The sequence below is a fragment of the Quercus suber genome, unplaced genomic scaffold (genome assembly GCF_002906115.3).
Source record: "Quercus suber isolate HL8 unplaced genomic scaffold, Cork oak 2.0 scaffold_208, whole genome shotgun sequence".
Lineage (NCBI taxonomy): Eukaryota > Viridiplantae > Streptophyta > Magnoliopsida > Fagales > Fagaceae > Quercus > Quercus suber.
The window spans coordinates 776,101-920,279 of record NW_027069666.1 but is presented as its reverse complement, the minus strand read 5'-3'; the positions used below and the strand labels follow the sequence as shown (position 1 = coordinate 920,279).

Below are 144,179 nucleotides of genomic sequence, written 5' to 3'. Positions count from 1 at the left end.
TAATATGTTGATTGGATCATTGGTTGAGTTGCATGTCTGATTGCATTCATGTCTATGTTTTTCTCTTCTAGAAAAACTGTTTTTAAAAGCAAGCTCGACACGTCCTCGACTCCTCCTTGATACCTAGCTATTTGTCGAGCTTCTTAAACTTTTTCCTTATCGCAATCCCGACACCTCCTGGACACCTGGTGGATCGATCAAAAAAGTTTCTATCTCCTCGATACCTTCTCGACACCTGGTGGATCGATCGAGCTTCTATTCTTGGTTTTGGTGGTTTGTTCCTCGACACCTCCTTGACACCTATATCTGTCGACGACCATTTCCTCGACACCTTCCACAACAGCTAGCTCGACACCCCTCGATACCTTAGCTGTCGAGATTTACTGAGGTTTCTATATAAACCCCTCGTGCGATTCGCCTCTCATTTTTCTTGATCTATCTCGATCTGTCCGCGCCTGTTCACCTCTCAAACTCCTTTTTCTCACTCATAACCTTCAACCCACATGATTTTTGGCCTTTCCTTGCTTCAAATCACTTGGTATGATCTCTTTTCCTTTCATTCTTCATGCATTTCATGTTTTTGAATCTTAGGTTTTGGTGTTTTCGAAAAATTTTGGGGTTTTTCAAAATTGATGAGTTTTTCTTGAAATTTTGGAATGGGTTTTCTTTTAAAGGTGTTCAAAATCTCATGCATTGCATCACATTTGCATTATAATGGTATTTTAATGCATTTAGATGTGTGTAATATGTGTGTGCGCTGGTAGGTTTGGATTGGATTGAGCCCATGATGAAATTTCTTTTGCATGTCACATGTTCATGCATTCCCCATGAATACGTACTCTATATTCAATATATTTGATATATTTGAATTGCTTTGGGACTTTTTTGATTGTCTCTTTCTCTCTTTCTCTCTTATTTAGTTTACATTAGTAGTGTCTATGGCACCTAAGCGTAAATCTACTCCTGCTCGGAACCCTCTTTGTTCTGAAGCTTCCTCCTCTTTTGATTCTACTCCTCTTAATCTTCGGTTCCGTGATGATGATGCCCACAAGGCATTCTCGAAGAACTTCTTTAAACGAGGTGTTCATTCGGAATTCCAAGTCATTTAGGTGGACTTCGCCGACACTGACCTTCCCTCTGTCATTCATAGTAGAGGATAGGAGTCACTATGTGACGTCCCAGTCACATGTCCTCTCGTGCTTATTCAGAAGTTTTACTCCAACATGCATGGGATTGATCATTCAGTACCTCTTTTCTTTACTCGCGTTCGAGGTACGCGCATCCCTATCACATTGCAGCTTGTTGCAGATATGCTTCGAGTTCTTAGGATAGAGTTTCCTGACTATCCTTCTTGTGAGCGTCTGCGGACTGTGTCCAAGAATGAGCTCATATCTGCTTTTTGTGATCGCCCTTTGGAGTGGGGTGAGCATCATTTGACATCATGTTGGCCTTTTGCTAAAGGTTCTAGATTCTTAAACATGGTGATGACTTTTGTACTTCATCCACTTTCTCACTACAACTCCATCACAGAGCCTCGTGCTCGATTTTTGTTATCCCTTCTTGAGCATCTTACCATACATTTTCCTTCTCATTTCATTTTGTCTATTATAAATGTTCATTTGGATGCGGTGACCTGTGATAAGCTCATCTTTCCTTCTGCTATCACGAGGATTCTACGCCATTTTTCCATCCCTTTTCCCGTGTCCAACCATTTCACTTTCATGTGTGCCATAGATGCCGCTACCGTAAAATGTAGTAAGGCTCAGTTTAGGTCGAGACAGCCAGATTCCACTCCTCCCTTCCGTTCAGCTCCATCCCATTCTGCTCTATCTACATCCGCTCCTTCTTCCTCTATGAGCGATGTGTCCCTTGGAGACATCATGGTGCAGCTGCAGCGCATGGATGCTCGCCTTGAGACACTCTCCACTGAGTTGTATCAGGTGAATGTTCATGTTGGTCGTATTGCACAACAACGGGCGACCATGGGTGGTTTTGCTTCTGAGGCTACTCCTTCACCACCTCCTTTAGTGGCTTCTGACTCTAAGGATGATGATGACGAGGACGATGATGCTTTAGATGATGATGATGGAGATGCTAGCTCTACTAATGAGATGTCTACTTGACACTCTATCCTTTGTCACTCGTGACAAAAAAGGGGAGTAATTTTGGGATATGAGAGTAGTCATCTTAGAGGGAGAGTTAGTATAGGACATTTTGTTAGGGGGAGTGTTGATACTTGAGGGATGTAGTGAGGATATAATGTATCTTTTTCTTTTCTACTTTTTAGATACATTGTTCTTGTATTTTAGGTCTTGTGACCAGTTTTTACATACATTGTACTTATTTTCTCTATATATGGATGTATGTTTCTTTCACCTATCTCTACATGTGTTGTTTCTTTTTTATCTTTATACACATGTTTCGTATACTTGTATGTAATCTATTATTTCTGTTTTACACAAGATGCCTTGATGAGTTTTGTTTAAAGTGTTTCAGAAATACAAGTTGTCAAAGTCTACTTGCTATAAACTCTTTTCTTGCAAAGTTTTTCAAGGGTTTGTGTTATGATAGATTTTATTGTATTCAACAAGTGAATATGAGTTGAGTGATTTATGACTTCTCTCATATGTTCATTTGTTTGTTGTAGTTTTGTCACGGATTGCCAAAGGGGTAGATTGTTAGGACATATGTGTTTCACTTGTTAAAGAACATATGTCATTCTTTTATGTAATTGGCTAATCCTTTGACAAAACGCACTTTACTTGTAATTGGGTAGATCTAAGATGTGTTGAAATACTTCAAGAAACTATATTTCAAGATCAAGTGTGGAAGCCTTTAAGTCTGTCCAAGAAAACAAGCTGAAAGTGCAAGATTACTAAAGCTCGACAGCTAGTATGTGTCGAGGTTTAGAAAGCTATTCCATCCCGTAAGCTCGACACCTGCTCGACAGCTTCTCGACATCTTCTATCTATCGAGGTTTATAAAAATCAGAATTCTGATCTGATTTCTTAGAATCTGTGAATGTGTCTTTGGACCTTCTTTTCTCCTAATCCTAGACATATAAAAGGATTGTTTTAAAGGCCGTCAAACAGGACATAAGTTGCATAAGCATTGAGAAAACTCTGTTGAAGCAAATTGTGACCAGAGACGAAGTTTTTGCCCTAGTTCATATCTTCTGAAGAAGTTGCTGTGTATGTGCACCTTTGGGTTTTGTAACCAAGCATCTTCTTGCTTTTCATCGTGTAGGATGAATTGAAGAACTTTGCAGTCAACCTCTCTTTCAGTTGGTGTTGAAGTCATGTACTGGGATTCGTGCAATTGGTTAGTCACGTACTTGGGAGCCGTGCATTGAAAAGGAAAATTGTCACTACAGAACAAGTCCAATTGGGTATTGGGGTAAGGGTTCAACTGTAGGTTGGTAAGGTACTTGGGATTCATTTACTTGTAACCGCTTGTTGTGATAATAGTAGAGTTTTGGGAGTGGTGACCTAAAAATCACTAGGTGGAGTTTTTGCCATCAGGTTTTCCCCATTCATAAACAAATTACCGTGTCATTTAATTTTCGCTGCATATTTAGTTATTTGATGATTTTTTTATGCTACCACGCGTTTACATGTTAATTAACTTAATTAATATACTTGGTTAATTTAATTGGTTAATTAATCATTTGCATGTTAATTAACTTAATTAGTATACTTGGTTAATTTAATTGGTTAATTAATCACAAGGGGCCAATTCGTTTTGGGCCAATTCGTTTTTGGCCTATCATGTAGAACCATAGACCCTCGGGTTTTCATAGTCAAGCTTTTAAGGGTAGGAGTTTGCATTTGTCTACATATGAGAAGGAGTTATTGGCCTTGGTCACAGCAATGAAGAAGTGGAGACCATACCTTGTGGGAAAGCCATTTATGATCAAGACTGATCAACAAGGTCTTAAATTCCTTTTAGAGCAATGGATTGGGACACCTGCTTAATAGAAATGGTTCACCAAACTACTTGGTTACTCTTTTCTTGTTGAGTACAAGAAGGGCAAAGAGAATAAGGCAGCTGATGCCTTATCTAGAAAGGAGGAAAGCTCAGGTCTGTATTCAAAGGATGCTCATGCTCAATAAGCATCTCTATTCCTTATTACCTTTCCCTATCCTACTTGGCTAACAATCTTAAAGGATAGTTACAAGGTGGATGAGGAATATCAGCAACTTTTCTCTTCTCTCTCTAGCAGGACATCCAGTTCCACTAATTTTTCTATGCAGAATGGCCTAATCTTTTATAAAGATAAAATGTTTTTGAGCTCTTTTTAGATTCTAAAGACTTAGGATTTGATGTATTTAGAACTCTAATTTGTAATGTTGGCAAACCATGAATAAAACAATATGTTTAGTCTTGTTTAGGCTTGCTCAATGTTGTGTAATTCATGTAAAGTTGGAATCGAGAGGCTGCAGATGTATTAGTGCATTTCTGCCTGGCTCGATTGATCGAAGGATAGACTCGATCGATCGAAAGTCGGCCAGAATGTTTTTTTTGCAAAATTTCCAACTCAGCCCTATTTCATTAAACGTTTTGGATTTTATGTTTTTGCCCTAGGTATATAAGGCAAAACCCTAGCCACATTTTTGGGAGTTGCTTTGGTTGTATTGTTGCTCATATTTTACGGTTTGTGTGAATCTCCTGTGAGATCCTTGAGGAGCTTTCCTTCACATAAACTTAGAGTTTTCAAGGTAGAGATATTATCAACACCTTGATGATCAACTCAGACACAAGCAAGAGTGATTGTACCTGATTAGAGAATCCAAGAAAGAAGGAGTCCATAGATTCGGAGCTTGTACGTCGTCGTGTCAGTAAATTCTACTGGTGGGTAGCATTAGGAAGTCGAGCATAGGTGCTTGTAAGTCCTTTTGTATGAACTTTAATTCTTTCATATAGTGGATTCAAGTTTACCTTGAGAATTGCTAAGTTAAATCCTCCCCAGGTTTTTTACCGGTTTGGTTTTTCTAGGTGATCATATCTTTGTGTTCTTTATATTTCAGCTGCTTTATTTCTTGATATGATTAATTGATTGTGTTAACCTAGATTTGCATAATTTGACTAAGTTAATCACTTGGCTAATAAACTAGGTTAATCCAATTGTTGTGTTATAAGGGGTCTAAAATCCTAACACTCTTCTTCTCCATTGAAGTCCCTGGCTCTTCAGCATGTGCATAACAGTCCCCTGGGTGGTCACTCTAGTTACTTGAAGACTTTGCATAGAGTGAAGCAGGATTTCTTTTGGTGGGGCATGAAATTTGATGTCAGGGAACATGTGAAGCAAAGTGAGGTATGCCAAAGAATTAAAGTGGAGACTACCAGACCAAGGGGATTGCTGCAACCCTTACCAATTCCTTCCAAGCCTTGGACTGATATCAGTTTGGACTTTGTGGACAGCCTTCCTAAGTCTCATGGCTTTGAGGTCATTTTGGTGGTAGTGGATAGATTGACTAAGTATGTACATTTCTTGCCTCTCTCTCATCCATATACAGCTGCTAAGGTAGCTGCTGTATTCATGAAGGACATATCCAGGCTTCATGGTATGCCCCAGTCCATCATTAGCGACAGAGATGCTATTTTCACTTCTAAGTTTTAGGCAGAGCTCTTTAGGCTTTAAGGGAATGATTTGGCCATGTCTTCAACCTATCACCCTCAAATTGATGGCCAAACTGAGGTGGTCAACAGGAGTTTAAAGCAGTACCTTTGAGCTTTTGTTAGTGACAGGCCTCACACTTGGGTGGATTGGCTGCATTTGGCAGAATTTTGGTTCAATACTAATTACCACACTTCTACCAAACTAACACCTTATGAAGCCCTGTATGGTTTCCCTCCTTCAAGGATGTTGGATTATGTTCTTGGCAACACCAAGGTTAAAGTAGTGGATCAGCTTCTCATGACAAGGTCTGAGATTTTGTCATTGCTTAAGCACAATCTATTTGCAGCTCAGTCAAGAATGAAACTCCAAGCTGATCAACATAGGACTGATAGGAGCTTTGATGTTGGGGAATGGGTTTATTTGAGGCTCCAGCCCTATAGGCAGCTCACTCTAAGATCCAAGGGATTCAACAAGCTTTCACCTAGATTTTATGGTCCATTTTATGGTCCCTCTGATTGCCTTATTCATCTAGTCTTCCATGTTTCTTGCCTTAAGAAAAAGTTGGGTACTCAGATCACCCCTATTCCTACCCTTCCACCTATTGCTTCTGGTGGATCCTTGCAACCAGAACTTATTGCCATCTTGCAATGCAACTAAACAACTCAGAAGTAGACTTATCACTGAGGAACATGCTACCTGGGAGTCTCTCTATGCCTTAAAGAACCAATTCCCTCACCTTGTGGGCAAGGTGCTTTGATGCTTGTAGTGAGTGAGTGATTGTTGAGAAGTGTGTTGTGGTGTTGCTAAGAGTGAGATGGTGAGTGAGTTAGTTGTTAGTTACTAGCTGAGGGAGTTATAGCAGTTAACCATTAGTGCTGAGTTGGATTGGCTAGCTGTCAGTTCAATTAGTTATGCTAGGCTGTCAGTTAGTTAACTAGTGCAGGGGTGCTTATATTGAGGGGAATATCAATTGTACAATTCATATAAGGAATAAGACAACTCCATACTTGTTATTCTCTCTCCCTCTCTCCCTCATTATCTTCTTATCCTCTACTCCTTCCCTTCTTCTTAATTTTTTTGGATTCTTCTTCCAATTCCTATTGAAATTGTTGGTTCCTATCAATTTGTTAATTGTAGGTAAAAAAATGATTTCAATTATAGACCCAACCTAGAATCCATAACAAATTGCTTTGTTGTGATTGATTTTGATATATGGCTTCTTGTATAATCTGATGTTTAGTGGTCCCAAGTCCTAATACCTTACTCATCATTACTTGACATTTAGCAAAGAGTATACTAAAACGACATGATGATAACGTGTAAAGGCCAATCAGCCCAACTCGCATATGAAGACAATTAAAGATTGGGTTAGGCCGGTTAGTCTTGTTTGAGTTGACGTTTTAGGTGTGCCTAACTGCCTATAGAATGAAGCAGTCACTTTGACGCAAAGTTTCTGCTCGTTGGGACTGATCTCCTAAAAGTCTCCGAATTATTTTAGTACTCAATTGCATTCCTAATTTTATAACTTATTAATTCATGTAATTGTGAATAATCGATGAAAAATAATAAGTTCATAATCGGTAGACTATAGTGGTTAGAAAGTGTTACCATACTCCTAGATTGGATCATTAACCCACTTAGAGGTGTACAGCGAATCAGTCACTTTGTCAAAACCGACCCAATCTAATGAGTTGGGTCAAATTGACATTTTTTGGCTATAGGTTAGGTTGGGTTCAGATTAGTAGATTTATAAATCCGCAAAATCTGATCCAACTTAACCCGCCTATGTTTAATATGTATTTTAAATATATATCATATGTTTTTGTTAGTTACTCTTTGCCCCTCTCCCTAATTTAATAAAACAGAAATACTAGTTTATGTTTATTTTATTTCTCAACTGAGCTGGGATAGTTATTTGGTATGTCGTGTTAATTATTGAACTAGTTCAAATTTATTTTGTTTCTTAACTGAGATGTGATAGAACTATTTGATTTCATACTAATTAAATGTCATTTGGTTGGATATTTGAATTTTATTTCCATTTAACAATAAATATAAAGAAATTTAGATAGTTGTCACGTTTCAAAACAATGTTGAAAAGTAGCGTTTCGAGTGTCTAAAACTCGAGTTCCATGATAAAACTCGAGTTTTTAAGTCTCGCTTTGTAAGTGGATTGCTCCGAGGCGGAAAAAAATTCAAGTAAAAATTAAGTTTTAAAGACTCGAGTTCTGAAAAACGCCGCTATAGGGACTTAAAAACGTCACTATAGAGCTATAGGGCTCACTGTATGACACTTAGAAAAAATTTTGCAAGAAAACGCCGTTATAGGGATATAAAACATCACTATAGAGCTTAAAAACGCCACTATAGGGTTTCCTAAACCTAACATGGGACTTACAAAAAAATTTTGCAGGAAAACGCCGCTATAGGGCTTTAAAACGTCACTATAGGACTTAAAAACGCCACTATAAGAGCGATAAAACTAAAAAAAATTTTGCATGGAACTCGAGTTTCGAAAACTTGAGATATTTGTGGCATTTTCAAATATGGATCTCAAGTTTCTAAAACTCGAGATGTCTAGTTTCCCTTATAGTTTCAAGCGTTGCCTAACTAACCATATACAACTCTTTCTCACAGTTATTCTGCACATTCCCCCTTGGATATTTTATTGATATGATAATTTGTATTTGGTGGTGCTACAATTTAGAGTTTTTAGATGGCAAAGGCAGCAAATAATTGTAATATTGTTGTTATTCTTCTTCTCTCTTTTTTTTTTTTTTAATTCCAACCTGTGGATCCAACTTGACTCATGTGGGTTGAGTTGGACCCCTGTGATGAGTTGGGATGTTTTCAATTCACCCATGGTAAGTTGGATTTAGAAAACCCCTCACCCACTAAGTCCTCCTCGGAGATTGTCTATAATCCATATAATCAGTTGGCAAAAAGTGTCCACTACTCAGAGTCACACAAATCAATAAGTTGTAAAATTAGGAGTGTGATTAGGTGTCCATAGGCGGACCAAAAGTTTTTATTACATTTCAACAAACAGAAATACCATTTTTATTCCCTATGACCATCTCAATCAAACATTCAAGAAAGGCAACTGCTAGCAACAGCCAACAGCTATATTCATCAATATAAATTACATGCGCAGGGCCGTAGGGATTTTGTAACACATCAATGTGTGTACAAAATAACAAAACTGTGGACGTAGAAATCTTTTCTTCTTATTTCTGCCTATTCCCAAATACGTTCCTCACCAAATGGTGCATCTAATTGGGTTGCTTCCAAAGCCCAATTTGGTTACAAAAGGCTGATAGCCACTAAGAAGGAAATTACAATTGTACACATTGCCACTTCAAACCCAGAAAAAAGAACTAATTTGGAGATAGATTCTCTTGGTTATCCAAATATCTCCTTCATGAAGATCTCTGGTTATCTAACTCAGGTCGTCCCCACTCTGCCCATTTTTTTTTTCAATCCAAAAAGATAATAATAATAAAATAAATAAAAAATCAGAGCTGCAATCAATTATGAATTGGGTCCAAATACCCTTCAAACTCCAACTACAGAGTTATAAGTACCATAAGCAGCAAAAAGCAATCCACATGATAATATGCAAATATCCAAGGCTCTTTGCCAGAAATGTAGAGAAGAACCAAATAATACTAAGTGAAATGTGGCTGGCAAAACAAACGAGATCAGTGCACAAACAGTACTCCCCACAAGCGACACAAATACACCAAACCCTGGCACGTACGAGGCCAAGACCGCCAAAACCACCACCAAAATTGCACGAGTCATATACATTGCATACTTTCCTATTCTTGTTGTTGAATACTCACTGTTATGGTGGAGCTTCCGAAACCATTTTCCCTTCCCTAAATTCCTTTCCACAATCTCGTTAATTGGATGTACCATGATTGGGAATGTGAATATTATTCCCAAGCACAGGCCAACCTGTTAGTAGACATCATAAAATCATTTCAGCTACAAAACAAAGTTATATTAAAAACTACAGTGGCGAATATTTATAAGACAGGAACATGTTGCATCAACAGTCACATATGACAAACTCATTAAGATTAAATGAACTTGAATCCTGGACAAGTCCATAGTACAAATTCACTATATCAATAAAATTATTTAAGCTACAAAACACCGGCTATCTTAAAAGCTACAGTGATGAATATGAGACAAAGGAACATGTTGCACCATCGGTCACATATGACAAGCTCATTAAGATTAAATGAACTTGAATCCTTGACAAGTCCATAATACAAAATTCACTAGATCAATAAATTATAACCCAGCAAACCAAACCTTAATTCCTAGTGAAAAGTGCACCCTAGATCACCACTTCATCATTTCAATGATTATATAGTGTTTGAACCATGGCATTATACATAAATGGATGAAGATAATAGATTAAATTGCAAATATCCACCTTTAACTGAGCAATTAACCACCTAATGTCGCTAAATATTCTAAATACCCCCCTAACACTCCAATAGCCATTAAATTAAGAAAAAAACAACTGCACAAAAAGGAGAAATTGAAGAATTTTTTTTCTTTTTTTTTGGGGGGGTTGTTTTGGTAGCATAGTTGTCCAGTAATTTGCTCCTAAAATGATAGTCATTTAAAATTTGGAATGATAATAAGAAGTTGATTACTCAAATTTAATTTCGGAGAAGGAAAACATATCTGAAGTGATAGTTTAAACTTATATCTGTAATTTACCAAACTATTAATGTTGTATGGGAAAATGATACTGGTAGATCCTTTTAGCAATACTTTGAAAAGTTCTTTAGTTCAATAAAACAGTGTAATGAGCACATGGGCAGGCACATTTTTTATTATTAATTAATGGGAAATGCTAACAGACGTCTTTAAAGCAATAGTTAATAATCCATTTAAAGAAAGTTATTATGGGAAAAGAAAAAAAAAAAAAAAACAATTAATGTTTTGACAGCGTTTTCTATTTTCCATAAAAGTGGTGTCAAAAATTTTTTAAAATGGATTGTTAACCATTGCTCTAAAAGCATCCGTTAGCATGACCCTTAATTAATATGGATTACAGAGTTGGGTGCATTATTTATAAAATTAAAAAAGTGTCTTACTTAGCAAAGCATGTGCACGTATCCAATAAATTTTTATAAGACAACTTTAATGCATATAGAAATTATATGCAAACGACAAGACATCACTAGACAAAAGATATAAATCTAGCCACTGCATACATATTATTTAATCATTGCAGTAGTAGGTGAATGAAGTTGGATCTTACTCTTCTAAGTTAGTCCTATGTTCACACCATCTTTCACTTATTCACTCCATACTGTGAGGTAAGCATTCTGCTTAAACACAAAGCATGGAGTGCATAACTGAAAGAATTGGGATTTGGGAATTCTTAATTCTAAAATAACAATTACCTTAATTCCAAAGATATAGAATATATGTCAAGAAAAATAAAAGCATGTAGAATGAGGACTCATATACACAATATACAAGGTGCTAACACATTACCTGAACTGCTATAGATGTCCAATTATGGTGGAGATTAAGAGTTATGATGTCTTTAGTTTGATCACCATAAGCCATGTAACCAAAGAATCCAAAGGAAGCATACAAAAGGGTTATCCCTGTGAAAGCCGTAGCTAGCAACTTTGAGAAACTGGATTTGTCTTTCATAGAGGCTTCCAATGCCAATGTCATCCCAAACCCCTCAAAGCAGAACACGGCCATCCCTCCTGCAAATGGCAATCCTCCTATGTTGGATGTGATCGCCGTCCTATCTCTAAATGAAAATTCACCTCCTACCACTTTTTGTATATCCTGCTTCACCACAATTGCCATAGCTAACAAATTACAAATATCGGCAAAGATGCTGAAAGGTGATAGAGCTGATAGACTGCTTATCCATGACAAGCCAATTTCAATTGGGACTAACAAAAATATGTAAGACGCCAAGTTGAGGCCATAGCCTTTGAATATTGATGAAAGGTTTTGTCCAATGAATACCAGATATGCCACTGAACCTCCACATTGGGCAATCAAAATAAGGAACTCTGTTACATATCGACCTGTCCTTCCCAAACATTTATAACCCAAGTCGCCATAGCTCTTCGGATCCATTGATTCTTCTTCTGATGACAACTTTCGTCTGCATTGAACCTGTTGAAGTAAATGTAACATTTGAATAAAAAGTTCCAAAAGTTGCAGCTTTTCATAGCACTTTTAACCGATTTTCAACAAATAAGGAAATAAGTTTTTAGCGAAAAGTTGCATCTAAACTCACAAGCTAACCTCTTGATTCTGGCTTTTAAGACTTAAAAAGAGTGTTGTAAATTCATACAACTTATAAATTAAGCAAAAAAGACAGGATCAACATTAATAATGATGTACAATGATAATTCGGCCCCGTTCAATTCCATCTTTGAAAATCAAATAACTTAAATGAAAATCTTTTTGCTCAACAAACAACAATAGATAAAAGATTTAACGAAATAATTTCAGGAGTAAAAACAGTCTTTCACAGAATAATCATCAATGAATCAATTTCAAGAGCCTGTAGTCCAAATCTCAATCTATCTATCACTAACAAAAGAAAGAAAGATTGAAAGGAAGAAAAAGTTGGTACAAAAAAAAAAAAAAAAAAAAGAGAGAGAGAGAGATAGAGAGATGAATGAACTGACAAGGAGGAGCAAGAAAGAAAGATTGAAAGGAAAAAAAAGTTGGTACAAAAAAAAAAAAAAAAAAAAGAGAGAGAGAGAGATAGAGAGATGAATGAACTGACAAGGAGGAGCATGCAATAGTAGCTGCAGAGCCCAACAATGGTAACACCAAACAATCCAGCAAGCCAACCAGCAATTCTGAAAGCGAAAGGGAGGCCCAACACACCGGTCCCAATAACAGACACTATAATATTTCCAAGTGTTTGAGCTATTGAAGCTGTTCCTTTCGAAGAAGATTCAAGCAAAGGAACCGAACAAGAAGAAGAAGAAGAAGAAGAGGATGTAGAACCGGCCTTTCTTTGTTGCTCGTAATCCATAGTTAAAAAAGAAAAACCCAACTGCTATGCTTTGCTCACTCTATCAACTTGTGATTTATAGGACTACTCGACTTCTGCTAAGGCATCGAAGGTAGTTTCATTAGTGTTGTACTCGTTTTGGTAGGAGGGATCTGATTTTGGTTGTGGGATTTTTTTTTTTGGAGAAAAGGTTGTTCTGGGATTGGATCCACCGTCTGAGTCATGAACCAATTTGCCTTTTCCTGTGGTTGTTTTGTTTGGTGTGTATAGAGTATTTGACTCGTGCGAGTAATCACATGAAAAACAAAAACAAAACTATAATTTACTATTTACTTGGCAAACTGCAATTGGTTATTTGTCACTTCCTTATAAACCAATCATTTTTCTCTTTGCTACTTATAATTTACTATTTATCATGTCGATAAATATGATAAAATTTGTGGTGTTTGGTGTGTTGGAAGGAATTTTGATAGAATATAGATCCCAATCATCCCACGTAAGCCAAAGCAAGTTTGGAATGAGATTTGACTTCTTCCTAATGTGACCCTCTAGTCTCTATTCACATATGGCCCACTTTAGGAAGGCGTTTTAGCAGAAAAAGATTCCAATTTTGGACGGTTGGTGGTAGCGTGAAAAACGCCCCCAGAAAGTTACTTGATAGATACCATATTAAAAAATAAAAAATAAAAAAAGATTGCGAAATATTTATTAATTCTTATCAAACTAGAGAACAACCATTGATATCAATTTATTAGCTATCATTAACAATTTTTTACCTCAACAATTGCGAAATATTTTCTCAAATTTGTTGTTCTAGAGTTATTGGTTATTAGATTAATTGGATCTCTTTCTCAAAAAAGATTAATTGGATCTCATCTCACAACACATTCCAAAGATGCTGGAATTGCAAGTCCCACAAGAGAAAAAAAGATCTTATCTATCACAGACATGTATCATCCCTCTCATAATGTGTAGACTCCACCAACATAAAACTACCCACAGATTCTGAGAAAGGGGTGAGAAAGGATCTCTTAAAAGTCTAAAGGCACGGCTTGCTTTTTTAAAGCTCATAATAGGTTCTTTTTTTTTTCTTTTTTTTTTCTTTTTGAGTAAACTCATAATAGGTTATTGGTTCTAGGTTATTAGTGCAAACGTAAAATTGTTGTTACCACGTGTACATATTAAGGCAAACAATCCTCTTTACAATATTCATAACTTTCACTAATGTGGCAGGTGGTCTAGCGGACAGGCCTTGGACCAACAAGACTTCCGTCTTGGGTTTGAGGTTTTAGAAATTTCAGCTGGGGTAAAACACAACTGAAATGACTGCATTTCAGCATCTCGCAATATAATGCTCAGTAATAGCCAGATTATAACTCAATGCATGTAGGATTCTACTTCATTGATCAATTATACCAAGAACACAGCTCATACTAATGTATGAAAAACTGTCATGATTTTGCATACATTTTTCATAAGTTACACAGCAAGAATGGTCATGCCCATTACCAATTTTTTCCCTGACAGCAAAGCGTGCTTTCCATTCTCTCCCAACTAGTTTGTCATAACATACATAATTGTTGAGACATGTCTCAGGCTAACACAATTACGCTGCTGCATTTTTACAATTTCTTTCTTTCCTATTTTCAATCGTTGCAAGATCCCAACAACATTCAGATCATCTGAAAACTATAGGGCTGGCAAACACAGTCAATAGCATGAATCAGTTTCCTCCTAGGACCTACAGCATTTGCACCCATATCCTTGAGCTTCTTCATTGTCAAATTCACTAACTGAAATTTATTCACACTCTTCCTCTGAAAAATCCTCACAAACTGACCTAGTCCAAGTGAGGCTAACCACCTGCTCAACCCACCTGCTTTTTGAAGATTCCTCTCAAGATTTGACGCCCTCAGCCTTTGATTTAGCAACTTTCCCCCATCAAGAAAGCTAATGGGGCAATGCAATAATCTTTTCCGCTTGATAGCTCCTGAGGTGTTAGATACCCCAAATCTTTTATAAATCATTGGAGTATCAGCTTGATCTGGATTTTCTGGATCCCTTCTTAAATCGTGCCTTGGTGCATTGGCTAATGTTGGCATGCCTTGGGCAGGAGCTTTTCTTGCAAACCGAGTAGCCTTTTTATATGTGAATTTCTCAAGTTCGTCAACTGATGGCATTCTGGGACATATATCAATTGGAGATTGTATTTGGTTACTCACTGTTTTTCTGGGTAAAGCTTGTAGCTGACTTGGTCCCTGGTTTTGACTTGTCAAATTGTTAGCAGCTGGTAGAGGAGGCACCAAAATGGTGATTCTCTGCCTTTTCACGATCACCCAACTATCTTCTCCCAGCCAGTCCAGATCATTATTAAAGTTCGACGAATCAATGTGGCCATTTGGAGTGTTATTCTTGTTTTTCCGGATTGCCGTAAGCTGTCTTTGCTTTGATCTCACCATCGGTAGAGAATCTGCTAGTCATAAATTGTGCAATAGACTTAGAATTCAATACATTCATTTTATTACAAGCAGTGATATCCATAATGATGACATTATCTGAAGAGTTCTTCTAAGATCACAATTTTTGCCACAACTTTGATGTGGTAGACTATGAGTGGAAGAGAGACTGTGAGTAGTTGCCTATTACTTTCACATGGATCCACTATTTTTTCTCTCCACCCTCATAGTCTGCCACATCAAAGTTGTGGCACAAAAACTTGTGGTCCTAGATATTCTCTTATTTGAAAGTGGAACAAGTCAACAAGTACAACTTTGACATGGTAGCTGATTGACCAAACAAGAATTGCTTTGTTCAAAATAACAATTTAAATACATGCAAAACATACTGGGGAGGAAACAAGATCTTTTCCAAAATCCTCGTGTATCATCTAGGAACCAGATTGTGCGGTCCACTCCATCTACTTAATCTTAAGGCACAAATATAACAAAGTTTGACTAAACATGAGGAGAGTCAATCCAAGTGAGAGTTCCTGTGAACTGCAAAGGTGTTATCATGAGGTTTTGCACCCAGAACTGCTACAGAAGCTCCAATTTTTTTTTTTAAAGCATCCCATTAAAAGGTGCAGAAAGGGGTGCAACCCTAGTACACAGTAAGTATACAAAAGGAGGAGCCAAAAAGAAAGAAAAAAGAAGAAAGGTAAGAGAGGTAAGAGAGGGTTTAAGAGTATTATCTAAATTCATGTCCACTAGATAATCAACCAGGTTCTAGATGGAAAAAGTAGTTGAAGTTGATGTCCGCTCGTACAGAGATTAAAGAAATAAATTTTCAATTAAACTGTCAATGTCTCGTTTCCTACAATTGTTCATCTATTCTGCTCTCTCCAAATAGTCTACATACAGCACAAAGGAATTGACCCCAAAATTACTGTACAAATATGATTAATAAAACTCCACTTCCAACATGAAAATTGATCCACTATTAAGCCTGGCATTACCCAGCTTACCCCAAAGAGGCTTAGCACTAGCGTTTGCATCTCTCAAGCCATTGAATAATGAAGAAACAGATGGTTCACAGACTCCCCCATCGGATTTACACATACAATACCAATCCATCAAAAATATGCCGCGTTTCTGTAAATTATCTTTTTTTTAGAATTTTCCCCAAAGCCACGGCCCAAGTGAAGTATACAACCCAAGACAGAACTTTTACCTTCCATGTACTTTTCCAGGGAAATGAATGGTCATCCCCTGATCACAAAAACTATAGCTTTTGACAATCTTCTCCCACTTGTCTGAGTTTGATAGAATATAAGTCCTCCAAGAAATTATCTGAAGATTTAACCTCCCAATCTTGAACCGCTCTTAGGAAAAAAAGGATTCCAATGAAAACTTACATTTGCCCTTTATATGTAATATATTATATACCACTCTTGCATCTGTCTCTAGGAATTAGAAAAGCTCAGGATACTTCTCCAAGAATGAAGAATCTCCGTGCCAACAATGAACCCTAGTACAATCTCCCACATCAAATCTCATAAAACTAGCAAATTTATTCCAACCCCCTCTAATGTGTTTCCATAAGAGAATTCCATGAGAGCCCCTCACAACTTCTGAGAGCCCCAAGTGGAGCCATAATTTTTTTCTATTACCTGCCTCCAAAGAGCATCCCTCCCTACCACATACCTCCACAGCCATTTGCCAAGTAGAACTTAGTTAAAAAGAAAAAGCTTTTTAATCCCCAAACCTCCAGTTTAAAGCAGGGGACAAATTGTTCGCCAATTTACTAGATGGATTTTTGTGATCATCTTCTATGCCATCCCAAAGAAAGTCTCTCTAAAAATTGTTCATCCTAGTACAGACTCTAGTAGGCAAAGGGAATAAAGACAAAGTAAGTGGGACAATTGAAGAGCTTGTTCTTGATCAGAGTGAGTTGCCTCCTTTTGATAAATAGATTATCTTACAACCTGCCAGTCAATTCTCGATTCTTTCTAAAATGCTATCCCATGAATTCCTTGCCTCAAATGTGCTCCCTTGGGAAGCACCAAATATTTCATTGGAATGTGTGCTATTACAGCCCAACAAATTACCACCTCCGTTACAGGAACCATTTCAGATTTACTCAGATTCACTCTAAGCCCCAGGACTGCTTTGAAGTAGGTGAGAATGCATTGCAAATAGCTTAATTTTTTATAAATAGCGTAATTGAGCTACATATTTTTCGTAATGGAAGAATTTCATAACCTCAGTTTGCATCACATCCCTACAGACTTGGTTAAAAATAAATCGAAAAGTCATCTTAGTGTGGATACAAGATACAGGCTTCCAATCATGTAGATCTATAGAGAAAATGGCCCAACATATGACCTCATGGATAGAGCCTGCTAATAGTTGAGCTAAATTGTCAATTCGGGTTAGCATGTCGTGTTGAGGTAAGGGTATTTGGCTACTCCAACAGTGCAACATCTGTAGCTTCCAAGCTAGGCAAAAGTAAACCGCCAATGGGAGATTTGTGGTGCAAATCACCAGAAAGTTGTACAATGTTATCCCAGACTTCTTCTTGACTGGAGGTTACTGCATCACCTATTTTTTAACCCCCCAATGAAATTGTTGCACCTATGAGAATTAGCCAACCTGTGTAAAAATCCTGTATTTCTATCTTCTTCCTTCAACAATAATGCCTGAGAATTCCGTCTAAAGCTAGTCTCCTACAAAATTATGAAAAAACCTAAATCAATTAAAATCTTTGTATGTTTGTACTCTTTTTGATTGGTCTAGGGCTTTGGGTCTACACATTGTTATGCTTTTTCTGAGTTTCTAGATTCTCTTAGATCTATCATTTGACTTACTTGTATTCTTATGATCCTTTGTGTTCATCATCGTGAGCACAAGGTTTTTCTTTCTTTATCAATAAAATTGAATTCTTACCTATCAAAAAAGCTTTGGCATTTTCCCATCTGATTTTTTTCCTTCAAGGACAACATTCACTCTTCTTCTAGACAATAAATCCCTTATATCTTCCAGTAATATCTAACTCCTTTTCCTCACTTCTTTGAACGCTTGCTTGATCTAGATTCCTCAATCATTTTTTAAGGCTTTACTAGGTATCCCATAAAACTAACTCCACCATTGTTTCACTTGCTCCACAAGCCCCTCCCTCCTATTTAAGCCACATATTTCAAATTTTAAGGATCCTTTCCCTCTGCTAATCCCATTCAATCAAGCAATATAAGAAAGTGGTCTTATAACATACGTTGGAGTAGACTCTAAGTTAGATTGTATAAATGCTCCTCCTAATCTGGTGTGATAAAGAACCTGTCCAATCTGGACATAGAAATGTACTTGTGATTGTTAGACCACATAAATATCCACCTTATAAGGGTAAGTTCATTAAGCCAAGAGTTACTTATACCCAATCCCCCATTTCGAACCGGTTTACAAATCTGAGTCCAATTAACTAGGTGAAATTTATGCCCCTCGCCAATCCCACTCCATAAAAAATCTCTCTAAAGTTTTTCAATACGTTTGGCTAGGGAAGAGAGAAAGAAAGTAGGTATGTAGACTTGAGAACATGCTTTTAATCAGAGTAACCCTACTGTAAATAAAGCCGTTTCCACCCCACTAACCACCTTTCCAACCTCTCAAGAATTGAATTCCAAACTGTCCTCTACTTGAATTTATCACCCAAAGCAAGACCCAAATAATTCATCGGAAGAGAGGACTGTCTACATCCTAACAAAGCCGCAATTTCTCCCAAATTGATCACTTCCCCTACCTAGACCAACTACGATTTTCCCAAGTTAATCTTTAGACCCAATACCACTTCAAACGACAAGAGAATATCCCATAATTTTTCTATTTGACTCAAAGCAACATCACAAAAGATCAAGGTGTCATCTACAATTAGTAGATGAGACACCATCAAACACCTAAAGTCTGTGATACCAACTGTGAAGCCCAAGATAAGCCCATCATTAATTGCTACCGCCAACAAACACCAGGACTGCCATTTATCAAAATGGAAAATCAAACAATAGAAATACAGAAAATATAATCCACTTCCTCCATCTTTCTGAAAACCTGCATCTTTGTAGCATATACATAAGAAAGTCCCAAGACATGTGATTGAAGGCTTTCGCCAAATCCAATTCACACAACACTCCTGGAATCTCTGCCTTCAATCTACTATCTAAGCACTTGTTAGCAATTAAAATGGAATCCAAGATGTGCCTATCTACGACAAAGGCATTCTGCAATTCCAGAATAATTCTATGCAAGACCCTTTTAAGCCTATTAGCCAAAACCTTAGAAATGATTTTGTAAACCCCCCCCCCCCCAACCCCCAACCAGAATAATGGACCTAAAATCTCTTGCATCCATAGCATCCACATTTTTTAGAATAAGAGCCAGAAAAGAAGCATTAAGGCAATTCTTGAAAATAGCTTGGGCATGAAAATTCTGAAAGAACTCCATAATTTCCAGCTTTAGAATATGCCAGCATGATTGAATGAAGGCCATAGAGAAACCATCTAAACTTGGAGCTTTATCTCTAAAACCTTGTACCACCCCCGGTGTACTTATTTGCAGTTTTTTTTTAATAAAATTTTCGTTACTTATAATTTAAAAAAAAAAAAAAAAAAAAACCAAGATCTTAAAATTATTATAAAATAAATCCCATATGGCAGTGGCAACCCTTTCTGCTCCCACTCCTTCACTAGTGAAATGAGTGACGTTAAAGTTCCCCCATGCACCATGGGACTTCCCTCCAGGGCTCCAACTATAAACCTCTGCCATTTCCAACCACAATTGGTGCCGTATACCCCAGAAAAACCCAAATGAAGCCATCATCAATGTCTCTGAATTTACAGATAACAGAGTAGTTGCCACGGCCAATTCCCAAATATTAACCATTCTTTTGTCCTGGAGCACCAGAAAACCACCTCACAAAGTGCAAACAGATCCAGTCTACAAAATGTTTACAGTTTACCTTTTAAACTCCTCACAATTTCCCTAGTTATGTACCCCATCTTGGTTTCCTAGAAACACACAATGTCTTCCTTCCAGTCCCTCAATAAATTTCTGATCCTCTGCCACTTTTCCCCATTGTTCAAATTCCAGGATAGTATTTTAATTTTCATAATGATTGAAAAAAAGACCCCTACCTCTTCTTGCAGTAGTATTCTTATATTCCCAACACTTCATTACCAAATTATGTATGCTCTTATGTTTCAAACACAACAATAGAAGGTGTATTCTGTTATTGTGATTTGCTTTTCCCAAAAATCAAATGGTCCTAAACTAAAACTGGAATCCTCCTTTTGCCTCTGTGAATTTCGCAAAAAATAAATAATGTTGTTTGGATGGAATAGACTTCATCTCAAATATGATTAGATCTGAAATATGACCAGTGACTGCTCATGATCTACTTTGCATAAACCATTTGTATTGCACCCTGAAAGAATTTGTGAAGACAATGCCTTCCTGACAAACTTGCACTTGGCTGAATTTAAAAATGCCAGCATCCCTACAACCAATTCATCCAAAGAAAAGCAAACTCTTCCTAACATAACGTTGTGGGTCCACTAATAGTATAATACATGCATCTCCCTATGAATTGACAAAAGGCCATACTGCCTTTTTTAAAACCATCTTTACATAGTTAATTATTCAGCTTAAGTAAATACATTGCTTAGTCATACAACAAACAAGACCATGGAAGACACAACTATGAATACACTCAATATTTTTAATTTTAAAAACAGGATCATTTTGTAGACAAATAGCTGACTTTTGACTCCACTAAAGATTAGTAATTTAAAAAAAAAAAAAAAAAAAATTATATCTCCTAATTAGACCATTCTTTTTTTCTTTTTCTATTTAAATGAATAAAAGGTTTTATTCAATCAAATTAGAGAGTACAAACTTTAATATACAAGACAAGTTTGAGCAGCTAAACTACTACTGACCAAACAGCAACTACAACAGAGACTACACTACAAATACTAAGCAAAACAACAAAGACACATTCATCTCCAAACAGCATCAAAATATCAAACATGGAAAAATAAATCCTTTATAAGTTGCACAACACCCTACTTTGAAAGGAATCCTTAAACATTTGCATGTCTCCTAATGTACCTTTTTATTTACAGAACTGCAGGTTTGGCGCCTTTTTCCCATCCGAGGTTTTAGTAAAAAGCTAAAATCATATGAGCAAGCTCATTTCTTAGTGTATAAGGCCACCTAAGTGTACCTATTCAGAATTGATTCTATTAAATTATTTATCGCAGAGCAATGTGCAAGGCTGATACAACAACAAAGGTCGCAATAGTTGTGTATAACTGTCAACTGTTGCATATCTGAAAAGCTCATCAGAAACTGAACCTCCATTTCATTAAGATCACGTGTGTTTAATCTCTCAACACATTTACCATCATTCCTATCTAGCTTTAAGATATTTACCTATAAAATGTGTTTATTTATTTACTCTCCCCTCCCATCTTCCTATATCCAAATATTGGGATAATGTAGGGAACATTTCTAAAGAAGAGCCATTTGGACTCGTCTCTAGCCAGTGAAACATATAAGGAACCGAACCCACCTGCCAGAACCAAATGCCAGGTAATCCATGGGCATTCACCCTTACCGGGCTAAGCGGTTTATGATATGATTCCAATAGTATAAAAACTTCCTAAATCAATTTGGAGTACAGATATTAGATATTAGCAATTCTTGCCTTTCCAACCTATCTAGCTTGGCCATCTGCTTAGTTGAACTTGAACATGGCATTAATAGCCAAGAAAGCGCGGACACGGCAATTTGCCTGCCGTGCCCGTGTCGTACGCGTACGGGACACGGCTGCAAGCGTGCCCTTCCCTTTTTTTTAAATAATAGGAAACGGCGAGGAGAGAGAAAAAAAAAGAAGTAAAAATCCTAACCTGAAACGCTGCGTTTTGAGAGTATCCCTTGGCACCTTGAGTTTCCTCTCTCTATCGATCTCTCTCCTTCTCTCAGTCTCACTCTCTCGCGCCTATCTCCTCTGTCTCTTCTTCTTCTTTTTCTCAGGCGATCTCCTCCTCCTCCTCTTCTTCTTCTTCTTCTTCTTTGGGAGAGCTGATTAGCCGATCTGCTTCTTTTTTTTCTTCTTCTTCTAAATATGCCCTTTCATATTTTACAGTTTTCTACCTTTTCCTTTTGTTTTGAGCGTATACCTGTATCCTTTAAAAAAAAAAATTGATTTTTTTATTTATTTATTGGAAAAGGTTTGAAATTTTGAATTTAAAATAAAAATTGGTAATTTTTTTAATTCTAAAAATTAAAAACTTTTTAAAAAATAATAAATTACTTTCTTAACTATTTATATTTTAAAATTTAAAATTATTTAACTAAAAGATTGGAATATTTTGAATCCTTCTATAAAGATATTTTAACACGTAAAATAATAAAATCCAAACAAAAAATCCTATAATATAGATATATAGAAAGTGTTGAGCACATCTTTGCTGATAAGGATCCTAATAAAAGTGTTTTTTTTTAAGGAAAAGATAATGATGTCTACATTATAGATGAGTTTAAAAAACAAAATCCTAAAGTTTTGCTAAAACATTGTGTAACTGTTTTACAAAACCAGCCAAATCAACCGGAAATAAAGAAATAAACTGTGATGGAATATCTTCCATTCACACAAAAAAGTTTGGAACATTAACATCAAATTTAGCCAATGAGCAACCTTATTACATTCTCTCTTTTCATGAGATTATGTAACTACTTGGTAGTGGGGTTGGACGTGGGATTTGTTTTTTGTTTTTTTATTTTTAAAATTATTTTTGAATTTAGCTATTAAATTTCCTTATATGCCCCTTTTTTATTTTTTAATCATAATGATAATATTGAGGGTGTTTTAGTCAATAGCTTTAGAAGTAACTTACTCCCGAAATTCTCTTAATATCTAGAGATAATATATAAAGATGAACATATCATTTGTTTTTAATAAATTTTATTATATTGCTTTCTCTTTCTCATTCTTTATTTTTCTCTAATTCTTACACTGCTTTAGGCGTTGCATCTTTCTCAAAAAAAAATAATTTATTCACTTTTTAAAGCTAGCCTCACGACACTCCTGAGTGAGCAAACGTGTAAACTTCAAATCGGGATAAATGAAAAATTATACTAGCACTAAACCCTCTTCCAAAAAAAAAAAAAAATAGAATCAATGCAGGATCGAAACGTGTGTGATGAGGTTAATTTAAATAATATGCATAAATTGTCTTATAAATTATTGTGTAATAAGTTGAAAAAAATATTTCTAGAAATGTTTTAAACCAAACTTTATCCACCTAAAATAGAAAAAAAAATAAAAAATGCATGACGCGGATACTCTAAAAGACTAAAACTACTGTAACTCTGAAAGTATCCCGGCTTACAATTTTCAAGTGGCACACAGTTTTATTTACCCCAAAGAAATCGCCTGTTTGGTCAACAAGTTACAAGTTACAATCCCAAGTCTGAAAATGTTGATTTTTTATTCCTTCATATTCAATTCGATCGGTATTTTTTTTATAAAAAGAACAAGAATATTCACATTCTTGATCATTGAGAGAATTGAGGAAGGTAAAAGAGTTTTCAAAAATTTTCAAATATAAATACCATTCAACCTGTACAAAATCTAATTATTTAAAACCAAAAAAAGAAGGAAAAGTCGGGAAAAATGAAATTTAGTGAGGCGTTCACGGAGTACCTGCATGGAGAACAGGACAAGTTCTTGGAAAACTGTGGGCATGTCGATTATAAGACTCTCAAGAAAGTACTCAACACCTGTCGGAGCTGCAACACTTCACGTCACTCTTGCTCCTCTGATTCTTCTGAATGCCAATGCCATTCTTGCCCATGTAAGTGTTTTTTTTTAGTTTTTCAGCTATGGGGATGATGATTTTAATAATAGTTTAGTTTTATTAAAAAAAAAAATTTAAGAAATGGTCAATTACGTGTTCTAAATAATTATAAGAATCATGAATTAGCTCCAATCTAAGTTGAGTTTTTGTTTTTGAGGAAAAGACTATGAATGTTGGCCACAAGAGTTGTGGTCTTGCAAATCGAGTCAACTGTGATAAGACACTGTATTTGAAAAGTTTATAGTATTGTCTCTTTGTTTTTCAATTGACTTTTGTACTTAAATAATTTATTTTAAATTGCACTAAACGTGAATTTTAAATTTCTGTGTAAGAGTATCTGAAGGATGAAGGAAGAGGAATGTTTGTAGGATCATTATCATTCCCATTTATGTGAGAATTCAGCATAAGGCTTTCTATGGTTAGGTTAAAAAAAATTTGAGCTTGATGTCTGTCAAACACAATCATTTTGGTTTGTGCGATGATTGATTTTGCTTCTTTGCCATACTATACATTCTTTATGTGTTTGTTTGTGTATATTTATATGTGGGTAGTTTGCAGTTCCTCTTATTAAGCCTTGTGGAATTTGTAGTGTGTGATCAGAAGTTCTTTTCTGAGTTGATGAATGTTAAGGATACAGCTGTAGTCACCAAGGATAGCAGCTGATACGTATTTGATTTTGTATATTTGAATCATATTGAATAAGATATGATCAGATAGGTTTAGGCTTGTGATGAGATAAGGATTAGGATAAGATAGAATCATATTTGAATTTGTATCTAAGAGATTTGTATAGCTGAAGTATATCCGGATCTGTATAGCAGAACTTATTGATAATTTGAATTTGTAACAAACTCTTATATAAATGAATATGCCTAAACCGTGAATGGTAGGCTTGGAAATATTTTGTATCTCTGATTTAATGAAGGAAGCTTCACAAATAGCTGGATGCTTTAGCTCGAGAGTCAGGCATCTCCTTCATCTTCATGTTGCTACTGGAATGCAAAGATACATATTGAGCTTGCGTCATTGTTTCAAGGATGATCAGAAAGCCATGGTACTAGAAGGATGGATGCTGATTGTATATGCTCTCATGAATGGGATTGCAATCAGAAAAATTCTTAAGAAGTATGACAAAGTATGCCCCCAATTCGTCTATATCTACTAATTAGACTTACTGATTTTGTTGATATTGTTCTGTATCAAACAATGATTTCAGTGATTTTAATGTTCTGTTTTAGATTCATGGCTCTGTAAATGGGAGGAAATTCAAAAACCAAGTTGCGGGCTGAACATGTTGAGCTTTTGCAATCACCTTGGCTTATAGAATTGGCTGCCTTTTATTTGAATTCTAATGGATCAGATGATGGAGGCTTTAGGGAGGCTTCTAGTAACTTTTCCTGTGATTTCAATGCGAACCCACCTGTAATGACATTGAAGCTTCCACATCTGATAAAGCTAGAATTTGATCTGACTTGTGCTGTTTGCTTGGTGAGATCTTACTTTCAGTATTCTGCAAAGAAAAAGAAAATTTGGATTTTGTATGCGTTCTCTTATGTCTATTTCATTTTGCTTTCGCAGGATACTGTTTTTAATCCGTATGCTTTGAGTTGTGGTCATCTTTTCTGTAAGTCCTGTGCTTGTTCATCTGCTTCTGTGTTTCTCTTGGAAGGCCTTAGAGAAGCAAGTCCAGAGTCGAAGTGTCCAATATGCAGAGAGGTTTGTATTTAGTATATGAAGAAATTGGGAAGCAGTAATTGATATAAAAAACACCCCTTTCTATGTCATTCTTGTCTTGTCTTGTATTTATTTATTTTTTCTAGGAAATGAAACAAATTGATATTTTAAATTACAATTTGACATTCCACTTTATACAAACATATAAACTTGATCTTATTATTATACAATTGGTAGGGCTTTCTCACTTGCTTTCTCCATTTTAATAATAGATGCTTTCTCAATTAAAATTTGTGATTTCCTTTCTTAAGAAGTACATTTGTAGTAAATAAGCAAAGTTCCATAGCACATGTTGAAATTTAAACAATTGGTTTCTAATTTTTTTCTAGCTAATAACCAATTGAAATATGAAATTGTAGCTAGGTAATCCCGGTATGCTCAGACATGCCAGTTGGCTGGTGCAAGTTTGTGTTTTAAAAAACATATTAATAAACATAATCACCTTGTCATACAAATTGATAGAGCCTTGTCCTTTAACTTTCTTCCATCTTTCTGCCGCTGATTTAATCATCGGATGCTTTGCTACCAACAATTGGTGATTTCCTTTTTTATTTTATTTTTAAAAGAGTATATTTTTTAGTTAAGAAGCAGAGTTCTAAAGCAGGTGTTTAATAACCTACATGCGAAAATATATTGAAGATATTCCAAAGTGAGTTGGGAATTTTACATTATAAGTGGTGGATTTTTCTTAGTAGTGCAAGTTTATATTCAATACTTAAACATGCTAAAATTTAACTTACATGGATTTGATTAAATATATTCCTCACAATCTTTTTTGAGTTTTTCTTCTTTAGCAAACTAGTTGAAAGTTCTTCTGATGGCAAATTTGCTTTTGAATATCTCTCTCACTTTTGAAAAAAAAAATTCAAAAAAATTATGTCGCTGTTAACCACTAATGCTTATTTTGCTATGCAAATTGTTAGATCTAAACAGAATGGAGATTTAACATTTAAGTCATTTACTTGGTCTCTTTCTTAAAATGCTTTGGTGTAGGTTGGAGTATATACAAAAGCAGTGCACATGTTAGAATCAAGGTTTTCAAACCCGGACCGTTCATTGAACCGTAAAAGGGAGAGGTTCAAGGTTTTTGAGGTTGAACTGAGGTCGAACCGGGGTCGAACCGTGATGACGTCATAATTAATTTAATAATTAATTAAAGCCTAAATATAGATATTAAATTTATAAAACTAGCAAAATTGACTAATATATCTATATATGTGAGAGAAATTTAATGATTTTCAAGCATATATTTAATAATTAGATAAGAAAGTTAATAAAATAAAATAATAACCATGAAAACATTAAAATTTATGATTAATTTTTGAAGTAAAGTTGAATATCTTTGAAGGATTTTAATTATAATTTTTTTTAAAAAAAAAAATAATAATAAAAAATTAAAAAAAAAAAAAAAAAGGCTAAGGGGTTGGACCGCACGGTTCTTGACCGGTTCGTACGGTCCAACCCCGGTTTTAGGGGTTCACGGAATTGCCACATATGCCCGGTTCTTTATGCTTAAAAAACCGGTTTTCATCACGGTTCACGGTTTTCACGGTCCGACCTCCCGGTCCGGTCCGGTTCTGAGAACTATGGTTAGAATTGGATATGCTCTTGAAAAGAAGGTAAAGAATTATAAGCCTCCTTTATTTGTACAAGAAAACGTTATCATTATTGACCCTTGAAAGTTCTTATAGGTGCAAAGACTACTGGAAGGAGAGACTAACCGAAGAACGTGCTGAGATGTTGACTCAATCTAAGTTGTATTGGGGTACTCATGCCAGGAATGCAATTGGGTATTGACTGAGTTGGTTTATCTGATAAAACAATAAAATTCAAGTAGTAACTAAACAATTGTGGTGGATTTGGCTCTAGCTTTGGAGCCTGGCGACATCTTCAAACAGATTTACTTGTGAGCACCTCATGAAAATGCCTTACTTTAACATTTGAGGAAGGCATCTATTTTGTGTGTATTTGACATGTAATAATGATTTGGTGTTCGATACATGATTTTGTGTGTATTTGACATGTAATAATGATTTGGTATAATCTAAGAGGAAGACACTCCATCTCCACCATCCTGGATTTTGTTTTGAATCCTACTAGAGGAGAAGGGGCTTCTTCCTCTCACTCTATTCCTTTACGCTGTTCTTCTTAATACAAATATTTCAAGTATTGATAAATAAATAAATAAATAAGATTTGGTGTGAGCATGGTTTTCTTGGTTTGTTTCCCATCGGTCCTTTCAAAGAAATATGTTTATTTAACATGCGATTATAGTGCAATACGCTATTAGAGCCTCTTTCTCTCTCCCTTATGTGTATATATGTTTACTTTAAAAAAAATGATAAAACTTAAGAACAGTACCTTAGGTGTTATTACTTAGGATCCTCTTTTAATATTCAACTATATGGCTGCTTAATTAAAAAATACACTTGAATCTCATAAAAAAAATCCACATGGTAGAATTTTAAGATGAGAATTTAAGGAACAATACTTAAGTATTGTACCTAAGTCTTGCCTTAAAAAAAAAGTGTGCAATATGACATGATCAACATGCCCTTGTAGATTTTGGTGCTTGACATGAGTAAACATGTAGAGTTCTTCTATCACCACAAACAAATTCACCACTTTTACTGCAACTCTCCTGCGTGCCAAATTGTGACAGTTCTCTGGCACTTTTATATGGGCTCACTACTTTTTATTCACCAATCATAATCAATCAAGTGGGAGAGTTGTAGAAAATATTGTGTATGTTTTTTGGTATTAGATCTAAGTAATGTTTTGACAAATTGGCCAAAACCCCAAACATTGAGAAAAACCAAAAAAGGGAAAATAAACATTTTGACAAATTGATTTAGGGAGAGGGGAATAAATTAAAGAAAAAATTTTACCTCTAAATTGATTTGAAGGAATTTTCCTCCAACCCACTACGTGACGGTTGAAAAAACTATACATATGTATTTTTAGTCACATAACATTTTTAACGAGCCATGTAGCTTGTTTAAATAATACATGTGGATAATCTTATAAAATCGCCACATAGCAGGTTAAAGGAGATTATTTCAAATTGATTTGGAGGAAAACTTTGTCCATATAAAGGGCAATCAATAACCCAACACCATTAAGGTAGTCAAAAGCCATCAAAAGCTATCAATCAAGTGTAGATCTGTCAATTTGGTTGGTGTTCTCGGTTTTTTGGAGGATTTCCTCCAACCCAATACATGCCCATTTACAAGACTATTTATGTGTATTATTTAAAAAAGTTTTGTGACTAAACTACATATGGATAATCTCTTTAATTGTCACATAATGTTTACTCTAAAGTTTGAACATAAACTTTTTTTTTAAGTAATAAAAAAAGAAAAGAATTACATGTGCAAGTAAGAGAGAACTTGCATCAGTCCATGAAAAATGGCCTAAATGCAAAATTTTGACCAATCATCCTTAAAAATCACCTATATTAGTCCGTGTAAAGTCATGCATTTATGGTTCGTTTTTCATTTTAAGAGCATTTGCATTAGCTTTTCTAAAAATTTCTGTATATTTAACAAAAAGAACATAAATTTCTATTTTACATAATTACTTTTAAAAAACGCCCATAATGGATTATCTATTCTAAAAATTTATTTCAATCAAATATTCATTCTTCTCCATTTTTTATTATTTCCTTCATACTCTCTCCTTCTTTCTAGAATCCTCTCATTGCTCCTTCTCTCTTAGAGATCTAACACAACCAAAGTCACCAAGCAACCAGCCACCATCAACAGATTAACCCACACCCATCATCAACCCACCATCATCAAGCAACTAGCCACAATCAACCCACCCAGCCACCACCAACTGATCAACCCCACACCTATTATCAACCCACCCATCATCAAGTAACCATCATAAACCTACCCTTCATCAAGTAACCAGCCTACATCAACACACCCTTGATTGACTATGTGACTTATTTGTTTGGGTTTTTTTTTTTTTAGTCAGGCAATAAAAGAGGCTGGGTCAAGTAGTGGTTTTGTGGTTGGTTTAGGATGGTGGTCTAGAAAAAAGGGGAAGAGAAATAAACAAGGAAGGAAAACAAAGATTGAGAAAAAAAAAAAGGGATTAGAGGAGAAGAGGAGTCTTGTATGAAGAGAGAATTTTCTTTTTTTTAAGAAACCAAGGGAGAAAAGAAGTCTGGTACGAAGAGAGAGAGAGAGAAAAAAAAGGGAAAGAGACCAACTAACCAAGAGATAGGAGGACTCTGGTAAGAAGAGTGATAAAACAAAGGAAATTAATTAAATAATGTATACACAACTACAATAATCGTGCATATACACGATTGTTGTAGCTCTTTTGTAAATTGCACAACTATAAACAAGCTAATATGGGTCAATTTTAAGGAAAATTGTGTAAATTTTACATCTTTTTCTACTATGCACCCATTGATATGAGTACTCTAACTACTATAGCTATGTATATGCATTTTTATTCATTTGTTGCATTTTTTGAGCATGAATGAAGAGAATGGATGGTGATTATGATGTGTGAAGAGAGAGAAACGATTAAAACCTCAAGGAAAATTGATATTTTTATTCAATAGATAATATAATAGATAATCTAATGTGAGTGTTTTTGAAAAGTGGTCATGTAAAATAGAAAAAAATAGGTTCTTATGTTAAAAGAAAAAAGTTTGGTTCCAAATATGTTTGAAACTATCTTCTTCCAACCCATTATGTAGCAATTGAAGAAACAATTCGTGTGTATATTTGGTCATATGACTCTTTTTAACGAATTGTGTGACTTGTTTATACTACTATTTAAGAGGTTTTTCTTGTTTGGATTTCTACTTTTTGATGCCCTAAATACTCTCAAATTCACATGTTTAGAAAATTTAAATAATTTAGATATGTAAAATTACTAATTTTAAACTCCTAAATTTTAGATAAATGTTAAAATACAGTTTACCAATAAACAATTTTTCTTTTTAAAAAAGGATACATACATTTTTTTTTTTTAATTCTCTTGAACATATCTACTTCCACATTCACACTAACTTTATACTCCCAATAACATGCAGTTACTTCATTCTACATGTCTCTCCATCTTTATCAAACTTTATATTTCTTCTTCAATTTCTAAAAAACAAATTTAATATTGCACATCTATTCCCACGTACTCACTAATTTCAAAGGAAGTCAATCACTCAAAACTCAATTGAGAAGGTATGAACATATCATTTGTTTTTAATAAATTTTGTTATATTTCTTTCTCTTTCTCTTTATCTTTATTTCTCTAATTACTCTATCGCCTTCATAAAAGTAGGCACTGCTTCTTTAAATATCTCATATTATAGATTTCTCTTATCTTAATTTGTTCATTTTTTAAGGCAGCCTCATGACACTCCTAAGTGAGCAACTATGTAAACTTCAAATTTGGATAAATGAAAAAGGGAAAATTATAATTTATCCACCTATGGTTTGCTCGAAATTCAACTTACCTACCTGTTATTTGAATTTTGATACTTTACCTACCTGATGTCATTTTCGTTAGGGGTCCATAACCTAGCTCTGCATTTGTCATCAGACTAACACATTTTAAACCAAAAACAAAACATAAAACGAATCAAACACTCTCCCTAAACAAAACCTCTCACAAGAGCTCACTATTTCAAAATCTTGACCATAGAGACCTGGATTGAGTTACTTAGACCGTTGACTTTTAATTAAACCAAATAATAAATGTTTATATATATGGTAACTTATTATAGCATATAAATAATTTAGAAAATAGTTGTACACTTAAGTTGTTGAAAACCTTCCATCTATTAACGTTACCATCTTAACAATTCAATTAAGCATGTTTGAAAGTAAAACTTTTATAATGGAAAGTATATATATTGCAATAAAACTAAAAAATGCTGGCAATGATAGTATTAAACAATAAACATCACATTAATGTTTAGAAATTTTCCTAACTAAAAACATTGACAGCTGCTATTCAAATTTTAATTTATATTTGAATTTTAAATTTAGCAAAGAACGTATTTGTCATTATGTGAAAAATTGATTTCTTCAATTCACTTAAACGAGAATTAAAATAAAATATAATATTTGAATAAAAATATCTAACAGCTAAGATGTAATTTGCTCAATGGAAATAACACATCGCAAGGGCAAAACTTGCATGATGATTGATGAGGATAGTTTAAATAATATATATATATATATATAGATTGTTTTATAAAGCAGCATGTAATGAGTTAGAAAAGATAGTTCTAAGTAAATTGGGAATCAACCTTTGTCCATTCTAAAAAAAGAACAAAAAAAATTGCACGAGCAAGCGAATCCTTTCTTTTTTTTTTTTCCTTTTTTTTGAGAAAGAAGAGCAAGCGAATGCTCTAAAACTAAAGGAATCGCCATTTTGCCATTTTGCCATTTTGGTCAACTCACCCACGCGTTTACAATCATGTAAACGCGTGGTTGAGTTGACTATATATCGATATATTGAATCAATATTTTCAATATATATATATATAGATATGCATCTATATATATATATAGATATTCGCTGCCGTTTTTGATCGTTGAGAGAACTGAGGAAGTTTCAGTGGAAAAAAAAAAGAAAAAAAGAAAGAACTGAGGAAGGTAAAAAAGAAGTTTTCAAAAATTTCTCACCCTTCTTCATCAACCAACTGGTTTTGAAAAAGAAAAAGAAAAAAGAAAACCAAATACTGGTGAAAATATTAAAATCATTCAAGCTGTACAAAATCTAATTATTGAAAAAAAGAGAAAAAGTTGGGAAAAAAAAATGAAATTTGGAGAGGCGTTCACGGAGTACCTGCATGGAGAACAGGACAGGTTCTTGGAAAAATGTGGGCATGTCGAATATAACACTCTCAAGAAAGTACTCAACACCTGTCGGAGCTGCAACGCTTTACGTCACTCTTGCACATCTGATTCTTCTGGCTGCCAATGCCAATCTTGCCCATGTAAGTTTTTTTTTTTTTTTTTACCCAGAATTATTTTTTCAGCTATGGAGATGATGATTTTGATAATAGTTTAGCTTTTTTTTTTTTTTTCTTATAGAAAAATCCTTGTTCAATAATGGGTTAGCTCTCCAATCTAAGAGATAGGGAAATGGTGATGAAAAGTTGCTTTTGATGAAGCAAATAACAGTGAAAGGTCAATTCTGTATTCTAAATAATTATAAGAATCATGGGTAAACTCCAATCCAAGTTGAGTTTTTAGTTTTTGAGGAAAGGACTAAGAAATGTTAGTTTTAAATGGAGTCAACTGTCATAGGACATTCTTAAGTATTTGAAAAGTTTATATTATTGTCTTATTTAAATTTTTTTTTTAATTGTACTAAATGTGAAATAATTTCTGCTTAAGAGTATCTGAAGGGTGAAGGAAGAGGAATTTTTTGTAGGATTATTACATTCCCATTTGTGAGAATTCTGCATAAGGCTTAATCCTGTACCCAAATGGGTACAGGATTACTAAGGGATTCTGTAATAAGGAGATATATATATATATATAATTTTTGTTTGTGCCATGATTGATTTTTTTGCTTCTTTAACATACTCTAAAAGTTATGAAGCTTTGGTTTTTGTAGTGTGTGATCAGAAGTTCTTTTCTGAGTTGATGAAGGAAGCTTCACAAATAGCTGGATGCTTTAGCTCGAGAGTCAGGCATCTCCTTCATCTTCATGTTGCTACTGGAATGCAAAGATATGTATTGAACTTGCGTCGTTGTTTCAGGAATGATCAGCAAGCCATGGTACTAGAAGGATGGATGCTGATTGAATACGCTCTTATGAATGCGATTGCAATAAAAAAGATTCTTAAGAAGTATGACAAAGTATGCCCCCAATTTGTCTATATCTACTAATTAGACTTACTGATTTTGTTGATATTTTTTCTGTATCAAACAATGATTTCGGTGATTTTAATGTTCTATTTTAGATTCATGGATCTGTAAACGGAAGGAATTTCAAATCCAAGTTGCGGGCTGAACATGTTGAGCTTTTGCAATCACCTTGGCTTATAGAATTGGGCGCCTTTTACTTGAATTCTACTGGATCAGATGATGGAGGCTTAAAGGAGTTTTCTAGTAACTTTTCCTGTGATTTCAATGCGAACCCACCTGTAATGACATTGATGCTTTCATATCTGATAAAGCTAGAATTTGATCTGACTTGTGCTATTTGCTTGGTGAGATCTTACTTTCAGTCATACTGCAAAGAAAACAAAATTTTGGATTTTGTATGTGTTCTCTTATGTCTATTTCATTACACTTTTACAGGATATTCTTTTTAATCCGTATGCTTTGAGTTGTGGTCATCTTTTCTGTAAGTCCTGTGCTTGTTCATCTGCTTCGGTGTTTCTCTTTGATGGCCTTAGAGCAGCAAGTCCAAAGTCGAAGTGTCCAATATGCAGAGAGGTTTGTATTTAGTATATGAAGAAATTGGGCAGCACTAATTGATATAAAAATACACCCCTTTCTATGTCATTTTTGTCTTGTCTTGTATTTATTTATTTTATCTAGGAAATGAAAAAAAAATTGATATTTTAAATTACAATTTGGCATTCCACTTTTTGCAAACATATAAACTTGATCTTATTATACAATTGGTAGGGCCTTCTCACTTACTTTCGCCATTTTAAAAACAGATGCTTTCTCAGTTAAAGTTTGCGATTTACTTTCTTAAAAAGTACATCTGTAGTAAATGAGCAAAGTTCCATAGCACATGTTGAAATTTAAACAATTGGTTTCTAATTTTTTTCTAGCTAATAACCAATTGAAATACGAAATTGTAGTTAGGTAATTCTGGTATGCTCAGACATGTCAGTTGGCTAGTGCAAGTTTGTGTTTTGAAAAAACATGTTAATAGACATAATCACTTTGTTATACAAATCGATAGAGCCTTGTCCTTTAACTTTCTCCTATCTTTCTGCCGCTTTTTTAATCATTGGATGCTTTCCTACCTATAATTCATGATTTCCTCTTTTTTTTTTTTTTAAAGTATATTTCTAGTAAAGGAGCAGGGTTCTAGAGCAGGTGTTGAATATCCTACATGTGAAAATTTATTAAAGATCTCCAAAAGTGAATTGTGAATTTTGCATTATGTGGTGGATTTTTCTTTGTGGTGCAAGTTTATATTTTGTACTTAAACACGCTGAAGTTTAACTTACATGGATTTGATAAAATATCATCCTTACAATTGTAAAGTTGTTATTTACAACTATTTTGTGTTGACTTTAATTTCGTGCCAAATTTGATTGTAATTTTGTTCAATCATGTTTACCTTGTATTTTAGTGGGATTTTATTTTAAGGGTTGTGTGTGAGAAAGAGTGTGAAGACTCAAGATCTTATTGAAGACCAAGTGGATTTCGTGAGAAGATTCGCGAGAAGCTACACCGCGAAGTGAGCCACGTGCAGAGCACATGACTGGAATGCGAAGGGTTATGACAGGTAGTTTTCGCAAGTAATTCGTAGGTAAGGCCTTTTCTCGAAATACCCGCAAAACATTCTGTTTTACTATTTTGGCATATCTGCTCAACCATGTCTTCACCCACACTATTTATACCCTTATTATCCATATATTGTAAGGAGTGTTTTTTAGAGAAAAAACCCTAGATATTACCTTTGAGAGTTAGAGATTGTCATTCCCACAATCATCTACACAATCCTTTGTGGTTTTTCTCTACTCCTACCTCTCCACATTCATATTCTTGAGAGGTTGATAGCCCAAACACTTACCACACACCCAATATGAGGGTAAAGTGAGATTTTGGTGTTGCTGGAAAATATTGGAAGAAGCCAATGGTTTGGCTAATGCGATTGGGTTTAATTGCGTGATCCAGAAAGCTAGAGAATACAGGGTTTCGTTAAGTCAGTTGAGTGTAAAGTGAGGTTTTGGTGGTGCTGGAAAATATTAGAAAAAGCCAATAGTTTAGCAAATGCAATCGGGTTGAATTACGTGATCCAGAAAGTTAGAGAATACAAGATTTTGTCAAGTCAGTTGGTAGCAGGAGTTTAGAGGGCTCAAGTACATGGGGTAGACTAAGCTTGGAGGGTCTTTGGTTATTCGTGTACTCCAACTTATTCTCTAATGAATCGATTTACCGCTTGGAGGGTGGCGAAGAGGTTTTTCGTTGAGTTTTTCGGTTTCCTCTTCGATAACACGACTCGATGTTATCTTCTGTTTGCATCCTTCTTTCCTACTCTTTTAACTTTCATTTTATTGTTCATGTTTGTTGAATATGGCTTAAAGTAGTTTCATCGTTTGTTCGCTCGCATTTACTCTTATTCCGCACTTAGTTTAAGTTATAGTACAAAAAATCAAGTCATAACTTTTTATTGGGGGTCTAAACAAGCTCTTGTGTTTTTATACAAATTCAAACTTTCAACAATCTTTCTTGAGTTTATCTTCTTTAGAAAACTCGTTGAATGTTTTGATGCTAAATTTGCTTTTGAATCTCTCTCTCTTGAAAAAAATATAAAATTTATGTCGCTGTTAACCTGTAATGTTTATTTTGATATGCAAATTGTTAGATCTAAACAAAACGAAGATTTAACATTTAAGTCATTTACTTGATCTCTTTCTTAAAATGCTCTGGTGTAGGTTGGAGTATATGCAAAAGCAGTGCACATGTTAGAGTTGGATATGCTCTTAAAAAGAAGGTAAAGAGATGTAAACCTCCTTTCTTTGTATAAGAAAACATTATCATTATTGACCCTTGAAAGTTCTTATAGGTGCAAAGACTATTGGAAGGAGAGACTAACTGCGGAACGTGCTGAGATGTTGGCTCAATCTAAGTTGCATTGGGCCAAAATTGCGTATGGGTATTGACTGTGTGTTTATTTGATAAAATAAGAAAATTCACATAGTACTAAACAATTGTGACGGATTTGGCTGTAGCTTGGAGCCTAGCAGCATCTTCAGTTAGGTTTACTTGTGAGCAGCTTGTGAAAATGCTTTACTTTAACATTTTAGGAAGACATCTATTTTTTCCTGGTTACCAAATTGATATGGTATGAAAACACTACGATGGAATGGTTTCTCGATATATGTTTTTAAGTGTATCTAACATGTAATAATGATTTGGTGTAATATGAGGAAGACACTCCATCTCCACCATCTCAGATTTTGTTTTGAATCCTACTGGAGGAGAAGGGGCTTCTTCATCTCACTCTATTCCTTTTAAGTTCTTAATACAAATATTTCAGGTATTCATAAAAAAAATAAAATTAATAAATAAATAAAAAGATTTGGTGTGAGCATGGTTTTCTTGGTTTATTTCCCATCAGTCCTTTCAAAGAATTATGCTTATTTAATATGTGATCATAGTATAATACGCTATTAGAATCTCATTCTTTGTCTTGAAGGTGTGTATGTGTTTGTTTCTTAAAAAAAAAAGTGCAATGTGCTGTGAACAACATGTCGTTGCAAATTTTGGTGCTTGACATGAGTAGGTATATAGAATTCTTCTACCGCCATAAACAAATTCTCAATTTTTACCACAACTTGGCAAACTGAGATAATTGTCTAACACTTTCATATGGACCCATTACTTTTTATTCACCAATCATAATCAATCAAGTGAGAGAGTTGTAGCAAAAATTGTACATTTTTTTCGTGGGATGAGATTTGAGGTATGTTTGATCTGAGGAGTGTAACCTTATAATCTTATCATTAATTTCCTATTGGAATTCTTTCTTTTCTTGGCAACAAGGATCATAAGTTCATAACTCATAAAGTTTGAATTTGGGTGGGGGTCTTTTTTGCTTTTTATTTAAAGGCAGTGGGAGCAATTTTGAATTTTACAATCAACTCCAAAACTATCTATACTCTATATAAAAAAGGGACATTTGAGATATTTGTTTGACAAAATGAATTCTGAAATGTTAAAACGGCAAGAAGAAGTTTGAAACCCAGTGAAAAGAAGTATGAAGCCTAGCAGATTTTTTGAAACTCTAAAAACTTTCACATTTGATTGAAATTACTTAATTGCTTCTAACTTCATTTGTGAGCTAAATAAAAATGGGCCCTTTCTAGTTTTTTTTGTTGAAATCTTAATAGTTCTGCGGGATATGTACGACTCTAGAAAGCTTGAATTACTTTGTTGCTTCTAAAGGTATGTGTGAGCTTAAAACAAATTGGAGCCCTTTTTGGTCTTTTCCTCTTCAAATCTGGATTTTTCTTGCCTTTCTTGTTAGGAAAATGCTAGCCACTTTTGACTTTATCTTCATTCTATTGATAAACACAAACACAGCAGATGGTGAGAGGGATCAAGATAAGAAAAAGGAACATAAAGGGGTTGTTTGGTACATGTGTTTAAAAACATGTTTTTAATTTTTAAACAACATTATACGTATTTTTATATACTTTTTCACTCACACGTATTTTAAAAAAAACATGAAAAATTATTATTTAAACAAATGTACCAAGTGGGCCCAAAATTACTATAGCCAGGTATGCTTATGTTTGCTTGTTGAATAGTGAAAAAGTGTGGGTTGTTTCGTCATTTTGCCTCTACCTTCCTTGTCTTATCCCTTTGTTTGAGGTGTTTGACAGCTAACTACTTTATTGATAGACACAAAGTGAAGCAATACGGTAAGGAAGAGAAATAGTGAAAGATAAGAACAAATGAAAAAAAAGGGAGTCAGTCATGACCCATGAGTCAATTGCTTCCATCACAAGAGAGTTAGAGAGAGAAGAAACAAGAAAAAGAAGAAGGTTTGGAGAGAAAGATGGAGATTTTGTTTTGGTTTAGCTCATTCATTTTATCTTTTTTTTTTTATTTGATGAAAATATATTTATCTCATTTATATTGCACATGGATTCATCTTCCATGTGAATCATTACTTTATTTCTTGCTTTTTTTTTGTTTAAGAAAGTTTTGGTGGTTTGTTTTAACAAAGATAAAGATTTTGTTTTGGTTTAGCTTATTCATTTTATCTCTTAATTGTAATTTTTTTAGTGGCTAGCATGTGCTTCAAAACTAGTACTCTTATAATAAAACAAAAATATCAGTTTTATGGTGGGACCAAAAGTGAAAAAGTAAAGTTGCATTAATTGAAAAGGGAGATACTCTATGTACTCACAGAAGAAAAAGCAAATATAATATTAGTTTTAGTGTTGTCATGATAAACAAGGAAGGATTGAAGACTAAACACGTGACCTTTTAGCTTAACTGAGGAAGTGAAGCTCAGGTATAGTTCTTCATGGTCTTTGAAGAAGCTTTGCTAGTAGGTTGGAAAATTCTTGAGAAAGGCATTTGTGGTAGAGTTGGAAACGGAAGTTCAATTTAGAATTTGGATTTTGGAAAGATACTTGGCCGCCACAACTACATACTTCCAAACCCATTAGCACACCCAAATGTACATCACATCTAGCATGGTTCAAGAAGCTAAAAGATGAGAATGTTAATAATTGGAAAGAGCAACTAGTTAGAGAAAAATTTGGGGATGAAAATGTGTTTATTTTTCTTATAAATAGTGTGGGAAATAAAGATTTGGATCCAAGTTCTCCTTGTTAGAAAGGAGTTTGAATTTCAACAATTGACAATCAAGGGGATACACACGAGAGGAGAGATAACAAACAAGTAAAAGCATTGACATTGAGCTTAACTTAAGTGACATCAATATGTTTAGGTTAGAAATATGAGATTTTTTTTTTTTTTTTTTTTTTTGAGAAGAAAGATATTAGGAGATTTGGACTTCAATATTCTAAGGATGAGGGACTATGAATGTCGGTAATTATACAATACTCTAAAAAGTACAATAATGTTGTACTCTCTTCTCTTACATAACAATAGATCACATTATTCTATTGTATTGTATTATTAGACTACTGGTATGTAACCTATGCGTAAATTGTAGCGGTGCTATTGATGTTTGGATTATTAAACATATAGGACATAGTTTGACAAGGACATTTGGATGTACTAATATAATTTTTTCTTACAATTTTCATGATATTAGTTACACCAAGTTTCTCATTACATTGCTATAACTTATATAATTTTGAAAATCACTATTAGATACTACATATACAATATCAATTCACAATTATTGTCTGTGAAATTGTACTAAATACAACACAAAATAAAATAATAAATTTGTCAAATAGTATCTCCTAAATTGAATGGGGATAAGTATATGGGATTGTTCAGCTCAATTACAGTTTGTTACATTCAATATCTTCGCATTCAAAATATTTGAATAGAAACAATATATAAAAAAAATGCTTATTAGTTCAGAGAAAAAATAACAACAAAAATCTAAACAATTTAATTTGTATAGAAATCTAACAAAAGCAAAATCTAATTTTGATTCTAATTGAATTCTCTTAACTTTGGTTTAGAAAAACAAATATATGCTACCTAGTTAGTAATGGACTATACATAGTCATGGTATATTATATGAACTAGCTTGTAACTCTATGCATATGCATGAATATACTTAAAAGATATACATTAAGATGCATAGTATGATTCTTATGTATATAATTTAAATATTATTGATAATCATTCTTATATATTTTTTAACTCTTTAAAAAGTTTTGTAAGAATATTATTAGCAAGAAAATGTAAATTTGTCATTCTAAAAAAATGTTCATTAATTATAGACTCTTTGGTTTTTGTATGCAATAACTCACTTGAATGGATATTTATGATATGATTCCACATTTAACTCAAAAATTAAGAAATAAAACTCTTTCTAAAAATAAATAATTTAGGACACATGGTGGAAAATTGGACTTTAATTGTAAAATTTAACTAGATTTCCTCTAAGTTTTGCCAATTAATATATATATATATATATGACTTATAAATTTAAATTGTTTTTAGTTATACAAAAAAAGGCTCATAAATAAAAAAATTATTCAAACTCTCTCTTCCTCTAATTTTATATATAGAGTTAGATATATTATTAGATTTTTTATGGTTTATTTATATTGTGCTCCTTGTTTTCTACACTAAATTAACTCATTTGACACAAAAAATTAAAAAACTTAAATTAGATGGGATTCCTGGCGAAAAATTAGACTCTAATTGAATTTTTTCTTAACTTTACCTATTATTATTATTATTATTATTATTATTATTATTATTATTATTTTCTCATAGTATTAATAGTATTTTCTCATTATTTATATAAGATGAGGAAGTATAACACGATCATATTATTAGAATATTGTATAATTTTGTTCGATGTTTGTTGGAAATTTTATGAAATGCTATTTCACTTAAAAAAGATATAATGACTGTTGATGCCCACTTTTGACAAAGGGTCCAACAGCAAAAGAAGCCTAACAATATAGAAAAGGTGGAAAAAGGGAAAAATAGTAAAGAAATAAGGAAGCAAGCCTAACAGGCTGAAATGACATGATTAATGGCCAATAGGCTCACAAGAATCAAAAGAGGTAAAGATGAAGTAAATGGGTCAAGGAAGGCTAAGGAATGAAGTAGTAAACCCATGAGAACAATAAAAGGTAAAGAAGAAGTAAATGGTCTGGGGAAGCCCTGGAAATGAATTAGTAAATTCATTGGGATGACTTAAAGGCCAATAAGCTCGAAAAATAAATAAGAGATAAGGATGTGGTAATTGGGTTGAGGAAACCCAAAGGATCTAGCAAAAAGTCTATGGGAGTAAAAGAGGTATAGAAGAAGTAAATGGGCCAAAGAAGCCCGCTGAATGAAATGGGTTGACATAGCAGGAATGTTGGCCAATAAAGCCTAAAAGAGGTAAAGATGTAGAAAATGGGCTAAGAAAGCCCTGAGCAAAAGATTGATAAAAAAGTGGGTTGGCATTGCAGGAGCATCAGCCAATAAGCCCATGGGTAACAAGAAATAAAAAGGAAAGTTAATGCTGTAGCAGACACGATGAAGTGGTATGATAGGATCCATAACAAAGAGGCCCATAGATATAGGAAAGAAACAAACATGGGCTCAGAAGGAAGGTGAGAGCCTTTACACAATCAATACCCAGTCTAAGGAAAGGATGAAAGGCAGGAAACATGAGCCCAAAAGCCCACACATCCTTCACGCCATAAGAGATAAACACCAACCAGAATGTATAGCAGAATCAGACCAACACGGAGGCAACAAAAATGTTATGAAGACTAGAAAGAAATAGATTCAGATGGAAGTGGAGCATACATAAAGGGCCAAGACACCACCTATTTGTACCCAACCAATACATAGGAGGTGAGCCACGGGTCAAGGGTATAAGAGGGTGTGGTCTAACAGTGGGGAGAAAGAGGGGGTCTATTTTGGGGTTCCGTTCAAACTTCTTTGGGGAAATGTTCTATTGGGATGACATCTCACCAAAAATAAATAAATATGAGTTGGGACTATTTGATGCATGCCATAGAGGTAGGTGAGGGAGAGACTTAATCTTTATTGAGAAAAGAGTAGTAAAAGCAGAGAAAGTTAAGAAACAAGACAAGCCATTTTTGTTTGGAAATGAGGAGTAGTGCAACCAACACATTTAGTGCAATGGTAGTGGCTGGGCAGCCAGCAGGCCAATAGGCAGTCTTGAAAGGACACCCACAAGGAGCCAAAAGCAGTTGAGGAGTAAAAATGACAAATTTCATCACGACAGACAGTATAAAAGGTGGTAGCTGTGAACAATAGAGGGAAATCACAAGAAAAGAGAAGAATGAAACAAAAGAAGAAGAGGTAGAACAAGGAAGAAAAATAGAGAAAAGAAAAGGAAAACATAGAAAAACCAAAGTAAAACATGAGTGGTAGAAATAGAGGCATGCATCAATAGACTACCCGTTTCTTTCTCTCTCTTGACAAACCCACTCTTTGGGAGGTTAATGATTGAAACTTAAACTATTTAGGTCCTTTTTCCAAAGTGCGTAACTTCTATGGCAGAAGCCATCTTTGAGGTTACTCATGTTGGGGATTAGTTCCCTTCTTGAATTTCTATTTGTTGAGAAGTTAAGCTTACTTTCCATGGCAGACAAGCTTTTCTTTCATGCTTGCTAGGTGAATAATTTAAAGTCATTAAACTGTTTGCTGTAGCATTATTTTACTGTTGTATTATCCCGCACTTTACCAAGCTTTCTTTTCTTATTTAAGTGTTGATGTTATTCGTTTAGTATTTTAGTTATTTTGCTGTATTGTATTCCTACTATACCATTTGTAACAGTTGTTTCTACTGTGGGCACACTGTACACTCAATACCTTTGCTGGGACATGTCCATATTGGAAGGGCTCAACTTGTGCACAAACTGACTTAAAGTGGGTTTCATTTAGGCCAGCCCCAACTTCCTTACCTCAGATCTACGAGCCACAGAGTGGTTGGAGAGACTCAAGTCCAACAACACGAAAGGCCCGCCACAAGACCATTGGATTTATTGTTGCATTAATACAAAGGCGAGTGCTTTAGTCCATAATTTTAGTGAGTGTCATTTCATAAAACCTTAAAAGTGGTTGATTTAATTTTTCTTAATAAATTTTAACGAAAAAAAATAAAAATGAGCATTTTATAAAATTATAAAATATATCTATGGGAGTGTTTGGTAGAGTAGTTTGAAAATTATTGTTTGTAGTTTTTTGAAATACGTGTGGGTGAAAAAGTGTCTTGAAATGCGTGAAATGCTGTTTGAAAACTAAAAAATGTTGTTTAAAAATACAAACCAAACGGGCCCATAATAACGGGAAGGGCCTTTTAATTTTTTTTTTTTTTAATTTTTGTTCAATCATAGGGAAATTGACTTTTACACTTGATTGGTTTAATTAAAGAACTAGCTTAGTTTTTTTTTTTTTTTTTTTTTTTGAGAAGAAAGAAATAGGAGATTTGGACTTCAATATTCTAAGGATGAGGGACTATGAATGTCGGTAATTATACAATACTCTAAAAAGTACAATAATGTTGTACTCTCTTCTCTTACATAACAATAGATCACATTATTCTATTGTATTGTATTATTAGACTACTGGTATGTAACCTATGTGTAAATTGTAGCGGTGCTATTGATGTTTGGATTATTAAACATATAGGACATAGTTTGACAAGGACATTTGGATGTACTAATATAATTTTTTCTTACAATTTTCATGATATTAGTTACACCAAGTTTCTCATTACATTGCTATAACTTATATAATTTTGAAAATCACTATTAGATATTACATATACAATATCAATTCACAATTATTGTCTGTGAAATTGTACTAAATACAACACAAAATAAAATAATAAATTTGTCAAATAGTATCTCCTAAATTGAATGGGGATAAGTACATGGGATTGTTCAGCTCAATTACAGTTTGTTACATTCAATATCTTCGCATTCAAAATATTTGAATAGAAACAATATATAAAAAAAATGCTTATTAGTTCAGAGAAAAAATAACAACAAAAATCTAAACAATTTAATTTGTATAGAAATCTAACAAAAGCAAAATCTAATTTTGATTCTAATTGAATTCTCTTAACTTTGGTTTAGAAAAACAAATATATACTACCTAGTTAGTAATGGACTATACATAGTCATGGTATATTATATGAACTAGCTTGTAACTCTATGCATATGCATGAATATACTTAAAAGATATACATTAAGATGCATAGTATGATTCTTATGTATATAATTTAAATATTATTGATAATCATTCTTATATATTTTTTAACTCTTTAAAAAGTTTTGTAAGAATATTATTAGCAAGAAAATGTAAATTTGTCATTTTAAAAAAATGTTCATTAATTATAGACTCTTTGGTTTTTGTATGCAATAACTCACTTGAATGGATATTTATGATGTGATTCCACATTTAACTCAAAAATTAAGAAATAAAACTCTTTCTAAAAATAAATAATTTAGGACACATGGTGCAAAATTGGACTTTAATTGTAAAATTTAACTAGATTTCCTCTAAGTTTTGCCAATTAATATATATATATATATATGACTTATAAATTTGAATTGTTTTTAGTTATACAAAAAAAGGCTGATAAATAAAAAAAATTATTCAAACTCTCTCTTCCTCTAATTTTATATATAGAGTTAGATATATTATTAGATTTTTTATGGTTTATTTATATTGTGCTCCTTGTTTTCTACACTAAATTAACTCATTTGACACAAAAAATTAAAAAACTTAAATTAGATGGGATTCATGGCGAAAAATTAGACTCTAATTGAATTTTTTCTTAACTTTATCTATTATTATTATTATTATTATTATTATTATTATTTTCTCATAGTATTAATAGTATTTTCTCATTATTTATATAAGATGAGGAAGTATGACACTATCATATTATTAGAATATTGTATAATTTTGTTCGATGTTTGTTGGAAATTTTATGAAATGCTATTTCACTTAAAAAAGATATAATGATTGTTGATGCCCACTTTTGACAAAGGGTCCAACAGCAAAAGAAGCCTAACAATATAGAAAAGGTGGAAAAAGGAAAAAATAGTAAAGAAATAAGGAAGCAAGCCTAACAGGCTGAAATGACATGATTAATGGCCAATAGGCTCACAAGAATCAAAAGAGGTAAAGATGAAGTAAATGGGTCAAGGAAGGCTAAGGAATGAAGTAGTAAACCTATGAGAACAATAAAAGGTAAAGAGGAAGTAAATGGACTGGGGAAGCCCTGGAAATGAATTAGTAAATTCATTGGGATGGCTTAAAGGCCAATAAGCTCGAAAAATAAATAAGAGATAAGGATGTGGTAATTGGGTTGAGGAAGCCCAAAGGATCTAGCAAAAAGTCCATGGGAGTAAAAGAGGTATAGAAGAAGTAAATGGGCCAAAGAAGCCCGCTAAATGAAATGGGTTGACATAACAGGAATGTTGGCCAATAAAGCCTAAAAGAGGTAAAGATGTAGAAAATGGGCTAAGAAAGCCCTGAGCAAAAGATTGATAAAAAAGTGGGTTGGCATTGCAGGAGCATCAGCCCATAAGCCCATGGGTAACAAGAAATAAAAAGGAAAGTTAATGCTGTAGCAGACACGATGAAGTGGTATGACAGGATCCACAACAAAGAGGCCCATAGATATAGGAAAGAAACGAACATGGGCTCGGAAGGAAGGTGAGAGCCTTTACACAATCAATACCCAGTCTAAGGAAGGGATGAAAGGCAGGAAACATGAGCCCAAAAGCCCACACATCCTTCACGCCATAAAAGATAAACACCAACCAAAATGTATAGCAGAATCAGACAAACACGGAGGCAACAGAAATGTTGTGAAGACTAGAAAGAAATAGATTCAGATGGAAGTGGAGCATACATAAAGGGCCAAGACACCACCTATTTGTACCCAACCAATACATAGGAGGTGAGCCACGGGTCAAGGGTATAAGAGGGTGTGGTCTAGTAGTGGGGAGAAAGAGGAGGTCTATTTTGGGGTTCCGTTCAAACTTCTTTGGGGAAATGTTCTATTGGGATGACATCTCACCAAAAATAAATAAATATGAGTTGGGACCATTTGATGCATGCCATAGAGGTAGGTGAGGGAGAGACTTAATCCTTATTGAGAAAAGAGTAGTAAAAGCAGAGAAAGTTAAGAAACAAGACAAGCCATTTTTGTTTGGAAATGAGGAGTAGTGCAACCAACACATTTAGTGCAATGGTAGTGGCTAGGCAGCAAGCAGGCCAATAGGCAGTCTTGAAAGGACACCCACAAGGAGCCAAAAGCAGTTGAGGGGTAAAAATGACAAATTTCATCACGGCAGACAGTATAAAAGGTGGTAGCTGTGAACAGTAGAGGGAAATCACAAGAAAAGGGAAGAAGGGAACAAAAGAAGAAGAGGTAGAACAAGGAAGAAAAATAGAGAAAAGAAAAGGAAAACACAGAAAAACCAAAGTAAAACATGAGTGGTAGGAATAGAGGCATGCATCAATAGACTACCCGTTTCTCTCTCTCTCTTGACAAACCCACTCTTTGGGAGGTTAATGATTGAAACTTAAACTATTTATGTCCTTTTTCCAAAGTGCGTAACTTCTATGGCAGAAGCCATCTTTGAGGTTACTCATGTTGGGGATTAGTTCCCTTCTTGAATTTCTATTTGCTGAGAAGTTAAGCTTACTTTCCATGGCAGACAAGCTTTTCTTTCATACTTGCTAGGTGAATAATTTACAGTCATTAAACTGTTTGCTGTAGCATTATTTTACTGTTGTATTATCCCGCACTTTACCAAGCTTTCTTTTCTTATTTAAGTGTTGATGTTATTCGTTTAGTATTTTAGTTATTTTGCTGTATTGTATTCCTGCTATACCATTTGTAACAGCTGTTTCTGCTGTGGGCACACTGTACACTCAATACCTTTGCTGGGACGTGTCCATATTGGGAGGGCTCAACTTGTGCACAAACTGACTTAAAGTGGGTTTCATTTAGGCCAACCCCAACTTCCTTACCTCAGATCTACGAGCCACAGCGTGGTTGGAGAGACTCAAGTCCAACAACATGAAAGGCCCACCACAAGACCATTGGATTTATTGTTGCATTAATACAAAGGTGAGTGCTTTAGTCCATAATTTTAGGGAGTGTCATTTCATAAAACCTTAAAAGTGGTTGATTTCATTTTTCTTAAAAAATTTTAAGGAAAAAAAAAAAATGAGCATTTTATAAAATTATAAAATATATAATAACGGGAAGGGCCTTTTAATTTTTTTTAAAATTTTTGTTCAATCATAGGGAAATTGACTTTTACACTTGATTGGTTTAATTAAAGAACTAGCTTAGTTTTTTTTTTTTTTGGAGAATGAAAGCTTAGTTGAACGCTTGAACCTGCATTTTCAAGGGAAGGAGATAAAGCCTTTGTTTTTTTAGTCATTACTAATTATTATACGTCCAATGTACTGTACAACTGAACCTAGAGGATTGAACAAAAAAATAAATAGCTGAATTCCAGTTGAGTCGTGTCAGAATCTTCCTCTGTTTAGTTTGGTTAAAAAAAAAACCAGGAAAGATAAATACAATGGCGTTCTCTTACTGGTTATCTCGTCTACGTTCTTCATCGAAGAGCTTCTTCTACTCCAATCTTCAAACCTCACATTTCCACAATCTCAAAACTCCAAAACCACACACCATCACGCCTATCTTTCACTCCCATACCTCAAAAAACCCATCGCTAGCTTTGCTTCCTGCGGCCCTTGCTGTCTCACTCTCAGCTGGATCACTTGCCCTTCAATCCCAATCTAACCCTTCATTCTGTGACGCTTCTAATCTCGATTCTGCCAGGTGGGTTTCTCTCATTTTTGGAAAAAAAAAAAAAAATTCTTGATTGGTTGGGAAAACAAGGTTTTAGTTGATAATGGGTTTTTATTTTTATTTATTTTTACTTTTACAAACAGAGGTGTCAGCATTGGGGGCAAAGGTAGCACTGAGTTTGTGGTGAAGGGTTCTCACAAGGAACTTCCTCAAGAGCTTATTGATGAATTGAAGGCTATCTGTCAAGTATTATATATCATTGTTTCTTTTATATCGAATCATTGATTGCTGAGAAGCTTTGAAAATTTAGTTAATTGTTGTGTGTGGTTGGTTAATGATACTATGTTATTTGGGCAGGATAACATGACTATGGATTATGATGAGAGGTATATCCATGGAAAACCACAAAACAGCTTTCACAAAGCAGTCAATATTCCTGATGTCGTTGTTTTTCCTAGGTGAGACTTATATATTCACCATGTGGTTTACTATTTCTAGCTACGTCAGATGTGATGTTCATTTTTGCAATTTTAACAGCAAGATGTGGCAATTTTTGTGGTCATGCAATTCAGGTTTGACGTGCTTGTATGGGAATGAAATATTGCTTGGATAGTGAAAGCCATGGTATGATGGTGCTTGTGTAATAAGGATTAAGGAATAGAAGTTCGATCACATGAAAGTTAATCATGTCCCTACTTATACCATGTGTGTGAAATTTTGCTTAAATTTTATGAGTTTCCTGTGTGAGATATTTTAATATGACTAGAAAATATGTCACAGGTGTTTGCATACTATGTATATGTGACACTGGGAAACATTGTCAAAAAAGATGCTATTTGTTCTTTAAGTGCAGTAATTTCTTGAGATTGTTTGAACTAAGTATTATAATTTTGTAGCTTTCTCACTGCGTGGCCTAATTTATAAATTGCAGGTTGGAGGATGAAGTTTCCAAGATAGTTAAATCATGTGACACGTATAAGGTCTGAGTTTTTCCTCATCTTTAAATTGATAATGATGCCTTGCATGCATTTCTTTTAAGAATAGAGTTTAATGGGCCAACATGCTTTAGCTCAAATGGCACTTCCTCCCCTTGTGAGTGCAAGGTTGAGGGAGAGGTCCTAGGACGCACAGACATAGATACGGGTACGACATAGCAACACGAGCAATTTCTAAAAAATTATAACATGAAATTGCCGGTATGACACCGGTATGACATGGGTACGACATGGGTATGGCACCCTAAATGAAGTGTCCGTGCTTCCTAGGTGAGGTCTTGAGTTCAAGATCCCATAGGGTGCATGTGTAACATACCAATAAAAGAAAGATAGAGCTCAATAGCTAGTAAAGTTTCGGGAATGTGGAACTAAAAATATAGTGGCCAGAATTTCTCTTGCATACTGTAAGAATAGGAAATTTACTAATAAATAGATCCACAGTTGATGATATAGATTGTTTGCTTGCTAGTTCATGAAAAATAATATTAACCTTTTCAAGAAAGTACCAAAGTTGTTTGCTTTTCATTCACAAGCAGGTCCCAATTGTACCATATGGTGGAGCTACATCAATTGAGGGTCACACCTTGTCTCCAAATGGAGGTGTTTGCATTGACATGTCGATGATGAATGTATGTACTGATCTTTTGGTATTTTATAAGAGTATGCTTTCTTGAGCTTTTGTTTTATGAAATTAAAACTTCACTTTATTTAGAACTGTAACTTACATTTTTTTAGGGTTAATTACATTTTGGGCACCAGTATGCGCCGAGTTTAGTTGAACAACTTGTGGTTTAAAAAAAAAAAAAGAAGAATTTTTCAACTTGAGGTCTAGGTCAATTTGCTGTCAGAACTTGCACATGCAGATCAGTCTTCGAAAAAATGTGACAGTTCACCCACCTATGATTTAGAAAAGTGCCTGTTTATCTACACATGGTTTAAAAGAAGGCACTTTACCTACTTGTGGGTTTGTGTTTTAAATTTTTGGTTGGACTGTTATATTTAATGACATAATTTTAAATATGCTAATGGGGCAGGTCTGAATTGAGTAAAGTGTCACTTGTGAAACCACATGTTGGCAAATCAAACTCACCATACAAGTAAAAATAATGTAATTAGCCTTAATTTTCACGATTCTGTTTCTTATATCTATGGGTAAAGAACTAATATTTTTCTTTGCTTACAACTCTGTTTGAGAATTATGCAAGAGGTGTACCTTCTTATATTTTAAATAAAATGAGGCAGATCAGCCTAGATGGAAGTTGCAACTGTCTTCTTTGGTCCTGCTGCCTACTTTTGCTACCATCATGAACTGCCTGCCTTATCTTGTGTGTATATGTATGTATGTATGAATGTACATATTACTTAATAGAATTCATTCTTAGGTAGAGCTGACACTGCATTTATCATGAACGTTTTTGAATGGATAATGGGTCTACTGATATTAAAAAAATTCACTCTGTGGAGTCTGGAGCATATTTTGTCTTCCTTTGATGTCAATTCCTTCAGTTTAAAATTAAATGCATACTCTAGTATTGTATCTTTCTTATCTTGTTGAAAAAATGAGTAGTTTGTATTGTGTCATGGTTTTTGGTTATTATTGCATTATTTGTTCAAATGTAGAGTATTAAAGTGTTACATATTGAGGACATGGATGTGGTTGTTGAACCTGGGATTGGATGGATGGAGCTGAATGAATACCTGGAGCCTTATGGTCTATTCTTTCCCCTTGATCCAGGTTAGTTTATGACGCAGCATTCTTCTAATGTTTTCAATAATAGATATCTGGGGTGCATTTTTCTTTCAACTTATAGTTGAAATGCTAATTGAAATGTTTCATATCTAGATAGTGTTATAGTATGTCAAATATGTATGCCTTAGAACTGCGCATTTTGAATGTGCTGTTGAATGAAATCATTCTGTCAGAATCTGAGATAAATTGCAAGTCCTACATAACATTCCTCTAGTAAATGCTATTTAGTTGGCTTTTGCTAATTCATATATAACTTTGGTGGTATCCTACTTGACAAAGAGTCTTCACATTGGCATTGCTTCCTGAAATGGTATTTGGCATACATTGAAAATTGTGAGTTTGAAATTGCAAGAAAATGATAAAGATTAGTTTCTTTATAACATAATAGAAAATTTCATGCAATATTTATGAGCATCTATCTTTCCTCTCTTCTGTATAGAATTACAATGTGATATCTGAATTCCTTGGAACTTGGCTATATTAGGTCTTATATTTGAATCTTTCTAGAATAATTAAAAAGACATTTGAAGTATTGCAACAATTAAGTTATTATAAATCTGGACTTAAGGCTGAACCAAGGATGCAAGTAGTACATTCTTAGTACTTAAAATGAGGATACAATTAGCCTAATTTAAACTAAAAAGAAATACTAATAGCCTAATAACATACTAATAACCTAGTAAACTAACATGACTCTTATTGTTGAACTATAAAGTCTTTGATATTATGGCACCACATAGCTTAAGTATTATGCTTTTAGAAGCTCTGTTATATCAGAGATGCTACTTAAAACTGTGAAATTTGGGCAGGTGCTTGGTGTTGCCACTTAGAAGATTACCATTTTATGCATAAAAAGCTTAAACAGCCCATTTTGTGAAAAGAATTCTCTGCTTTTAGTTTTTCCATATCATTTATGACCAGTGTAGTGTGAAAGTCACTCTGATAAACTTCATTTTTCAATAAATGCACCCGGTGTGTTTAGTTGTGTTCTCAAGTGATTTTGTAATTTGGATTTTCATATGCTTAAAACTTCTTGACTAACAGGGCCTGGTGCAACCATTGGGGGTATGTGTGCAACACGGTGCTCTGGTTCATTAGCTGTGAGGTAGTACCTCTACTTTCTCAGTTGTAAATTTTCATATTAGCAGATAATATTGATACTTACATTTTTTTGAAAAGAAAATGTATGTTAATATATGCAAGTGTTGCCCTTGTAAAGATTCAAAGATTCGATCACTTGATGGTGTAACATTTTTATACTTGTTTTCATTTTCTCAATCTTAGTAGTACCATATTTGCTTGAATATGCTCGTTTAAGTTTTAAACTGCAAATATTTCTATAAGAGTGTCTACTAGATTTTTAACCTTAGCGTTCCCCTCTACCCATATTTTGAACCAAGGAAACTCTTAATCTTATAACAATGGGTGAAGGCTCCTTCCTCCACCTCCTCCACCCACCCCAACACCCCCCCCCCAGTGGGCAAAAAGAAGAAGGAGGTAGACGTAGATGTAAACCTTTGATAATTGATAAAGTTTTTTTTACTTTTTATTTTTATTTTTATTTTTTTATTTTTATGTTGAATTGGATTTGTTCGTACAATCCCTTGGAAGAAAAATAATTTTGCTTTCTTGCTGGAAGTGTTTCTAGATTCAATGCTAGTGTTAAGTTTGTAGATCTAACCCTTCAAGGACTATGTAGGCCATTTTCCATTATTATCCAAAACCTAATGGTCTTTCTTAACGAAATCATTCAAGTGTGCCAGTGTCGCAACTTGAGGAAAGCATTAGCCATATCTACGCTATACCTCAAAAGGGCTAATCACTATTGAAACTCATTGTAATCTCTTATATATCCCAAATCGACCTACTACATGTTCGATATAGGACTTAGCACATGCCTGCATGATAGCTTTAGACTCTAAATATGCACTCAAATCCACATAATAGGGAGCATTACAATCTCCTTCCATTTAGATCTTCAATGTCCTCATTAGCACATTGCTTTGTAGTGCCTCTGAGCCACTTGGTTGTACCAACATGGTTTTGATGTCATTTGTCACGAGCTGGGGCAAGAGCTAACATCTATGCTATATCGCAAAAGTACTAGTCACAATTGAAGCTCTCCATAATTGCTTGTTTAGCCATATCAACCTGGTACGTGCTTGAAGTGGTACTTAATGTGCCCCTGCAACACCTCCACACACACAAATCCACACAATCCGGGGAATTAAAGTTGGCAACCAAGTGTGGACCTAGCTCCAGTAGCAAGTATTATTTTTCTGCATATTTTCATACAGAGGATATTCTATATGTGATTAATATTTGTACAGAATACCATATAACTTGGTTCTAAGGGATATGCTCTTTTTTACTTAATAGATTGTCATACTTTCTGTGGGATGTTTGCCATGTAATTTGGTTTTACTATTTATATCTGTAACTCTTTGATTCAAGACTTGAGTTGTTTCACCCTGTCCAATGCTGACAGTAATTGGTGGATACTGGATCCTTTCCTCTATGTGTTCTTATCTTTTGGCAGTGATGGATGTATAATCTCAAAATTGTAGGTGACTCTCATATAACAGTCTATGATCAAAGCATTATGCATTACTTATTTGCCTTTTTAAAGAATAATATATTTTCTGTCTTTTAGTAGGTCCAGGAGTGGCCACTGTTGGTAATGGGGTCCGCTTAATAAACATGCATATGCTTCCATCAGTTCATTCTTGATTATCTGTCTAAAGGACCAATCAAGTTTAGCAACCTGGTGCATAACCATTTGGCGATTAGAATCTTTTTATTTACCTTTCTTATCTTTTGTCTTTGTAAACTTGAATTTTAATTGTAAAATTTATTTTGGTAACCTAGATGCTTCTCTATCTACATTAAATTTTGTCTAAATAACATAAATGAAAAAATATTCTAGAAATAATTTCAGTGGTCTAATTTAATATTGGATCTAATGATTCTATTTTTAGCATGTAGGTATGGAACCATGCGTGATAATGTCATCAGTCTCAAGGTTTGTTATAAAATTCTGAAGTCTAATTCAGCTCCCAAAAGCTGTATTTCTTATGTTGTTTTTGTTCCAGGTAGTTCTTGCTAATGGAGATATTGTCAAGACAGCATCTCGTGCTCGAAAGAGTGCTGCAGGGTTTGTTCTCTTATCTATGTCAATCTATTATTTGATATATTTTCTTTTCTCTGCTAATCTTTTTTTCCCTTATTTTTTATTGTTTTTGTTTTGAGTAGTAGTTTCAAAAAATAAATGAGAAAGTTGGTGGGATAAAAATGCAACTGTTAACCAGGCATGCTGTTAACCTTGTAAAAGTCATATATTGTAGCTATGATCTGACCCGCTTGGTGATTGGAAGTGAAGGAACTCTGGGTGTAATAACAGAAGTCACTCTTCGGCTTCAGAAAATTCCACAGCATTCAGTGGTACTTTGACCTTTTCTTTTTCTGAAGGTGTTTCCTCTTAAAATTATTTCTACTTTGCTACAATTGTTCTTGTCTTGTGATGGTTGGATTTAAATCTTGATTATATAGTTGTTTCGTTATGCAGCCATGATAAGATATATATTTGAATCTTATTATTATTTCTCATTTGAACGTATCTTAAAGTTATTTCCGATCCTTGCCATATTAAGCCTAGGGCTTGTGTGGAGACTTCTCGACTTGTGGGTTTTAAACTTAATTGCCATCTTCTCATGTTTCCTATTTCCATGAAATAAGCTGAAGGATGAGGAATACATGAAATCTTAGAAAAAAGCTTACGCTAAAAAGAAATTGCATTTTATGAGAATTTGAACCATCACAGAATTGATGGTATTTGAAAGTGATCAAACTAGTTTAATGATGTTAGAGAAGATATCTTGGTTGTCTCAACATCTTTAGAGGTTTGTCTCACATTTTTTCACTGTAAAACACTGTGGTTCTTGCCACGCTGTTTCTACAAATTTGGTAGAAGATAATCATCAAAACATTTGCTTGTGTTCTTAGCATATTCTCAATAGCTACCGCAAGCACCTGTGTTTGAAGTGTTCTTAATGGCCATAAAAAAGTACCCACTAGTGATAATTCTGTCATGTGGTAATTAGTATGGTTGATTGAGGTTTATCCAGGTTTGTCATTTCTAGGGTAAATTAAAATATCTTCTTCCATTTAAATATAGAAAATTTTTGTTTGAATGAACATTGGCATCTTTCTTTATACAACTTCTATATGATATTGTTATTCTTATATTCTTTTTTTATTTTTTTTGCGTAGGAAATTCTGTCAGTTATTTATTCTTGCAATCTATATTAACTCTTTTGGTTTTATATTTGTTAGAAGTATGTGGTTAAATGATTAAATTTACCATATCCCAATAACTTAAGATTTTAGGACAACCAGTAATTTAATATGGTATTAGAACAGGAGATCTTCATTTCGATCCTTGTCTTCACTCTATCTCCCATTTAAAATGTTAAATTCCCATGTGTTGGGTCTCTCACTTATTAAGAGGAAGTTTAAGCCCACACAGTAGAGATGACAATTTTGTCTTGCCCCGCTTAACCCTGCCCCTCCCCGCTTTGCCCCGCGTGGGTTTTTCCCGCCTCACAAAAGTGGTGGGGTGGGAATGGATTTAAATTTTTTAGACCTACCCCGCCCCTCCCCATCCTCACCCCGCTCCGTGTTGCTAAGGGGTTATAATTGTAAATTTTTTATACCCTAAAATCCTACTATTTAAACAAATATATCAATATTAGTTTATTTAATTCTACCAAATGTGGTTCCTTACCTTTATTTTGTTATGTGCTTATACTACGATTTTTTTTTTTTTTGATTATCTTGTTAAACACTTGGATATATTATTCAATTATTTTGAAAAATTATTTTGATTTGATTGGATAAATTTAGTTGTAATTTCAAGTATATTTTTATTAATGAAATAGGTTTCATTAAAAAAAAATTGTACTAGTTGTAGGGCAAATTAACAAAAATTTTAGTTTTACGGGGTGGAGCAGGGCCCCAAGTGACGGGGATGGGGTGAGAAAGTTTTCCCCGTTATGTGGGGCGGGATGGGGATGAGGCAAGATAAAACCATGTGGAGTGAGGATGAAGACCCCATCCTTCGGCCCTGCCCCATTGTCATCCTTACACATGAGGGGGAGTGTTAGAATTATAATTAAGTAACTAAATTCAACATTTCTTAATGTTAAGTGACGTAGGACAAGGGGGAACAACAAAAATCTGATTTAGAAAACCAGGGGCAGATCTGGTATAGCCTGGGTTTTGAAGAATTAGGGTTAGGTTTTGGTGGGGAATAGGCTAGAAAATAAGAGGGATAATAGGGTTTCCAAACGGGACAAGGATTAGTAGGGCTTGGGGATGAAACAAAGGAAAACAATCAAGGTTTGGGTGGTTGTTCCTGTGCTGTGAACAGTGATCCGTGAACAGTAATCATGCATAGTAAAATTAAAGAAAATAGATAAATTCTAGGAATCACACCTAGACTTCCTAAGCATCACACCTAGGGTTCAATGTTGCATCACACAAACCATAAAAGAAAGCATAGCTCTTAAATTCTGAAAACATTCATTAATAATCAACCCAATAGAAAGTACTACAACTCTTTAAATAGAAGACTAATACCTAATCCTAGTTGAACTAGGATTTCTTAAAACTCTAATAAGACTTGGACTTGGACTCCTTGGGCTTTACTAATAAACCCAAACCAAATAACCAAGCTTAAAATAAAACTAAAGTAGGACCCAATAGACTATAAGCACAGCCCATTCTAGAATATTAGGAAATTACAAAATTGCCCTTGATACATAAAATATAGGAAAGCTGTCTTCTCATTGCCTCCTGTATCATTAAGCTTTTGGAACAATCTGTAATTTAACAATATTAATAATGTGCTTATATGCAACTTGAATTCAACAATATTGCAGGTTGCAATGTGTAATTTCCCGTCAATTAAGGATGCAGCAGATGTTGCTATAGCCACGATGATGTCTGGTATACAGGTGGGACTTTAGCTGCAAATTTTGTTCTAATTATCAATTCCTTCATGGATATTCTTTTTATAATTGTTAGGTGTCAAGGGTGGAGCTACTGGATGAGGTTCAAGTGAAGGCTATCAATATTGCCAATGGAAAAGATTTGCCTGAAATTCCAACTTTAATGTTTGAATTTATAGGCACAGGTAAATGGGATCCTCGTTCTCTCAATATTTTCTGTTTTTATTTATTTTTGGCTAAATACAATTTCAAATTGAAACAACCTTTATCATTGAGCTTGCTGCACTTACTAATTGTACACCTGGAAGCCTTTCCTTAATATTAAGACAATTGTAGAATTTGTCTACTTGTACTTGTGGTGGGTTAAGGTTTAGGAGGATTTGTGGATCTAGGGTTTAATAAGAAGGGTCTTGTACGGAAGAGAAAAGATTTTATTTAGGGTTGAAAAGAGGTAACGATAAATGGAAATCGAATTTCTCCACAATCTTTGAATGCTGTGCATGAAAAATACTTTTGAGCAGTGATGGAATATCAGAGAGAGAGACAAAGGAAGAAAATAACAATAAGGTCAAAGTGCCTCAATATGCAAACACAAAACCTAATTATATACAAGGACTCATTCTTGTACTAGTAGTATTAAGAACTCCTTGCTTGACTAGTAGACTAAAAACCTAATAAGGTTATGACTAATAGGGAAAAATGACCTCTCCTAAGGTTTACTAAAATTACATTGACCCCTTGTTATTTCGAATTGTACATGGACCTCCCTTACTTTTCAAAATAAAGTACACTTACATCCCCTGTAAATTACTTGGAACATTTTGTCACAATGTCACCCAGAAATCACAATAACACATAAATTGGATTGCTAGATATTCAAAAGAAAGGAAAGTAAAGCAAAAAAGAAGAATAGAATGGTGATGGTGGGTTGGGAGGGTAAAATAGAAATTTTATTTGGAAGTGAGGGTGAAAGCATAAATTTTTCAATTTGTAATAGAATTTAATGGTGTTAAGCTGTAGGGGAGATGAGTGTAGGTTTTTTAATAAGGAAGATTTATGTATAATTTGAAACAAGGGGGGAGGTCAGTGCAATTTTCTCTAACCAATAAAAGGCTAACTTGGACTCAAAGAAAATAAAACTTAAGATACATAGGATCTCCTAGAAAATTCTAGACTCAACTAAACAACCAAAATTCCCTTAATTCGCTGGGTTGCAAAAAAAAAATTACAGTTTGCCTTTTTGAATACAAAATCAACCATAAATCTTTTAAAAACCCAAATTTAAAAACAGTTTTAACCCCAGGACATAAGTAATTAGACCTTTAAAATCACACAACTTTTATGTCAATTGGACAGCTCACATGGAGCCCATAAAATAAATCTTGAAAAAACAAAACAAATTAATCTTTGATGATTGCATCATTCTCCCCCTGTGGGAAAAAAGACTTGACCTTGAGCTTCATAGTGTTGAAGTATAAGAACCTTTGAACTTGAAACTTGCACCAATTCTATATCACCTTAAGAAGCATTAAGGATAATAAATTTTTCTTTACTGCCATATCATCAAATTCTTATGGAATAATAAAATCAATACTTAGAAGGCTTTACAACTTAAATCCATCTTGAATTGCTCCATAGCCATAACTCATATCTTCATTGGTCCTGACTTTTCCACGGTCAGCCTCATGCTCACCTTGCTCCTTTATGGTCTTTATTGTCTATGAAATGCATATTTTGGGTGTTCTTGAAATTTGACACGTGGTGAATTTTAAAGCTGGCTTTCTCTCTTTAAGTGTCACACATTGATGCGTTAAACCAATGCTTGCTTGAGGTTGTGGCAGAAAATTTGCAAGGCTGCATATATTAGATTTTGATGGGGAACAGCTGTGATGTTTGCCAACAAGTGTGGGGATAAACTGGGGTGAAACTTAGAATTTATAAGTTCTTCATCAATTGCAATTTAGCTGAATATTTTTCCAAAATAGTGGCTGCTAGCTTATTCAAAGTTTGTCACATAGTAGACAAATTTTTTAACATTGCTTCTATGGAACACACCATTTCATTCAATTGTTTTAAATTTTTCTTGGTTTCCACAAAATTTTGTGAAAGCCTGAGACTTTGAAAATAGTTCTGCATTTGTGACCACCATCTTGAATGCGAAATTTCGTCAAGCAGTTGGTAGAAAATTTTAGCAAAGAACTTGTGATAGGATTTTGGTTCTGTTACAAAATGACAGAGGACAAATTGGAGAATTTGTCTACATGTGCTTTTGGTGGGTTAAGGTTTAGGAGGATTTGTGGATTAATGGTTTAGAAAGAAGGGTTTTGTAGGAAAGAGAAAAGAATTGATTTAGGGTTGAAAAGAGGTAAAAGGAAACGAAAATTGAATTTCTCCACAATTTGTGAATAGTGCATGTGAACACGTCCAGTGAATAGTGCCCATGAGAGAGAGAGAGAAGAAAAGAACAATAAAACCAACATGCCTCAATACTCGCCCAATATTTTATTGATCAATTCCATCTGTTTTTTTGAGTACAATGAGCGCAAATACATATAAGGTTCATTCTTGTATTTAGGACTACTAGTTTTACTAATGAACTAAACAACCTAATAAGGTAGTGACTAATAAAAGGCTAACTTGAACTCAAAGAAATACTACCTTAAATACGTAGAATCTCCTAGAAAATTCTAGTTTCAACTAAACTATCAAATACCCTTAATTTGCAAGATTGCATAAATTACAATTTTTTCCGTTTTAATATAAAATTGACCATAAGTTTTTCAATATAAACGAATATTAGAAAATGTTTCAACCCTAGGACACATATAACTAGACCTTTAAAATCATTTGACCTTTACTTCAATTGGACTGCAAACATGGATTCCATGAAATAAATCTTGGATAGACAAATTTGCAAAGTAGTCATTGAATCAATTTAATCATCCACGACTGCATCACAGAACCAACATGATTTGATGATTGATGTGTTTAAATCAGTATTAACTACAGAAATTGATGCTATACAGGAGGTAATTAGTTTATGCTAGTAATCACTAGTAAGACAACAAATAGTATTGTCATTATGACACAGGCCCTAAATCAACACCCCCCCCCCCCCCCCTTCCAAAAAAAAAAGAGGAAATTATCTTGAGCAAAATGATCCTTGTTTTATTATTCTGGAAAAATGCATCACCATTTCCCATAGAAAGCTACACCTATGCCGTCTTCTTCATTAACTTTTTTTGATTCCTAATTTATTTCTTGATTACTATTATTTAGAGGCTTATGCACGTGAGCAAACACAAATTGTTCAGAAGATTGCTGCAGAGCACAATGGCTCAGATTTTGTTTTTGCAGAAGATCCTGAAGCTAAAAAGGAGCTTTGGAAGGTAGTGGTTACTCAGTTGATGTTCAGTGAGTGGCATTTTGTTATATCTCTTTCTTCATGTTGACTTATAAAACCCCATACTTCAGAAAACTCACCATGGAACTAATTATTTTATCAATATAATACATTGTCAGAATTCAGGTAATACTACAAGTTTGGCTGTTTAATGCAAATAGAATTTGTGGCTGTTTCATTTCGATTCCTTACATGAACCTGTCTCAGACTACATTTGCTCCACTGCTTTAATTTTATGTCTAAATTAGATAATTTTCCTGTATAATGTTTCTATTAGGAATTGTGGATTATAGATTCAAGCATGCATTGGTGCCCCCGTCTCCCAACTGCTTTACATCCATAAAATTTTGCAACAGAGAATAAGACCTTGCTAATATATATATATATATATATATATCGAGAGAGAGAGAGAGAGAGAGAGAGAGAGAAGGAAACTGTTGAAAACTAGAATTACTTTCCAAGGAATATTATTCATATATAATTTTGAGCTTTTGGCTGTAGTATTACTTTATACTTCTGGAATGTCAAACAGTGTTCTTTGTTTTGTTTGGAAGAGACATACTGGCATAAAGGTGAGACTTTACTTTACCCTATGTTTGGATTGGGGGAGATGGAGGGAGAGGAGAGGGGAGTAGAGGGGGAGGTGGCTGGAATTTCCAGCCACCTCCCCCTCCCTCCCCTTCCGTTCCAAACAGACCCTTAATAGATAGATCTGACACTCAATTTTACCTGTTAGTGCGTGCATGCACATAGATATATGGACATGCACAGGGCATTTAGATGCCTCTTAAGTTGCATAAATGCAAACCAGAAACCTCACCAAAACATACAAGAGATCAGGTTGATTTCCATAACTCTCAGATCAAAACCCAAGTGGCCTGTATGGTCATGTTGAATTAGTATGATATTGGTTTTTAACTCAAACTGCAGCTTGTTTTCCTAATTATTCTCAGTTAGATCCATTTTTTTTTGATAAGGTCTCTCTGTTCAGAGGTTTTATCCAAATGGTTCTCATTGCCATTCTCCATATTTTCTAACTCAAAGTTATAATGACATGAAGATAAGGAAGGAGGCACTATGGGCTTGCTTTGCAATGGAACCTAATTTTGAGGCAATGATTTCGGTCAGTTGATATCAATGGATTTTAGTTACAGTTTTATTTGCTTCCTTATACTCTCAAGGACCCTCTTTGCTTTTTGTTTGTTTTAGTTCTATAACTTTTGATTTTTGCAGGATGTATGTGTTCCTCTCTCGCACCTTGCAGAATTGATATCAAGGTCCAAACAAGAGCTGGATGCATCACCACTGGTCTGGTATGTCTGATCAGAATGGCTTTCTCTTTTTCTGGACAATAAGTTAAATTAGATCATTTTGTGTTCCTGTAGTAATGTGGTTAGTCAAATGACTGATGCTCGCAATACATATGCCTCTGTTCCTATTAACAGCACGGTTATTGCTCATGCTGGTGATGGAAATTTCCACACGGTGATTCTGTTTGACCCTAACATTGAAGAACACTGGCGGGAAGCAGAGAGACTTAACAAGTTTATGGTCCTTACTGCATTGTCAATGGAAGGTATGCACTCTAATCTTTAACAAACTTACCGAATCCTTTTTAAGGTCGAATGTTCATGGTTACCTGTAACGTTAATTATTCTATAAAGGCTCTTTGTCTGTGGTGATTCATAATCCCATAGTGGTTATCTTTCATATGTTCATCTAGTATTTCTGCATACATGCAGTAATCTGAAGTTAATGTTATCTTTAGTGGTTTCCATTCTGAAAAATTAGAACATGACCTGAAAAGGCAAGTTGTGGTGCTAATGAATGGTTTCTTTGACAACTAAGCAGGAACATGTACTGGTGAACATGGTGTTGGGACAGGGAAAGTGAAGGTAACTCATTCAAATCTTTAGAGATGTAGGCCATTTAATACAATACTCAAAGGCAACTTCTAAAATGCATTGGTTATCAACTTCAGTATCATGCCCATATTTTGATATCTAAAACAATAAGTTTGCTCTCAATTTCATGCTTTGGCACTTCCCTAGCTGGCCAATGGCATGGTTATTAGGATAAATGGGACAATTAATTAAGAAAGTATATCCGGAAAGGATAATTTAATAAATTACAGTATTGATGCTCCATAGATTGGTCTTCCTTCAGAAGGTAAATTTTACACTATGAGGACTATGGCAAGACCAAAATATTTATGATGCTTCTCATTTTGGTTGGTGTTTTATCCTGAGATGACCTTAGTATACATAAGTTACCGGGATTAGCCATCCAAATTCAAAGACAAATGCCCTGTTCAGTGTTATTTGACAATGTAGACTGTTTTGATTGGATTCTTTATATTTCCTCTTTTCAGTATCTTGAGAAAGAACTTGGAGTGGAGGCTTTGAGGACAATGAAAAGAATAAAAGCTGCTTTAGATCCCAACAGTATAATGAATCCAGGGAAGCTTATTCCTCCTCACATTTGTTTCTAAAGAGCTCCCCACCCTTCTTTGCTCGCACTTATATGCATGTGCACGCCTACCTTGTCACATGCGTGCACATCCTATCTATACATTTCAAATGTTGTACCAATAGGGCTATAAAATCTTCACTGTATATTATGGGCAATAATGGGTCATGAACTTGGTCAATGGCTATTGCATCAGGCCTTTTATAGTGTACCTCTTGTTCTCCTGTTATTTCTTTCTTTCTTTCTTCTTCTTCTTCTTTTTTTGGTATTGACAAAGGAAATTTAAAAATTTCTAGTTTTAATAATTTTGCTCCCATCTTTGGAGTGACCTTAAATATATGTTGAAGAATAGTTTTATGTGTGTTGTGTGTGCGTGCACCCGTGTTGAAGGGAAAGGCCCCATCTGCTTGGATGGAGATGAGAAAGAGAAGTAAAGTGATTTTTGTGCCATTCTGAGTCCACTTATCTTTTTGTGGTTTTGCTCTCTGATTTATCCTTGAGAGGTTTGTCACACAATGGAAACGACCTCTAGATTAGTATTTCAGTAGCTGGAATTTGGTACAGCAAGGAACTTGATTCAGATTAGTTGGATTAGATTCAAGCCAAGCCTGAGTCTTATGAGTTAAATAATCAGCTGCCCAAAACCCTATACAACCCAACCTCCTGGCAAAATTGGTCTCCAATCCACACCTGCTAACCCGTCCAAACCCAAAAGATAAAAATGGGTATAGGTAAGGGCTTTTCGGACCCATGAAAAATGGGTCAACTTGAATTCGACCCACCAAAACAATGGATTGAGTCATGTTGACTGTAGGTAGGACTGTAAACGAGCCAAACTTAGTCGAGTAGTGCATGTTCAAGCTTGGCTTGTCAGGAAAAGTCAAAAGCTCAAACTTGGCTTGAGCTCGTGACAAGCCTAAAAATCATGTTTGAGCTTGAGCTTGTGGAAAAGTCAAAAAGTTTGGGCTTGACTTGGCTTGATTAATTAGTCAAGCCAAGCTCAAGCTTAATATCAAATTCAAACTCAAGCTCAAGTTAAGCTTTTGAGCTTGAAATCTAAGAAAATTATATTATCAAATGCTTGAATCTCTAAAATTAAGAAGAAAAAAAAAAAATAGTATACTCATTTTATCATATGTCTAGTCCTATTTATGATTTGCCATTATTTAAATTAAAAATTTACATAATTAAATTCATTTATTCATCCTTCCTTGTCTACGGTTTCAGTAATTGTTCAAAATAAAATTTTTAATTTACATTAGATAATTGATGGAGAAGGATCATATGTGGTCCACTTAATTAATTAATTTATTTTTAAATGTAACTAAAGTCTTATCATATGTCTAGTCCTACATATGATTAGCCATTATTTAAATTAAAAATTTACATAATTAAATTCATTTATTCATCATTCCTTGTTTACGGTTTCAGCAATTATTTAAAATACAATTTTTATATTCACATTAGATGGCGAAGAATTAGAAAAATACTTGTTTGTAACTATTATTAATGAGAAAATACTAACATGTTTCATTACTTTACATTAGATGATTGATGGGGAAGGATCATATGTGGTCCACTTAATTAATTTATTTATTTTTAAATGTAACTAAAGTCTAAAAAGAAAAAAAAAATTGAGGTAATGGATAGTGGTCCCATGTTAGCCATGTCATTGTTAAGATATGTGTAATGAGTATATTTAGCTAACACATATAAAATTATAAATGAGTCTATACTTGAATTGTTTTGTATTAAGCCTTGTGTCTCACGAGCTTGTTTGTGAACAAATATTTTTGTTTGGGCTTAGCTTGTTTATTAAACGAACCTAAAACTAAGGCTTAAGTTTGACTTATTTATAAACAAAAAAACATGAACGAGCTTTTTATTAAGCAGAGCTTGAGTTGTTCATAATTGGCTTAGTTCATCTACAGTCCTAACTGTAGGTCAAGCAAGCTAAAACTATTTTTAGGGAGGAAAAACATATAATTTATCTTTTATTTTTTATTTTTGTTTTCTAACTTTGCTAACGAAAGGAAAGAAAGTCTACGTAAAGAAAAAATTACAAGAAGCTTCAATTACTTATTTATTTTACTTTATTTATTATTTTTCACACCAAATTTTCTTTAGTCTTTTATGTTACATAAAAATCGCTAAAAAATTATTATGTAAAACTATTTCTTGACCAATACAAACTCATATACTAGTTATAATTTATATTTTATACATATTATGTTACAATTTCTAAAATATTTGTTTTTTTTTTTTTTTGGGGTACTCTTACAATTGCATTTTCTCTTTACATTTCATCTTTATCTTCATTACTCTTGTTAGTATTAGCAAAATATTTCCAACCCATCCCAAACTAACCTACTGCGCTTTTGTCCCAAGTAGGTTTTTCTCATCCTAAAGAGGAGACAAGGCGGGGATGGGGTCACAGGACACCCATGATCCAATTCTGCATTACTCGTTGCCATCCCTATTTAGGAGTTGGAATAGGATAAGAGTTGGTGATGTTTTATCTTTACCAATTAGGATTGCCTTGTATGCTTCAGTTGAAGGCTATTTATAGCCTACGTTTGATAATAAGAAAGCATCAGAATATTTTAGTAAAAAATTCAAGGTTTTTTTTTTTTTTTTGGTCAAGGAGGTCTCGGTTATCCCTTGAAGTATAACCAAAAATTTCTTCTTCTCTATTGTTTAATTTCCGAAAATCCCTTGATCTAACCATAGCCCCTTGCAGGAAAAGAGGTGTAGCACGTGGTTATGGTGGGGGTCGTATCAGCTTAGTATCAGAGCCAACCACCATGTCGAGTAATTCAATGTATCTCATTGAGTATAGGATCAAATGAGTTGTGGCTTTGTGGTTGGATCTTGGAGGGGTGACCTAAAAGCTAGATTAAAATGTCTTACTAAGTCATTGAATAACTGATAGGTGAGTGGAGTCGCTAAAAAGAGAAAGGGTTACTATCGGGTCAGTGTTGATAGAGTGAGCCGTCATAGATGTCGGTTGTAGAGTGTGGTAGTATGTTATAATCTTAGTGTCCCACGTCTTAAGTGTAAGTTTAACCATATGTATATAAGCTCTTGAGCAACCTTCCCTTATAAGTTGGTTTGCAAGGGTGAGTTCTACCGATGGGTTTGTATCAATATCAAATGAAAGCATCTTGTCAGAAATTGAAATGCATTAAATGTCCTACAAAACAATTTTTCTAGTAAATGCTATTTAATTGGTTTGTGTTAATCCATAGAAACTTTAGTGGTGTCCTACTTGACATCCTGGGGAAATAGTCTTTACACTGGTATTGCTTCCAGAAATGGCAAGAAAATGGTAAAGCTAAGTTGCTTTATACATAATAGAAATTTTTCATGCAATTTCTGTATAGAATTACAAAGTGATATCTGAATTCCTTGGAATTGGCTGCATTAGGTCTTTTTTTTTTTTTTTTTTGGATTCTTTCTAGAATAATAAAAAAGATATTTGAAGTATTGTAATAATTTAGTTATTATAAATTTGATCTTATGGCCTGTTTGGATGGAAGGAGGAAGGAGGGGGAGGGGGAGTAGAGGGGAGTAGAGTAGAGTTGACTAAAAATAAGCTAATTTTGTGCTAAATCTACTCTATTTTACTTTACTCTACTCCTCCTCAATCCAAATGGACCATTAAGGCTGAACCAAGGAGGCAAGTAATACATTCTTAGCAATACTAACCTAATAGCATACTAACAGCTTAATAAGCTAACATGATTGTTATTGTTGAACCATAAAATCTTCGATATTGTGACACCACATAGCTTAAGTATTTTGCTTCTAAAAGCTCTGCTATGTTTGAAAACCTACGTAAAATTGTAAAATTGGGGTAGGTGCTTGATGTTGTCAATTAAAAGGTTAAAATTTTATATGAAAATGCTTAAACAGCCCATTTTGTGAATATAATTCTCTGCTTTTAGTTTTTCCATATCATTTATGACCAATTTAGGGTGATAGTAACTCTCTAGTATGTTCTAATATACTTCATTTTTCAATAAATGCACCTGTTGTATTACTTGTGTTTTAAAGTCATTTTTGCAATTTTAGATTTCCATATACTTAAAAAAATTACTAACAGAGTCTGGTGCAACTATTGGTGTATGTGTGCTACATGTTGCTCTAGTTCTTTAGTTGTCAGGTAGTAGCTCTGCTCTTTTAGTTGTAAATCTTTTCATATTTAGCAGACAATGTTGATACATACATTTATTGAAGGTATGTTAGTATATGCAGAAGCCGCCCCCCAAGTAACCATGGATCCTTGATATGCAGAATTGGATTTGCTCATACTTTCCCCTATTGCTTTAAATAAATAAATGAATAAAGAAAGAAAGAAAACTTAAGATTGTGTTTAGGATTTGTTTTGATTTCTAGAAGAAAGAATTTATTTCGGTTTTCTTGTTGGAAGTGTTTCTGGTTTCCATACAATGTTAAGCTTGTAGATCCGACCCTACGCTCTTGCCTTCGAGTAAATGGATGTTACCAAGATATTTGCCGGGTGTTCTCTCCCATCTTCTTCTAAATAGTGAGTACACAAGATAATGAACAACACAAAGGCATATCTCTGAACAACCTCAATAAGCATGGGCTACTTACACAAGATTGCCTAACCTGTGTCGCAGCATTCTCGCGTGTTTGCAACTAGTTGAACACATCGCCATCCGCCATACGAAAACTTTTGGAACATCCCGTAAATGCCCAATCTGTAGTGCATTGACTGAAGGCAATGAGATCGCTTGTGCTTCAGCAATAAAATCCTTCCCAAACAACAGCAACTTTGACTCCGAGAAGGATTTTTTTACAAAAATTGCAGACGATCTCCTTGCTTTCAGTCAATGTACCGCATTTCTTGGATGTTTCAAACTTTTTGGTATGGTGGATGACGGATATGTTCAGTAGTTTGCTGAACGTGAGAACGCTGGACGCGAGAATGGATATGTTCATTATATTAAGTACTCGCTATTTTTTTTTTTTGGGTAGAATACTATTTTGGTCCTTAAATTTACTAAAAGTTTGTTTTTTGTTCCTAAATTTTAAAAAGTTCTTTTTTCATTCTTAAACTTTGTAAAGAATTTTTTCAATAGTTTCGAGACAAAAATAAGGGTGAAAAAAGAATTTTTTTTTCAATAGTTTAGAGATAAAAAACAAACTTTTGGTAAAATTGAAGGTCATAAATAAAACATTTTCAATATTTTTGAGATGAAAGATGAACTTTTAATAGTTTAGGGATGAAAACTAAACTTTTGATAAAGTTTGGAGACTAAAATAGCATTTTACCTTCTTCTTCTTTTTCTTCTTCTGTTTTTTTTTTTTTTTTTTGGTTATAATTCTTGATTTGGCCAAGTTAGTACTATTTTAGAAGAAAATGGGAGAGAGCACCTTGCGGAAATCTAGGTTTTCTTTACCAACTCCTGCCACAAATTGATTATAAATCCAACAACTCTTTTCAATTGTTTCTATTTAGTTTCTCATCTCAGATCTATTACTATTTAAAATATTTAAAAGTTGAAGATAAAAAATAAAGATAAAAAGATTTGGGGAAAGATTCCGAGAGGCAAAATGAATGGGTAGTTGAAGATGGTGGCAAAGTGAGGTGGCTGGAGGAGTGCAGACTTAGGATAAAAAATTTAAATACTATGAAGTATGAAATGCTGTTTGTTTGACCTTACAAAATGCAAAATCAAAGAGTGGATGAGTAATCTATCAAAAAAAAAAAAGGAAAAGAGTGGATGATTAAGAAACTAATGATGATATATATATATATATATAAAAAAAAAAAAAAAAAAAAAAAAAAAGGAAAAGAGTGGATGATTAAGAAACTAATGATGATATATATATATATATATATTCTAAATTAATTGATTAAAATATCTCTCATCTCTGTCATATATATAAAAGTTTTTGGCATTATATTACCATTAACATAATATATAATAATTGATTATCATATTAAAAAGGTGATATATACAAAAAGTAGGAGATAACTGCTAAAAATATGATAGGTAAGATATGTGTTCCCAACATGTAATGCCTGGAATGCTAATGTGAATTACTTAAAGTCTCAAACCAATGTGACTATTACTGTTCATGTAATAAATATAATTAATTATTTGGAGAACTAGTCATATTTGGTAACCAGCTTATAATTCTGGTTCTTTCTCAAAAAAAAAAAAAAAACCTTATAATCCCTTGTTCCTCTCAATATATATAAAATTGGGGTAAATTAATCATCATTATCCCAAACTTTTAAGTGGGACACTTGAAACCTAGACTTTCATAAATATACTAAAAAAAAAAAAAAATCAAAACAAATCCCACCCTCACACATGAAATGTACATTTACGAAAGTTTGGGGTTTAAAATGTTTTATTTAAAAGTATGAAGTTTAATGTGTCCCAAATATAAAACCATGGGTTTTACAAATTGTTTTTTAATATTATTATTATATTTTCTCCAAAAAATTGTACACATTCATAGTATTACATACATACATAGACATATGATATGTTTGGATTGAGTCTTTTTACGTTTTAAAATTTAGATACATGGTTTTGCACATAAATATAGTATTCGTTTGGAAACAGTTTATTTAACTTTTGTTGAATTTTTTTTGGCTGAAAGTGTCCTAAAGCATATTTGTACTTTGGAAAAAGTGGAAAAAAAAGTAGAAAATGTAGGAAAAAGTGACATTTTAAAAAGTTGTACATAAAAAATAAAAGTTCAAAATTAGAAGCTAAAACAGATGCCAAAACACTCATACTTGACCCAAAATTATAATATAATTGGAATGACACTTTTTTTTTTTTTAAAGAGAAGAATTGGAATGACATTTGGTATCAAAATAAAGTTCAATTTTAAGAATACTTGGCACAAAACTAAAGTGCAATTAAAATTTAATTTGGATTTTTGATTGACTTCGCTTTTTTATTTTTTATTTATCTTTTATATGAATCATGGACGCTTGAAATTCAAGCTAAAGCTGTTCTTGACTTCTTGTTATCATTTGTTGAGTTAAGCTTCGGCTGTTAAGCCCATTCATGCTCTTGAATGGGCTTTACATATAAAACAAGCCCGAAACCTCCTAAAGAAACTACTATAGTGAAAATTCTTTCTATCTTCTCGAGGCTAGTATTATTTCAAAGAGGTAGCAAACGCATCAGATATAGTTTTCATTTTACATGACAAACAAACATCAAGTACAATAACAATATTTATATAAGAAAGTCTCTCTAAAAATTGTTCATCCTAGTACAGACTCTAGTAGGCAAAGGGAATAAAGACAAAGTAAGTGGGACAATTGAAGAGCTTGTTCTTGATCAGAGTGAGTTGCCCTCCTTTTGATAAATAGATTTTCTTACAACCAGCCAATCAATTCTCGATTCTTTCTAAAATGCTATCCCATGAATTCCTTGCCTCAAATGTGCTCCCTTTGGAAGCACCAAATATTTCATTGGAATGTAAGCTATTGCACATCCCAACAAATTACCACCTCCATCACAGGAACCATTTCAGATTTTCTCAGATTCACTCTAAAAGCCCCAGGACTGCTTCGAAATAGATGAGAATGCATCGCAAATAGCTTAAATTTTGATAAATAGCGTAATTGAGCTACATATTTTTTGTGGAAGTAATGGAAGAATTTCAACACCTCAGTTTGCATCACATCCCTACAGACTTGGTTAAAAAGAAATAAAAAAGTCATCTTAGTGCGGATACAAGATACAGGCTTCCAATCATATAGATCTATAGAGAAAACGGCCCCACATATGACCTCATGGATGGAGCCTGCTAACAGTTGAGCTAGGATGTCAATTCGGGTTAGCGTGTCATGTCGAGGTAGGGGTATTTGGCTACTCCAACAGTGCAGCATCCGTAGCTTCCAAGCTAGGAAAAAGTAAACCACCAATGGGATGCGATGATACAGATTTATGGTGCAAATCACCATAAAGTTGTACAATGTTATCCCAGACTTCTTCTTGACTGGAGGTTACTGCATCACCTATTTTTTAACCACCCAATGAAATTGTTGCACCCATGAGAATTAGCCAACCTGTGGAAAAATCCTGTATTTCTATCTTCTTCCTTCAACAATAATGCCTGAGAGTTCCGTCTAAAGCTAGTCTCCTACAAAATTATGAAAAAACCTAAATCAATTAAAATCTTTGTTTGTTCGTTCTCTTTTTGATTGGTCCAGAGCTTGAGGTTCTACACATTGTTATGCTTTTACTGAGTTTCTAGATTCTCTTAGATCTAGCGTTTGATTTACTTGTATTCTTATGATCCTTTGTGTCCATCATCGTGAGCACAAGGTTTTTCTTTCTTTATCAATAAAATTGTATTCTTACCTATCAAAAAAGCTTTGGCATTTTCCCATCTGATTTTTTCCTGACAATATTCTCTCTTCTTCTAGACAATAAATCCTGTATATCTTCCAGTAATATCTAATTCCTTTTCCTCACATCTTTGAACGCTTGCTTGATCTAGATTCCTCAATCATTTTTTAAGGCTTTACTAGGTATCCGATAAAATAAACTCCACCATTGTTTCACTTGCTCCACAAACCCCTCCCTCCTATTTAAGCCACATATTTCAAATTTTAAGGATCCTTTCCCTCTGCTAATCCCATTCACATCAAGCAATATAAGAAAGTGGTCTTATAACATACGTTGGAGTAGACTCTAAGTTGGATTGTAGAAATGCTCCTTCTAATCTAGTGTGATAAAGAACCTGTCCAATCTGGACATAGAAATGTACTTGTGATTGTTAGACCACATAAGATCCACCTTATAAGGGAAAGTTCATTAAGCCAAGAGTTACTTATACCCAATCCCCCATTTTGAACTGCTTTACAAATCTGAGTCCAATTAAAAGCATTCACATTAGCTCTTTTATAATTGTGTAAAATACACATTTTGAGCAATTTTACACATTTTGAGCAAAAAAACATAACCCACATCAGTGGGTGTAAAAATGTGTAAAATATACACAGCTGATGAAAATGAATAGTAAACCGTGTATATTTACATGGTTATTGTTCACGTGTATCAGACTTTTTTATTCTTTTTTTCTGTCTCCTCTATCAAACTGCAACAAACTAGTGCAAGGAAGAAGGCGCTAGTGCCACCACCAAACTACAACAAACCCAACCACCAAACCCAATGCCACCACCAAACACCACAACCTAGCACAGAGAATTAACCCAAAATCAACAGAAAATCAACCCAAAATCAACACTGCCTAACCACCACTTAATCACCACCACCACAACGCATCCAGACCCATGATATTCCAATCACAAAATCAACCAAAAACAAAGAAAAATCAAACCAAAAATCAAACCTTCAATGGAAAACTCAACAACTTAGAACCCAAAATCAAACTTTCAACAAAAAACCCATCAACCCAAACCCAAACTCAAATCAAGGCCGCTATCACCACTGCCATGGAGAGCTTGCTTCCTTACTTGTAAATTATCTAAATATAATTTAATTATAAAAAAATTATGATTGAGATTTTTTTTTCTCAAACAAAGCATGATTTTATTTGGAATTTTATTAAAGTCTATATTAAAATTTTTAATTCAAATTGGTGCCATTTTTTTTTTTTAAAAACTAAAAAAAATTGGTGCCAATTTTTTTTTAAAAACTAAAATCATACTATAGTAAATAATATATATATATATATATATATCTCTTCAATATGTAACCCTGAAACAATACACCGAAATATTTCATTGATGGCAAAATGATGGTCGAAAACACTGATCTATCGGTTGTCGCTGAAGCCACTATTTTGGTGGTCTAGCCACCAGTGCTAGTGGCACGGTGGGCAGAGACACCGATCTAGCGACGATTGTCGGAAACACTATTTCAGAGGTTTGACCATCAGACCTCCACCACAAGCGGCTCCATTGGCTGAGCCACTGGTGTTGGTAGTTTACTTAAAATTTAAGTTTAAATTAAAAAAGTATGACCATTAGGGAAAATAATAAAAAATTGATGAAGAATGGATATTTTATTGAAATATCTTGTAAAATAGATAAACTGATGTGAGTGTTTTGTAAAAATGATGGTGTAAAATAGAAATGTAGGTTTTTTTTTTGATGTAAAATAGACGGAATCTTTTAGATGAGCTGATGTGAATGCTCGAGTTTTCTAGGTGAAATTTATGCTCCTTGCCAATCCCACTCCATAAAAAATCTCTCTGAAGTTTTTCAATACATTTGGCTAGGGAAGAGAGAAAGAAAGTAGGTATGTAGACTTGAGAATGTGCTTTTAATCAGAGTAAGCCTACTATAAATAAAGCCGCTTCCACCTCACTAACCTCCTTTCCAGCCTCTCAAGAATTGAATTCCAAATTGTCCTCTCCTTGAATTTATCACCCAAAGAAAGACCCAAATATTTCATCGGAAGAGAGGACTGTCTACATCCTAACAAAGCCACAATTTCTCCCAAATTGATCACTTCCCCTACCTGGATCAACTATGATTTCCCAAGTTAATCTTTAGACCCAATACCACTTCAAACGACAAGAGAATATCCCATAATTTTTCTCTTTGACTCAAAGCAGCATCACAAAAGATCAAGGTGTCATCTACAATTAGTAGATGAGACACCAACAAAGACCTCAAAGCCTCCATTACAATGCCAAACAACATCAGGGAAATCTACTTGCTGTAAACCTCTAGAGCTCCCGAAAAAATCACTAGGTCTGCCATTTATCAAAATGGAAAATCGAACAATAGAAATACAGAAAATATAATCCACTTCCTCCATCTTTGTGAAAACCCGCATCTCTATAGCATATACATAAGAAAGTCCCAAGACACATGATTGAAAGCTTTCTCCAAATCCAATTCACACAACACTCCTAGAATCTCTGGCTTCAATCTACTATCTAAGCACTTGTTAGCAATTAAAACGGAATCCAAGATGTGCCTATCTATGACAAAGGCATTCTGCGATTCCAAAATAATTCTATGCAAGACCCTTTTAAGCCTATTCGCCAAAACCTAAGAAATGATTTTGTAAAGGCATTCTGCGATTCCAAAATAATTCTATGCAAGACCCTTTTAAGCCTATTCGCCAAAACCTAAGAAATGATTTTGTAAACTAACCACCCCCCCCCCCCCCCCCCAAAACAAACAACAACCAGAATAATGGGCCTAAAATCTTTTTCTTCCGTAGCATCCACTTTTTTTAGAATAAGAGCTAGAAAAGGAGCATTAAGGCAATTCTTGAAAATAGCTTAGGCAAGAAAATTCTGAAAGAACTCCATAATTCCCAGCTTTAGAATATGCCAGCATGATTGAATGAAGGCCATAGAAAAACCATCTAGACTTGGAGCTTTATCTTTATAAACCTTGAACCACCCCCCGGTGTACTTATTTGCAGTTTTTTTTTTTTTAATTTAAAAAAAAAAAAAACCAAGATCTTAAAATTATTAAAAAAAATCCCACATGGAGCTTTATCTCTAGAGTTACTAACTATAGGCCTATTAGTTTGTGTAATGTAGCTTATAAGATTGCTTCCAAGGTGGTGGCCAATCGAATGAAGGTTGTCTTAAAGGATATAGTATGTGAAAACCAGAGCGCATTTGTGTCAAAGCGGCTCATCACAGACAATGTGCTAGTGGCCCATGAATTAATGAATCATATTAATAAGAAGAGGAAGGGTAAGTATGGTGAAATGGCCCTAAAGTTGGACATGAGCAAGGCTTATGCAGGTTGGAATGGGGGTGTTTGCAAAAAATTATGGAGAGGTTGGGGTTTCATGAACGGTGGATTCGTATAGTAATGGCATGTGTGTCTTCTGTTACATATGCTATTAGACTCAATGGCCAACCCTGCGGGATGATCACACCAACCCATGGCCTTCGACAAGGAGACCCTCTCTCTCCATATCTCTTCATTCTTTGCGTGGAGGGCTTGTCAGCTCTGTTACACAAGGCATCTCAGAGAAATGAATTGAAAGGAGTGGCTGCCTCAGCTAGGGGACCACGAATTTCACACTTGTTTTTTGTGGATGATAGTTTGATTTTTTGTAAGGCAACAAAGAAGGAAGGGGCTAAAGTTCAGAGAATTTTGCAAGTTTATGAGTCCTCTTCGGGTCAACAACTAAATAGAAATAAGACGGCTCTCTTCTTTAGCCGAAATACTCCCACTCACACATAGGCTGCCATTAAGTCCAGGTTTGGTGCCTAGGTTATCAAACCCCATGAATCCTATCTTGGACTACCCTCGTTGATCGGTAGGTCAAAGAAGAACACATTTGCTCAGTTGAAACATAAACTTGCATCCAAACTTGCGGGTCGGAAGGAAAAGCTTCTGTCGAATGCGGGAAAGGAAGTTTTGATTAAGTCAGTCGCCCAGGCCATTCCTTCGTATACCATGAGTTGCTTCAAGCTCCTTAATGGACTCTGTGAGGAGATGACGGGAATGGTGAAACAATTTTGGTGGGGACAGGTGCAGAACGAGAAGAAGGTGGCTTGGATGAGTTAGGAACAAATGTGCCTTCCAAAAGAAAAAGGAGGGTTGGGTTTTAGAGACTTGAAGTCCTTTAATCTGGCATTATTAGTTAGACAGGGATGGCGACTCCCAACTAATTCCTCTTCCCTTTTCTCGCGGGTTTATAAGGCTAAATACTTCCATAATGGTGATTTTGTGGATGCTAAGATAGGGAAGAAAGCGTCCTTTGCCTGGAGGAGCATAATGGCTGCACAACATCTGGTCAAATGAGGGTTGAGATGGCAGGTAGGCGACGGTCGAAGCATAAGGATATGGAAGGACCAGTGGCTCATTACCAGGAGCAAGTATAGGGTAGTCACTACAAAGAGGCCTGGAAATCAAATTAAAATGGTTAGGGACTTGCTACATGAGGAAGGATTGGAGTGGGATAGTGAACTAGTAAGGGGTCTTTTTTTTTTTTTTTTTTTTTTTATCCCAGGACGTAGAGGCAATCCTTAGTATCCCCATTAGTGAATCGGTTGCAAAGGATAGAATGGTATGGGCTGAAGATAAGAAAGGCAATTTTACAGTTAGGAGTGCATATAAGTTGGCTCGGGACGTTGAGGCAGAGGGGAGTAATATAGGTTGCTCGGACCTGTCGACAATGCAAGGAATTTGGAGGGGGAGGGGGTGTGGAGTATGAATTTGCCAAACAAAATTAAACACTTTGTTTGGAAGGCTACTTTGTTTGGAAGGCTTGCAACGATATCTTGCCCACCAAAGAATCTCTTTTCCGTAGAAAGATCACGGACACCAATATATGTAAGGGATGTGGGAGACAGATAGAAACAACCATGCACATGCTCTGTTTTTGTAGTTATGGAACGGAGGTTTGGAGTGCATGCAAACTCTCTCTGCCTTGCATGGTTCTTGAGTCATGGAGTTTTATGGACACGTTTTGTAGACTCTGAGCTAGCTGGGAAGCCCAGCTGGGACAGTTGGAGAGGTGGGTCTCGATCTATTGGGGCACCTGGAAGAGCAGAAATGAGGTCTGGCACGGAGGGAAAAGGCGACTTGGCCCGGTAATTGTAAGGTGCTCGCTGAAATTGCTGGAGGATTTTCAATCAGTTAATGAGAGGCTGTGCAAACCAAGAATTGAAGACCAACCCAGCGTCACTTGGAAGCCACCACCGCCGGGTTCTTTCAAGGTCAACGTTGATGGGGCTCTGTTCTAAAAAACAAAATAGTCCGGCGTAGGAGTCATGGTGCGCGATGAGGAGGGTAATGTGATCGCTGCCATGTCTAGAAAGTTGGACTTACCCCTCGAAGCACTAGAAACGGAGGTGAAGTCACTGGAGATTGGGGTGAAATTTGTCGAGGAGGTGGGGCTCAGGGACGTCGTTTTTGAAGGTGATTCACAGCTAATTATCAATGCTGTCCAAGGTATCGGTGAGGCTGCTGCTTTGGTGCAGAACATCATCCACGGTGTGCTTCAGAAGGCCCAGTGTTTTAGAACTTTTGACTTTTTACATATTAAAAGGCAGGGGAATGCCCCTGCCCACTTGTTAGCTCAGCATGCCTAATATGTTGAGAACGTGGTGGTTTGGTTAGAGGACTGTCCCAGTCAAGTGGCACATGCGTGTGCACATGATGTATTTGTTTTTCAACGTTCTGAATGAAGTTTAAGCATTTCCCATAAAATCAAAAGAAAAAGAAAGGAGTGACGTTAAAGTTCCCCTATGCACCATGGGACTCCCATCCAAGGTTCCAACTATATACCTCAGCCATTTCCAACCACAATTGGGGCCGTATACCCCAGAAAAACCCAAATGAAGCCATCATCAATGTCTTTGAATTTACAATTACCGGTAACAGAGTAGTTGCCATTGCCAATTCCCAAATGTTAACCATTCTTTTGTCCTGGAGCAACAGAATACCACCTCACAAAGTGCAAACAGGTCTAGTCTACAGAATGTTTACCTTTTAAACTCTTCACAATTTCCCTAGTTATGTACTCCATCTTGGTTTCCTAGAAACCCACAATGTCTACCTTCCAATCCCTCGATAAATTTCTGATCCTCTGCCACTTTTCCCCATTGTTCAAACCACATACATTCCAGGATAGTATTTTAATTTTCATGATGATTGCAAAAAAAGACCCCTACCTCTTCTTTTAGTAGTATTCTTATATTCCCAACACTTGATTACCAAATTATGTATACTCTTATGTTTCAAACACAACAATAGAAGGTGTATTCTGTTATTGTGATTTGCTTTGCCCAAAAATCAAATGGTCCTAAACTAAAATTGGAATCCTCCTTTTGCTTCTGTGAATTTGGTAAAAAATAAATATTGTTTGGATGGAAGAGACTTCATCTAAAATATGAGTAGATCTGAAACATGACCAGTGACTGCTCATAATCTACTTTGCATAAACCATTTGTATTGCAACCTGAAGGAATTTGTGAAGAAAATGCCTTCCTAATAAACTTGCTCTTGGCTGAATTAAAAAATGCCAGCATCCCTACAATCAACTCATCCAAAGAAAAACAAACTCTTCCTAACATAAAGTTATGGGTCATACTGCCTTTTTTAAAACTATCTTTACATAGTTAATTATTCAGCTTAAGTAAATACATTGCTTAGTCATACAAAAAACAAGACAATGGAAGACACAACGATGAATATGCTCAGCATTTTTAATCTTAAAAACAGGATCATTTTATAGACAAATAGTTGACTTTTGACTCCACTAAAGATTAGTAATTTAAAAAAAGAAAAATTATGTCTCCTAATTAGACCTTTCTTTTTTCTTTGTCTATTTAAATGAATAAAAGGTTTTATTCAATCAAATTAGAGAGTACCAACATTCACATACAAGACAAGTTAGAGCAGCTAAACTACTACTGACCAAACAACAACCATAGTAACAGAGGCTTCACTACAAATACTAAGCAAAACAACAAAGACACATTCATCTCCACACAACATCAAAATATCAAACATGGAAAAATAAATTCTTTATAAGCTGCACAACACCCTACTTTGAATGGAATCTGTAAAGTTGTAATTTACAACTATGTGTTTTGTTGGCTTTTATTCTGTGCCAAATTTGATTGTAATTTCATTCAATCTTTTGTACCCTGTATTTAATGTGGGATTTGATTGTAAGGGTTGTGTGAAAGAGAGAGAGTCTGTGAAGACTCAAGCAATTGAAGACTGAGGAGTTCTCATGGGTAGCTCGCGACTAAGCATCTTGCGAAGTGAGCCATATGCCCTACACATGATTGGAATGTGAAGAGTTAGGACATATGACGACAGCTGTGTTTCGCAAGTATCTCGCGGGTAAGGCCTTCCCGCGAGACACTTGCGAGACATTCTGTTTTGCTAGGCTATACTATCTGATACACACTTTCTATACCCACACTATATATACCCACATTACCCACAAATGTTGAGGATTGCTTCTGAGAGAAAACCCTTGCCAAACATCTTGAGAGTTAGAGATTGTTATACCCACAATCCTTTACACATTTACTTGTGGAATTTCCTTAACTCCTACCTCTCCATTTTCATACCATTGAGAGGTTGATAGCCCAAACACTTACCACACCATTTCAGAGTGTCAAGTGAGGTTTTGGTGTTGCTGCGAAGTATTGGAAGAAGCTAAGGATGGAAGATGCAACATGGAGCTTGTTGCAGGATTCGGAGAGCTAGACTAGACATGGTTTCGAGAAGCCTTGTTGGAGTAGGAGTTTGGAGGGCTTAGGTACATCGGGTAGATTAGGCTTGGAGGATCTCTTGCTAACCCATGTATCCCAACTGATTCTCTAGTGGATCGATTACCGCTTGGAGGACGGCGGAGAGGTTTTTCGCCGAGTTCTTCGGTTTCCTCTTCGATAACACATTGGTGTGTTATCTTGTGTTTGCATCTTTTTCCCTACTCTTTTACATTTCATTTTATTGCTGTATTGTTAAGTTTATGGATTAGAGTAGCTTGTTTGTTTATCCACTCACATTTACACTATTCCGCACTTAGTTTTAAGTTAGTGTAAAATCAATCGAGCAGTAACTTTAATTTGGGGGTTTAAACAACTCTTGTGTTTTCAACACATTTTTGTGCTTTCAGAATCCTTAAAAATTTGTATGCCTCATAATGTACCTTTTTATTTACAGAATTGCAAGTTTGGCGCTTTTTTCCCATTCGGGGTTTTAGTAAAAAGCTAAAATCATATGAGCAAGCTCATTTCTTAATGTATAGGGCTACCTAAGTGTACCTATTTAGAATTGTTTCTATTAAATTGTTTATTGCAGAGTGATGTGCATGGCTGGTACAACAACAAAGGTCGCAATAGTTGTGTCTAATTGTCAATTGTTGCATATTTGTAAAGCTCATCAGAAACTGCACCTCCATTTCATTAAGATCACATGTGTTTAATCTCTTAACACATTTACCATCATTCCTATCTAGCTTTAAGATATTTACCTATAAAATGTGTTTATTTATTTACTCTCCTCTCCACTCCTCCCCTCTTATCTTCCTATATCCAAATATTGGGATAATGTAGGGAACGTTTCTAAAGAAGTGCCATTTGGACTCGTCTCTAGCCAGTGAAACATATAAGGAACTGAACCCACTTGCCAGAATCAGTTGCCAGGTAATCCATGGGCATTCACCCTTATCGGGCTAAGTGGTTTATAATATGATTCCAGTAGTATAAAGGCTTCTTAAATCAATTTGGAGTACAAATATTAGATATTATCAATTCCTGCCTTTCCAACCTATTAATGATCATTTTGGGAAGTCTAGTAGAAGGAAGAAGCCCAACAACATGGGCAGAAATGAGTTAGTAATTAGATAGAGAAGTCATTAAACCCAAGCGGCAGGAATAATGGATCATATGCCTGTAAGATAAACAAATGGGCCTTGAGAAAGTAAACGGGCCTAAAGGAGCTTGGAAAGAGAGAAGTAGCAAACCCATGGGTAGTAAGTGATGTAGAAAAGTGAGAATAGGCCACAATAGGCTTGAAGTAATGCAAGTAAAGAATGTAAGGGATTGATGGAAAATCCATAAGCCCCAAGGATGAAGGATAAAACAATTGGACCAGGGAAGCCCAAATGAGTTAGTAAAAGCCCATTGGAACACAGAATTAGATAGGGCTGAGGATGCCCAAGGAAAATAAATGAGCCAAGAATGCTCAAAAAGAAAATAAATGGGACACAGGAGCTTGCAAGCAATATAACAAAAAGCCCAATGACCGTACTAAGTCATTGAGAGAAGAATAAGCAGCAGGCCCAAAGAAGCCTAGCAAGCTTGGGTCAAATAGCATAACAGCAGGAATGACAGAATAGTGCAGTAGGAAATGCAAAGACGACAGAAAAAAGCGAAAGAATGGGCTGAAGGAGGAAAATCCCACAGTCAAGCAAAACCCAACCCCCGAAAGGAGTGGGCCATAGAGAATGAGGAATTAAAAAGTGGCTCACACCATAAGAAGCCAAGGATGGGTGGCAAAATGTGCAGAGGAGCCTCTAGACTGTGGCAAACGCAGCGGGCAAGTTTTGGACACACATGAAAGTTAAGCACATGCAAGGCCCAGGCTTCACTAGTCTGTACCCAGCCAATACAGGAAGTGGTGGGTCATTGGTCAGAGGTAAGAGGGTATGATTCGGCATTAGGGAGAGGGGAAAACCTATTTTGGGGGTTTTTGCTCAGGCTCTTTTGGGGAAAATGTCCTACTGGGATGACATACCATCCAAAAAAAGTAAGGATGAGCTGGACCCACTAGGTGCCTGTCATGAGGGATAGGAAGAGAGAGGACAACCACACTGTAGTAGGTAAGGGTGCCACGACAATCAAACAAACAAATTAGTTTTCTTCGTCTGATGATACAACCAGTATAGGTAAGTGGTGATGGCTAGGCGACTGACAAACTAGTGGTGGTTGGCAAGGACAGTCAGACTAGACAAAGGTAGTTAAATGCTAAAATAGTAAAATCCGGTCATGGCAGGCATTGCATAAAGAACTCTTGCCGTGCACGGGGGGGATCACAAACGGAGGAATAGTAACCTCTAGGAAAGAATTGCAACAAAATAAGAGAAAACACTGAGAAAGAAAACAAAGAAAAAAAGAAAGAAAGGAAAAACTTGAAAGAATAGAAAACAGAGAGTATAAAATGGCAGACATGCACCAATAGGTTGTCCCCTCTCTCCCTCTAAAAGTCTTGCTCTCTACCAAAAGTAAAGGATTCTTTTGGGCACAAGCCATTCAGGTCCATTTCCCTCAAAATGTTTAATTTCAACGGCAGGATTTTCCCTGGAAGATTATTCACATTGAGTAAGATGGTTCCCTCCTTGGTCTTGGTCCTATGACATAACCTGGCATAACATATTGATCTTTTTTCTTTTCTTTAGATAATTCATGTCTTGCTTATTTATTTCCACCATTCTCTTTACAAGGTGTTTCTTGTCATTGTGATTATCATTTTGATTGGGGATTATTTATTCACTTTATCTAAAGGCAAAAATATTTTCTTTTATTATTATTATCATGTCTGCTTACCATGAATCATCCGAAGTAACTTTGCTTGCCATGGGTATGTGAACGAAGTTCTTGGCAAATGAGGTATAGTTTGTGTATAAGCCAGACCAAAGTAAGTTGCAGTTGGATCGGTCTCAACTCTCTTACTCAGAACACTTGGGCCCAATACAGCAGGAAGAAACCAAGCCCAACATTGCAAAAAGGCCCACCACACAACCTATCTAGCTTGGCCATCTGCTTAGTTGAACTTGAACATGGCATTAGTAATTAACTCTCAGAATCCTCTTAATATATAGAGACAAATCCTATTAATATATAGAGATAATATATAAAGATGAACATATCATTTTTTAAAAATACATTTTATTATATTGCTTTCTCTTTCTCTTTCTCTTTCTTTATTTTTCACTAATTGTTACACCGCCTTAGGCATTGCATCTTTCTCCAAAAAAAAAAAAAAAAGCCTCAACACAAGATCGAAACCTATGTGACGAGGTTAGTTTAAATAATATATATGAATAGTCTTATAACTGTCATGTAATAAGTTGGGAAAAATATTTTTACAAATGTTTGAAACCAAACTTTATCCACCTAAAATTAAAAAAAAAAAAAAAAAATGCATGAGGCGGATACTCTAAAAGACTAAAACTACTGTAACCTGTACGTATCCCGCTTACAATTTTCAAGTGGCACACAGTTTTTTTTACCCCAAAGAAATCGCCTGTTTGGTCAACAAGTTACAAGTTACAAGTTACAACCCCAAGTCTGAAAATGTTGATTTTTTATTCCGTTATATTCGATTCGATCGGTATTTTTTATTATAAAAAGAACAAGAATATTCACATTCTTGATCGATCGTTAAGAGAATTGAGGAAGGTAAAAGAGTTTTCAAAAATTTTCTCATATAAATACCATTCAACCTGTACAAAATCTAATTATTTAAAACCAAAAAAAAATAAAAAAGAAGAAAAAAAAAAAAAGAAGGAAGGAAAAGTTGGGAAAAATGAAATTTGGAGGCGTTCACGGAGTACCTGCATGGAAAACAGGACAAGTTCTTGGAAAACTGTGCCCATGTGAGTGTTTTTTAGTTTTTTCAGCTATATACGGAGCTGATGATATTAACAGCAGTTTAGTTAGTTAGTTAGTTAGTTAGTTTTTTATTTATTTATTTATATTTATTTTAATTAAAAAAATGGTTAATTATGCATTCTAAATAATTATAAGAATCATGGGTTAGCTCCAATCTAAGTTGAGTTTTTGTTTTTGAGGAAAGGACTACTAATGTTGGCCACAAGAGTAGTGGCCTTGCAAATGAAGTCAACTGTGATAAGACACTCAAGTATTTGAAAAGTTTTTAGTATTGTCTGTTTTTTTTTTCAATTGACTTTTGTATTTAGTTAATTTATTTTAAATTGTACTAAATGTGAATGTTAAATTTCTGTGTAAGAGTATCTGAAGGATGAAGGAAGAGGAATGTTTGTAGGATCATTATCATTCCCATTTATGTCAGAATTCATAAGGCTTTCTATGGTTAGGTAAAAAAAAAAAAAAATTAAGCTTGATGTCTGTCAAACACAATCATTTTGGTTTGTGCGATGATTGATTTTGCTTCTTTGCCATACTATACATTCTTTATGTGTTTGTTTGTGTATATTTATATGTGGGTAGTTTGCAGTTCCTCTTATTAAGCCTTGTGGAATTTGTAGTGTGTGATCAGAAGTTCTTTTCTGAGTTGATGAAGGAAGCTTCACAAATAGCTGGATGCTTTAGCTCGAGAGTCAGGCATCTCCTTCATCTTCATGTTGCCACTGGAATGCAAAGATACATATTGAGCTTGCGTCATTGTTTCAAGGATGATCAAAAAGCCATGGTACTAGAAGGATGGATGCTGATTGAATATGCTCTCATGAATGCAATTGCAATCAGAAAAATTCTTAAGTATGACATAGTATGCCCCCAATTCTTCTATATCTACTAATTAGACTTACTGATTTTGTTGATATTGTTCTGTGTCAAACAATGATTTCGGTGATTTTAATGTTCTATTTTAGATTCATGGCTCTGTAAATGGGAGGAAATTCAAATCCAAGTTGCGGGCTGAACATGTTGAGCTTTTGCAATCACCTTGGCTTATAGAATTGGCTGCCTTTTATTTGAATTCTAATGGATCAGATGATGGAGGCTTTAAGGAGGCTTCTAGTAACTTTTCCTGTGATTTCAATGCGAACCCACCTGTAATGACATTGAATCTTCCACATCTGATAAAGCTAGAATTTGATCTGACTTGTGCTGTTTGCTTGGTGAGATCTTACTTTCAGTATACTGCAAAGAAAATGAAAATTTGGATTTTGTATGCGTTCTCTTATGTCTATTTCATTATGCTTTCGCAGGATACTGTTTGTAATCCGTATGCTTTGAGTTGTGGTCATCTTTTCTGTAAGTCCCGTGCTTCTTCATCAGCTTCTGTGTTTCTCTTGGAAGGCCTTAGAGCAGCAAGTCCATAGTCGAAATGTCCAATATGCAGAGAGGTTTGTATTTACTATATGAAGAAATTGGGAAGCAGTGATTGATATAAAAAAACACCCCTTTCTATGTCATTCTTGTCTTGTCTTGTATTTATTTATTTTTTCTATATAGGAAATGAAACAAATTGATATTTTAAATTACAATTTGACATTCCACTTTATACAAACATATAAACTTGATTTTATTATTATACAATTGGTAGGGCTTTCTCACTTGCTTTCTCCATTTTAATAATAGATGCTTTCTCAATTAAAATTTGAGATTTCCTTTCTTAAGAAGTACATTTGTAGTAAATGAGCAAAGTTCCATAGCACATGTTGAAATTTAAACAATTGGTTTCTAATTTTTTTCTAGCTAATAACCAATTGAAATATGAAATTGTAGCTAGGTAATCCCGGTATGCTCAGACATGCCAGTCGGCTAGTGCAAGTTTGTGTTTTAAAAAACATACTAATAAACATAATCACCTTGTCATACAAATTGATAGAGCCTTGTCCTTTAACTTTCTTCTATCTTTCTGCCGCTGATTTAATCATCGGATGCTTTGCTACCAACAATTCTTGATTTCCTTTTTTATTTTACTTTTAAAAGAGTATATTTTTTAGTTAAGAAGTAGAGTTCTAAAGCAGGTGTTGAATAATGAACATGCGACAATCTATTGAAGATATCCCAAAGTGAGTTGTGAATTTTGCATTATAAGTGGTGGATTTTTCTTAGTGGTGGAAGTTTATATTCAATACTTAAACATGCTAAAGTTTAACTTACATGGATTTGATTAAATATATTCCTTACAATCTTTTTTGAGTTTTTTTTTTCTTTAGCAAACTAGTTGAAAGTTCTTCTGATGGCAAATTTGCTTTTGAATATCTCTCTCTCACTTTTGAAAAAAAAAAAAATAAAGATTTCAAAAAAATTATGTTGCTGTTAACCTCTAGTGCTTATTTTGCTATGCAAATTGTTAGATCTAAACAGAATGGAGATTTAACATTTAAGTCATTTACTTGGTCTCTTTCTTAAAATGCTTTGGTGCAGGTTGGAGTATATACAAAAGTGCACATGTTAGAACTGGATATGCACTTGAAGATAAGGTAAAGAATTGTAACCCTCCTTTCTTTGTATAAGAAAACGTTATCATTATTGACCCTTGAAAGTTCTTACAGGTGCAAAGACTATTGGAAGGAAAGACTAACTAAAGAATGTGCTAAGATGTTGACTCAATCTAAGTTGTATTGGGGTACACATGCCAATTCAATAATGCAATTAGGTATTGACTGTGTAGTTTATCTGATAAAACAATAAAATTCAAGTGGTAACTAAACAATTGTGGTGGATTTGGCTCTAGCTTTGGAGCCTGGCGGCATCTTCAGACAGATTTACTTGTGAGCAGCTCATGAAAGTGCCTTACTTTAACATTTGAGGAAGGCATCTATTTTGTGTGTATCTGACATGTAATAATGATTTGGTGTTTGATAAATGATTTTGTGTGTATTTGACATGTAATAATAATTTGGTGTATTCTAAGAGGAAGACACTCTATCTCCACCATCCCGGATTTTGTTTTCAATCCTCTTGGAGGAGAATGGGCTTCTTCCTCTCACTCTGTTTCCTTTAAATTGTTCTTCTTAATACAAATATTTCAGGTATTCATAAATAAATAAATAAAATTTGGTGTGAGCATGGTTTTCTTGGTTTGTTTCCCATCGGTCCTTTCAAAGAAATATGCTTATTTAACATGCGATTAAAGTGCAATATGTTGTTAGAGCATTTTCCCCTCTCCCTTATGTGTATGTGTTTACTTTTAAAAAAAAATATGATAAAACTTAAGTACAGTACCTTAGGTGTTGTTACTTAGGATCCCATTTTTAGATTCAACCATGTGGCTACTTAATTAAAAAATACACTTGAATCTCATGAGAAAAAAATCCACATATCAAAATTTTAAGATGGGAATTTAATGAACAATACTTAAATATTATACCTAAGTCTTGCCCTAAAAAAAATGTGTAATATGCTGTGATCATCGATCAACATACCCTTGTAGGTTTTGGTGCTTGACATGAGTAGATATGTAGAGTTCTTCTACCACCACAAACAAATTCACCACTTTTACCACAACTCTCCTACGCGGCAAATTGTGACGGCTGTCTAGCACTTTTATATGGGCCAACTACTTTTTCTTCACCAATCATAATCAATCAAGTGGGAGAGTTGTAGAAAATATTATGCATGTTTTTTGGTATTAGATCCAAGTAATGTTTTGACAAATTGGCCAAAACCCCAGACGTTGAGAACAACCAACAAAGGGAAAGTAAACATTTTGACAAATTGATTTAGGGAGAGGGGAATAAATAAAAGAAAAAAGTTTACCTCTAAATTGATTTGAAGGAATTTTTATCCAACTCACTACATAACCGTCAAAAAAACTATCCATATGTATTTTTAGTCACATAACGTTTTTAACAAGCCATGTAGCTTGTTTAGATAATACACGTGGATAATCTTATAAAATCGCCACATAGTAGGTTAAAGGAGATTATTTCAAATTGATTTGGGGGAAAACTTTGTCCATATAAAGGGCAATCAATAACCCAACACCATCAAGGTAGTCAAAAGCCATCAAAAGCTATCAATCAAGTGTAGATCTATCAATTTGGTTGGTGTTCTCGGCTCTTGGAGGATTTCCTCCAACCCGGTACGTGCTCATTTATAAGACTATTTATGTATATTATTTAAAAAAGTTATGTGACTAAACTACACATGGATAATCTCTTTAATTGTCACATAACGTTTTGGAGGAAAATAACTCTAAAGTTTGAACATAAACTTTTTTTTAAGTAATAAAAAAGGAAAAGAATTGCATGTGCTAGGCAAGTAAGAGAGAACTTGCATCAGTCCATGCAAAATGGCCTAAATGCAAAATTTTGGCCAATCAACCTTAAAAATCACCCATTTCAGTTTGTGTAAAGTCATGCATTTATGGTTCATTTTTCATTTTAAGAGCATTTGTATTAGCTCTTCTAAAAGTTTCTATCTATTTAACAAAAAAAGAACATACTTTTCTATTTTATATAATTACTTTTAAAAAACACCCATAAGAGATTATCTATTCTAAAAATTTATTTCAATAAAATATTCATTCTTCTCCATTTTTTATTATTTCCTTCACACTCTCTCATTCTTTCTAGAATCCTCTCATTGCTCCATCTCTCTTAGAGATCTAACACAACCAAAATCACCAAGCAACCAGCCACCATCAACAGATTAACCCACACCCATCATCAACCCACCATCATCAAGCAACTTGCCACAATCAATCCACCCAACCACCATTAACTGATCAACCCCACACCTATTATTAACCCACCCATCATCAAGTAACCATCATAAACCTACCCTTCATCAAGTAACTAGCCTCCATCAACACACCCTTGATTGACTACGTGACCTATTTGTTTTTGTTTTTTTGTTTTTTTTTTAGTCAGACAATAAAAGAGGCTGGGTTAGGTAGTGGTTTTGTGGTTGGTTTAGGGTGGTGGTCTAGAATAAAGGGGAAGAGAAATAAATAAGGAAGGACAAAAAAGATTTAGAAAAAATGGGATCAAAGGAGAAGAGGAGTCTTGTATGAAGAAGAACATTTTTTTTTAAGAAACCAAGGGACAAGAGAAGTCTGGTATGAAGAGAGAGAAAAAAAAAAGAGGAAGAGAGAGAGAAAAAAAAAGAGAAAGAGACCAACTAACCAAGAGATAGGAGGACTCTGGTAAGAAGAGTGATTAAAAAAAAAGGAAATTAATTAAATAATGTATACACAACTACAATAATCGTGCATATACACGATTAACATAGCTCTTTTGTAAATTGCACAACTATAAACAAGCTGATAGGGGTCAATTTTAAGGAAAATTGTGTAAATTCTACATCTTTTTCTACTATGCACCCACTGATGTGGGTTCTGTAACTACTATAGCTCTATATAAGCATTTTTTTTTCATTTTTTGCGTTTCTCGAGCATGAATGAAGAGAATGGATGGTGATTATGATGCGTGAAGAGAGAGAGAAATGATTAAAACCTCAAGGAAAATTGATATTTTTATTCAATAGACAAAATAATAGATAATCTAATGTGAATGTTTTTGAAAAGTGGTCATGTAAAATAGAAAAAAGTATGTTCTTATACTAAAAGAAAAAAGTTTGGTTCCAAATATGTTTGAAGCTATCGTCTTCCAACCCATTATATAGCAATTGAAGAGACAATTCATGTGTATATTTGGTCATATGACTTTTTTAACAAATTATGTGACTTGTCTATACTACTATTTAAAATGTTTTTCTTGTTTGGATTCTTACTTTTTGAATCCCTAAATACTCTCAAATTCACATGTTTAGAAAATTTAAATAATTTAAACATGTAAAATTACTAATTTTAAACTCCTAAATTTTATATAAATTTTAAAAAACAGTTTACCAATAAACAATTTTTCTTTTTTTAAAAAAAGTAACATACATTTTTTTTTGTTCTCTTGAACATATCTACTCGCACATTCACACTAACTTTATACTTCCAATAACATGTAGTTACTTCATTTTACATGTCTCTCCATCTTTATCATCCTTTATATTTCTTCTTCAATTTCTAAAAAACAAATTTAATATTGCACATCTATTCTCATGTTCTCACTAATTTCAAAGGTAGTCAATCACTCAAAACTCAATTGAGAAGGTATGAACATATCATTTGTTTGTAATAAATTTCGTTATATTTCTTTTGCTTTCTCTGTCTTTATTTCTCTAATTACTCTATCGCCTTCATAAAAGTAGGCACGACATCTTTAAATCTCTCATATTATAGATTTCTCTCATCTTAATTTGTTCATTTTTTAAGGTAGCCTCATGACACTCCTAAGTGAGCAACTATGTAAAATTCAAATTTGGATAAAAGGAAAAGGAAAAATTACAATTTATCCACGTGTGGTTTGCCTAAAATTCAACTTACTTACTTGTTGTTTGAATTTTGACACTTACTTACCTGATGTCGTTTTCGTTAGGGGTCTGTAACCTAGCTCAGCATTTGTTGTAAGACTAACACCTTTTAAACCAAAAACAAAACATAAAACGAATCAAACACTCTCCTTAAACAAAACCTCTCATGAGAGCTAACTATTTCAAAATCTTGACCATAGAGACCTAGATTGAGTTACTTAGACCGTTGACTTTTCATTAAACCAAATAGTAAATGTTTATATATATGGTAACTTATTATAGCATATAAATAATTTAGAAAAGAAATGTACACTTAAGTTGTTGAAAACCTTCCTCTATCCATCTTAATAATTCAATTAAGCATGTTTGAAAGTAAAACGTTTATAATGGAAAGTATATATATTGCAATAAAACTAAAAAATGGTGGCAATGATGGTATTAAACATTGATAGTTTCTATTCAAATTTTAATTTGAATAATGCTAGAGATACAAACTATTTTACAAAAAGTTTTACAAATTGCTGATGTGATGAATGATTATTGGTAAATGAAAAAGTGATATTAATGGTCGGCCTAGATAAAAACTAATAAGAGGTTGGCCACATAAAAATTTGGTAAAAATGTTGTAAAATAGTCTGTGCCTGTAGCATTACTCTTTTAATTTATATTTGAATTTTAAATTTAACAAAGAATGTATCTGTCATTATGTGAAAAATTGATTTCTTCAATTTACTTCAATGAGAATTAAAATAAAATATGATATTTGAATAAAAATATCCAACAGCTAAATTGTAATTTGCCCAATGAAAATAACACTAAGGCTCTATTTGGAATCCACTTATTTTGTTGAAACTGAATTTTTTTTACTGAAAATACTATAGATAAGGGTAAAAATTAGCTGAAATATTATATGGTAAGTCCTATGAACAGTACCAAAAAATGTAGTGGGACCCATGAATAGTAGCAAAAATAAGCTAAATAGTAAAATAAGTTGACAAAATTAATTATGCCAAATGGACGCTAAAAGAGCCTCATCGCAAGGGTAAAAGTGTGTATGATGAGGATAGTTTAAATAATATATATACGTGAATAGTTTTATAAAGCATCATGTAATGAGTTGGAAAAGATAGTTCTAAGTATGTTTGGAACCAATCTTTGTGGCAAAATTTGCCAAACAGTATAATTCTGGGAAAATTTTAGGTGGATGGCATGCATTCAAAGTTTATTAGTTAGTTGGACTCTTTTTTGGAAATTGAGTTCAACTAAATCGACTTTGAGCCAAAATCAAGTTTACTATACTCGACTTCCTTTTTTTTTATCCACCTCAGAGCTAATTTTCGGAAGGAAGTCGAGTATAGTAAACTCGATTTTGGCTGAAAGTCGATTTTGCTGTACTCGATTTTCAAAAAGAATCCAACTAACTAATAAACTTTGAACGCATGCCATCTGTTTAAAATTTTTTCAAAATTATACTGTTTGGCAAATTTTGCCAATCTTTGTCCCTTCTAAAAAAGGGAAAAAAAAAAAAAAAAATTTGCCCGAGCAAGCGAATACTTTTTTTTGGAAGAAAGAAGAGCAAGCGAATACTCCAAAACTAAAGAAATCGCCATTTTCGTCAACTCAACCGCGCGTTTACATATAATCAATATTTTCAGGATTGTAAACGCGTGGTTGAGTTGACTATATATATAGAATCAATATTTTCAATATATATATTCACATTCGAACCGCGTTTTTGATCGTTGAGAGAACTGAGGAAGGTTCAGTGAAAAAAAAAAAGAAAGAACTGAGGAAGGTAAAAAAGAAGTTTTCAAAAATTTCTCACATTTCTTCATCAACCAACTGGTTTTAAAAAAGAAAAAGAAAAAAGAAAACCAAATACTGGTGAAAATATTAAAATCATTCAACATGTACGAAATCTAATTATTGAAAAAAAGAGAAAAAGTTGGGGAAAAAAATGAAATTTGGAGAGGCGTTCACGGAGTACCTGCATGGAGAACAGGACAAGTTCTTGGAAAAATGTGGGCATGTCGAATATAACACTCTCAAGAAAGTACTCAACACCTGTCGGAGCTGCAACGCTTTACGTCACTCTTGCACATCTGATTCTTCTGGCTCCCAACGCCAATCTTGCCCATGTAAGTTTTTTTTTTACCCAGAATTATTTTTTCAGCTATGGAGATGATGATTTTGAGAATAGTTTAGCTTTTTTTTTTTTTTTTTTTTTTTTTTTTTTTTTTCTTTAAGAAAAATCCTAAGAATCATGGGTAAACTCCAATCCAAGTTGAGTTTTTAGTTTTTGAGGAAAGGACTAAGAAATGTTAGTTTTAAATGGAGTCAACTGTCATAGGACATTCTTAAGTATTTGAAAAGTTTATATTATTGTCTTATTTAATTTTTTTTTTAATTGTACTAAATGTGAAATAATTTCTGCTTAAGAGTATCTGAAGGATGAAGGAAGAGGAATTTTTTGTAGGATTATTACATTCCCATTTGTGAGAATTCTGCATAAGGCTTAATTGAGACCTATAAAATATAAATAAACATATATATATATATATATATATGTATCAAGAAAAGCCATTTGGTTACAGGATTACTAAGGGATTCTGTAAGAAGGAGATATATATATATATATATATATATATAATTTTTGTTTGTGCCATCATTGATTTTTTTGCGTCTTTGACATACTCTAAAAGTTATGAAGCTTTGTGGAATTTGTAGTGTGTGATCAGAAGTTCATTTCTGAGTTGATGAAGGAAGCTTCACAAATAGCTGGATGCTTTAGCTCGAGAGTCAGGCATCTCCTTCATCTTCATGTTGCTACTGGAATGCAAAGATATGTATTGAACTTGCGTCGTTGTTTCAGGAATGATCAGCAAGCCATGGTACTAGAAGGATGGATGCTGATTGAATACGCTCTCATGAATGCGATTGCAATCAGAAAGATTCTTAAGAAGTATGACAAAGTATGCCCCCAAGTTGTCTATATCTACTAATTAGACTCACTGATTTTGTTGATATTTTTTCTGTATCAAACAATGATTTCGGTGATTTTAATGTCCTATTTTAGATTCATGGATCTGTAAACGGAAGGAATTTCAAATCCAAGTTGCGGGCTGAACATGTTGAGCTTTTGCAATCATCTTGGCTTATAGAATTGGACGCCTTTTACTTGAATTCTAATGGATCAGATGATGGAGACTTTAAGGAGTTTTCTAGTAACTTTTCCTGTGATTTCAATGCGAACCCACCTGTAATGACATTGATGCTTCCACATCTGATAAAGCTAGAATTTGATCTGACTTGTGCTATTTGCTTGGTGAGATCTTACTTTCAGTTATACTGCAAAGAAAACAAAATTTTGGATTTTGTATGTGTTCTCTTATGTCTATTTCATTACACTTTTACAGGATATTGTTTTTAATCCATATGCTTTGAGCTGTGGTCATCTTTTCTGTAAGTCCTGTGCTTGTTCATCTGCTTCTGTGTTTCTCTTTGACGGCCTTAGAGCAGCAAGTCCAAAGTCGAAGTGTCCAATATGCAGAGAGGTTTGTATTTAGTATATGAAGAACTTGGGCAGCACTAATTGATATAAAAAAACACCCCTTTCTATGTCATTTTTTTCTTGTCTTGCATTTATTTATTTTATCTAGGAAATGAAAAAAATTGATATTTTAAATTACAATTTGGCATTCCACTTTATGCAAACATATAAACTTGATCTTATTATACAATTGGTAGGTCCTTCTCACTTTCTTTCTCCATTTTAATAACAGATGCTTTCTCAGTTAAAGTTTGCGATTTACTTTCTTAAAAAGTACATTTGTAGTAAATGAGCAAAGTTCCATAGCACATGTTGAAATTTAAACAATTGGTTTCTATTTTTTTTTTCTAGCTAATTGAAATACAAAATTGTAGTTAGGTAATTCCGGTATGCTCAGACATGTCAGTTGGCGGGTGCAAGTTTGTGTTTTGAAAAAACATGTTAATAAACATAATCACTTTGTTATACAAATTGATAGAGCCTTGTCCTTTAACTTTCTCCTATCTTTCTGCCGCTTTTTTATTCATTGGATGCTTTCCTACCTACAATTCATGAATTCCTTTTTTTTTTTTTTTTTTTTAAGTATATTTCTAGTAAAGGAGCAGAGTTCCACAGCAGGTGTTGAATAGCCTACATATGAAAATTTATTAAAGATCTCCAAAAGTGAGTTGTGAATTTTGCATTATGTGGTGGATTTTTCTTTGTGGTGCAAGTTTATATTCTGGACTTAAACACGCTGAAGTTTAACTTGCATGGATTTGATAAAATATCATCCTTACAATCTTTCTTGAGTTTATCTTCTTTAGAAAACTAGTTGAAAGTTTAGATGCTAAATTTGCTTTTGAATCTCTCTCTCTCTCTTAAAAATAATATAAAATTTATGTCGTTGTTAACCTCAAATGTTATTTTGATATGCAAATTGTTAGATCTAAAAAAAATGAAGATTTAACATTAAAGTCATTTACTTGATCTCTTTCTTAAAATGCTCTGGTGTAGGTTGGAGTATATGCAAAACTAGTGCACATGTTAGAACTGGATATGCTCTTAAAAAGAAGGTAAGGAGATGTAAGCCTCCTTTCTTTGTATAAGAAAACGTTATCAGTATTGACCCTTGAAAGTTCTTATAGGTGCAAAGACTATTGGAAGGAGAGACTAACTGCGGAATGTGCTGAGATGTTGGCTTAATCTAAATTGCATTGGGCCAAAATTGCATATGGGTATTGAATGTGTGTTTATCTGATAAAACAAGAAAATTCATGTAGTACTAAAAAATTGCGGCGGATTTGGTTGTAGCTTGGAGCCTAGTAGCATCTTTAGTCAGGTTTACTTGTGAGTAGCTTGTGAAAATGCTTTACTTTAACATTTGAGGAAGACATCTATTTTTTCCTAGTTACCATGATGATGCCGAAAAATCACTAGTGAGCCAAACAGTTCTCACACACTTGAAACAACACTTGCATAACAAAAAGAGAAAACTTAACAAAGGGCACCAGTGTGGTGCCGACCAACTACCCTCCGAAGGTCAAGTTAGAACTTTTCTCACAAATCTAGAGTGCTAGAGTTGGGGTAAATTATGCTTACCTTGATTTATGAGGGTCTTAGGTTTTTATAGTAGTAGAGGGTTGACCTTCTCTCATTGGGCTAGAAGCCTTTTCCTTATAGGAGTCTTTATGAGCGTATTTGGCGGAACCCTTTCCTTGTAGGAGTCCTTTTGATTAGCACCAAACGTGAAGCACAAGATATTTCCTTATATACGCAAACGTGGAGATCAAGCAAGGCCATGCCAGGGTCGTTAGCTTCTCTTAATCCTTCAGCTTTATTGGCGTCAGCTATTTGACAGCATCGGCTCTGAGGTGCGCCTCGTAGACTTCCTAACATAGCCTCTTGCCAATGGATCTTGTCGGGTTTATTTGGAGTGTCATTTTATACCTTTGCAAGGGTAAGTATTACTACTACAATTTATCCATATCAGCTGCCCCCTACTCCATATCCTTGTCAGCTTAAACTGACAGGTTATGGAGTTTAACTTTTATTGCTAATTTCCTTTTTGGTTAGGAGAGAGGGAAAACCACTTATGTGCAGCTCCTCGAGCAGCCTCTATTAAATGCTCAGACACATGGCGCATTCTGATTGGCTCCACTTCTAGACGGGGGCGACGCTTCGTCTTCCGTGCCTTTATATATACTTTGCCCCCCTCCCTCACTTATCTCATTTCATCCTTGCTAATTTCTTGAGAGAGAGCCCGTTGCCTTTCTTCCGTCAGTTTGATTCCGTTGCTTTTGTTGTTACTGTTGCTTTTGAAGCTGTCATTTGTTTAAGGACACATACTCGTAAGTTCTCTTTCTCCTCTGCCTTGTGTGTATATATATATATATATATTTTTTATTCTAGTTGATTAACTCCATAGCGAGGCCGTCAACTTAGGTTCTTAGAGTGAATTTGTCGCTTGTAGGTAGTTAGATGTATAGTGAAGCGATGAGTGAACAGTCATCGATCTGCGAAGGAGCAGGCTACGACGAAGTATTTGGTTTAGGTCATAAGCCTGAGGATTTCTCTTGGTTGTCAGAGAGGGAAATGTCAACCCAATCTCTTGATGACGACGTCGAAATTTATGACAAGGAGAATGAGGAGGTAGTAGGCGAGGATGAAGGGGAGCGAGAAAGTGACGGGGATGAGGATGAGGGTGACGAGGAATCCTATGAAGGGACCTTAGGAAGTCTCGGAGGCAACTGTCCCTTCATCCTTCCCAAGGATTGGTCCATCAATAAATTTCTACCAAAAATGAGTGACAGGGTCTTTAAGGAGTTACGTACCTATTACTAGATCCCAGACCATATCCCAATCCGTCTCCCTAAGAAAAATGAAAGGTGTTATATGGGGAGGACTGCAGACGTCAGCATGTATGACGCCATGTTTACTGCAAGACAAAGTCTACCACTGACGGCTTTGCACCGTCAACTGGCTAATTTCATGGGGCTGTCTATCAGCCAAATCGTTCTGAATGCTTGAAGGATCTTTATAGGTGCTAAGATCCTATGGGGCCATCTGAGTGGTGGGAACCGTTAGCTTTCGTTGGACGAGTTCTTCTATTGCTATAGACCCTAGCACATCGTCTCTTGCAAGGGGACATATCATTTTGCCGCCCGGGAGAAGGACTTGAGACTTGTGTCTGACATGCCAAACTTTAACAGGAACTGGAAAAGTAGATACTTTTTTATTGAGGGGATGGATTGGGTATGTTGTCCAGAAGAATAGGTTACAATGCCCCATGGTTTTGACAATACCTGAGGAATAGTTAAAGATTCAGGTTTAGCATCGATGACTTTCGTTTGTTTTTAACCTTGTCAGCTTTTGCTTCTATTACTTCATTCATTTTTGAAGTGCTTTAAATGTCGTCATTTTTCTTTTCTTTTCTAGCCAGCGCTCGTCCTCACATAACTGATGAGCATGAGGCATTCATTCGTCGGGTTCTCAACATCCCATATGAGCAATGGAAATGTAGGGACTTAAACACCCTCGACACTCTTCATCTATATTATGGGGGCCCGGAACCGATGTCTGAAGCTTGTAGATTGAACGAATACTCTCGCCATCATAAGTGGATTTTCTAATTTCCTCCTCAGTTTTATTATTATTGTTTGCTTTTTCTAATGCACGTTAGTTGTCTTTTGTAGAAATGGAGGCAGCCAGACAGAGGGTGAGGGCCGCTGCTACTGGTAAGGAGGAAGAGAGGAAAAATAAGGTAGGGGAGTCCTTGTCAGCCCCTAAGGCCGTTGGTAAGGGGGTGACTAAGAGGAAAGGTGACGGGAAGGACTACCATCCATCAAAAAAGGCGTCTATCACTCCTGGAGAGAAGCTTCCTAAGAAGCCGTCACCTCTAAAGCACGGGGTTGGCAAGGGGTTGATGATGACGCTCGGCCCTGTCACTCAAGATTTTGAGCATCATCTCCTTACCCACAAGGATTTTACTATTGAGATGCTTGAGTCCATTATCAAAGATAAAGACGTAGATCTTTGTGTTGGCCAGGCAACGGGGGAGCTGGGGGATTCAGGCCTCTCTGACCTCGCTGAGGTAAGTACTTCTCATTCTTTCTTTTATTTATTCATTTTCATGCTAACTAGCTGACAATTGCTTTGTCTTGTAGGTACTGGTTTGTATGAAGGCTTTACAAGTCAAGGGTGTTGAAAACGAAGGGGTGATTGCCCATCAGCAAAAGCGTATCAAGAACCTGACCGACGGGTAAGATTAGTACAAGGACACCCTCCGTACCCTTAACAAGGAGGTGAAGAAGTTGAAAGAGAAATTGGAGGAGGAGGGTCATCAGAGGAAAAAAGATCAAGAAGCCAAGGAGACGATAGAGAAGGAGTTGACTGCTCTACTGGGCTAGGTGGAGACAGCCAAGGTCGACGCTGTAAAAGATTTCAAGGAGTCACAGGCGTACATTGATTCCTGTGTCAAATATTATGGTGTGGGGTTTGAGGATTGCCTTAAACAGGTTAAATCCAATTACCCAGACCTGGATTTGACGAAGGTCTCAATGGAAGATCCCTTGCCATCGACACCTGTAGGCGACGCTGTTCCTGAAGAGACTGATGACTCTACCGAGTTAGAGTGGGATACCTGTGATGACAGTGTCGTCCTTGCTCAGCTTGCCACAAATCCCCTCGTCGTTCCTCAGACTTCGTCGGCCAATCCTCCTATTGCTGATGATTCTCCAACTCGGGATGCTTCAAACCTCCTTTCCGAGGGTGACGAGGTCCCTCAAGACCCCCGGCTTCATGAACTTAGCATTTTCTTTCCTTTGTATTGTAAATGTAGTCTAATTTATGGACGATGCCCTTTTTGCTTTTTCTTGGGCTCTTTTTGTAAAACTTCATTTTATTTATGGTATTTCATATCTTTTCAAATACATGTTGCTTTATTGGTCTATATGCTCGTGATATGTTTTCATAAGCTTAGAGACGCACCTGTCTACTTTTAAATGATATGCTTGTCCACCTAAGGACTACAGCTTTCAGGTTCCCTTACGGCCTGGACTTGTTGATTTGTAGGTCTAATGATTTCATTTTTGTGCCTTCCATTGAACTCGCCTACTTAGTTATAGGTCCGTTCACTTGTTGTGGTCTTTAAACTTATCCTGACGGGATGAGCCTGCTTATGGACTTAATCATGGACCCGTCTACTTAGTGAGGTCTATCCACTTGTTATGGATTCGTCCATTGTCTTGTGGACTTTATTTTTGTTTTGAAAAGAACTTGCCCATTTTATGGGCTAATGAACCCGTCCACTTTGTGGACTTGTCCATTTTATGGTTTTGCTAATAGCCTCATTTACTTTCATGGACTTGCCAATAAGCTTGTCCACTTTGTGGATTTAAACTCGTCCTTGGACTCATCCTTTCTATGGCTTTAAACTTGTCCACTTGGTGGACTTGATAATATTTTATCCTTCTGGGATGAAGTCGTCCACTTTATGGACTTTAATAAATTCATCCACTTTATGGACGATAATAATAAGCTCGTCCACTTTGTGGACATGATAATATTTCATCCTTTTGGGATGAAGTTGTCCACTTTATGGACTTTAACAAACTCGTCCACTTTATGGACAATTATAACAAGCTCGTCCACTTTATGGACTTGATGCTATTTCATCCTTCTGGGATGAAGTCGTTCACTTTATGGACTTTTATAAATTCGTCCACCTTATAGACAATTATAATAAGCTCACCCACTTTGTGGACTTGATACTATTTCATCCTTCTAGGATAAAGTCGTCCACTTTATGAACTTTAATAAAATCATCCACTTGATGGACAATTTTCTATAGACGAACACCTTGGCCATATCTGAATAAACTTCTCTTATTATGATAAACTATGCATTCGTAGAAAAAGTAGTTCTTTAAAAGTAGAGGACCTGCCCTTTAGGCTCTAAAAGAGTTATTGTAGCAAAACTAAAGTAAGTAGAAAAACTAAGGAGTATAGCTAAAATTAACTAAGGTAAACTAGAAATAAAGGGGTGCTACTCTTCATGCCATCCTTTCTACTAGTAGTACTTTTGTAGGTGCTCAGCGTTCCATGGATGGTGTAGTTTTCGTCTCTCCAGTGTCTCCAAGTGGTAGGTGCCTTTCCTCTGCCATGACGTGATTCGGTAAGGTCCTTCTCAGTTGAGGCCGAGCTTCCCCTGGGCAGGGTCTCTAGTGGTACCCATGACCTTCCTTAGAAAAAGATCTTCAATCTGAAAATCTCTATGTCGAACCTGGGAATTGTAGTGCTTGGCTATGCTGTCCTGGTACAGTGCAAGTGTTTGTTCAGCTATTGCCCTGACTTCTTCAACTAGATCAAGTTGTAGACGCATAGCCACATCATTCTTGCTTTCATCATGATTGCCCACCTTGTAGCTTGTGAGTCCAACCTTAGCTAGAATGACTGCTTCACTCCCATATGTTAGCTGAAATAGTGTCTCTCTTATAGGAGTTCTTGTTGTTGTCCTGTATGCCCATAGTATACTTGGCAGCTTTTCAGGCTATTACCCTTTGCCCCCTTGAGCTGAGTCTTGATAATTTTGAGCAAGAATCAGTTTGTGACTTCAACCTGTCTGTTAGCTTGAGGGTGGGCGGGGGAGGTGTAGTAATTTCTAATCCCTAACTACGAGCAAAAGGAGTCGTTATCGAATTGTTTCCCGTTGTTTGAGACTAAGACTTTAGGGATCCCAAATCTGCATTTGATGAACCTCCAAACGAAGCTTCACACGTTCTTCTCCGTAATGGTGGCTAAGGCTTCAGCTTCCACCCATTTTGTGAAGTAGTCTATGCTCACTATTAGGAGCTTCAGCTGTTACACTGCTATTGGGAACGACCCCATGATGTCTAATCCCCATTGAGCAAACGGCCAAGGGGCTGTCATTAGGGTCAACTCTTTGGACGGTTGTCTGATAATATTGCTGAACCTTTGGCATTTGTCGCAGGCTTTGACATAAGTCTGGGCATCCTTTTGCATGGTAGGCCAGTAGTATCTTGCTTGAATTAGTTTGTGTATTAACGACCGTGACCCTAAATGGTTTCTGCAGATCCCTTCGTATACTTTTTTTCATAATGTAGTCTGCTTCTTCAAGACCCAAACACCTTAGGTATGGGTGGGAAAAGCCTCTCTTGTACAAGATGTCCTTCATCAAGACGACTGCGTTGCTTAGACCTTCAATTTTCTTGCAGCCTCCCTTCCATTTGGTAAGATGCCATTTTTTAAGTAAGAGACTAATGGTGTAGTCCAGTCGCTTTCAGAGCCTATCTCTTGCACATCAATGAAATCTATTAGTGGAGAAAGCTGAACAAAAGAGAGTACATTATCAAGGGCGATCATATGTTCTGCTGAAATGGCTTTGGCAAAGCGATTGGTTTGCTCGTTCTCTCCTCTGGGGATTTGGATGATCTTAGCTTTCAGCTCGTCTACCCTTCTCCTTACTTGCTCCAGGTATTTCTTCATTATTTCGCCTTTGCACTCATAATCCCTATTTACTTAGTTGGTGATGACCTGAGAGTTGTAGTAAAGAACCACACTTGTGGCTCCTGCCGCTTTGGTGAGATCAAGTCTTGCCATTAATGCTTCATACTCTACTTCATTGTTGGTGGTAGGGAAGTCAAGGTGGACCATACATTCAATCTTGTCTCCTTCAGGAGAAAGGAGTATGACACCTACTCCCCCAGCCTGCCTGTTGGATGACCCGTCTGTATGTATACTCTATTGAGGGCATTCATTTGCCCCTTGTCTTCCCCGTTAGTGAATTCTGCTATGAAGTCAGCGACGACCTGTCCCTTAATGGCGGTATGCAGGCACTCAACTCTATTACTCATAGTGCCAATTGACTAGTAGCTTCAAGGTTGCTCATTGCCCGTTGTAAGGGCTTGTCGATTAGGACGATCACCGTGTGGGCTTGAAAGTACGGTTTGAGTTTGTAGGCTATCGTAACTAAGGTGAAGGTGAGCTTTTCTATGGGTGGATACCTTTCCTCTGCACCATGAAATGCTCGATTGGCATAGTATACGGGCTTTTGAACCTTGTCTTCTTCTCTAACCAAGGCCGCGCTGATGGCTGCTGAGGAGATGGCCAAATAGAGGAAGAGCTCTACCCTCGGCTGCGAAAGACTTAGCAGCGGTGGGGAAGAGAGGTAAGCCTTCAGCTGCTTGAATGCTTGCTGACACTTGGTAGTCCACTCGAAAGACTTTTTTAGCGTGCGAAAGAAGGGTAAAAACTTATCCGTCACCCTTGATACGCACCTGTTTAGGGCGGCTACTTTTCTGTTTAAACTCTGCACTTCTTTCAAGTTCTTTTGGGGGGGGGGGGGCATCTTTACTATGGCTCTGATCTTGTCCAGGTTGGCCTCGATACCTCTTTGAGACACCATAAGACCAAAGAATTTTCCTGTTGTCACTCCAAATGCACGCTTACTTGGATTAAGCTTTATGTTGTAGGAACGAAGGGTGTCGAAAGTTTCCTCGAGATCCTTTGAATGGTCCTCCTCTCTTCGGCTTTTTACCAACATGTCGTGGACATTGACCTGAACATTCCTTTCAATTTGGTTTGCAAACATCTTGTTCATGAGCCTTTGATACGTAGCACCCGCGTTCTTAAGGCCAAATAGCATCACTTTGTAACAAAAAAGACCTTGGCTGGTAACAAATGAAGTCTTCTCCTGGTCTGTTTCATCCATCAGAATCTGATTATAATCTGAAAAGGCGTCCATGAAGCTTAGTAGTTGGTGCTGAGCTATAGAGTCTACTAGTACGTCAACTCGAGGGAGAGGGTAGCTATCCTTGGGGCATGCTTTGTTTAGGTCAGTAAAGTCTACGCACATCCTCCATTTCTTGTTGGCTTTCTTGACCATTACCACATTTACTAGCCAATCGGACTTCTCTGATGAAGCCGGCCTCTTGTAACTTGCTGACTTCTTCTACTATTGCTCGGTCTCGTTCTTGGGCGAACACTTGCTTCTTCTGACGGACAGGTGGTAAAGAGGGCAACAAATTCAGCCTGTGTACCATGACTGAAGGGTCGATTCCTAGCATGTCTTCATGACTCCAAGCAAACACGTCTTGGTTTTCCTTGAGGAAAGCTACAAGTGCTAGGCGAACCGTTGGGCTGGCAAGAGTGCCGATCCTCATGGTTCTATCTAATCTGGAGCTATCGAGGGGTACCTCCTCAAGCCTCTCTACAGATTTCGGCCCCGTCTGCTATTCTTTTGTGCTCATGGTCTGTAGATGGTCGACCATCTTTAGCATCGTAATATAGCATTCACGTACAGCTATTTGATCCCCTTGTAATTCCCCTACTCCGTACTCGGTGGAGAATTTGATCATTAGGTGGTAGGTTGAAGTTATGGTTTTCCATGAGTTAAGGTTAGGTCATCCTATGATGGCGTTATAGGCGGAGGAACAATTGACAACAAGGAATGTAACATCCCTTGTGATTTGCTGAGGATAATCTCCAATTGTGACAGGTAATGTGACTGTGTCGAGGGGGTATACTTTTGTTCCTCCAATCCCAACGAGTGGAGCGTTGGTTGGAACTAGACGTTCTTTGTTGATCCACATTTGTTGGAATGCCGGGTAGTAGAGAATGTCTACGAAGCTTCCGTTGTGAACCAAGACCCGGTATGTGTTATAGTCTCATACCTGGATGCTAACGACGAGCGCGTTATCATGTAGGTGGTGAAGACATCAGGCATCTTCTTCTGAGAAACCAATAATGGGGTTGTTGACCCGCGGCATCTTCGGGATGACGCCCGTTAGCTAAACATTCTGAACCATTCTGAGATAAGTTTTTTGAGCCTTTTTGGACGAGCCGGTGGTCGCCGTGCCTCCCACAATCATCCTTATATCTCCTAAGGGTGGTCTGGGATGCTCATTGTCCCTTCGAGGAGCCTGCTCATGAGGAGGTGGATCTGCTCTCTCCTTCTTGACAAAATTCTGTAACTTTCCTTACTTGATGAGGGCTTCGATCTGCTGTTTCAAGTCGTAATAGTTGGCTGTGTTATGACCGTGATCACAGTGGAAACGGTAGTATTTGTCTCTAGACTGTTTGTTGGGATCTCCCTTCAGCTTTCTGGGAAAGGTTAAGGCTCCCTCATCCTTGATTTGCATTAGGACTTAGTCGATTGGGGCAGTCAGTGGAGTGAAGCTCGTGAATCTCCCCGCAAGGGGCTTAGAGCGCCTGTAATCCCTTTGCTCTCCAGTTCTTGCCATCTTCCACCCTCTGTCTTGTTGTGTATCTTCCTGCCTTTCTCTCTTCTTGGGTTTCTCCTCTCGGGCTAGAAGCGCGTCTTCAACATTCATGTATTTGGTTGCCCTATAAAGTACATCCGACCTAGTCTTTGGGTCATTCTTATATAGTGAAAATAGGAACTTACCCTTCCGTAGCCCATTTATGAAAGTGGTTACGAGTATCTTATCGTCGGCTTCATCGATTGAAAGCACCTCTTTGTTAAAGTGTGCTATATAAGATCTTGGCATCTAATCTTCCTGTTGCCTGATGCTCATCAAGTATGCGGTAGACTTTTTATACCTGTGTCCCCCAATGAAGTGTGAAGCAAACTGGCCACTTAGCTCCTTGAAAGTATTGATGGAGTTAGGCATCAACCTGCTAAACCAAATTCTTGCAGGACTCTTTAGCGTGGTGGGGAAGGCCCTACACATGATCTTGTCTGCTACTCCTTGAAGATGCATCAGGGTCTTGAAGGATTCCAAGTGATCTAGGGGGTATTTGGCTCCGTTATAGCTTTTTATTTGTGGCATGTGAAACCTTGGTGGAAGGGAGAAGGAATTGACGGATGCGGTGAACTATGAATCGGTTCATTGGACCAAGTCATCGAGGTCGCTAGACACTCGCCCTCTGAGGGCGTTCATTATGAAGTCCATCCATTCCTCCATCATTTGCATCTCTGTGACAATGTGAGGGGGAGCCGTGTCTGTGATGGAAGGGCGGCTCATCTCTTGTTGCTTTGGTCTGCTTAGAGTGTTGCTACCCTCGGCCCCTTTTGGTCCCTTCTCTCGGCGCTAGTGCCTTCTTAGTTCTCCTCCTGAGTGTTATGCTCTGCATTCTTTTGAAGTAGATGCTCTTCCAAATCATGATTATGCTTTGTGAGGTGCTCCATGGCAGTGGTGAGAGTTTGAACTTGTCTCTCGAAGGCAATTATGCGGGGTTTGTCTCCCTAAATGTTATTAGTGGTTGCCATCGAGTGAGTAAGTACCATGCAACTCTTGGTCCGGGAAGGGTTTGTATGGCTTACAGGTTGCTAAGAATAGCGTAAAGGTTCCCACAGATGGCGCCAACTGATGATGTCAAAAAATCACCAGTGAGCCACACAGTTCTCGCACGCTCGAAACAACACCTGCACAACAAACAGAGAAGACCTAACAAAGGACACCGGTGTGGTGCCGGCCAACTACCCTTCGAATGTCAAGTTAGAACTTTTCTCACAACTCTAGAGTGTTAGAGTTGGGGTAAATTATGCGTACCTTGATTTGTGAAGGTTTTGGGTTTTTATAGTAGTAGAGGGTTGACCTTCTCTCCTTGGACTAGAAGCCTTTTCCTTATAGGAGTCTTTATGAGCGTATTTGGTGAAACCCTTTCCTTGTAGGAGTCCTTTTGATTAGCACCAAATGTGAAGCGCAAGATATTTCCTTATATATGCAAACGTGGAGATCAAGCAAGGCCATGTCAGGGTCGTCAGCTTCTTCTAATCCTTCAGCTTTATTAGCGTCAGCTATTTGACGACGTCGACTCTGAGGTGTGCCTTATGGACTCCCTAAAGTAGCCTCTTGCCAATGGATCCCGTTAGGTTTATTTGGAGCGTCATTTTATACCTTTGCAAGGGTCAGTATTACTACTACAATTTTATCCATATCAATATGGTATGAAAACACTGCGATGGAATGGTTGCTCGATATATGATTTTGAGTGTATCTGACATGTAATAATGATTTGGTGTAATCTGAGGAAGACACTCCATCTCCACCATCCCAGATTTTGTTTTGAATCCTACTGGAGGAGAAGAGGCTTCTTCATCTCACTCTGTTCCTTTAAGTTCTTCTTAATACAAATATTTCAAGTATTCATAAAAAATTAAAAAGAAATAAATAAAAAGATTTGGTGTAAGCATGGTTTTCTTGGTTTATTTCCCATCGGTTCTTTCAAAAAACTATGCTTATTTAATATGTGATCATAATATAATATGCTATTGGAATCTCATTCTTTCTCCCTAAGGTGTGTATGTGTTTGTTTCTTAAAAAAAAGAGTGCAATGTGCTGTGATCAACATGTCATCGTAGATTTTTGGTGCTTGACATGAGTAGGTGTATATAATTCTTCTACCCCCGTAAAAAAAATTCTCAATTTTTTACCACAACTTGGCAAACTAAGATAATTTTCTGACACTTTTACATGGACCCATTACTTTTTATTCACCAATCATAATCAATCAAGTAGGAGAGTTGTAGCAAAAATTGTGCATTTTTTTTTTTTTTTTTAGGGGGGGGGAGGGGCATCTTTACTATGGCTCTGATCTTGTCCAGGTTGGCCTCGATACCTCTTTGAGACACCATAAGACCAAGGAATTTTCCCGTTGTCACTCCAAATGCACACTTACTTGGATTAAGCTTTATGTTGTAGGAATGAAGGGTGTCGAAAGTTTCCTCGAGATCCTTTGAATGGTCCTCCTCTCTTCGGCTTTTTACCAACATGTTGTGGACATTGACCTGAACATTCCTTTCGATTTGGTTTGCTAACATCTTGTTCATGAGCCTTTGATACGTCGCGCCCGCGTTCTTAAGGCCAAATAGCATCACCTTGTAACAAAAAAGACCTTGGCTGGTAACAAATGAAGTCTTCTCCTAGTCTGTTTCATCCATCCGAATCTGATTATAATCTAAAAAGGCGTCCATGAAGCTTAGTAGTTGGTGCTGAGCTGTAGAGTCTACTAGTACGTCAACTCGAGGGAGAGGGTAGCTATCCTTAGGGCATGCTTTGTTTAGGTCTGTAAAGTCTACGCACATCCTCCATTTCTTGTTAGCTTTCTTGACCATTACACATTTGCTAGCCAATCGGGGTAGTATACTTCCCTGATGAAGCCAGCCTCTTGTAACTTGCTGACTTCTGTTGCTATTGCTCAGTCTTGTTCTTGGGCGAACATTCGCTTCTTCTGACGGACAGGTGGTAAAGAGGGCGACAAATTTAGCCTGTGTACCATGACTGAAGGGTCGATTCCTAGCATGTCTTCATGACTCCAAGCAAACACGTCTTGGTTTTCCTTGAGGAAAGCTACAAGTGCTAGGCGAACCGTTAGGCTGGCAAGAGTGCCGATCCTCGTGGTTCAATCTAATATGGAGCTATCGAGGGGTACCTCCTCAAGCCTCTCTACATATTTCGGCCCCGTCTGCTATTCTTTTGTGCTCATGGTCTGTAGATGGTCGACCATCTTCAACATCGTAATATAGCATTCGCGCACAACTATTTGATCCCCTTGTAATTCCCCTACTTCGTACTTAGTGGAGAATTTGATCATCAGGTGGTAGGTTGAAGTTATGGCCTTCCATGAGTTAAGGTTAGGTTATCCTATGATGGCGCTGTAGGCGGAGGAACAATTGACAACAAGGAATGTAACATCCCTTGTGATTTGCTGAGGATAGTCTCCAATTGTGATAGGCAATGTGACTGTGCCGCGGGGGTATACTTTTGTTCCTCCAACCCCAACGAGTGGAGCGTTGGTTGGAACTAGACGTTTTTTGTTGATCCGCATTTGTTGGAATGCCGGGTAGTAGAGAATGTCTGCGGAGCTTCCGTTGTGAACCAAGACTCGGTATGTGTTATAGTCTCATACCTGGATGCTAACGACGAGCGCGTTATCATGTGGGTGGTGAAGACATCAGACATCTTCTTCTGAGAAACCAATAATAGGGTTGTTGACCCGCGGCATCTTCGGGATGAGGCCCGTTAGCTAAACGTTCTGAACCATTCTGAGATAAGTTTTTTGAGCCTTTTAGACGAGTCGGTGGTCGCCGTGTCTCCCACAATCATCCTTATATCTCCTAAGGGTGGTCTGGGATGCTTGTTATCCCTTCAAGGAGCCTGCTCATGAGGAGGTGGATCTGCTCTCTCCTTGTTGACAAACTTCTGTAACTTCCCTTGCCTGATGAGGGCTTCGATCTGCTGTTTCAAGTCATAATAGTTGGCTGTGTTATGACCGTGATCACAGTGGAAACGATAGTATTTGTCTCTAGACCGTTTGTTGGGATCTCCCTTTAGCTTTCTGGGAAAGGTTAAGGCTCCCTCATCCTTGATTTGCATTAGGACTTAGTCGATTGGGGCAGTCAGTGGAGTGAAGCTCATGAATCTCCCCACAAGGGGCTTAGAGCGCCTGTCATCCCTTTGCTCTCCAGTTCTTGCCATCTTCCACCCTCTGTCTTGTTGTGTATCTTCCTGCCTTTCTCTCTTCTTAGGTTTCTCCTCTTGGGCTAGAAGTGCGTCTTCAACATTCATGTATTTGGTTGCCCTATAAAGTACATCCGACATAGTCTTTGGGTCATTCTTATATAGTGAAAATAGGAACTTACCCTTATGTAGCCCATTTATGAAAGTGGTTACGAGTATCTTATCGTCGACTTCATCGATTGAAAGCGCCTCTTTGTTAAAGTGTGCTATATAAGATCTTGGCATCTTATCTTCTCGTTGCCTGATGCTCATCAAGTATGCGGTAGACTTTTTATACCTGTGTCCCCCGATGAAGTGTGAAGCAAACTGGCCACTTAGCTCCTTGAAAGTACTGATGGGGTTAGGCATCAACCTGCTAAACCAAATTCTTGCAGGACTTTTCAGCGTGGTGGGGAAGGCCCTACACATGATCTTGTCTGCTACTCCTTGAAGGTGCATCAGGGTCTTAAAGGATTCCAAGTGATCTGGGGGTATTTGGCTCCGTTATAGCTTTTTATCTGCGGCATGTGAAACCTTGGTGGAAGGGAGAAGGAATTGACGGATGCAGTGAACTATGAATCGGTTCAATGGGCCAAGTCATCGAGGTCGTTAGACACTCGCCCTCTGAGGGCGTTCATTATGAATTCCATCCATTCCTCCATCATCTGCATCTCTGTGACAATGTGAAGGGGAGTCGTGTCTGTGATGGAAGGGCGGCTCATGTCTTGTTGCTTTGGTCTGCTTGGGGTGTTGCTACCCTCTGGCCCCTCTTGGTCCCTTCTTTCGGCGCTAGTGCCTTCTTAGTTCTCCTCCTGAGTGTTATGCTCTGCGTTCTTTTGAAGTAGATGCTCTTCCAAATCATGATTCTGCTTTGTGAGGTGCTCTATGGCAGTGGTGAGAGTTTGAACTTGTCTCTCGAGGGCAATTATGCGGGATTTGTCTCCCTAAATGTTATTAGTGGTTGTCATCGAGTGAGTAAGTACCATGCAACTCTTGGTCCGGGAAGGGTTTGTATGGCTTATAGGTTGCTAAGAATAGCGCAAAGGTTCCCACAGATGGCGCCAACTGATGATGTCAAAAAATCACCAGTGAGCCATACAGTTCTCGCACGCTTGAAACAACACCTGCACAACAAAAAGAGAAAACCTAACAAAGGGCACTGGTGTGGTGCCGGCTAACTACCCTTCGAATGTCAAGTTAGAACTTTTCTCACAACTCTAGAGTGCTAGAGTTGGGGTAAATTATGCGTACCTTAATTTGTGAAGGTTTTGAGTTTTTATAGTAGTAGAAGGTTGACCTTCTCTCCTTGGGCTAGAAGCCTTTTCCTTATAGGAGTCTTCATGAGCGTATTTAGCGGAACCCTTTCCTTGTAGGAGTCCTTTTGATTAGCACCAAATGTGAAGCGCAATATATTTCCTTATATACACAAACGTGGAGATCAAGCAAGGCCATGCCAGGGTCGTCAGCTTCTTCTAATCCTTCAGCTTTATTAGCGTCAGCTATTTGACGACGTCAGCTCTGAGGTGTGCCTCATGGACTCCCTAAAGTAGCCTCTTGCCAATGGATCCTGTTGGGTTTATTTGGAGCGTCATTTTATACCTTTGCAAGGGTGAGTATTACTACTACAATTTTATCCATATCAATATGGTATGAAAACACTGCGACGGAATGGTTGCTCGATATATGATTTTGAGTGTATCTGACATGTAATAATGATTTGGTGCAATCTGAGGAAGACACTCCATCTCCACCATCCCAGATTTTGTTTTGAATCCTACTGGAGGAGAAGGGGCTTCTTCATCTCACTCTGTTCCTTTAAGTTCTTCTTAATACAAATATTTCAAGTATTCATAAAAAATTAAAAAGAAATAAATAAAAAGATTTGGCGTAAGCACGGTTTTCTTGCTTTATTTCCCATCGGTCCTTTCAAAAAATTATGCTTATTTAATATGTGATCATAATATAATATGCTATTAGAATCTCATTCTTTCTCCCTAAGGTGTGTATGTGTTTTTTTCTTAAAAAAAAGAGTGCAATGTGCTGTGATCAACATGTTGTCGCAGATTTTTGGTGCTTGACATGAGTAGGTGTATATAATTCTTCTACCCCCGTAAAAAAAATTCTCAATTTTTTACCACAACTTGGCAAACTAAGATAATTTTTTGACACTTTTACATGGACCCATTACTTTTTATTCACCAATCATAATCAATCAAGTAGGAGAGTTGTAGCAAAAATTGTGCATTTTTTTTTTGTGGGATGAGATTTGAGGTATGTTTGATCTGAGGAGTGTAACCTTATAATCTTATCATTAATTTCCTATTGGAATTCTTTCTTTCTTGGCGACAAGGATCATAAGTTCATAACTCATAAAGTTTGAATTTGGGGCGGGGGTCTTTTTTGCTTTTTATTTAAAGGCAATGGGAGCAATTTTGAATTTTATAATCAACTCCAAAACTATCAATACTCTATATAAAAAAGGGACAGTTGAGATATTATTTTGACAAAACAACTTCTGAAATGTTAAAACGGCAAGAAGAAGTTTGAAACCTAGTGAAAAGAAGTTTGAAGCCTAACAGATTTTTTGAAACTCTAAAAACTTCCACATTTGATTGAAATCACTTAATTGCTTCTAACTTCATTTGTGAGCTAAATAAAAATGGGCCCTTTCTAGTTTTTTTTGTTGAAATCTTAATAGTGCTGTGGGATATGTACAGCTCTGGAGGGCTTGAATTACTTTGTTGCCCTTAAAGGTATGTGTGAGCTTAAAAAAAATTGGAGCCCTTTTTGGTCTTTTCCTCTTCAAATCTGGATTTTTCTTGCCTTTATTCTTTCATTATCAAAAAAAAAAAAAAAAAAAAAGAAAAAAAAAGAAAAGAAAANCGAAAAAGAAAAAAAAAAAAAAGAAAAGAAAAAGAGAAGAACTAATATGGTTCTTTAATTAAACCAATCAAGTGTAAAAGTCAATTCTCTATGATTGAACCAAAAAAAAAAAAAAATTAATAATAATAATAAAAAAAGGCCCTTTCCAACGATTTATATATTTTATAATTTTATAAAATGCTCATTTTATTTTACTTTTTCTTAAAATTTATTAAGAAAAATTAAATCAATCACTTTTAAGGTTTTATGAAATGACACTCACTAAAATTATGGATTGAAGGACACTCGCCTTTGTATAAATGCAACAATAAATCCAATGGTCTTTGTGGTGGGCCTTTTGTGTTGTGGGCTTGAGTTTCTCAACCGCTTTATGGCCCATAGATCTGAGGTAAGGGAGTTGGGGCTAGCCTAAATGAAACCCACTTTAAGCTAGGAATGGCAACGGGTCGGGTTCGGGCCGGGTTTTTCTATACCCGGACCCGACCCGCGGGTCAAGACCCATGGGCCGGACCCGGCCCGTTAACTAAACGGGTTTTTTCCGGGCCCCGACCCGCCCAAGCCGGGCCCAGCAGGCCCCGTTAAAGGATTGGGCCCAATTCGTGGCCCAACCAAAAGGAAAAAAAAAAAAAAAAAAAATTCAGATCCAAACACAACCACAATCACAATATCAGAAATCTTTCCCTTTCAAAATCACAATCCAAACAACAATCACAATCACAATCACAATCATAGAAATCACAAACACAAATTTCAGATCTACATTTTCCTTTCAAAATCACAATCCAAACAAAAATTTCAGATCTATGATTTTCATTTTTCCCTTTCAGAATCATAACACAAACACAAACACAAAACAAATTCACATGATTGAGGCGAACTGAACCCAGAAAAAAAAAAAAAAAAAAGAAGAAAAAAGAAAAAAAAAATGGAGACACTACGACATCGGCAACGGCGAGGACGAAACGGAGTTGAGACTTGAGAGAAATGGAACGGCGAGGACGAAACTGCATCTTTCTCTTCTATAAATCTGTCGAAAATGGGAGTCCACTAGCTCTTCTGATGAGTTCATGATGCTCATGATGCCATACATACAGCTTGCGGCCGTGCATGTGACGGTGTATGAGATCGCTGAGAGATGAGAGGCAGTGAGTGAGAGAGCTGAAGAGATGAGAGATTGAGAGGCGTGAGAGGCTGAAATGAGGAGAGGAATGATAAGTTTAGGGTTTTAACATATATATATATGAGGGTAATTTAGTAATTATATGTAATATAACCGGGTCTTAACCGAGTCGGGTTTCGGGTTTTTTATGATAAAACCCGGACCCGACCCGACCCAGACCCGCTCGGTCGGTTTTTTTAAAAAACCCATACCCGACCTTATTCTTTATCGGCCGGGTAAAATCCGACCCATTAGGGTCGGGTCGGGCCGGGTATCCACGGATCGGATCTAAATTGCCATCCCTACTTTAAGCAGTTTGTGCACAAGTTAAGCCTTCCCAATATGGACACGTCCGGCAGAGGTATTGAGTGTATGGTGTGCCCACAACAGAAAAACAGTTACAAATGTTATAGCAGGAATACAATACAGTAGAATAACTAAAATACTAAAAAATAACATTAACACTTAAATAAGAAAAGAAAGTTTTGTAAAGTCAGCGGGATAATACAACAATAAAATAATGCTACAGAGACAGTTAATGACTGTAAATTATTCACCTAGCAAGCATGAAAGAAAACTTGTCTACCATGGAAAGTAAGCTTGACTTCCAGCAAATAGAAATTCAAGAACGGAACTAATCCCCAACGTGAGTAACCTCAAAGATGGCTTCTGCCATAGAAGTTACGCACTTTGGAAAAATGACTAAATGGTTTAAGTTTCAATCATTAACCTCCCAAAGAGTGGGTTCTCGAAAGGAAGAGAAATGGGTAGTCTATTGATGCATGCCTCTATTTCTACCACTCATGTTTCACTCTAGTTTTTTTGTGTTTTCCTTTTCTTTTCTCTATTTTTCTTCCTTGTTTACCTCTTCTTCTTTTGTGCCATTCTTCCCTTTTTTTGATGTCCCTCTATGTTCACAACTACCACCCTTTATACTATCTGTGTGATGAAATTTGTCATTTTTACCTCTCAACTGCTTTTGGCTCCTCATGGATGTCTTCCAAGACTGCCCATTGGCTTGCTGGATGCCCAGCCACTACCACTGCACTGATGTGTTGGTTGCACCACTCCTCATTCCTAGACAAAAATGGCTTGCTTGTTTCTTACCTCTCTCTCTTTTACTACTCTTTTCTGGAAAAAGATTAAGCCTCTCCCTCACCTACCTTATGGCATGCATCAAGTGGTCCTAGCTCATATTTACTTCTTTTGGGTGAGTGTCATCCAATAGGACTTTCCCTATAGAAGTTTGAATAGAACGCCAAAGTAAACCCCCTCTTTCTCTCTACTCCTAGACCACACCCTCTGATACCCTTGACCCCGGCTCACCTCCTATGTATTGGCTGGTACAAGTAGGTGGTGTCTTGGCCCTTTGTGTATGCTCCACTTTCGTCTAAATCTGTTTCTTTCTAGTCTTTATGCCATTTTTTATGCCTTCGTGTTTGTCTGATTCTACTATAGTTTTGGTTGGTATTTATTCTTATGGCGTGAAGGATGTGTGGGCTTTTAGGCTCATGTTCCTTGCCTTTCATCCCTCCTCAGACTGGGCATTGCTTGTATGGAGGCCCTCACCTTCCTGCCAAGCCCATGTTCTTTTCTTTCCTATGTTCGTGGGCCTCTTGGTTGTGGATCTTGTCATACCACTTCATTGTGTCTGCTACAACATTACCTTTCCTTTTTATTTCTTGTTACCCATGGGCTTACGGGCTGATGCTCCTACAGTGCCACCTACTTCTTTATCAATCTTTTGCTCAGGGCTTTCTTGGCCCATTTTCCACATCTTTACCTCTTTTGGGCTTTATTGGCCAACATTCGCTGTGCCAGCCCATTTCATTCATCAGCTTCTTTGGCTCATTTACTTCTTCTGTACCTCTTTTACTCCCATGGATTTTTTCTAGATCCTTTGGGCTTCCTCAACCAATTACCACATCCTTATCTCTTATTTATTTTTCGGGCTTATTGGCCTTTAAGCCATCCCAATGAATTTACTAATTCATTTCCAGGGCTTCCTTGGCCCATTACTTCCTCTTTATCTCTTATTGTTCCATGGGCTTACTACTTCATTCATTGGGCTTCCTCGTCCCATTTACTTCATCTTTACCTCTTTTGATTCTTGTGAGCCTGCAGCCATTAATCCTGCTATTTCAGCCTGCTGGGCTTGCTTCCTTATTTCTTTACTATTTTTCCCTTTTCCACCTTTTCTATATTGTTAGGCTTCTTTTGCTGTTGGACCCTTTGTCAAAAGTGGGCATCAACAGTCAGTATATCTTTTTAAGTGAAATAGCATTTCATAAAATTTCCAACAAACATCTAACATATATATATATATATTAATAGGCAAAACTTAGAGAAAATCCAATTAAATTCTACAATTGAAGTCCAATTTTGAGCCATGTGTCCTAAATTATTTATTTTTAGAGAGAGTTTTATTTCTTAATTTTGGACTCAAATGTGGAATCATATCATAAATATCCATTCAAGTGAGTTATTGCATACAAAAACCAAAGAGTCTATAATTAATGAACATTTTTTTAAATGACAAATTTACATTTTCTTGCTAATAATATTCTTATAAGACTTTTTAAAGAGTTAAAAAATATATAAGAATGACTATCAATAATATTTAAATTATATATGTAAGAATCATACTATGCATCTTAATGTATATCTTTTAAGTATATTCATGCATATGCATAGGGTTACAAGTTAGTTTATATAATACACCATGACTATGTACGGTCCATTACTAACTAGGTAGTATATATTTTTTTTTCTAAACCAAAGTTAAGAGAATTCAATTAGAATCAAAATTAGATTTTGCTTTTGTTAGATTTCTATACAAATTAAATTGTTTAAATTTTTGTTGTTATTTTTTCTCTGAACTAATAAGCACATTTTTTTATATTGTTTCTATTCAGATATTTTGTATGCGAAGATCATATTGATTGTAACAAATTGTAATTGAGCTGAACGATCTCATGTACTTATCCCCATTCATTTTAGGAGATACTATTTGACAAATTTATTATTTTATTTTGTGTTGTATTTAGTAGAATTTCACAGACAATAATTGTGAATTGATATTGTATATGTAGTATCCTATAGTGATTTTCAAAATTATTTACGTAATAACAATGTAATGAGAAACTTGATGTAACCAATATCATGAAAATTGTAAGAAAAAAAATTATATTAGTACATCCAAATGTCCTAGTCGAACTATGTCCTATATGTTTAATAATCCAAACATCCACTACAATTTACGCACAGGTTACATACTAATAGTCTAATAATACAATACAATAATGTGATCTATTATTATGTAAGAGAAGAGAGTACAACACTATTGTACTTTTTAGAGTATTGTATAATTAAAGGAGAACTTGGATCCAAATCTTTCTTTCCCACACTATTTATAAGAAAAATAAAACACATTTTCATCCCCAAAATTTTCTCTAACTAGTTGCTCTTTCCAATTATTAACGTTTTCATCTTTTAGCTTCTTGAACCATGCTAGATGTGATGTACATTTGGGTGTGCTAATGGGTTTGGAAGTATGTAGTTGTGGCGGCCAAGTATCTTTCCAAAATCCAAATTCTAAATTGAACTTCTGTTTCCAACTCTACCATAAATGCTTTTCTCAAGAATTTTCTTACCTACTAGCAAAGCTTCTTCAAAGACCATGAAGAACTATACTCGAGCTTCACTTCCTTAGTTAAGCTAAAAGGTCACGTGTTTAGTATTCAATCCTTCCTTGTTTATCATGACAACGCTAAAGCTAATATTATATTTGCCTTTTCTTCTATGAGTAAATAGAGTATCCCTCTTTTCAATCAATGCAACTTTACTTTTTCACCTTTGGTCCCACCATAAAACTGATATTTTTGTTTTATTATAAGGACACTAGTTTTGAAGCACGTACTAGCCAGTAAAAAAAATTACAATTAAGAGATGAAATAAATGAGATAAACCAAAACAAAATTTTCATCTTTGTTAAAACAAACCACCAAAACTTTCTTTAAAAAAAAAAAAAACCAACAAGAAATAAAGTAATAATTTACCTGGAAGATGAACCCATGTGCAAAAGCTACATTTAAATAAAATAAATATATTTTCATCCCAAAAAAAAAATAATGAATAGGCTAAATCAAAACAAAATCTCCATCTTTCTTTCTCTCAAACCTTCTTTTTCTTAATTTCTTCTCTTTTTCTCTCTTGTGATGAAAGCAGTTGACTGGGTCATGGCGGACTCCCTTATTTTTTTTCTTTGTTCTTATCTTTCCCTATTTCTCTATCTTACGTATTGCTTCACTTTGTGTTTATCTATAAAGTAGTTGGCTGTCGAAAACCTCAACCAAAAAGATAAGACAAGGAAGGTAGAGGCAAAATGACGAAACAAACCACACTTTTTGGCTTTGGCTCTTCAACAAACAAACGTAAATATAGCTGGCTCTAGTAATTTTCTGTTTCTTATTCTTATCTCTATCTCTCTCACCGTTTACTGTGTTTGTGTTTATAAATAGAATGAAGATAAAGTCAAAAGTCGCTGGGATTTTCCTGATAATTAGCTTAGTTGAACCTGCATTTTCAAGGGAAGGAGATAAAGCTGCTTTTTTTTTTTTTTTTTAATTCATTACTAATTATTATACGTCCAATGTACCGTACAACTGAACCTAGGATTGAACTAAAAAATAAATAGCTGAGTTCCAGTTGAGTCGTGTCAGACTCTTCCTCTGTTTGGTTTGGTTAAAAAAAAAAAAACCAGAAAAGAAAAAAACAATGGCATTCTCTTACTGGTTTTCTCGTCTACGTTCCTCATCAAAGAGCTTCTTCTACTCCAATCTTCAAACCTCACACTTCCACAATCTCAAAACTCCAAAACCACCCACCACGCCTATCTTTCACTCCCATACCTCAAAAAACCCATCGCTAGCTTTGCTTCCTGCGGCCCTTGCTGTCTCACTCTCAGCTGGATCACTTGCCCTTCAATCCCAACCTAACCCTTCATTCTGTGACGCTTCTAATCTCGATTCTGCCAGGTGGGTTTCTCTCATTTTTGGGAGAAAAAAAAAAAATATTCTTGATTGGTCAGGAAAACAAGGTTTTAGTTGATAATGGGTTTTTCTTTTTCTTTTTTCTTTTTACAAACAGAGTTGTCAGCATTGGGGGCAAAGGTAGCACTGAGTTTGTGGTGAAGGGTTCTCACAAGGAACTTCCTCAAGAGCTTATTGATGAATTGAAGGCTATCTGTCAAGTATTATATATCATTGTTTCTTCTATATTGAATCATTGATTGCTGAGAAGTTTTGAAAATTTAGTTAATTGTTGTGTGTGGTTGGTTAATGATACTATATTATTTGGGCAGGATAACATGACTATGGATTATGATGAGAGGAATATCCATGGAAAACCACAAAACAGCTTTCACAAAGCAGTTAATATTCCTGATGTCGTTGTTTTTCCTAGGTGAGACCTATATATTCACCATGTGGTTTACTATTTCTAGCTACATCAGATGTGATGTTCTTTTTTGCAATTTTAACAGCAAGATGTGGCAATTTTTGTGGTCATGCAATTCGGGTTTGACGTGCTTGTATGGCAATGAAATATTGGTTGGATAGTGAAAGCCATGGTATGATGGTGCTTGTGTAATAAGGATTAAGGAATAGAAGTTCGATCACATGAAAGTTAATCATGCCCCTACTTATACCATGTGTGTGAACTTTTGCTTAAATTTTATGAGTTTCCAGTGTGAGATATTTTAATATGACTAGAAAATATGTCAGAGGTGTTTGCATACTATGTATATGTGACACTAGGAAACATTGTCAAAAAAGTGCTATTTGTTTTTTAAGTGCAGTAATTTCTTGAGATTGTTTGAACTAAGTATTATAATTTTGTAGCTTTCTCACAGCGTGGCCTAATTTATAAATTGCAGGTCGGAGGATGAAGTTTCCAAGATAGTTAAATCATGTGACACGCATAAGGTCTGAATTTTTCCTCATCTTTAAATTGATAATGATGCCTTGCATGCATTTCTTTTGAGGATAGAGCTCAATGGGCCAGCATGCTTTAGCTCAAATGACACTTCCTCTCCTTGTGAGTGCAAGGTTGAGGGAGAAGTCCTAGGATGCACGGACACATACACAGGTACAACACAGCGACATGAGCAATTTCTAAAAAAATTATAACATGAAATTGCTGGTACGACACCGGTACGACACCGGTATGACACAGGTACGACACGGGTATGACACTCTAAATGAAGTGTCTGTATTTCCTAGGCGAGGTCTTGAGTTCAAGATCCCATATGGTGCATGTGTAACATACCAATAAAAGAAGGATAGAGCTTAATAGCTAGTAAAGTTTCGGGAATGTGGAACTAAAAATATAGTGGCTAGAATTTCTCTCGCGTACTGTAAAAATAGGAAATTTACTAATAAATAGATCCACAGTTGATGATATAGATTGTTCTCTTGCTAGTTCATGAAAAATAATATTAACCTTTTCAAGAAAGTACCAAAGTTGTTTACTTTTCATTCAAAAGCAGGTCCCAATTGTACCATATGGTGGAGCTACATCACTCGAAGGTCACACCTTGTCTCCAAATGGAGGTGTTTGCATTGACATGTCGATGATGAAAGTATGTACTGATCTTTTTTGTATTTTATAAGAGTATGCTTTCCTTAGTTTTTGTTTTATGAAATTAAAACTTCACTTTATTTAGAACTGTAACTTACATTTTTTTAGGGTTAATTATATTTTGGGCAGCAGTATGCGCGGAGTTTAGTTGAACAACTTGTGATTAAATATATATATATATATATTCAACTTGAGATCTAGGTCAATTTGCTGTCAGAACTTGCACATGCAGATCAGACTTTGAAAAAATGTGACAGTTCACCCACGTATGATTTAGAAAAGTGCCTCTTTATCTACACGTGGTTTAAAAGAAGGCACTTTACCTACTTGTGTGTTTGTGTTTTAAATTTTTGGTTGGACTGTTATATTTATTGACATAATTTTAAATATGCTAATGGGGCGGGTCTGAATTGGGTAAAGTGTCACTTGTGAAACCACATGTTGGCAAAACAAGCTCACCATACAAGTAAAAAAAATGTAATTGGCCTTAATTTTCACGATTCTGTTTCTTATATCTATGGGTAAAGAACTAATATTTTTCTTTGATTACAACTTTGTTCGAGAATTATGCAAGAGGTGTACCTTCTTATATTTTAAATAAAACTAGTCACATAATCCCGCGTTGCGCGTGATAATTATTTTAGGATGGTCTCATTAAATATTTTATTAATACTATAATTTTAGTTATTAACCATTGGTTTTTCATTAGTTTTTAAGTTAATAAAAACCTTAAATATACCTTTTTTTTACCTTTATACACACACACATAGATATATATATATATATAGTGAATCTTTACGCATACCTTTAAGAAAACTCTAAATATTCCACTTTTTTGGATGCATAAAATTATAAACTACTACTTCATAATGATAGTGGCTAATTAATTATATATATATATTTTTAGTGATCTCATTTGTAACGCTTCTTATTATTATCATATATTTACTATCTGATGATTTGCATAACAAGGACGATAAATGAGAGGTAGCATTGTTCATTAGATTTTGTTCTATTCAATTTCTATTTTATAAATTCCTAAACAGAAAATTCAACTAAGTAAATGGAGAGATGGAACACAGTTTAGTCTTAACAAGAGGCCCGGCTACCTCAAATTAGTCAGAAATATTGTTCTTGGTTATATTTTACTGCTGTTTTGGATCGATATGGGTGGATTTCGCAGTTTTTTTATTGAATCGAAGTTGTTTCAATTGGTGGTTGAGGAAGGGGGGAATTTTTTCTCCCTTAAGATTTTTGAACGGGGGAAGTATTTTATGCAATCAGTTTTTATGGGGAGGAATGCAACACATTGGTTAATGCAGAGCTTGGAACACATGGTGATTGGGGTTAACCCCAAACACTTCTTTACGTTCAGGGAAGGAGATACCGCATACACAGTGCAACGGGGTTCAAACTCGTTTGGGCAATATTTGTTAGTAACCGAGTTAAAAGTTGGCGGGATGAGAAGATCGACCATTATTCCTGCAGGAAAGGCACAACAAGGTTGGAGGGCCTTTGGAATTGAATTGAGGAGAACATTGGAACCTTCTCATTATGCATTGGGTGGTCCAAAAGCTTTACCGTACAAGTCTAAGTTGGGTTCTGTGATTCACCCTTCTTGGTCCTTTGTTGAAATGGTAAAAGCGTCTATACAAGCAAGGCCGCATTTGCACCAGCCTTCCACTAGAGAGACAGAGAAGAGTCAAGCAGTGGAGAACACAACGCAGCCTCCGAGAGACAAAGTTGGGATGTTATTCAGGCCCACTATTTAATAGCCCTTTTACGTTTAAGGCAGGGGCTTGTTCCAAGCATTCCCAAAATAAACCTAGCCCAGGTATAACGAATCTAAGTGCCGAGGATGGTAAGCTAGAATCAAAAATCTCAGGTCCATGCTCAATAACGAATGGCGCGAGTGCTAAGGTGCTTCCCGTGAGCTCGGTGGTTGATTCTCGAATACCAAAGAGGACGGCGATGGATCCGATGGTCATCTCGGGCTCTATTTCCTCCTTATTGGTACCGGCAGTTTTCGGTGGGAGTGGGTCTAGCGACCAGGTGAGCCCGAGTTGCCTTACCCAGTCCCCTACCGTGCCGATATCGACAGCGGAAGTGGTCCAAGCTGCATGCGAGCTGGGTCCATCATCTTTAGCTCCGATATGCCAGTCGTTGGAGCCGGCGGAGTGTTATTCAGGGGACCCAATAGAAAAAATGGTGGAGAAGTCGCCGGCGGTGACGAAGGATGAGGATGAGGAATTATTGGGTCCGGAGGTAAGGGCGATGGTGCATGAGGCCTTTGATCGTAAGGTGCTTTTTAATTCTTCTCCCACCATTAGGGAATTGGTCAGTGATTTGGATAAATCATGGGGTAATTCCAAAGAGTGAATGCTACAATTGCGGGATGGTCGACAATTAGTGATTCCGTTATCTCTATATCGATCTCCAGAGAGTGTGTCAGACTGCTCTATCAATGATATCGAGACTGTATCAGGTAATGATTCTGTTATCAATGACGGTCAGATGGTTAGCTGGGCAGAGGATTGTGATGGGTTAGTTGATTCTTTGTCCATTGTTAATGAGGCAGAGGAGGAGATGTGGGATTTTGATGAGAGGTCGATGACTTGGGAGTGTAGTGGCAAGCCTTTAGTTGTGGTACCTTTGGCCACAGAAGTTCCTTTGGAGTTGGAGTGTAGTTCTGAGCTTGGGGTTGGGTGTAAGGAGTCGGTTGATGGTAATAATTTATCACAATGGGTAACAAATCAGATTAAGGCTTTTAGAAAATCAGTGGGCACTTCCTTGGAAGGTTTTGAGGAGCAGATTACGGGATTGTTGCTGGCTATAGAGGCCAAGAAAAAGAATAAAAAGATTAAGGCAGTGATGATCAAATGAAGCATGGCAAGTCGGGGCAGAAAGGTCAGCGGGAATTTAAAAATTTATTGACCTCTATGAATGTCGAGGTTGGTTCAATGAAACCAAGGAAAGTAAGTATAGAGCGGGCTGTGGTGGTTCATCAATGAATTTGAAGATTATTTCTTGGAATGTTAGAGGGCTGAATGATAGGGATAAAAGGCTTCGGCTTCGTAATATGATAAGGAGATGGGGGCCAGATGTTATTTGTCTTCAAGAAACTAAAATGGAGTTGATAACTAGAGCTGTGATTCGCAGTTTGTGGAGGGGTCAACATGTTGATTGGTCTCATTTAGGCTCTTGTGGAGCTTCTGGAGGGGTGTTACTGATGTGGGATACACGGGTTGTAAATAAAGTGGAGGAAGCTGTGGGGCGATTTTCGGTTTCTTGTAGATTTACTAGTGTGTCAGATCAGTTTGTCTGGGCGTTTACTGGAGTTTATGGTCCTAATTTTGTGAGAGACAGAAGGTTCTTATGGGAGGAATTATTTGGTTTGAATAGTTGGTGGAATGTTCCATGGTGTGTGGGTGGTGACTTTAATGTAGTAAGGTTTCCTTCTGAGCGTTCTGGTTCTACATCTTTTATTGCTGCTATGCAGGAGTTTTCCAATTTTATTTCTGAGCATGGCCTCATTGATATTCCGCTTCAAGGGGGACCTTTCACTTGGTCTAATACTCGTGAAGTTGCTTCGAAGGCTAGGCTGGACAGATTTTTGTTTTCTGCAAATTAGGAGGATAAGTTTCCGTCTGTCTCTCAACAACGATTGCCTAGGCTGTTATCTGATCACTTCCCGATTGTTCTTGAGGGTGGTTCCTTTCAAAGAGGTAGGAGGCTGTTTAGATTTGAGAATATGTGGCTTAAAGATGAGGGTTTTGTGGAGAGGGTGCGATCTTGGTGGGAATCTTATGATGTCCTAGGAGCTCCGAGTTTTGTGTTGGCCAATAAATTGAAGCTCTTGAAAAATGATTTGAAGAATTGGAATGTGGAGGTTTTTGGAAATGTTGAAGATCGGGTGAAAAAACTGTGGCAAGAGCTTAGTGATCTAGAGATGATTGAGGATAGTCGAGCTTTATTAGAGGAGGAAAGGTTCGAGTTGGAGAGAGTTCGAGGTGAATTAGAAAAAGTTACTTTGATGGAGTAAATCTCTTGGAGGCAGAAGTCTAGAGTCCTTTGTATTAGAGAAGGAGACAGGAATACCAGATTCTTTCATCGTATAGCTAATTCTCACAGAAGATTTAATTCCATTGATAGACTTATGGTGGATGGAGAAATGTCTTCAGATCCGGAGGCTATAGCAGGTTGTATTTCTCATTTTTATAGGCAGCTATATGCTGAAACGGTGGCTCATAGACCTTTATTGAATGATGTAGAGTTCTCTTGTATCTCGGAGGAAGATGCACTTTGGCTAGATAGGCCATTTGATGAGGAAGAGGTGTTTGGGGTGATTAGTGATTTTAAGGGTGATTAGTGATTTTAAGGGTGATAAGGCTCCAGGCTCGGATGGCTTTTCTATGGCGTTCTTTCAGTCTTGCTGGTGTATCTTGAAGGCTGAAATTATGGCAGTGTTTCAAAATTTTCATACCCAGGCTGTGTTAGAGAAGAGCCTTAATGCTTCTTTTCTTGCTCTTATTCCCGAAAAGGTGGATGCAGTGGAGATCAAGGATTTTCGGCCTATTAGCTTAGTTGGTGGGATCTATAAGATTATTTCTAAGGTGCTGGATAATCATCTTAGAAGGGTGGCACATGGGCTTATTTCAAATTCGCAGAATGCTTTTGCGAGAGGTAGACAAATTTTGGACTCTTTTTTAATTGTTTCAGAATGTATTGATAGTAGATTGAAGTCAGGTGTTCCAGGAGTGCTCTGTAAGTTGGATGTGGAGAAGGCATATGACCATGTGAGTTGGGGTTTTTTAATGTATATGCTTCAGCGTTGTGGGTTTTCAGACAAATGGAGAAAATGGATAATGTGTTTCATCTCTACTGTTAAATTCTCCATTTTGATCAATGGTAGCCCTTCTGATTTTTTTGGTAGTTCTAGGGGGATTCGGCAAGGGGACCCTTTGTCTCCGTTGCTATTTGATATTGTTATGGAAGGTTTGAGTCGTATGTTGGATGTGGCTGTTACTACTAGTCAGTTCTCAGGCTTCTCTGTAGGAAATATGGCTGGTAACTCGGTGATGGTGTCTCATCTTTTATTTGCTGATGACACGCTTATTTTTTGTGATGCTGATCCTATGCAAATAGCTAGTTTGAGAGCAATCTTGGCTAGATTTGAGGAGGTCTCAGGTTTAAGGATTAATTTGGGGAAATCTGAGTTGGTTCCTATAAGGGTGGTGCACAATATGGATGTGTTGGTGGGGATGTTGGGTTGTAGGCAATCCTCTCTTCCATTGAGATATCTGGGGCTACCATTAGGAGCTAAATTTAAGGAGTTGTCAATTTGGAATCCTATTTTGGAGAAGATGGAAAGGAGATTAGCAGGGTGGAAGAGGTTGTATCTATCTAAGGGGGGTAAGGTAACTCTTATTAAAAGTACTCTTTCCTCCTTACCTACATACTTCCTTTCTCTTTTGCCTTTACCAGGGAAGGTGGCAGATCGTATGGAGAAATTAGAACGAGATTTTCTGTGGAGTGGTATTAACGGTGAATCTAAATTTCACTTAGTCAGTTGGGTTCAGGTTTGTAAGCCGCTGCAGGCTAGAGGATTGGGTATTAGACGATTGAGGAGTTTTAATTCTGCCTTGTTAGGAAAATGGTTATGGAGGTATGGCATGGAGACTGATGCTCTATGGAGGAGGGTTATTGAGGTGAAATATGGGAATAATTGGGGTGGTTGGTGCACGAAAAAGGTGATCAGTGCTTATGGTGTTAGTTTGTGGAGACATATTAGGAGTGGTTGGATGAGTTTTTTTAAACTACTTTTGTATGATGTGGGGGATGGTACTAGAGTGAAGTTTTGGAAGCATGTGTGGTGTGGAGATCGTACTTTGCAAGAGGCTTTTCCAGAGCTTTATTGTATTAGTAGAACTAAGGATTCTTCAGTAGCGGAGGTTATGTGTTGGTCTGGTGGGAGGATTCATTGGGATGCTAAATTTCGTCGTCCTCCACAAGATTGGGAACAAGAATCCTTTGATTTGTTTATGGATTTGGTCTACTCTTCGAATATACGGGGATTGGGTCCGGATCGGGTGTGTTGGAAGCTAGCAAGGAGTAAAGGTTTTGAGGTTAGAGGATTGTATCTTTCATTTTACCCTCCAATCATCTTATCCTTCCCTTGGAAGATGATTTGGAAATCGAAGGTTCCTCCAAGGGTAGCTTTCTTTTCATGGTCTGCTTCCTTAGGTAAGATTTTAACAACAGATAATCTTCGCAAACGACACGTGATAGTTCTTGATTGGTGCTATATGTGTAAAAATTGTGGAGAGTCAGTGGATCATCTTCTTCTTCATTGCCCCATTGCTTGTGAGTTGTGGTTGTTGGTGTTTTCTTTGTTTGGAATCCATTGGGTTATGCCTCAGAAGGTTATTGAGTTGTTTGAGTCTTGGCAGGGTAAGTTTGGTCGACATAGAAATATAGAGCTGTGGAGAATTGTGCCTCACTGTGTGGTATGGTGTATTTGGCGCGAAAGGAATGCTAGAAGCTTTGAAGGGAGTGAACGCTCTATGCTAGAGATTAAGTCTTTTTTTTTACACACTCTCCTCGATTGGAGTGTGGTCTTTTGTCATTTTTCTTGTTCTTCCCTTCCTATGTTACTTGATCATTGTAATCTTGGTTATTGATTTAAGCCCCCATAGTACATTCCCAATGTACTCGGGTTGGCTATTTTTCGTGTTTTAATAAAATTTTCATTACTTATCAAATATATATATATATATATTATAAATGAGGTTAAATGAAATATCAAAAAATGAATTTTTAAATTTTCTAACTTTTCTTATGTAATTTCTACTACTATTAGAGAACATCTCTTTTTTAGTTATGATTAATATGGTTTCCATAGTTAGAGTTTGATTAGTTTTAAATTTAAATTTAGTACTATGATTGTATTTAATTGTTGATTGTTGATTTAATTTTTTTAGTGAATTTAACGGTTTACGTTACTGCACTGTAAAGTTTTTAACGTTCTCCACATGGTAATCTCTATTTTATTTTTTACTTCTCCTTAGAACTTCTTTGTTATCCAATCAATGATTACTATGATGCTTGGTTTTTATTTTATTTTATTTATCTACTCTTTATTACTTTGTATTGGTTTTTTTTCTATATCATATCTCTCTCTCTCTCTCTCTCTCTCTCTCTCTCAATTGGCAACTTATCGTTTTCCAAAATTTGATGATGATCCTATGACTTTAAATATGCATTATTAGTTTTTTTTTTTTTTTTTTAAAATTTTTAAATTTAGTGTTTCTAACTTTATTTTTTTTGTATTTCATTCTTCCTTTGATGCATTGGGTGTGAGAATGAGTGTTTCCCTAGTATTACTCTACTTAATGTGGACAATTTTATTTATTTAATTTAGGCAAAATATTATATTTAAATTTTTAAAATAAAAATGAAGTGAAAATATAAATAATTTAATGATATATATGAGGGATGTGGCTGAATTTAAATGTTAAATAAAATGAAATGAGAAAAAAAAAAAACATAACAATAAACACTAACTTATCCAAATAATTCTATGTAATATAATAATAGTACATTCTTATATACTATTTTTAATTATTTATAATGGAATATGATAATATTTAACAATCAAAGACACAAAACTAAATCCCATCAACCAAAATAGAGTTCTAAAAAATACAAACTTTATCAAGCTAAAATAGAGATGCAAGAAAAATAAAAATAAAAATCCACCAAAAAATTGAGGGAGAAAGAGTGGGAAATAACCACTTTTTTGTGAGAGAAAATTATGTAAAGAATGGAAGAGTGAATGAAAATTTATACCAAGAGGATGACAATAAAAAGAAACAAAATAAAGGAAGATAAAAAGAAAGAGGAAGAGTGATATCAAGGTAGAATGTTTGGGGAGATGAAAAGGTAAAGAGAATGAGAAAGTTGGAGAAAGTGTAAATGTTAAAAAAAAATTACAATTTGATGAGCACAATTTTCTTTTATTTGAATTTAAGTAAAATATTACATTTTTTATTTTTTTAAAACAAAAAGAGAGAGAAAATATAAAAACAAGTTAATGATAAGGAGGATGTGGTTGAATTTCAATATTGAGTAAAATAGGAGAGAAAAAAATTAAGAAAAATTAAATGATATAACAATAAATACTAAATTATCCAAATTATGCTATGTAATGGAATACTATTTTATTTTTATCTACTATCGTTAATTTTTATAATGTAATTGGATAAAATTTAACAATCAAAGAGCAAAAATAATAATAATAACTTAAAACACAAAACTAAATTGTATCAACATAAATTAGAGTTCTTAAAATACAAAAATTTATCAACTTAAAGCGGATATACAATAAACAATAAAAAAAAACCATCAAAACATTGAGAGAGAGAGAGAGAGAGAGAGAGAGAGAGAACATTTTTGTGAGAGAAAACTATGCAAAGAATGGAAAAGAGTGACAAATTTATAGTAAGAGGGAAGGGATAAGAAGAGACAAATAAAGGAAGATGAAGGGAAAGATGAATAGCAATATTAAAGTAGAGGGTAGTGGGGAGATGAAAAAGTAAGGGAAGAATAAAGGTTGAAGAAAGTATAAATATTCAAAAATTAAGTGAATGTAAAAAAATTATAGGAAAATTGGAAATAAAAAAGAAATATATATAAATGTTAAAACTGACAAAGATAAATATGTAAAGTTAATTATCTATTTAATATATATATATATATATATTTGTAAAAAAAAAAAAAAAAGGAATGAATAATAAAAAATAATTATGTGGCGAATGACGTGGCGATGAGGTAGCACAACAGGAGCTTAGTAGTAATAAATGCCACGCTTTAGTTTTTAGTAATATATGAGAAATGCTATGTTTACAACTTTTTTACAACAATTTTACAACAAATCCTAAGTGACAGGTTGTTACTAGTTATTATTGTTGTGACAAAAAAGTAATTTTAGTATTAGTTTCAAATTTGAACTAATAATAACTAACCACCTATTATTTGTTGTAAAAATGTTGTAAAATTATTGTAGACGTAGCATCTCTTGTAATATATAGATAGATATAGATGAGGCAGATCGCCTGGATGGAAGTTGCAACTGTCTTCTTTGGTCCTGCTGCCTACTTTTGCTACCATCATGAACTGCCTGCCTTATCTTGTGTGTATATGTATGTATGTATGAATGTACATATTACTTAATAGAATTCATTCTTAGGTAGAGCCGACACTGCATTTATCATGAACGTTTTTGAATGGATAATGGGTCTACTGATATTAAAAAAATTCACTCTGTGGAGTCTGGAGCATATTTTGTCTTCCTTTGATGTCAATTCCTTCAGTTTAAAATTAAATGCGTACGCTAGTATTGTATCTTTCTTATCTTGTTGAAAAATGAGTAGTTTGTATTGTGTCATGGTTTTTGGTTATTATTGCATTATTTGTTCAAATGTAGAGTATTAAAGCGTTACATATTGAGGACATGGATGTGGTTGTTGAACCTGGGATTGGATGGATGGAGCTGAATGAATACCTGGAGCCTTATGGTCTATTCTTTCCCCTTGATCCAGGTTAGTTTATGATGCACCATTCTTCTAATGTTTTCAATAATAGATGTCTGGGGTGCATTTTTCTTTCAACTCATAGTTGAAATGCTAATTGAAATGTTTCATATCAAGATGGTGTTATAGTATGTCAAATGCGTATGCCTTAGAACTGCGCATTTTGAATGTGCTGTTGAATGAAATCATTCTGTCAGAAGCTGGATAAATTGCAAGTCCTAGAAAACATTCCTCTAGCAAATGCTATTTAGTTGGTTTGTGCTAATTCGTATATAACTTTGGTGGTATCCCACATGACATCCTGTGGAAAGAGTCTTCACATTGGCATTGCTTCCTGAAATGGTATTTGGTATACATTGAAAATTGTGAGTTAGAAATTGCAAGAAAATGATAAACATAAGTTTCTTTATAACATAATAGAAAATTTCATGCAATATTTATGATCATCTATCTTTCCACCTTTCTGTATAGAATTACAATGTGATATCTGAATTCCTTGGAACTTGGCTATGTTAGGTCTTATATTTGAATCTTTCTAGAATAATTAAAAAGACATTTGAAGTATAGCAACAATTAAGTTATTATAAATCTGGACTTAAGGCTGAACCAAGGAGGCAAGTAGTACGTTCTTAGTACTTAAAATGAGGATACAATTAGCCTAATTTAAACTAAAAATAAATACTAATAGCCTAATAACATACTAATAACCTAGTAAACTAGCACGACTCTTATTGTTGAACCATAAAGTCTTTGATATTATGGCACCACATAGCTTAAGTATTATGCTTTTAGAAGCTCTGTTATATCAGAGATGCTACTTAAAACTGTGAAATTTGGGCAGGTGCTTGGTGTTGCCGCTTAGAAGATTACCATTTTATGCGTAAAAAGCTTAAACAGCCCATTTTGTGAAAAGAATTCTCTGCTTTTAGTTTTTCCATATCATTTATGACCAGTGTAGTGTGAAAGTCACTCTGATAAACTTCATTTTTCAATAAATGCACCCGGTGTGTTTAGTTGTGTTCTCAAGTGATTTTGTAATTTGGATTTTCATATGCTTAAAACTTCTTGACTAACAGGGCCTGGTGCAACCATTGGGGGTATGTGTGCAACACGGTGCTCTGGTTCATTAGCTGTGAGGTAGTACCTCTACTTTCTTAATTGTAAATTTTCACATTAGCAGATAATATTGATACTTCAATTTTTTTGAAAAGAAAATGTATGTTAATATATGCAAGTGTTGCCCTAGTAAAGATTCAAAGATTCGATCTCTTGATGGAGTAACATTTTTATACTTGTTTTCATTTTTTATGTTGAATTGGATTTGTTCGTACTATCCCTTGAAATTTTTTTTTTTGCTTTCTTGCTGGAAGTGTTTCTGGATTCAATGCTAGTGTTAAGTTTGTAGATCTGACCCTTCAAGGACTATGTAGCTCCATTATTATCCAAAACCTAATGGTCTTTCTTAACAAAATCATTCAAGTGTGCTAGTGTCACAACTTGAGGAAAGCATTAGCCATATCTACGCTATACCTCAAAAGGGCTAATCACTATTGAAACTCATTGTAATCTCTTATACATCCCAAATTGACCTACTACATGTTCGATATAGGACTTAGCACATGCCTGCATGATAGATTTAGACTCTAAATATACACTCAAATCCACATAATAGGGAGCATTACAATCTCCTTCCATTTAAATCTTCAATGTCCTCATTAGCGCATTGCCTTGTAATGCCTATGAGCCACTTGGTTGTATCAACATGGTTTTGATGTCATTTGTCACGAGCTGGGGCAAGAGCTAACATCTGTGCTATATTGCAAAAGTATTAGTCACAATTGAAGCTCCCCATAATTGCTTGTTAGCCAGATCAACCTAGTTCATGCTTGAAGTGGTACTTAACATGCCCCTGCAACACCATCACACACACAAATCCACACAATCCAGGGAATTAAAGTTGGCAACCAAGTGCGGACCTAGCTCCACTAGCAAGTATTATTTTGCTGCATATTTTCATTCAGAGGATATTCTATATGTGATTAATAATTGTACAGAATACCATATAACTTGTTCTAAAGGATATGCTCTTTTTTTCTTAATAGATTGTCATACTTTCTGTGGGATGCTTGCCATGTAATTTGGTTTTATTATTTATTTCTGTAACTCTTTGATTCAAGACTTGAGTTGTTTCACCCTGTCCAATACTGACAGTAATTTGTGGATACTGGATCCTTTCCTCCATGTGTTTTTATCTTTTGGCAGTGATGGATGTATAATCTCAAAATTGTAGGCGACTCTCATATAACAGGCTATGATCAAAGCATTATGCATTACTTATTTGCCTTTTTAAAGAATAATATATTTTCTGTCTTTTAGTAGGTCCAGGAGTGGCCACTGTTGGTAATGGGGTCCACTTAATAAACATGCATCTGCTTCCATCAGTTCATTCTTGATTTTCTGTCTAAAGGACCAATCAAGTGCATAACCATTTGGCGATTAGAATCTTTTTATTTACCTTTCTTATCTTTTGTCTTTGAAAACTTGAATTTTAATTGTAAAATTTATTTTGGTAACCTAGATGCTTCTCTATTTACATTAAATTTTGTCTAAATAACATAAATGAAAATATATTCTAGAAATAATTTCAGTGGTCTAATTTAATATTGGATCTAATGATTCTATTTTTAGCATGTAGGTATGGAACCATGCGTGATAATGTCATCAGTCTCAAGGTTTGTTATAAAATTCTGAAGTCTAATTCAGCTCCCAAAAGCTGTATTTCTTATGTTGTTTTTGTTCCAGGTAGTTCTTGCCAATGGAGATATTGTCAAGACGGCATCTCGTGCTCGAAAGAGTGCTGCAGGGTTTGTTCTCTTATCTATGTCAATCTATTATTTGATATATTTTCTTTTCTCTGATTATCTTTTTTTCCCTTATTTTTTATTGTTTTTGTTTTGAGTCGTAGTTTCAAAAAATAAATGAGAAAGTTGGTGGGATAAAAATGCAACCGTTAACCAGGCATGCTGTTAACCTTGTAAAAGTCGTATATTGTAGGTATGATCTGACCCGCTTGGTGATTGGAAGTGAAGGAACACTTGGTGTAATAACAGAAGTCACTCTTCGGCTTCAGAAAATTCCGCAGCATTCAGTGGTACTTTGACCTTTTCTTTTTCTGAAGGTGTTTCCTCTTAAAATTATTTCTACTTTGCTACTACTGTTCTTGTCTTGTGATGGTTGGATTTAAATCTTGATTATATAGTTGTTTCGTTATGCAGCCACGATAAGATATATATTTGAATCTTATTATTATTTCTCATTTGAACGTATCTTAAAGTCATTTCTGATCCTTGCTATATTAAGCCTAGGGCTTGTGTGGAGACTTCTCAACTTGTGGGTTTTAAACTTAATTGCATCTTCTCATGTTTCCTATTTCCATGAAAAAAGCTGAAGGATGAGGAATACGTGAAATCTTAGAAAAAGCTTACGCTAAAAAGAAATTGCATTTTATGAGAATTTGAACCATCACAGTATTGATGGTATTTAAAAGTAATCAAGCTTGTTTAATGATGTTGGAGAAGATCTCTTGGTTGTCTCACATTTTTTCACTGTAAACACTGTGGTTCTTGCCACGCTGTTTCTACAAATTTGGTATTCCTAGATAATCATCAAAACATTTGCTTTTGTTCTTAGCATATTCTCAATAGCTACCGCAAGCACCTGTGTTTGAAGTGTTTTAATGGCTATAAACAAGTACCCACTAGTGATAATTCTGTCATGTAGTAGTTAGTATGGTTGCTTGAGGTTTATCCGGGTTTGTCATTTCTAGGGTAAATTAAAATATCTTCTTCCATTTAAATATAGAAATTTTTGTTCGAAGGAACATTGGTATCTTTCTTTATACAACTTCTATATGGTATTGTTATTCTTATATTCTTTTTTTTTTTTTTTTTTTGCGTAGGAGATTCTGTCAGTTATTTATTCTTGCAATCTATATTAACTCTTTTGGTTTTATATTTGTTAGAAGTACGTAGTTAAATGATTAAATTTATTATATTCCAATAACTTAAACTTTTGAGACAATTGGTAATTTAACATGGTATCAGAGTAAGAAATCCTAAGTTTGATTTTTGTCTTCACTCTATCTCCCATTTAAAATGTTAAATTCTCATGTGTGGGGCCCCCATTTATTAAGGGGAAGTTTAAGCTCACACGTGAGGGGGGTGTTAGAATTATGATTAAGTAACTAAATTCACTATTTACTAATAACTTAACGTTTTGGGACAATTGGTAATTTAACAATGTTAATGTAATGCTTATATGCAATTTGAATTCAACAATATTGTAGGTTGCAATGTGTAATTTCCCTTCAATTAAGGATGCAGGTGGGACTTTAGCTTCAGTTATAATTGCAGGTGGGACTATAGCCACGATGATGTCTGGTATACAGGTGGGACTTTAGCTTCAAATTTTGTTTAATTATCAATGCCTTCATGGATATTCTTTTTATAATTGTTAGGTGTCAAGGGTAGAGCTATTGGATGAGGTTCAAGTGAAGGCTATCAATATTGCAAATGGAAAAGATTTTCCTGAAATTCCAACTTTAATGTTTGAATTTATAGGCACAGGTAAATGGGATCCTTGTTCTCTCAATATTTTCTGTTTTTATTTATTTTTGGCTAAATGCAATTTCAAATTGAAACAACCTTTATCATTGAGCTTGCTGCACTTACTAATTGTACACCTGGAAGCCTTTCCTTAATATTAAGACAATTGTAGAATTTGTCTACTTGTACTTGTGGTGGGTTAAGGTTTAGGAGGATTTGTGGATCTAGGGTTTAATAAGAAGGGTCTTGTAGGGAAGAGAAAAGATTTTATTTAGGGTTGGAAAGAGGTAACGATAAATGGAAATTGAATTTCTCCACTATCTTTGAACAATACTCGTGAACAATGATGGAATATCAGAGAGAGAGAGAGAGAGAGAGAGAGAAAGAAAGGAAGAAAATAACAATAAGGTCAACGTGACTCAATATGCAAACACAAATATTGTATTGATTAACTCCATCTACTTTATTGAGCACATTTGGCACAATTATATACAAGGACTCATTCTTGTACTAGTAGTATTAAGAACTCCTTGCTTGACTAGTAGACTAAAAACCTAATAAGGTTATGACTAATAGGGAAAAATAACCTCTCCTAAGGTTTACTAAAATTACATTGACCTCCTCATTATTTCGAAGTGTACATGGACCTCCCTTACTTTTCAAAATAAAGTACACTTACCTCCCCTGTAAATTACTTGGAACATTTTGTCACAATGTCACCCAAATAGCTGCCAGAAATCACAAAAACACATAAATTGGATTGCTAGCAATTCAAAAGAAAGGAAAGTAAAGCAAGAAAGAAGAATAGAATGGCGATGGTGGGTTGGGAGGGTAAAAAAGAAATTTTATTTGGAAGTGGGGGTAAAAGCATAAACTTTTCAATCTGTAATAGAGTTTAGTGGTGTTAAGCTGTAGGTGAGATGAGTGTAGTTTTTTTAACAAGGGAGATTTATGTACTATCGAAACAAGGGGGGAGGTCAGTGCAATTTTCTCTAACTAATAAAAGGCTAACTTGGACTCAAAGAAAATAAAACTTAAGATACATAGGATTGCCTAGAAAATTCTAGACTCAGCTAAACAACCAAAATTCCCTTAATTCGCTGGGTTGCAAAAAAAATTACAGTTTTCCCTTTTGAATACAAAATCAACCATAAATCTTTTAAAAACCCAAATTTAAAAACTGTTTTAACCCTAGGACATAAGGAACTAGACCTTTAAAATCACACAACTTTTATGTCAATTGGACAGCTCACATGGAGCCCATAAAATAAATCTTGAAAAAACAAAACAAATTAATCTTTGATGATTGCATCATTCTCCCCCAGTTAGAAAAAAAAACTTGACCTTGAGCTTCATAGTGCTGAAGTATAAGAACCTTTGAACTTGAAACTTGCACCAATTCTTTATCACCTTAAGAAATATTAAGGATAATAAATTTTTCTTTACCACCATATCATCAAATTCTTATGGAATAATAAAATCAATGCTTAGAAGGCTTTACAACTTAAATCCATCTTGAATTGCTCCATAGCAGTAACACATATCTTCATTGGTCCTGACTTTTCCATGGTCAGCCTCGTGCTCACCTTGCTCCTTTATGGTCTTTATTGTCAATGAAATGCATTTTTTGGGTGTTCTTGAAATTCAACATGTGGTGAATTTTAAAGCTGGATTTCTCTCTTTTAGTGTCACACCTTGATGCGTTATACCAATGCTTGCTTGTGGTTGTGGCAGAAAATTTGCAAGGCTGTATAAATTAGATTTTGATGGGGAATAGCTGTGACGTTTGCCAACAAGTGTGGGGATAAACTGGGGTGAAACTTAGAATATATAATTCCTTCATCAATTGCCGTTTAGCTGAATATTTTTGCAAAATAGTGACTGCTAACTTATCGAAAGTTTGTCATATAGTAGACAAATTTTTTAACACTGCTTCTATGGAACACACCATTTCATTCAATTGTTTTAAATTTTTCTTGGTTTCCACAAAATCTTGAGAAAAGCCTGACTTTGAAAATAGTTCTGCATTAGTGACCACCATCTTGAATGCGAAATTTCATCAAGTGGTTGATAAAAAATTTTAGCAAAGAAATTGTGATAGGATTTTGGTTTTGTTACAAAATTGATATAGGACAAATTGGAGAATTTGTCTACATGTGCTTTTGGTAGGTTAAGGTTTAGGAGGATTTGCGGATTAATGGTTTAGAATGAAGGGTTTTGTAGGAAAGAGAAAGGATTTGATTTAGGGTTGAAAAGAGGTAAAAGGAAATGAAAATAGAATTTCTCCACAATTTGTGAATAGTGCCCATGAGAGAGAGAGAGAGAGAGAGGAAAAGAACAGTAAAACCAACATGCCTCAATACTCACCAAACAACCTTTTAACTCTATCCTGAAACCGATAGTGGAGAATCACAAAACTTTTCTTCAGGCAATAATGGAGGGTGATCGGAGAGAGGGTAGTGGTAGTAGAAAAGGAAAGCAATTAATGCTAGAGTTTCAAATTTCAACCGAATCAAATTTGAGCAATAAAAGCCACGATATACACAATTTGAATGCTGGGAAGAAACAAGCAATGTCTAAGGCTAAATTGTCGGTTGAGATTACAGAGAGCAACAGGGGTGTCAATGATTCACTTTTAACATTGAATGTTGGCCTGACATTGGAGCGTGGGCCAGATGGTGAGTGGGAGGTAAAATGGTCCAAGGTCAAGGAAGTGGGCCGCATAGAAAAACCCAAAGACAAAAACTTTAAGCCTGAAGATAAAAGCCACTCTAAACCCATAGCTCCCTTCAATGCAAAGCCTAAACTTAATCCCAAGCCCATCACACTCTGGCAACCCAAACCAAAGCAAACACTTCAAAATGGCAAGACCCACCCAGGTAACTTGACTTCTGCTTTGAAGAGCTCAATCAGTGATCCTCACAGAGGCGATGTGGATTCTAACTCGGAACTACCTCAAGCTGACTCCCAAAGCTTGTTGAGGCTAGCCCAGTCAATGAAAGCCTCCGATAATGCCGGTATTGACCTTATCAACGCCGATGAGCCCGATAATGAGATTCTCGCTCCGATGAGTCCGATATAGCGTTTCTTAGCTCCAATGAGCCTGATGAGTCCGATGAGTCAGCAAAAACGTCTGATGGTGAAGAGAAATTGCACCGAGACATCCGTTTGGTACTTTAGGAGAATTCTGGCAATGTTAGCAAGAAGTAGGGGAATTCAGAATAGTGAGTGCTTGAACTTCAAGATGGAAGAAGAGTGGCTGTTTCGATTCAAATTTCTTTGCCTCCAGGTGAAGTCACAGAGGTATTGGAAGAGCAACCCCAATTGGCCTTGGTCCCCTTGAAGTGTTCAGATGTTGTGGAGGTGTCATCAGCCCAAGTTGATGAGAATGAAGTACTTGTGGAGAATTGGGTCTTAGACACTTGTTCAGAGTCTTCTGAGCTACCTAATGTAGGGGGTTTGTCACCTCTAAGTGTGGAACCACTAGCCTTTTCTTTACCTTTGGTAATGGAAGGGCAGGAAGTGTTAGGCGTGGAGAATCCAGTGAGGGGAAAAGCTTACTCTAAGTGGTTCCAAAGCAAATTTAAAGGGTTTGATAAGTTCCTGGGTACGTCCCTAAAATGTTTGGAAAATCAAGCAACCTCCTTTTTATAGGCTGTTGAGGCTGAATTACACCATACTGCTGCTTTGGAAAAAAAAATCACGTGATTTGAAGAGTTCTGGAGTGAAAGGTATTAGAGAGCTGAAGGGCCTATTCAGCTTGATTAATTATGGTTCTACCTCAACTAGGCACATTGGTATTAATAGGGAGTGGGCTATTTCTGTTCCTAAATGAATTTGGAGATAATTTCCCAGAATGTCAGAGGATTGAATGAGGTTGGGAAAAGACTTCAGATTCATAATTTGTTGCGTGCATGGAGACTTGATATTGTTTGTTTGCAGGCGACTAAACTTGAATGGATTACTAGAGGAATAGTCAGAAGTATATGGAGCTGTCCATATGTCGACTGGTTGTACTTGGGTTCAAAAGGTGCTTCTGGAGGTATTGTATTGAGGTGGGATCAGAGGGCAGTGGAAAAGGTGGAAGAAGCAGTAGGGCGCTTTTCTGCTTCATGCAAATTTAAAAACATAGGTGATCAATTTAAGTGGGCTTTTACATGTTTATATGGGCCAAATTCGAACAAGAGGCGTAGGAAGATGTGGGAGGAACTGACAGGGCTGATTAGTTAGTGGGATGTGCCATGGTGCCTAGGAGGTGACTTTAATATAATTCGCTTCCCATTGGAAAGATTAGGGGCTACAACTTATACTCGAGCTATGTATGAATTTTCGGATTTTATCTCTCTTTATGGGCTGATGGATATACCTATGGAAGGAGGCCTTTATACTTGGTCCAACAATTCCTTTGCCTCTAGAATAGACCGGTTTCTTTTCTCTCCGCTTTTGGCGGATCATTTCACTCTATTTGCACAGAGAAGGTTGTTTAAGGTATTTTCAGACCACTACCCAATTCTGTTGGAGGGGGGGAGTCATTGAAGAGGTAGAACTCCTTTTCGTGTTGAAAACATGCAGTTGAAGGCGGAGAATTTTGTTGATAAAGTGAAAACCTGGTGGGCATCCTATTTGTTCCAAGGCAATCCGAGTTTTATACTAGCCAAGAAGTTGGCAGCCTTGAAGTTGGACCTAAAAGAATGGAACGAAGTGGAGTTTGGCAATGTCACTTTAAAGAAACAGCAGTTATGGAACAAATTGAATGACTTGGATGTTAGAGAAGAGACTCAACCTTTAACAGCTGAGGAGAAGTTAGAACAAGTTAATTTTCGTACTGAGATTGAAAAGCTTACTCTTTTAGAAGAGATTAGTTGGAGTCAGAAGTCTAGGATGCTACACTTGAGGGAGGGGAACACAAGTACAAAATTTTTTCATAGAATGGCTAATTCCAATAGAAGAAATAGTGGTATTGAGAGTCTTATGGTTGATGGAACCTTGTCTTTTGATCAAGGTATGATTGTTGATTGTATTACTCAATTCTTTATGAACTTATACTCGGAGCAACAAGTTGTTCAACCTTTTCCAGAAGTCTTGGTATTTCTTAGGATATTCAGTGATAATGCTGATTGGTTAGATAGACCCTTTGAGGAGGCAGAAATTTTTGACGTCATACAGAATTTTAACCTAATGGGTTTCCAATGGCCTTCTTCCAAGCATGTTGGGGTATTCTCAAAACTGATCTTATGGCTGTATTTCACCATTTTTTTGCTAAAGGTCAGTTTGAGAAAAGGTTGAATGCAACGTTCATCACTCTCATCCCTAAAAAAAATCCAACAATTGAAGTCAAGGATTTTCGCCCCATTAGTCTTGTTGAGGGGGGGGGGGGGGTTATAAAATCATTGCTAAGGTCTTAGCCACTAGACTTTAATCCAACAATTGAAGTCAAGGATTTTCGCCCCATTAGTCTTGTTGAGGGGGGGGGGGGGGTTATAAAATCATTGCTAAGGTCTTAGCCACTAGACTTTGCACGGTCATGAAAGATATAATTTCTCCTTCTCAAAATGCTTTTGTGAGGAACAGGCAGATTCTTGACCTTGTGCTTATTACTAATGAATGCCTCGACAGTAGAGTGAAAACTAATTTGCTAGGGATACTTTGCAAATTAGATGTTGAGAAGGCTTTTGATCATGTCAATTGGGGTTGTCTTATGCAGTTACTAGAACGGAGTGGGTTCTCTGTAGTGGATTTTCTTTTGTATATCTACAGTTCGCTTCTCTATCTTGATAAATGGCACTCCTTGTAGGTTTTTTGAGACAAGGTGACCCATTGTCTCCTTTGTTGTTTGTCTTGGTGATGGAAGCCCTTGGAAGAATGTTGGATAAGGCTGTCCATGATGGTCACATGTCAGGCTTTGGTGTAGGTTGTTTAGAGGGAAAATCTTTGGAGGTGTCACATCTGCTCTTTGCGGACGACACTTTAATTTTTTGTGATGCTGATTTGGATTAGGTTTTATTTCTCCGTATGATTCTCATTTGGTTTGAGGCGGTTATGGGTCTGAAGATAAATTTGGGCAATTCAGAGATAAATTTGGGCAATTCAGAGCTAGTTCCTGTTGGTATGGTGCATAATCTTGACTTATTGTTGAATGTCCTTGGTTGTAAACAAGGTACCCTTCCAATGAAATATTTAGGCATTCCTTTGGGAGCTAAATGCAAGGATAAGACAATTTGGAACCCAATTCTGGAGAAGATAGAACAGAGATTAGCAGGATGTAAACGTTTGTACTTATCCAAGGGAGGTAGAGTCACTTTAATTAAAAGCATTCTATCTAATTTACCCACTTATTTTCTATCTTTATTTCCTATTCCTGCTTCTGTGGCTAACCGAATTGAGAAACTTCAGAGGGATTTTTTATGGGGTGGCATTGGTGATGAACCAAAATTCCATTTGGTTAAATGGGCTACTGTTTTCACTCCCATTGCTTCGGGTAGTTTGGGGATAAGAAATGTAAGACTTTTTAATGAAGCTTTGCTTAGGAAATGGCTATGGGAGATTTGGGATGGAGAGGGCTGCCCTTTGGAGGCAAGTGATAGCCGTGAAATATGGTTGTGAATGGGGTAGTTGGTGTACTAGGCCTACTAATGGTCCATATGGTGTTGGCTTGTGGAAAAATATTAGTCGGGGATGGCCCACTTTCTCTCGCCACATTCTATATGATACTGGGGATGGGTCTAGGGTGAAATTTTGGCAAGACCGTTGGTGTGGTGAAACATCTCTTGCAGTCAGCTATCCTAAATTATTTATATTTTTCCGAGATCAAGAGGTTAGTGTGGCTGAGGTTATGATGTTTGATAACGGAATCTTGTTTTGGGATGTAAGTTTCTTTAGGGGTGTGCATGCTTGGCCAGTTTCATGGATACCATATATGGTGCGTTGATTAAAGGGCTTGGTGAGGATAAGATGTGCTGGAAATCTGTTAAAGAGAAGGGCTTCATGGTTAGGGATTATTACAATCTCTTAGTTGGCTTTAATGTCTATTACTTTCCTTGGAAAAGCATTTGGAAGCAGAAGATTCCTTTTTGAGTAGTTTTCTTTGTTTGGACTGTTGCTTTAAGGAAATGCTTAACGATTGACAATTTACAAAGAAGGAAGGTTTGGATATTAGACTGGTGCTACATGTGCAAGTGTAATGGGAAATCGGTTGATCATCTTTTTCTTCATTGTTCGGTTGCAATGGATATGTGGGCTATGGTGTTCAGGTTGTTTAGAGTGAGCTGGGTTATGCCGCAATTTGTAATGGGGCTTCTAGCATGTTGGCAAGGCAGTTTTGGCCATCATTGAAATAGGTATATATGGCTTATGGTTCCCCATTGCTTATTGTGGTGCCTTTGGAGGTAGAGAAATAGTCGGTGCTTTGAAGATAAGGAGAGATGCCTTTGTTTGGACTGTTGCTTTAGGGAAATGCTTAACGATTGACAATTTACAAAGAAGGAAGATTTGGATATTAGACTGGTGCTACATGTGCAAGTGTAAAGGGAAATCAGTTGATCATCTTTTTCTTCATTGTCCGGTTGCAATGGATATGTGGGCTATGGTGTTCGGGTTGTTTGGAGTGAGCTGGGTTATGCCGCAATTTGTAATGGGGCTTCTAGCATGTTGGCAAGGCAGTTTTGGCCATCATTGAAATGGGTATATATGGCTTATAGTTCCCCATTGCTTATTGTGGTGCCTTTGGAGGGAGAGAAATAGTTGGTGCTTTGAAGATAAGGAGAGATGCATATCAGACTTGAAGCTATTTTTCTTTAGAACTTTAATGGATTGGTTGGTTGCATTGCGGAACCAATCCTTTTCATCCTTTCTTGATTTCTTAGATTCTTGTAAATTTTGTTCTTGATTGTTTGACCCCTTGTACACTCCCTGTGTACTAGGGTGTTCCATTTTTTTGAGATCAATAAACTTTTACTTATCCAAAAAAAAAAGGACTACTAGTTTTACTAATGAACTAAACAACCTAATAAGGTAGTGACTAATAAAAGACTAACTTGAAATCAAAGAAATACTACCTTAAATATGTAGAATCTCCTAGAAAATTCTAGACTCAACTAAACTATCAAATACCCTTAATTCACAAGATTGCATAAATTACAATTTTTTCCATTTTAAAATAAAATTGACCATTAGTTTTTTAATATGAACGAATATTAAAAAATGTTTCAACGCTAGGACACATAACTAGACCTTTAAAATCATTTGACCTTTACTTCAATTGGACTGCAAACATGGATTCCATGAAATAAATCTTGGATAGACAAATTTGCAAAGTAGTCATTGAATCAATTTAATCATCCACGACTGCACCACAGAACCAACATGATTTGATGATTGATGAGTTTAAATTAGTGTTAGCTACAGAAATTGATGCTATACAGGAGGTAATTAGTTTATGCTAGTAATCACTAGTAAGACAACAGATAGTATTGTCATTATGACACAAGCTCTAAATCAACCCCCCCTCCCCTAAAAAGAGGAAATTATCCGGAACAAAATGATCCTTGTTTTTATTATTCTGGAAAAATGCATCACCATTTCCCATAGAAAGCTACACCTATTGCCATCTTCTTCATTACCTTTTTTGATTCCTAATTTATTTCTTGATTACTATTATTAGAGGCTTATGCACGTGAGCAAACACAAATTGTTCAGAAGATTGTTGCAGAGCACAATGGCTAAGATTTTGTTTTTGCAGAAGATCCTGAAGCTAAAAAGGAGCTTTGGAAGGTAGTGGTTACTCAGTTGATGTTCAGTGAGTGGAATTTTGTTATATCTCTTTCTTCATGTTGACATATAAATAAACCCCATACTTCAGAAAACTCACCATGGAACTAATTATTTTATCAAAATAATACGTTGTCAGAATTCAGGTAATACTACAAGTTTGGCTGTTTACTTCAAATAGAATTTGTGGCTGTTTCATTTCGATTCCTTACATGAACCTGTCTCACACTACTCTGCTCCACTGCTTTAATTTTATGTCTAAATTAGATAATGTTTCTATTAGGAAATGTGGATTATAGACTCAAGCATGCACTGGTACCCCATCTCCCAACTGCTTTACATCCATAAAATTTTGCAACAGAGAATAAGACCTTGCTAATATATATATAGAGAGAGAGAGTTGAGGAAACTGTTGAAAACTAGAATTACTTTCCAAGGAATATTATTCATATATAATTTTGAGCTTTTGGCTGCCATCTATATTTTCTGTAGTATTACTTTATACTTCTGGAATGTCAAACAGTGTTCTTTGTTTTGTTTGGAAGAGACATACCTGCATAAAGGTAAGACTTTACTTTACCCTATGTTTGGATTGGGGGAGATGGAGGGAGAGGAGAGGGAAGTAGAGGGGGAGGTGGCTGGAAATTCCAGCCACCTTCCCCTTCCTCCCATTCTATTTCAAACAGACCCTTAATGGATAGATCTTACACTCAATTTTACCTGTTAGTGCATGCATGCACATAGATATATGGACATGCATAGTGCATTTAGATGTCTCTTAAGTTGCATAAATGCAAACCTGAAACCTCACCAAAACTGTTAGGAACCTGGTAGTTCCCAATGGGGATGGATGGGAATTATAGGGGAATTGTAGAGAAATTGACTAATTTGAGGTAGTCACCTTCCATAGAGAAATAAAGAGATTAAGAGAGAGAGAGATGCATTAATGCACTTAAGCAATGAGTTAGTTTATTCTTCAAGTCATATTTAATGTTGAATTACAATTATATATTTATAGGAGACTAGCTCTAATGTCATTGGCTCACATGGCTTAAGATAATTGGCTAGTTAATTTAACATATGCTTTGTGAATTAAGTAATGTGTTAAATGAGCTACATGTGCTCAAATCTTAAGTAATTCATCCTAATCTCAACGAACTAGCTACCTAACTAAAAGGATTACAACAATTATTTCATATTCCTAACAAAAACATACAAGAGATCAGGTTGATTTCCATAACTCTCAGATCAAAACCCAAGCGGCCTGTATGGTCATGTTGAATTAGTATGATATTGGTTTTTAACTCAAACTGCAGCTTGTTTTCCTAATTATTCTCAGTTAGATCCATTTATTTATTTTGTTTGATAAGGTCTCTCTGTTCAGAGGTTTTATCCAAATGGTCCTCATTGCCGTTCTCCATATTTTCTAACTCAAAGTTTTAATGACATGAAGATAAGGAAGGAGGCACTATGGGCTTGCTTTGCAATGGAACCTAATTTTGAGGCAATGATTTCGGTCAGTTGACATCAATGGATTTTAGTTACAGTTTTATTTGCTTCCTTATACTCTCAAGGACCCTCTTTGCTTTTTGTTTGTTTTAGTTCTATAACTTTTGATTTTTGCAGGATGTATGTGTTCCTCTCTCGCACCTTGCAGAATTGATATAAAGGTCTAAACAAGAGCTGGATGCATCACCACTGGTCTGGTATGTCTGATCAGAATGGCTTTCTTTTTTTCTGGACAAGTTAAATTAGAGCATTTTATGTTCCTGTAGTAATGTGGTTAGTCAAATGACTGATGCTCACAATACATATGCCTCTGTTCCTATTAACAGCACAGTTATTGCTCATGCTGGTGATGGAAATTTCCCCACAGTGATTCTGTTTGACCCTAACATTGAAGAACACCGGTCGGAAGCAGAGAGACTTAACAAATTTATGGTCCTTACTGCATTGTCAATGGAAGGTATGCACTCTAATATTTAACAAACTTACCAAATCCTTTTTAAGGACGAATGTTCATGGTTATCTGTAACATTAATTATTCTATAAAGGCTCTTTGTCTGTGGTGATTCATAATCCCATAGTGCTTATCTTTCATACGTTCATCTAGTATTTCTGCATACATGCAGTAATCTGAAGTTAATGCTATCTTGAGTGGTTTCCATTCTGAAAAATTAGAACATGACCTGAAAAAGCAAGTTGTGGTGCTAATGAATGGTTTCTTTGACAACTAAGCAGGAACATGTGCTGGTGAACATGGCGTTGGCACAGGGAAAGTGAAGGTAACTCATTCAAATCTTCAGACATGTAGGCCATTTAATACAATACTCAGGCAACTTCTAAAATGCATTGGTTATCAACTTCAGTATCATGCCCATATTTTGATATCTAAAACAATGAGTTTGCTCTCAATTTCATGCTTTGGCACTTCCCTAGCTGGCCAATGGCATGGTTATTAGGATAAATGGGACAATTAATTAAGAAAGTACATCCGGAAAGCATAGCTTTCACCATGATAATTTAATAAATTAGAGTATTGATGCTCCATAGATTGGTCTTCCTTTCAGAAGGTCAATTTTACACTATGAGGACTATGGCAAGACCAAAATATTTATGATGCTTCTCATTTTGGTTGGTGCTTTATCCTGAGATGACCTTAGTCTACATAAGTTACCGGGATTAGCCACTCAAATTCGCCTGTTCAGTGTTATTTGACAATGTAGACTGTTTTGATCCTGAGATGACCTTAGTGTACATAAGTTACCGGGATTAGCCACTCAAATTCAAAGACTAAATGGCCTGTTCAGTGTTATTTGACAATGTAGACTGTTTTGATTGGATTCTTTACATTTCCTCTTTTCAGTATCTTGAGAAAGAACTTGGAGTGGAGGCTTTGAGGACAATGAAAAGAATAAAAGCTGCTTTAGATCCCAACAGTATTATGAATCCAGGAAAGCTTATTCCTCCTCACATTTGTTTCTAAAGAGCTCCCCACCCTTCTTTGCTCGCGCTTATATGCACGTCCACGCCTACCTTGTCAGATGCGTGCACATCCTATCTATACATTTCATGTGTTGTACCTATAGGGCTATAAAATCTTCACTGTATATTATGGGCAATAATGGGTCATGAACTCGGTCAATGGCTATTGCATCAGGCCTTTCATAGTACGTGTACCTCTTGTTCTCCTGCTATATATATATATATATATATATATATATTGTGACAAAGGAAATTTAAAAATTTCTAGTTATTTTAATAATTTTGCTCCCTTCTTTGGAGTGACCTTAAATATTTGTTGAAGAATAGTTTTATGTGTGTTGTGTTCGCGTGCGTGCATGTTGAAGGGAAAGACCCCATCTGCTTGGATGGAGATGAGAAAGAGAGGTGATTTTTGTGCCATTCTGAATCCACTTATCTTTTTGTGGTTTTGCTCTCTGATTATCCTTGAGAGGTTTGTCACATGATGGAAACAAGCTCTAGATTAGTATTT

The 144,179-nt window shown here is 35.7% G+C and overlaps 4 protein-coding genes and 3 pseudogenes across 8 annotated transcripts; 6 read left to right on the top strand and 1 right to left on the bottom strand.

The window, feature by feature from the left end:
• Nucleotides 1-8,709: 8,709 nt before the first annotated feature.
• On the bottom strand, nt 8,710-12,966 carry LOC112019017 (amino acid transporter ANT1). The gene is made up of 3 exons (XM_065779451.1): nt 12,417-12,966; nt 11,147-11,794; nt 8,710-9,580 (listed from the first exon to the last, which is right to left on the bottom strand). The coding sequence occupies exons 1-3, from the start codon at nt 12,669-12,671 to the stop codon at nt 9,176-9,178; spliced, it is 1,308 nt and encodes a 435-aa protein (XP_065635523.1). The 5' UTR covers nt 12,672-12,966; the 3' UTR covers nt 8,710-9,175.
• Nucleotides 12,967-23,695: 10,729 nt separating this feature from the next.
• LOC111994787 (probable E3 ubiquitin-protein ligase BAH1-like) lies at nt 23,696-27,935 on the top strand (annotated as a pseudogene).
• Nucleotides 27,936-31,995: 4,060 nt separating this feature from the next.
• Nucleotides 31,996-36,782, top strand: LOC111991108 (probable E3 ubiquitin-protein ligase BAH1-like). Of its 4 annotated transcripts, none has more exons than XR_010631327.1 (7): nt 31,996-32,698; nt 33,325-33,569; nt 33,674-33,922; nt 34,014-34,151; nt 35,029-35,208; nt 36,338-36,396; nt 36,469-36,515. XR_010631327.1 is itself a non-coding variant. In XM_065779449.1 (7 exons), exons 1-7 carry the CDS (start codon nt 32,518-32,520, stop codon nt 36,563-36,565), a joined length of 900 nt encoding a protein of 299 aa, XP_065635521.1. In that variant the 5' UTR covers nt 31,997-32,517; the 3' UTR covers nt 36,566-36,782. The 4 variants fall into 4 exon arrangements, 3 of the variants coding, with proteins under 3 accessions (XP_065635522.1, XP_065635521.1, XP_023878659.2); XM_065779449.1 differs by lacking the exon at nt 35,029-35,208 and having other exon boundaries at nt 31,997-32,698; nt 33,325-33,400; nt 33,470-33,569; nt 36,469-36,782; XM_024022891.2 differs by lacking the exon at nt 35,029-35,208 and having other exon boundaries at nt 31,998-32,698; nt 36,469-36,782.
• Nucleotides 36,783-47,495: 10,713 nt separating this feature from the next.
• Nucleotides 47,496-62,749, top strand: LOC111991101 (D-lactate dehydrogenase [cytochrome], mitochondrial). The gene is made up of 18 exons (XM_024022880.2): nt 47,496-47,925; nt 48,039-48,141; nt 48,253-48,353; nt 48,827-48,875; nt 49,427-49,519; nt 50,511-50,625; nt 51,685-51,745; nt 53,626-53,662; nt 53,733-53,794; nt 53,985-54,081; nt 56,580-56,654; nt 56,725-56,833; nt 59,928-60,037; nt 61,112-61,174; nt 61,285-61,364; nt 61,497-61,627; nt 61,903-61,946; nt 62,423-62,749. Exons 1-18 carry the CDS (start codon nt 47,663-47,665, stop codon nt 62,540-62,542), a joined length of 1,713 nt encoding a protein of 570 aa, XP_023878648.1. The 5' UTR covers nt 47,496-47,662; the 3' UTR covers nt 62,543-62,749.
• Nucleotides 62,750-76,251: 13,502 nt separating this feature from the next.
• LOC111991095 (probable E3 ubiquitin-protein ligase BAH1-like) lies at nt 76,252-85,514 on the top strand (annotated as a pseudogene).
• A 5,277-nt stretch (nt 85,515-90,791) lies between these two features.
• On the top strand, nt 90,792-97,466 carry LOC112008668 (probable E3 ubiquitin-protein ligase BAH1-like). Of its 2 annotated transcripts, XR_010631326.1 has the most exons (7): nt 90,792-91,169; nt 91,759-92,003; nt 92,108-92,356; nt 92,448-92,585; nt 93,578-93,636; nt 95,999-96,653; nt 96,727-97,466. XR_010631326.1 is itself a non-coding variant. In XM_065779447.1 (6 exons), the coding sequence occupies exons 1-6, from the start codon at nt 90,989-90,991 to the stop codon at nt 93,764-93,766; spliced, it is 930 nt and encodes a 309-aa protein (XP_065635519.1). In that variant the 5' UTR covers nt 90,792-90,988; the 3' UTR covers nt 93,767-93,911. The 2 variants fall into 2 exon arrangements, 1 of the variants encoding a protein (XP_065635519.1); XM_065779447.1 differs by lacking the exons at nt 95,999-96,653; nt 96,727-97,466 and adding an exon at nt 93,709-93,911.
• An 18,250-nt stretch (nt 97,467-115,716) lies between these two features.
• LOC112031919 (D-lactate dehydrogenase [cytochrome], mitochondrial-like) lies at nt 115,717-143,957 on the top strand (annotated as a pseudogene).
• Nucleotides 143,958-144,179: the final 222 nt, after the last annotated feature.

Coding starts and splice junctions, on each gene's coding strand:
- LOC111991108 (XM_024022891.2), top strand. CDS start 32,518: ATGAAATTTGGAGAGGCGTTCACGGAGTACCTGCATGGAGAACAGGAC. Junction 33,923..34,013: donor TGACTTGTGCTATTTGCTTG/GTGAGATCTTAC, acceptor ACACTTTTACAG/GATATTCTTTTTAATCCGTA. Junction 36,397..36,468: donor GATATGCTCTTAAAAAGAAG/GTAAAGAGATGT, acceptor AAGTTCTTATAG/GTGCAAAGACTATTGGAAGG.
- LOC112019017 (XM_065779451.1), bottom strand. CDS start 12,671: ATGGATTACGAGCAACAAAGAAAGGCCGGTTCTACATCCTCTTCTTCT. Junction 11,795..12,416: donor ACTATTGCATGCTCCTCCTT/GTCAGTTCATTC, acceptor TTACTTCAACAG/GTTCAATGCAGACGAAAGTT. Junction 9,581..11,146: donor GGACATCTATAGCAGTTCAG/GTAATGTGTTAG, acceptor GTCTACTAACAG/GTTGGCCTGTGCTTGGGAAT.
- LOC112008668 (XM_065779447.1), top strand. CDS start 90,989: ATGAAATTTGGAGAGGCGTTCACGGAGTACCTGCATGGAGAACAGGAC. Junction 92,586..93,577: donor AGTGTCCAATATGCAGAGAG/GTTTGTATTTAG, acceptor GCTCTGGTGTAG/GTTGGAGTATATGCAAAACT. Junction 93,637..93,708: donor GATATGCTCTTAAAAAGAAG/GTAAGGAGATGT, acceptor AAGTTCTTATAG/GTGCAAAGACTATTGGAAGG.
- LOC111991101 (XM_024022880.2), top strand. CDS start 47,663: ATGGCGTTCTCTTACTGGTTATCTCGTCTACGTTCTTCATCGAAGAGC. Junction 48,142..48,252: donor AATTGAAGGCTATCTGTCAA/GTATTATATATC, acceptor TTATTTGGGCAG/GATAACATGACTATGGATTA. Junction 53,663..53,732: donor ATAATGTCATCAGTCTCAAG/GTTTGTTATAAA, acceptor TTTTTGTTCCAG/GTAGTTCTTGCTAATGGAGA.